At 43.0% G+C, this 132,793-nt stretch overlaps 4 protein-coding genes across 6 annotated transcripts; 3 read left to right on the plus strand and 1 right to left on the minus strand.

The window, feature by feature from the left end:
* Window positions 1–9,374: 9,374 nt before the first annotated feature.
* On the minus strand, window positions 9,375–28,210 carry LOC139323578 (nuclear receptor coactivator 5-like). Of its 2 annotated transcripts, none has more exons than XM_070952984.1 (11): window positions 28,070–28,210; window positions 24,361–24,427; window positions 21,608–21,640; window positions 20,794–20,874; window positions 20,072–20,157; window positions 18,924–19,050; window positions 15,400–15,599; window positions 14,521–14,796; window positions 13,277–13,483; window positions 11,001–11,145; window positions 9,375–9,708 (listed from the first exon to the last, which is right to left on the minus strand). In XM_070952984.1, exons 2-11 carry the CDS (start codon window positions 24,417–24,419, stop codon window positions 9,669–9,671), a joined length of 1,254 nt encoding a protein of 417 aa, XP_070809085.1. In that variant the 5' UTR covers window positions 24,420–24,427; window positions 28,070–28,210; the 3' UTR covers window positions 9,375–9,668. The 2 variants fall into 2 exon arrangements, with proteins under 2 accessions (XP_070809085.1, XP_070809084.1); XM_070952983.1 differs by having other exon boundaries at window positions 13,277–13,495.
* A 1,725-nt stretch (window positions 28,211–29,935) lies between these two features.
* Window positions 29,936–38,391, plus strand: CNEP1R1 (CTD nuclear envelope phosphatase 1 regulatory subunit 1). The gene is made up of 6 exons (XM_070952830.1): window positions 29,936–30,086; window positions 31,651–31,722; window positions 32,722–32,795; window positions 34,356–34,465; window positions 35,716–35,770; window positions 36,453–38,391. Exons 1-6 carry the CDS (start codon window positions 29,936–29,938, stop codon window positions 36,492–36,494), a joined length of 504 nt encoding a protein of 167 aa, XP_070808931.1. The 3' UTR covers window positions 36,495–38,391.
* A 3,401-nt stretch (window positions 38,392–41,792) lies between these two features.
* HEATR3 (HEAT repeat containing 3) lies at window positions 41,793–60,372 on the plus strand. 2 transcript variants are annotated; one of them, XM_070952729.1, is made up of 15 exons: window positions 41,793–41,989; window positions 43,726–43,898; window positions 44,994–45,081; window positions 46,256–46,368; window positions 47,998–48,107; window positions 50,049–50,189; window positions 51,392–51,660; window positions 52,061–52,151; window positions 53,204–53,358; window positions 54,381–54,463; window positions 55,459–55,595; window positions 56,370–56,458; window positions 58,339–58,482; window positions 58,706–58,882; window positions 59,726–60,372. In XM_070952729.1, exons 1-15 carry the CDS (start codon window positions 41,852–41,854, stop codon window positions 59,852–59,854), a joined length of 2,037 nt encoding a protein of 678 aa, XP_070808830.1. In that variant the 5' UTR covers window positions 41,793–41,851; the 3' UTR covers window positions 59,855–60,372. The 2 variants fall into 2 exon arrangements, with proteins under 2 accessions (XP_070808830.1, XP_070808831.1); XM_070952730.1 differs by lacking the exon at window positions 41,793–41,989 and adding an exon at window positions 41,992–42,009.
* A 4,611-nt stretch (window positions 60,373–64,983) lies between these two features.
* On the plus strand, window positions 64,984–100,323 carry TENT4B (terminal nucleotidyltransferase 4B). The gene is made up of 12 exons (XM_070952727.1): window positions 64,984–65,854; window positions 79,853–79,976; window positions 83,386–83,432; window positions 84,321–84,441; window positions 86,571–86,678; window positions 88,542–88,670; window positions 89,987–90,200; window positions 90,848–90,974; window positions 91,111–91,214; window positions 93,044–93,231; window positions 94,905–95,069; window positions 96,941–100,323. Exons 1-12 carry the CDS (start codon window positions 65,007–65,009, stop codon window positions 97,118–97,120), a joined length of 2,355 nt encoding a protein of 784 aa, XP_070808828.1. The 5' UTR covers window positions 64,984–65,006; the 3' UTR covers window positions 97,121–100,323.
* The last annotated feature ends 32,470 nt before the right edge of the window (window positions 100,324–132,793 follow it).

A 132,793-nucleotide genomic window follows, 5' to 3' on the forward strand; every position in this document is an offset into this window, starting at 1 on the left:
ATATGGTGGGGGAACCGGACTTCTGGTTGGCTCCAGAATTGAATAGGGGGCTTCTGGTTAGGACCTTTTTGGCTCTTTGGGTGTTTAAGGTTGCCGATCCCTGGTCTAGCTTTTAGTTATTTGCACCCTGGTTGCTACTGTTTTCTATCAACAATCTCTTTTATGGATTCTACTCTGAATCTACTAAAGGTTTCTCAAATCCTGCCTTAGCAGGTCTTCCATTTTGGTGAAATTCTTCAAGCAGAATGAAAAAGCGACGTTAGATTCCACCTTAGCAAAAGAAACTTAGCAAAAGTTCCTCTTCCGCGCTTTGCAGGGTGTCCAATCTTTGGCACCCTTCCGAAAGATTTTTGGAAAGCTTTTGTTTTGCTGCCGTTTTTGTTTTTGAAAAATGCATTTAATAAGCGGTGCTTTTTTGTTGTTACTTCTAGGCACAAACTCGGTGGAACGAGAAAATCAATTAGGCAAAATTAGCTTGTGCAGCTAAGCTATAACCATTTATTGAACAGTTATGCTTGGAGACCATAAGTTCAGGGGATGACCTTAAAATTCCCAGTCCATTTGGCTAGTGGAAAGCAAGATAATGTTAGAGTTTAATATGTTTAATTTCCAGGAGGATTAAAACACCGAGTATTTTCAGATTATTTCCTAGGAGCATTTAATGGTGCTGCATAAATCCAGTTCTTAAAGAGGCCGCAACTCAGGTTGCCTAGTTAATACAAAATATTGGGCTGGTGTGCACTAGGGCTATTTTGGTCTGTTAACTTGGCATCTGCGCTGTTACATTTCAGAGGAAGACAATTCCTCTAAACAGCTTCTGTAGAAAAATAGACTGTTTCCTGTTCTAAATAACTCCTCAAAGCTTGACTCCTAGTCACTCCTGTTTTGTTTTCTTCTCCTGAATTAAGAAAAAGAGGCAATTTGAATTTTGCTGGACCAAAATTACTGTATTTTTCGGACTATAAGACGCACCAGAGTATAAGACGCACCTATCTTTTTTGATGAGGAAAAGAAGAAAAAGAAATCTCCCTCTGCCTCTGCCTCTGAGCTATTTTGCCTCCTTGCAGCAAACAGCCTGCTTTACTTTCATTTTCGTTTTCAGCAGAGCTTGATTAGCACAAGGGGAAAAAAAATCTGCTCCAGCAATTTACCTCTTTGCAGCAAGCAGCAGAGCCTGCGCAAAACAGCTGAGAGCAAATCAGCTGAGAGTCGGGAGGCTGATCCAATCAACTTGTGCTAATTAGGCTGTGCTGAAGCTGAAAGGAGCTGTTTTTTCTTGCTGTTTGCTTGCAAGGAGGTAACTGCTGCAAGGCAGAAAAAGGGTGGGGGCCAGTGGGTGGGCGGGGCTACATTCTGTGTATAAGACGCACCTAAATTTTCACCCACTTTTAGTCAGTAGGGAACCCAGATTCATTTTAGAACCGTGTGACTCACTTAGCAAGTGCAACAATTCCCTTAACAATCATGGCAAGAAAAGTCGTAAACTGGGGCAAAACTCACTTAGACCATGTCTCGCTTAGCAGCAGAAATTGGGGGCTCAGCTGGGATCATAAGTCGAGGACTACCTGCAAAGTTGAGGACTACCTGAAAAGTAGCCTGACTAGGTGGCTCAGTGGCTAAGACGTTGAGCTTGTCGATCAGAAAGGTCGGCGGTTCAAATCCCTAGTACAGGTCTCCTGCGTAAGCAGCGGGCTGGACTAGATGACCTCCAAGGTACCTTCTAACTCTGTTACTGTTAAGTCTTTGCTTCTTCCTCACCCTTGACTGCTCATCTCTCTGGGGAGGGAGCGTTTTTCATTTGGCTGAAAGTACGACTACAAATGGAGTAGGAAGTTACGAGGGGCTCGAGTCCTGAGTCATCTCTTCTGCTGAGATTTGGTGCCTCTTCTGGAGGCCTCTTGAATTGTCTCAGTGATGGCAGGGGTGGGCTGTTGGGTGTTCGCTTGGGTTCGGGAGAACCCCTAGCTAAAATTCTGTGCAGTTTGGAAAACTCCCCAATCCCACTCCTGGCTGGCCCTGCCCACCCTGTCCCACCACTCCCAGGTGTCCCCACGTGGCCTGTTTTGGATGCAGGTAAGTGCAGGGCATGCACGGAGGCTCGGGGAGGGCGAAAAACGGGCCTACTGGAAGTTCGGGGAGGCCAGAAACGGCCCCATTTCCGGCCTCCAGAGCGCCTCTGGAGCAGTGGTGGGTTTCAATTTTTTTTACTACCGGTTCTGTGGGTGTGGCTTGGGGCGTGGCATAGCTTGGTGGGTGTGGCAGCGGAAGAATACTGTAAAATCTCCATTCCCTCCCCACTCCAGGGGACAGTTACTGCAAAATCCCCATTTCTTCCCAATCAACTGGGACTCGCGAGGCAGAGAATAGATGGGGGCGGGGCCAGTCAGAATTTTTACTACCGGTTCTCAGAACTATCAAAATTTCCGCTACCGTTTCTCCAGAACTGGTCAGAACCTGCTGAAACACACCTCTGCTCTGGAGCATGGGGAGACCGTTTTCGCCCTCCTGGAGGCTGGAGGAAAGCCTCCGGAGTCTGGGGAGGAGAAAAACGCATTCCCCCCCCCCGTGGTGCAGGAGGCTGATTAGGCCACGCCCACCATGGCCACGCCCACCCAGCAACCGGGCAGAGAACCCCTTGCTAAAATTTTTGAAAGCCTGCCCCTGAGCAATGGCATCCCCGGCTTTGAAACAGAACCAAAGGCGACTCCAGAGTTAGATCTTAGCCGAAGAGAGGCAGCTTAAGAGGAGATCGAGTCAAGTGGTAATGAAGGAGTTATTGCTCCAGAGAGGAGGAGCAGCAGCATTCAGGGAAAAATGATCCCTCTTGAATTTCGGGAGAAGTTGCAGACAGCTGTGAGAGCTGAAAGGGTGGGCTAATGGAAAGGGGTTCCTTGTTCCTGCAGGTCAGCTTGGCAGAAGTTGTCACTCATGGCCAGCCTTCTCCGGAGGAAGCTCTGGTTACAACAGCTGCAAAGCTAGTCTGCCGGAAAAGGTCACTCGCTTCTAAATTCAGAATTGATATTTCCTTTTTTCCTTCCGTCCCATTTTTTTTTCTCTTTTATTTTCATAGATACGCTCAAACCAAACCAAAAATGATTTGGCTCGCCAATTGGCCATCTAATATCAAGATCAGCAAATGCAACACTACAGGTAGTCCTCGACTTACAACCCCAGTAAAGGTAAAGGTTCCCCTCGCACATATGTGCTAGTCGTACCCGACTCTAGTGGGCGGTGCTCATCTCCGTTTCAAAGCCGAAGAGCCAGCGCTGTCCAAAGGCATCTCCGTGGTCATGTGACTGGCATGACTCAACGCCAAAGGCGCACGGAACGCTGTTGCCTTCCCACCAAAGGTGGTCCCTATTTTTCTACTTGCATTTTTTACGTGCTTTCGAACTGCTAGGTTGGCAGAAGCTGGGGCAAGTCACGGGAGCTCACCCCGTTACGCGGCACTAGGGATTCGAACTGCTGAACTGCCAACCTTTCGATCAGCAAGCTCAGCGTCTTAGCCACTGAGCCACCGCGTCCCTTTACAATAAGGAGCCCCAAATTCCTGTGGCTAAGCAAGACAGTGGCTAAGTGAGATTTGCCCTATTTTACGACCTTTTTTGCGCCACACTTGTTAAAGGAATCGCTGCAGCTGTTCAGTTAGTGACAGGGCCGGTAAGTGAATCTGGCTTCCCCGTTGACTTTGCTTGTCAGAAGGTCTCAAAAGGGGGATCACGTGATTCTGGGACGCTGCCACCGTCATAAATAGGAGTCAGTGTTGTCAGGCGCCTTGAATTTTGATCTCGTGACCCTGGGGATGATGCAACGGTCCTAAGCGTGAAATGATCACATAAGTTATTTTTTTTTTCAGTGTCGTCGTACCTTTGAACGGTCACTAAACAAACTGTTTTAAGTGGAGGACTACCTATCCTACGCAAATTCTATCTGTGTAGGTGTCCCTCCCTGAATTTTTTTTTTTTACCACTTTGACCTCGGCCATTGGGTGAGGGCTCCGTTAGGAAAATTGCTGACGATAAACAAAGCAGAGAGGTCTTCAGTGGATGGTGGATTCCTGATAAGATCTTCTCAAGTGGTGGTAGACGAGACTTATTTTAATTTCAAGGGTCCCATCCCTCATGGCTAATTTGTTGGCCATCATATGATAGTTTTGTGGAACTGCAGAGGGCACTAGGGTCAAACGCAAGGTAGGTTTGTACAAAATACCAATTTAATTGTCTTCTGGCCCATTCTTCTCGCCTTACAACCTTCTTTTTCTCTTTTTCTGCTGCCCTCCCCTCTCCCTCTCTCAAGCAAGAGACGTGATGAGGAGACAGCTAGCTTTTACTGGGGGTCTCTGGGCTAATTTCTTGCAGAAAGCTTTGGAAATTAAGCTGAGGGCTGTATGAAGTTGACCTCAGGGTCACCTGCAGCCTTAAGACTGCAAGTTGCCTGTCCCAGCCTCAGGCTATTCATTAGCAACCTAGTGTTCCTGATGCTTCTTCAAGAATCTTGTCTTCCCAAGTGGAAGCAAAGAAGTAGGAACATTTAATATTGACCGGTCAAAAGCAACTTTTGCCTTTCATCCTGGAATCTTCGGAGGATACCTGTGAGCCTTCATCCGGTGAGCATTGTTTCAACAGGTAGGAACGGCTACCAAAGGGATTCGCGTCTACATAATCAGGGACTTCCTTACATTCGTTTTTCCTGCAATATTGACTGAACAACCACTTTAATAAAAGCTGCATGATCTATGAAGAACATTTGTCAATGAATTGCATATCGAGACACCGTAATATCTGTTGGGTTCAAAGCAAGTGGAAATTTATAAGAGAGTAGGATAAGGATAAAGATAAGGATAAGGATGGAAAGGGAAGGGGAAGGGGAAGGGGAAGGGGAAGGGGAGAAGAGAAGAGAAGAGAAGAGAAGAGAAGAGAAGAGAAGAGAAGAGAAGAGAAGAGAAGAGAAGAGAAGAGAAGAGAAGAGAAGAGAAGAGAAGAGAAGAGAAGAGAAGAGAAGAGATACCAAGAGAGGAATCTGGGACAAGACATGGGTTCTGGGATTCTGTGAAAGGTCCTTCCCCCCACATCCCTAATACTTGCCCATTCATAATTTACTTCAGTTTCTCCCATTCCCCCTCTGCTGTTACAACATAGGAAAGACAGAGAGAGAGAGAGAGAAAGAGAGAGAGAGAGAGAAAGAGAGAGACAGAGAGAAAGAAAGAGAGAAACACAGAAAGAAAAACAGAAAAAGTCAGAGAAAGAGAGAGAGAGAGAGCGAAACAGATCAAAACAGAGAGAGAGGGAGAGGGAGAGAGAGAGAGAGAGAGAGAGAAAAAGAAACAGAGAGAGAAAAAAGAGAAACAGAAACAGAAAGACAGAGAGCGAAACAGAGAAAGCGAGAGAGACAGAGAGAGAAATTTCTTCTCCACAGGAAGTACAAAAGAAAGTTCCTCTTCATGCAAAATTAATGCATGGGATTTGTTACCAGAAAAGGCAGCGAGGCCTTTTAAAAAGGAATTAGAAGAAAAAAAAAAGAGAGAGAGATGACTGTTGATGGCAATTAAGTAATTAAGATTTTGTGGAGCCTCCAGACTGAAAGAACTGCTATTCAACCAGATTCTTTTTATCAGTGGTTCCTTGGCCCTGATGGGAAGCGGAGATGGAGACCAATAGACAATCTATGGATGGTCAAAGGACCTTCCTGGATTTCTGAAGTGTCAACCCTGAAACTGACCTGACCGAAGCCATCTTGGAGTTTCAGTGTTGCCACACTGGAGCTGAGGGATAGGGAAGGGGGATTAGAGATAGCTGGGGGTTTGTGTAGCCAAAACAAAATACTTTCTCTTGGGAACCAAGGACATTCTCACACCTGGCCGGAGGAAGGAGGAGGAATGTTACCGGGCAACCAAACAGCACCTTGATTGGACCGTGTGACTGATTGTTTGGGGAAGGGAGAAAACTTTTACTTTTAACTAGGTGAAAACCATGGGAACATTTAGAGTCGGTTTTCACCGCTTGTGCCAATATAATATATCCAATAAAACTATTCTTTTAAGGAATCTACCTGCCTTGGAGTTTTGTTTGGCATGGGTATGTTACTTGGAACCCTGGACATTAAACCAACTCTTAAACCTTCTGACATGAAGGTTGAGAAAGGGTAGATCTGCAACACAGATGTGGGTGGGGAAGAATCCGGCGGCCTTCGTTTTGCTTCTTCTTAAAACTGCGATACAGGTAGTCCTCGACTTACGACAGTTCATTCAGAGACCATTCAGTTACAATGGCACTCTGAAAACAAAAGGACTTATGACCGTCATTCACGCTTGGGACCTGTTGCAACATCCCCATGGCCACCTGATTTACATTCGGATGCTTGACGATGCTCCCATTCCTTACTAGCACTGATAATGTTACCTAGCTTGAGTGACAAAACGTCTGGAAGAAAGCAGCCAAGCTCAGAGAGTACCAAGGACTCTTCGTTTGAGCCCCTGAACTACAAATATTCTCCTTTCTAGGTTTGGTTGTTATCTTTAAAAACACAGGAAGGCCATTTTCCTTGGGAACCATCAGTTTTTAATTGCCTCGTCTTCTGAAAGTCTCCAGAGATGGTGCTTTCGTTTCTTTCTTTATTTTTTGATAGGAATGAGAGTGAAGTGCAAAACAGTTTGCCTTGTTCTTGGCAAGGGGCGGAAAATTATGCTACTGAAAATAGATGGTTTTGCTGCTGCATTTTGACATCTCGTGGTCGTATTTGAACTGTAGAAAAATTTACTCCAAGGCAAATGGTCCTTTCTCTGTTAAAAAACTTTTGTATAGTTATTTCCAAGGTTAAAAATATATATATTTTCTCCAAGGCTGGGAATCCTTTCCTTGATAATATCCTTTCACAAAGATTACTATTTTGGCGCATGGCTGCAAATTAGCGGAGTTTCTCCATTCCGTGTTTTTTTGTTTTTTGTTTTGGTACTTTTTTGTAACTTCCATCTGTATTTGTTACCTGCTCTTTTGCATCGCTTCAAACTAAAAATAAAGCCGTACCATTTAAGATGGCTGCAAGCCGTAAATAAATAAATAAGGCCTCTTCTTTGTTGCTTTAAACACAAGCTCACCTATCATTGTACTGTGACTGTCGGCAAAGAAGCATTAGGCCTTTTGGTCCACTCTTTTATTTCTCCAGAAAAAAAAATTCCAAGGAAAAGCAACTTTTTCCCAGGTAACTTGCGCCCCCTTCTGGTGAAACACAAAGCTTCCTAGCTGACAGAAATTCAAGAGACAAGGATTAATTACTATTTTGGTTGGGCATTGTCTGCAAATTAGTGGAGTTTCTCAGTTCAGGACAAGAAGCAATGGATGGAAGTTAATCAAGGAGAGAAGCAACCTAGAACTAAGGAGAAATTTTCTGACAGTTAGAAGAATTAATCAGTGGAACAACTTGCCTCTAGAAGTTGTTTATTTATCAAACATATAGAGCCGCCCATCTCACAAAGCAAGGGACTCCTTGCAAGCCGTATACAATGAAGCTAAAATAATAATAATACACAAATTGTAGGACTGTGTTGGGCAGTTATTTATTCAGCTGCTTCCAGGTATGAGAACAGTCAATTGCATGAGTCCTGCCTTTTGAGGCACCCGTTTCAAAGTTATGGAACAGGCAGAAAATTCCAGAATAGGTACAGAAATTGTGATTCTGCTATGCTTGTATATGTGCAATTTTTAGATCTGCTTTTATGTGTGATTCTTTTAATCATGTTAATGGCTTTTGGGGTTTACTTTTAAATAGATTATCTCTAGCTTTGGGGCTGTCCTTTTGTCATTTTATGATTACCCCTCCTGTTAACAGGGGATGTTACTTTTAATGTTGGAAAAGCAATCGAGAAATATTTCACGGCATGCTGTAATTTAATATTTTTGTTAAAAAGTGCTTCAAGGTAAAGGTTCCCCTCGCATATATGTGATAGTCATTCCCAACTCTAGGGGGCGGTGCTCATCTGTTTCAAAGCCGAAGAGCCAGCGCTGTCCGAAGACGTCTCGGTGGTCATGTGGCTGGCATGACTCAACGCCAAAGGTGCACGGAACGCTGTTCCCTTCCCACCAAAGGTGGTCCCTATTTTTTGTACTTGCATTTTTTACCTGCTTTCGAACTGCTAGGTTGGCAGAAGCTGGGACAAGTAACAGGATCTCACCCCGTTACGCAGCACTAGGGATTCGAAGCGCTTCAAAGAAGACAGCAAAAAATAGTAACTTGGATAACTAAACTGATGCCCCAATCTGTTCAGGTAGTCCTCAACTTACAACAGTTCATTTAGCACAGGGGTGTCAAACTCAAGGCCTGGGGACTGGATCCAGCCTGTGGGGTCTTTAGATTTGGCCCGCAGGGCCGCCCCGGAAACAGCAAAGGATCGGCCTATGGTGCCTCTGCCAGTGAAAATGGAGCTTGGGAAGGCCATGCTCGGCCTGCCTGGGCTCAGTTTTCGGCCACAATGGCCTCCTGCAGCCCTCTGCCAGCGAAAATGGAGTTTGGGGAGGCCGCGTGCCAGCAAAAACAGAGCCTTGACGAGTGACATCGAGCTGGGCATGCCCACCCCTGGGCCCCCAGGTCAAACAGAACCTTGATGGGGCCCTCGAATTGAATCGAGTTTGACACCCCTGATTTAGTGGCTGTTCAAAGTTACACCTGCACAGATCGAAGTGATTTATGACCGTTTTTTAGACTTACGACCATTGCAGCATCCCCAGGGTCACACAATCAAAATTCAGACGATTGGCAACTGGCATGTTATTTATTTTTGCAGTGTCCCGGGGTCACGTGACCCCCTCTTGCGACCCTTTGACGACAACAGTCAATGGAAAAGCCAAGATCCATTTAATAACCGTGTTACTAACTTAACTGCAGAAAGGTCATAAAATGGGGCAAAATTCACTTAACCAATGTCTCCCTTAGCAACAGAAATTTTGGGCTCAATTATGGTCGTAAGTCGAAGACTACCTGTGATGTAAGGAAATAGTGGAATTTAGAACAACTTTGGGAAGTGCACCCTTACCTATAAATCTGCGTAAGAACCACTCCATCTTATTTAAGCACAACGGAAAGTGTAAAAATAAGTTATTGTTGTTCTCCTATACAACAATAAATCACTGAGATGATTTGGACTATTTAAATTGGGGCAGTTAGGAAGGATCCAAAAGGATATCGGCTTGATCTGAGAAGCAACTGACATCAAGGAACAAATTTGGAACATAATGTTATGTGCATAGGGCTTAATGTGCAATCTTGACCTTGTGTGTGTTGTGTAGTACTTAACGATGGCACAGTCAACAAAAAGCGTTACAACAGAGAGCTAAATAATCATTGTTACTTAAACGATGTGTGAATCAAAAAGAAGGGGGACCTGTGGAAATAAGTAATTTATTTTGAACAACATTGATTTTAGAGAAGAGGTCAACATTAGGGAATCTACAATATCCATTGTCTACAAACATCTATGTTGTGTTAAGTAAAAAAAAAAAAAAGTTGTTCTTAGGAATGTGTACAACAGAAAATAAGATGCATTTAATGTGGCCGGGAGTGGTAACATACATTTGTCAAACTCGGCTATATCTTAAAAGAGAAATGCTGCCATCTAGGACAATTCTTTATTTCATTCCTTATTAGTTCAGGCATCATCTCAAGTCGGGAACTTTGGCTTAAAGGCCCATGGACGACGGGTGGATGTTGGCCGAGCAGCTGTGAAAAAAAAAGAACAGCAAGATTGATACTTCTTCCCATTTTTAGCTCACAAGGTCCTCCAAGCAGGAGCTGGCTGGCTTTAGGGGGTGGTGCTCTTAAGCTTCTTTGAAAGGGCGCTCACCAAGAGACGAAAAGAAATATATATTATTTTGGCTTATTATTGCAGGATAAAACGACCCTTCATTTTCTGCATCTCTGTTCTTCCTCTAGCCCACAGAGCATCCTTATTTATTCATAATCCACCTTTTGTTATTTTTATAATCATTTTTCCCCAAAAATAAGATCGGGTCTTATATTAATTTTTGCTCCAAAAGACGCATTAGGGCTTATTTTCTGTTTAGGTCTTACCTGGGGTTTATTTTGGGGGTAGGACTTATATTACAAGCATCCTGAAAAATCATGCTAGGACTTATTTTTTGGTTGGGTCTTATTTTCGAGGAAACAGGATAATGCGAGGTGACGAACATATATTCTTCCTATTTTCCCTGTAACAACGTCCCTGTGAGGTAAATGGCACTGTGTGACTGACCCAGTCATCCAACCGGCTTTCCTACCTAAGGAAAGTGAGGACTAGAACTCACAGTCTCCTGGGGATTGGCCCAAAGCCACCCAGCCAGCTTTGCTTCCTAAGGTGGGACTAGAACTCACCATCTCCTGGTGATTGTCCCAAAGACACCCAAGCCAGCTTTCCTGCTGAATTCACAGTCTCATTTCAACTGGGGCAAGATGCAAAGATGGGAAGTTTATCGGCTAACCAGGCTCCTCCTATTAGCTACGCCACAATGGGATGTACCGTCTGAATCCAGCTTATACGTACTATTATTATTATTATTATAATCAGAGCTTATTGCTTAGCCTGATGGCGAGCCCAGGCATTAAGGCGGATTCAACCAATCTTGACGAAGTTCGGGTGTGAATCCAGCCACACAGTTGAAGACAGTCTCACCTGGGAAGTCTGCAGGGGAGGTGAGGAAAGACAACTAAAACTACTAGGAGTTGGATGAGTGAGGCATTCAAAAACACTGGCAGATGAGGGAGGTTTTAGAGGATGGTGGGTTTTTTTTTTTTTTATTTGCTAAGGGACAGCTACTTGGCATTCAGAAGCCTTCTTAGCCAAATGACGGACAGCGAAATGCAGCTGCAGCCTGCTGCCCCTTGTTGCTACGCAGCTCCAGACCGACAGGAATGGAGGAAACAGCCACTAATTGGGGGGACGGACAGACGGACAGCAATACTATCTTCTTTCAGACTTAGGCACGAAGCATCAGCCAGATTTGCCTGGCTCTCACCTGTAGGTAGGTGTGGGTAGCAGGCCAGGTCTGCTCCCGAGCAGTGGCCGCTTTGCGGGGAGATGTGGAGGAGTTAGGTGCATCGGTCTTTTGATGATCTTTGTGAGAAGAGGAGGAGGTTTCCCCTTCGGGCCAGCCGGCACTACTATGAAGGAAAAACAGAAAACAGGATTTTGATACAGTGGTACCTCAGTACTCTGTCAACTCTGTAGTTGGCTTGACCGACGCCATCTTTGAGGCTTCAGTGTTGCCACAACGGAGATGAGGGTTAGGGAGGGAGAAATAGAGATAGCTGGGGGTTTGCAGCCAAAACAAAACACTTTCCCCTGGGAACCAAGGACATTCCAGCAGGTGGCTGAAGAGAGGAGGAGGAGTGATGTTACCAAGCAGTTGGACAGCACCCTGATTGGATCACGTGACTGTTTGTTTGGGAAAAGAGGAAAACTTTTAATTAGGTGAAAACCACGGGAACCTTTAGTCGGTTTTCACCAGCCTGTGCCAAGACGATAGATCCAATGAAACTGTTTTTTGAAGACTACCTGCCTCGGAGTTCTGTTTTGTTATGGGTATATTACTTGGAACCCTGACATACTCATTGTTAACTTGTTCTACCTCAGTACTCATTGTTAACTGCTTCTGGGAGCTGCGATGAGTACCAAATGAATGTTTCCCATAAGGAATAATATAGTGAGCCACAAGGCAGCCGACATTGACAAGTTCTAGCTTGAGGACCAAGACAAAATGTGTGCATCGGAATTCCTTGAATACCAAATGCGACGCCTTGCAAAACAGCAGAGTACTAAGGTACCACTGTAGTTAGCAGTATCGACATACCAGATGCAGTGCAAACTTATATTCAAAAGGTAGGGTATATATGCTTTCTGAAAGGGGAAAAAACCAGAGTCCACCTGTTACACGGCAGGCAACTGGTTCTTTTGGATCCAGAGACAATAAAAGCAGACCGGCGAATAAAGGAATTGTAGCTTTATTATTAACTCAAGCAAACAAATTTAAAAGCCCAACACAGAAAGCACAGATACCAAGCAAGATGATACTCAAATCTCTTAACAAGCTGTCAGGAGCTCCTTAATAATAATAGTAAAGATAGCCCAAGGATGGTCAATTTCCACAGTACCCAGAGCTAGGATGTGTTTAGAAGCTGCCCACTGTCAGCAATAATACCAAGGTTTTTAGCAAAACTTTTGACCCCAGGACTTCGTGCTTATAGTCAGGAGACAGCAAGACCTGGCCTGGACTAGCTGGCACATGACTCTGGAATGGGAACCCAAAGTCTGAGATTCTCACAGATTGGCAACTATTTCAAGATTTCTTCCCGCCTTCTCCTTTATTTCTTTTATTTGTATCCCACTTTTTAAAAATTATTTTTACAAATAACACAAGGCGGCGAACATATCCAACATGCCTTCTTCCTCCTCCTCTCACCACAGCAACCACCCTGTGAGATAGATTGAGTGAGAACGAGTGACAGGCCCCAAAGTCACCCAGCTAGCTTTCATGCCTAAAAAGGGACTAGAACTCCCAGTCTCCTGCTTTCTAGCCCAGGTAGGTCTTAACCATTATTTAGCAAACAAAAGTGAGAAACAAGGAATTTTTTGCTCTACACATTTACATTTTTCTTAGTACAAAGGAGAATGGAGTGGAATAATTAGAATTAGAATAGAATCATGGAAGGGAAGAGAATAATAGAATAGCATAATAGAGTAGAGTAGAATCATGGAATGGAATAGAATAGTAAAATAGCAGAGTAGAGTAGTAGAGTCGTAGAGTAGAATCATAGAGTAGAGTAGAGTAGAGTAGAGTAGAGTAGAGTAGAGTAGAGTAGAGTAGAATAGAATAGAATAGAATAGAATAGAATAGAATAGAATAGAATAGAATAGAATAGAATAGAATAGAATAGCAGAGCAGAGCAGAGCAGAGCAGAATCATGGAATAGAATAGCAGAGCAGAGCAGAGCAGAGCAGAGTAGAACAGAACAGTTCTTTATTGGCCAAGTGCAATTGGAAACATAAGGAATTTGTCTCCGCTGCGTAAATTCTCAGCGTGCATACAAACAACAAAGTGAAAAATCATAAGGCATGAATAGGAGAAGGCAATAGGACAGCTGAGAAGGATAATAGTAATACAGCCCTACTACAAGGGTTAATATTCTTAGGATAAGGATATTTAACTGGATAAATCCAAATAGGTCACTAAACTCTTGAAACAAGAGTGGTTTTCCATGCAGCCACTACAATGTTGTATTTTGAAGGACCAACCTGGAGTGGGGAGAAGAGCCCCCAACGGTCTCTTGCCCAACAAAGCTGGCTTAGGCGAGGGCACAGCAGACTGCCCAAACACAGGAGTTCGACCAGGGGTTGGCAGAAGGGGTGGCGGCTTGCTCAGCGTCGGAGGGAGAGCGCTCCCGCTCGGCCTGGCGTTCGGATACTCGCCGTCTTCACCTGCGGCGGCTAAAGTGTTCGCTTCTGCAACAAAACCTGGATTAGGAGGACCCAAAGTTAGCAAGGAAACAAATCGCTTAGCCAGACGTGCCACTAGCCAAGAAGTCAGCCTGGCTGCTTATTTTAATGTCCTTCTTTTTTTCAGCCAGTCCATTTACGCAGGGATAATAAGGCTTAGGAAATTTTTAAGGATGTGAGGTGGGAAAAGTCATTTTTATAAGAGTCACGGAAGTGATTTGAAGTAGTAAATTGGTAGGGTTATTGGCTTTTATAATAGAAAGCAGTTAGGGAGGGTGTCTTTTTTTTTTCGCGAGTGTTACACAGGTTTTTTTTTCACTTGCTCTAATTATACTTCGTAACGGCCTTTCGCCATGTGAAATGTGACTTATCGGACAGCGGTACAGAGGCGAAGGGGGGGGGCGGTTACTCTTTTATTACGACAGCCGGATATCTGGATGGGGGGGGGGGTGACAAATTTGGGGCTCATTGGTAGGGTGCTTCGTAGTCTCCTAAAGTGGGGAAGAGGCTCTCCAATCTGAGCCACGGTAGAATGGACTATGTTTTTGCCCTTTTTATCATTAAGAGCCATATATCCCATGCACTCGGGACAAGGTGGCATTTCTCCCAACACCCCGCGAATAGGGATGACAAGTTCCCTACTCACCTGGAGGGGACTTTTATTTGAAAGCGCAAAGAAAGGACAAACGTTAAGGAATCTGGGATAAGGACGAGCTGGGGGACAGATGCAGACCACTTCGTGGAATCCATCTTAAGTAGACACCCCACTTCCTAGAGGGAGAGCCGTTACCCACAAATAACAGGTGATCAAGCTGCAGCCCCTTCTCGAGAAAGTCTCATTTTTAACCATGTTAAGAGTTCATGCACGAAGTGTGATCCTCCCACCCCCCGGTTCGAGGGAGGATGGGGCGTTTTCACACTGGGTATTTTCTTATTTGAAGGCCACCCCCCCCCCCCCAGAGGTTATTTTGAGATTGTGGGTGGGATTTAGAGGGTATTGTCGAGGAAGAAAGGAGGGTTGGGGGATGGGGGAAGATGAATACCTTCAAGCTTATTTCTCCTGGTCTTCAGGTAGTCACTTATTGAGTTCAATTCTTCCATATATAAATGCTTTCCCTCACTTAACAGAAAGAGGAGGTGTCTAATGCCTAGAGGCACATGGTAACTCTCATAAAGCTCCCGTTCTAGAAAGCCATCCGCCAAATCAGCTGCTTTGTGGGAAATCTCTGTGCGCTGCTGTTGTTCATGCTCAGCAAAAATTTCCTCAAACTCTTTAGCTATCAGAGCCAGGGCATCTTCCATGGGCATATTACGGTGGACTACAGAGAAGAGAGACACCTTGCTTTTTAAAAAGTCACATCCAGACAAAAAAAAAAAAAAAAGAAACAAAAAAAACCCCAAACACAAAACCGCCGCGTCCTTCCACCATTCAGACCGCGGAGCTAAAAGCTACCTCCGGACTCAAAAAAACGCCAAAACGTTTTAACTGAACGTGGTTATGCCCAAGATTCAACACAAACACGCCCGTTTCTATATGAAATGTCGTGGGTGACTCAACTCGGCGCTTGCTTTGTGTGTTGAATTAATTTTCCTAAGTGGGACTCGTTTTATAAAACCACCTCTGGAAAGAGGAATGGAGTTGAGGATGTGAGTGACATTGGAACGTTCTTTTTAAATGCAGGAAAAATGCCTACTAAAAACGGTCTGCTTTTCCGGAAGATAAATTTTGGATGAAGTACATTTTGCTAGGTGCAGTAGCGGTGTACGGCTATGAATTCTTAAATCAATTATTTTACTGCTCTTCGGCATATTCAATCATGTCTCAAAGAGGGTAGTTTTGATGTGTTTTAATATGAGGAGAAATGGATCTAGAGAGCGCGTTTTCTGAATAGGGACCAGTTCTTAAGGTAAGCTAAACTTACTTTTGATAGTCTGATGAAGCATGATTACGGTGCATGAGGAAAGTGTTACATTAGATGGTTCAACAAGAACGCAAAATGGAGAACCATCGTTTTTAACTTCCTGGAGGGCACGTGTAAGACCTGATTCAGAAGTAAGGTATATCATTTCCACCACAAGGCCATGATCCTGCAAACGATGGCCTATGGCTGTTGAATATTCCCTTGAAGGAAAAAACAAACAAACAAAAGAAAGAAAGAAAGGAAAAAAAAAAACAAAGAAGCAGGTTATTTTACAAGTAATTCAGAAAATATATTATTAGTGCCAGCGTCCTAGTAAGGGTCACTTTTTGTGCGCGGCAAGAAAGTTCACTGAAAATTTTCAGTGAGATAAGATTAACGGTGTGCTTTTCTGACAAGTCACCTGAAACAGAAGGGTCCTTACTTTATGAAATGTAGATTTCAGCAGTCATAAAACTTCCAGGTATACAGAGAAGAACCTCAAGGTGGGCCACACATTTCCCGACTGAAATGCTTACAGAAAAATTGAGGTTAAATTTGTAGCAAAAAAGGAGAGCTGATTGGGTCATACAGTGTCCTATGTTTTAGGATTTTAGACTTTGACCTCTGCAGACAGTGATGTTCATCAATAAGGTATCCTGCAGATAGGATTTTTCAGAGTTGTTCAATGTATGACTGAGAATTCTGGAGAGTGGCAGGCTGGAAAAACCAGGTCTCTACATCTACAATTATGTATTATAGGTACAGAGGTTTGGGGCTAAACTTCCTTGATGGGAAACACAAAATTTTCCCACAATATCAAACTGACAGGTGAAGCCCTTGTTTATATGAACTTCCACATAAATTAAGCTCATTTAATTGGACTGGATTGTAGCTACCTGGGCTTAACTCTCGCAAACACTTTGCAGTGATTGAATTGCGTAAGGATGTAGAATGTTTAAGTTGCTTCCATTTCAACAACAATTCCAAGGGAACCTCAGGTGTGTCTCCATGAGAAACTGCTTAGTATTTGTGAATATTTAGTTAACATATACAAATGAGATTTTTGGATATAAAGTGATCTTTAAAAGTGTGCACACGTGGAAATTATTTAATAATGGCATTTAGGCCTCTCAAAGAACAGCCCAACAGAACTCTGCTTTCTTTTCTCAGATTTGAAATAGTTTTAAAGTAAACAGATGCGAAGGAGCAAAGACTACACTGCAAAGCAATTTTTTTTAAAAATGAACAACTTATTTAGATTTTATAAATGCTTTACATGTACTGGCACTTTTATAGAATTGCTTAATTCAACCAGGCTTCTATTATGGGTCTTTCCATGTTCTTTCTGGACAGAAACTCAACTTTTTTGAGGCTGCAATTTTACTTTATGGAAAATTCCATAGGCATGGATGCCCAAATTTTCTAATTAGATCTAATTTATCTAATTAGATGAAACAACTTCAAGTAACTGGCAATTTTACCTATGCTTCATAGCCATTTTGTGTGCCATGTTTTAATAGGGCCTTTCTGGAATAAGAAAGGGTTTTTTTACCGTATTTTGCCAAACCCAAAGATTTATTCTCAAAACTTATTCTAGGATATGAGAATATTTTAAATAGCTGCATTACCATCTCATCCGAGGAGATGAACACATGAGACTAATTATGGACAAACATTTAGTGGTGAGGTTTATAGAACCAGAAAGAAAAAGGTGGCCAAAGATTTGGGACTACACGAAAAAGTTTAGCGTGAAATGAACAATCACCGTCTTCAGTTTATCTAGCACGCTTGCTGTGACAAGAGCAAACAGATGAAAAGACAGGATTTTTTAAAATTCCCACTTTGACTGGATGGGAAACTGGAAAAAGATGACGGAAATATTTTACCAGAAAAACAATGCAGGCTTCAGGTGTCATTTTGGCAATGTAGTATCAAGGAAAAATGTAAGCAGCCCTGTAAGTGGTTCTTACAACATTGCTAATGTCACAATATGACACAATCGTTGAGAGCGATTCGTCCAAATTACAGTGACAATTCATTTAGCAAAGACGTACAAGAGCGACACTCCAATAGAGACTGCTATTTACTACTGATAATGTGCTTGATGTGTGGGAGAAGTAGAGCACGGCTTTTAGGGAATGTTTGAGAATGCAAATTAAGAAATGCTGATTAAGGTAATACTGCAAGAATGAAAGCACGTGAAACTCCCAAAAGTTCGGGGTTAAGCAAAGTTGGAGGTAGCATGTTTGCTTTCAACTGACGTGTGTTTTTATATTGGAAAGTCTTCAAGGAAAAATAAAATTTCCTCAGAGCATTTTAGAGATTCTAAGGACTGTTGTGTGAAAATCTGCAAATTATGGGGGCCTTTTTTTTCCCAGGAACTGCGTAAGAGAAATAATAATCGTTATTTTAAGTATCAAGATGAAATGTTCAATACCGAACGCTGAATTTAATGACCCTCGGTGAATTTCATGGCATTCAAAATCAACTGAAAGGAACGGAGAGGTGATGCTGTGGCTAATTATTATAAATTCCCATAGTGCCAACATCAAAATTAAGCTTTTTCAATTGGCTTCATTTACTGATAGAGCTTAACACAAATTTTCACCTTAAAGAATGCTCACATTAAACCACTACCCACACTAATGTTGATATTCAAGTTATATCTGGGCAACGAAGAACAAGGGACTGCATTAAAATGTTTTTTTTTAAAAAAAACACCAAATGATAATCCATACATATGAGCAGTTAGAATATTTCATAGGCAAAAAGGAGAGGCGGATCTTGATTTAAATGGACATGGATGGCCGGGAAAATTCACAGGTGACTGTAAGTTACTATGAGAAATAATTACCATACCCCTTTTAAAGAGATCTCCCTATTAACTAAAACATACATGTAAGAATCAGTACTAACAACCATCTTACAAGAGCTACAACTACACTAATTAAGTCATAGTCCTACTATGCTCAAGTTACAAGGGACAGACGGAAATCAAAATATTTTACCATTTTAATAGTTTCCCATTCATGGGAAACAGGTGTCAAAAATGTAATATAGAGGGTCCAAAAGAGGGTGGGAATAATGGCGAGGTGAGCCTATTTCACTGCTATTTTTATTTATTTTTATTCAACTCTCTAGATCGGGGTAGGCAAACTTTACGACCACGGCTGGCTCAGGAATTCTGGGAGTTGAAGTCCACAGGTTGTAAAGGTACCATAACAGACCCGCCTATGCTCTAGAGACTTATTCTGGGACAGTTCTAATAACAGGCATTTATGAGAAATATGCGGTGGGGTAGAGGAACCTTTTCTCCATGCAAATGATGATGTTACATTTAGAGATATATTTCGGTTGCTCGGTCATGCAGTACAGACATCTACCGCCATCCTGGCTCTTTTGTCACTTCAGAAACAAAACAGGAAAATCTCTTAAAAAGAGTTAACCGTATTGCTAAAAGTGAAATTAAATGGGGAACTGTTTGCTCAAAGTTCAGTGAAGCATCAGTAACTGCATCTTTAAAAGAAAGAAAGAAAGAAACCTACGCTTGGTCTTTGCTGATGGAAACGATGACACAGTCCGAAGCTCTTTCTCTGTTGTATTCCTTCTCTATCTGCTGGTAAAACTGCATGTACAATTTATCGCGATGAGCATCCTTGGTGTGGCTGTCATCTAAACATATAAGCAGATAATCAGATTGAGAATGGAAGGGATAGATAGGTAGGTAGGTAGGTATAGAGATATAGAGATAGATAGAGAGAGAGAGAGAGAGAGAGAGAGAGAGAAGATATATGGATGGATGGATGGATGGATAGAGAGAATAAGAGAATGTCCTTTTTGGCCAGATATGTGCATCTATCATGGCAGGTGGAGAGAAGGTGGGCACACCTGGTTTTTTTAAAATTGGTCTGGGGGAGGCAGAAACCTCCAAGACTGTCATAATTTCTCACTATTTTGAGATGGGAAACGTACAAAAACCTCTGCAGAAGCTCTAAATGGGCTGAACTCCAATTGATTAGCAATAGGGTAGGGTAGGGTAGGGTAGGGTAGGGTAGGGTAGACAGATTAAAGCAGCAGCGAGGTTTAATACACAGGTTCTTTCTTCAGTTAGATATGGTAAATTCAGTATCTGGGCAGGATTCGGAACTGGATTATAGGTGTTTTGGCTGTAGTAGCAAAAACTGTTTCCCACATTGATTTTAAAAAAAAATGTTCTGTAAAGAGCCAGCTTTAAGTGTCTTTGTTCTCAATGAAAAGACCAATAGAAGGGACTATATGTTTTTTCCCAAACGCCATCCCTCTGCTAAACAAATAATTCCCTCAACACTGTCAAACTATTCACTAAGTCTGCATTACTATTACTCATCGTTCCTATCACCTATCTCCTCCCACTTATGACTGTATGACTGTAACCTTGTTGCTGGTATCCTTAAGCTTTATATTGACTGTTTCCCTATGACTATCATTAAGTGTTGTACCTTATGATTCTTGACAAATGTATCTTTTCTTTTATGTACTCCAAGAGCGTATGCACCAAGACAAATTCCTTGTGTGTCCAATCACACTTGGCCAATAAAGAATTCTATAAAGTTCTATAATGAACCCAATGGGACTGAAATGCAAAACTGAAACGAAAGGAATTTGGAGGAGCAAGCACATTCTTACCGCAGCTTTAATTTCAAGTAACGCTTACCTTTCTGAAGGTACTGGTGTCTCTCGTAATTATCTTCATTCTCTGTTGATGATGGATGATACTGCTGCCCAAAAAGTTCTTCAAAGCTTTGAGCCAAAAACAGACAGGAACTAGTTATCTCCCTCTTAAACAAAATATCACAACCCTCAAGTTGAACAAATGCTAAGTGTCGGTTTTGGAAGCCATATTTTTTTTCTTTTAGCTTCCTCTGACTGCCACATATTTTAGCCTGGGAAATTGGGATGGTTTTGTTTTTGTTTTTGGGGTTGGAGTGGTGGAAGGATAGCCATAACAACATTCCTTGCTCTGGGAGTCAAGGACATTTGCCTGCGCCTGGATTGGAGTGACTGGGGATTGTTTCCAGTTAAGCCTGAAGGATGGATTGGACCTTGTGATGGACATGTGGGTGTTGGGACAGGGACTTGAGTGGGAAAACCACTCAAAGCTTTCAGATTCGGGTTTTCCCAGATGTGCCCACATGACATCTCTAATAAAATGGAACTTTGAGGAATCTATTGCCTTGGAATTTTATTTCGCTGGGGGTGTTTTTTGGAACCCTGAAACTAAGAACACTGGTTTACATCAAGGAAGGCGTGGGACTGCATTGTTTTCAAGAGTACGGAATAAATTAATAATTATTTGATGCCATTCGTTATTTGCTCCATGCCGTTACTTCAGGTTATAACCAAAGTGAGCATGGAAGGGAAAAAGAGCCTTCTCACCTGTTACCATCCTCGTGATCCTTCGGATAACCTTCTGGAGGAGAGTAAGAACTCTTCTGAATGGATTTGTAAGGATTGATGCTGGAAGGAGCAAGGAATGCGTGTTAAGGATTGCCAAAAGGATTTGAGCATGAATAAACCTTTGGGCTACATCATGGCAAGACAGCCATTTTGGGGGGATTTGGAATCCACATTTTAGACCCTGCAGAATAAGATCTGAAATATCTATTATCTGGTGAAACATTGATGGGAGACATCGGAAACAGCTTTTGTTTTTAATTGTTGTTAAATCAGAATTAACAAAGATCTCAAAAATTAAACAACTCCCCCCCCCACCCCACCCATTCCAATTTAAAGCAAATCCCTAGAGAACTGGGCAACATGACAGCATCCAACATCACTGCATGGAAGAACTCTTTTGTTATTACAGGCCATGGTAATAGAAGACATATGGCAAATGGGGGACAAGGGCATGGCGTGAAGTGGTGTATATATTACAAGGAAAACATCTATCTCTATCTATCTATCTATCTATCTATCTATCTATCTATCTATCTATCTATCTAATCCATCCATCCATCCATCCATCCATCCATCCATCCATCCATCCATCCATCCATCCATCTCTTCTGTGTCTGTCTGTATCCATCCATCCATCTCTTCTATCTGTATCCCTCCATTCATCCATTCATCTCTTCTGTCTGCCTGTATCCATCCATCCACCCACCCACCCACCCCTACCACCCAAGAACCTTTTATCATGCTGATAATCTGGCTTTCAATCAACCGTAGAAATGTTAACGTAATTACTTACTCCAGAAGTCGAGGAATCCACCCCGGTCTCTGCCTAGACTCAAAAAGAAAAACCAATTAATTTACATTAAAGTTAAAAGTAGTCTATGCCATTGTTAAAAATACTGATTTTTTTTCTGAATGTGGACTGTATCTTAAAAAGGCTGAAGACAGAATGATCTTGGGCATTGTGAGATACACCCATAAGTTCTCACGCTGTCAGTTGATAGACCAACTACCATTTCTGAGTGGTCTTTACGGGCAGACCCAGGCAGAACACAGAGCAATGTCTCAAATGGGAGGTGGCCAAGGCATCGATGACCATGAGCAAGATCTCCCGATCAAGAAACAAGCACAATTGATGTACACGTAACTGCGCAAGGACCAATCGAGTGCTCCTTTGTTGGAGGTCAGTTGCTAGTGAGATGTTTTGGGGTTGCTGACTTTGCCATTTGTTGTTCTTTTCTTAGCCAGTGGCTAGTTATATTCTTCTTTGTTTTGGTTACACTGTTTTTTTATATTGTTTTGATTGACAGTGAACCATCCAAAGCCATTTGGAGTTTGGTGACATCAGATCAAACAAAAAAATAACACGCTATACTTGCAGAGGGTTAAGAAAGGGCTTTTCTAACTGTGTTACAGCATTAAAAGAAAAACATAAATAAGCTGGAGTGATGATGAAAATTGCAGTGTGGTTTAATTCCTTTAAACCAAACACTGAGCAGTATTTTTAAAATCTCAAAGTCGTACAACAGATAATGAAGGTTTTTGTTCTGCCAAATTTTCCCTCCTTTCAGATCAGCTAAACAATCTAATTATTCTAAAGCTTAAGCTGCTGGCTTTGGACCCACCGAGATATGGAGAGAAACCAATTAAAACAAAACACACACAAAAAACCCTCAAACTAGCTGGCAGATGTAGAGTCTGGAAAGATCTGTCAAGGAGCAAAGGCAGCATAAGGATAACAGCTGCCTGGTCTTGCCTCATTTACTGTTAACTATTTCTTAGGCGCAGATAAAAACTGAATTCGGTTACACTGATTAACTATGAATACGAGATGCAGCACATTAAACCCTTGAGCAAAATCTGAAGTGTGTAATGCCAACAAAGATGCAAGCACGAAACCCAAGATTGGGTTTATTACAGCCAGACACTTTTGTGGACCTAAGTACAGTTAACAGTTTCAATTCTTTACCATAAAAAAAAAAATCATTTGTTATACAGGTAGTCTTCAACTTATGACCACAATGGAACCCAAAATTTATGTTGCTAAGTGAGAAATAATTTTGCCCCATTTGATGATTTCTCTTGCCGCATTTGTTAAGCGAATCACTGCAGTTGTTAAATTAGTAACCCGCTTGTTAAGCGAATCTGGTTTCCTCATTGACTTTGCTTGTCAGGTCGTAAAAGTGGATCGTATGTCTCTGGGACCCTGCTGCAACAGTCGTAAATGTGAGTCAACTGTCAAATATCTAAATGTAAATCACGAGACCATGGGAATGCTGCATCGGTCATAAATGTGAAAAATGTCACTTTTTTTCCAGTACCATTGTAACTTCAAATGGTCACTAAGTGAACTGTTGTAAGTTGAGGACTACCAGTAATTGGGGTAGAAACATTCTAGATCTGACATTGTAGAGAACCTGTAGATTAACTGGTAGCACCCTCAAACAACCAGAAGATAAGATGATTTGTGTTATTTATTGCATTTATATCTCACCTGTTCTATAAAAGCTCAAGGCAACTTCTAGAAAGTCTCCTCTAACTTTATCTCAAATACAATTCTTTTGAGAACTCTTGAATTGAGTGTCACTGGTTTAAAATCAACCAGTCCGTGCCATCGTTTCTGCAGTGTTTTGTTGCTAAAGGTTTTGTTATTGGTAAGCAACAGAACAGATACTGAAGCTTAAATACTGTGGCCACCAAATGAGAAGATTCATTAGAAAAGACTTTTGATTTTAGGAAAGATTGAAGGCAAAAGGAGAAGGGGACTGCAGAGGATGAGATGGTTAGTGTCACTGACACAATGAATATGAATTTGGACAAACTCCAGGAGATACTGGAGAATGGGGGGGTGGGGGGGTGCTGGCTGGTGTGCCATAATCCTTAAGGTCATGAAGAGTGGGACACAATTTAGGGACTGAACAACACAGCAACACAATTCTTTGATAACTCTTGATTCAGCTGAACAGGAATCCGGATTGAAAAGCAGAAGTGTAAGCCAATTGTTGGTACCAAATTAGAAATACCAGCTTGCTTGGGAACAGCAAACCCAGAATAATTTGTTGAGATTGGCAGCCATACAAATTGAATGAATAAATAAGCAGGCAAGCAAACAAGCAAACTAAGAGGATAGGTTTAGATGTGATGCATAATTTCGTTTCTTGAAAAACAAAGAACAAATATGTAACACATAAGCACACAGACAGTTTATATGTTAGGCAGGATTAGCTGAGAATTTGGGCGTGCCATTATCCGCAAATGTAGCCACTAACCATACTAAAGGAGGAAACCAGGATACAATGCAAATTTAAAATGCTAAATTTCACACAGAATTTTCAATGATTTAGTCAAATTATATCTTATATTACTAAATGCAAGGATCCAAGTATTTAGTTTGTATCCATCAAGTATAGGTTGCAATTTTTAAATGAAGAGTTAGTTAAGAGCTAATCTTCTGAACTGAAATTTATATATTGTAGTTTCTTTGGGGGGAGGGAGAGAGATTTAAAAAAAAAAACAGAGGAAAAAGGACGTGGATCATTGTGTTTTTACCTTTTTTCAGGATCGGGTGTTTGCGCTTGATCTGTGGTTACTTTGGGCCATGAAGACATTTTAGTTTCTAAATTAGAAAAAGAAAATCTTATTTAAAATAAAAACAGTTTGAAAATACTTCCAGAAGAAAATTTACATCTGAAAACATTCAGAGAAATAAGCCAGTTACGTTTCCCCCCCCCAAACTACTAATGCATTATTTAAAAAATGAAAGTTAAAAAGTGGAAAACGTTTGAGTCCCTTAAAAATGTTGCTTTGCTTCATGAAATTAACATGTTCGCTGGATACAAATACTTCAAACACTTCCCCTTAATTGCCCTTACGTTGTTATGGTAGAATGCCAAACAGCAACAGAGTATGGGGTTAAATGGACTAGTCCATAATTAACATTTTTTACAAGAAAAGATTTCCCACAGGACAGATAAGAAATCTGGTGCCTTCTATATATTTTACACTACCATTTCTACAATTCTTTTTCTGGGTCATAAAGTCTAAAACAACTGGGGGACATCAGGTAGAATTCTCCATTTCTGTTCTGCCACTTTTTTGTTTTTGTACCAGGTTATTAATTTTTGAGGGCATAATTATAAGGCTGATGTGACAGGTAAATTATATTTTTGCATTTCCCTTATGGTGTATTCCTAGCTTGATATATTTGGAAAGGTTGTTTGCTCTGCTCAGAAGCCATCATATCCCTTGTGCTAAATATTCTTGGCGTTACTGTAAACCCCAAAATAGATGAATGTGCAGCAAACTTAACTTTCTTCCACCTCAGTGAATCTAGAGCGCAGATAAAGGACACCCTCCACTTTCCATCAGATCAGGAACATCACAAACTGAATGTGTTTCGCTAGAGAATTTTGCCTCAACCACATATATAATTATAGACTGCCTGTTCAACATAATTATATATAGTAGTGGAAAAGATACAATGAAATGTAAATAAAGATGACATGGTGAGAACATTTTGGATGTTTTGCAAAAACACACGAGTTGTCAGACACGTAATTCTACACGTGAAGATTCAATTAAATTGATTTATTGCTAAAAGCCTTTATAGACAAGGATGTTCTCAGCTTCTCAACACTTGACTCTTTTCAAGCTGCTTAGAGCATTCCTTTCCCTACAATAACCATATAATACAACCCCATCAAATATAGCAAGAAAGGCAGATTACAATGAAAATGAGGATGGGAAATCGCTACTCCTCTAGCTGAGTTTCTATCAATTTATCCTTTTCCATGGAATGAGAACCTATAGCAATGCAGATTGCATCTTGAGGGATCCTGGGTGCTCTCTGAACTTGATTGTCTTCTTGCAGACATCTCATTACCCAAACTAGGTAACATCATCAGTGCTAGTAAGGAGTGGGGTTTGCTTTCAATTTATATTCTGGTGGCTTGCCCTGTCAGTGTTGGTTGAAGTGGTCTTAGAGGTTCTTTGGTTGAGCTGTGTCCTGTTGGCTTGTTTGGCAATTCCTTGATGGGAGTATTGTTTACTTCAATTGTTGGTCTGATGTTAATCTTGGAGTTAATCTATGCTCCTATCACCCATCTCCTCCCACTTATGACTGTATGACTGTAACCTTGTTGCTGCTATCCTTAAGATTTATACTGTTTCCTAATATGATTTGATTGCTTATTTGTTCCCTATGACTATCATTAAGCGTTGTACCTTATGATTCTTGATGAATGTATCTTTTCTTTTATGTACACCGAGAGCGTGTGCACCAAGACAAGTTCCTTGTGTGTCCAATCACACTTGGCCAATAAAGAATTCTGTTCTGTTCTAGTCTCATCTGGGTGCTGATTGTTTCCCCCACCAGCAATTAGCACCCAGAGGAACATAAATTAACTCCAAGGTAACATCAGACCAACAACTGAAGTAAACAATATCTGATAAATTAAGAAATACAAGAAAAAAAATTAAGCAAATACATTAATTTTCTCTCATTAATGGTAAACAAAGTAAAAGAATACAAAGTTACATCTTTACAATTTATCAGTGTATATCTTAAAGATTAAAATTTGAGTTCTTTGTCCAGGATGCCTCTCTGTTGTTGCATTTATATGTAGCCTAGCTAACTCTCCCTCTCCCTCCCTCCCTCTATATATGTATATATGATGTGTATGCACTCTCCATACAGTTTGAATATTGTATTTATTGAGTGTGTGTGTGTATCAAAAGTGTATACACACATAACACACATACAGATATGCTATCTACATACATATGTATATACCTACACCCTAACATGTAAATACATATAAATATTAATCACTGTCCATCTTGGAACACATAGCAGAAAGAGGAAGCTTGAGAGAGAAAGAGAGAGATGCACACATACAGACACACGTATACAGCAAATGTTATATATATACATACACACATTCAGTAACTACAGCATACAAAGTGGAGAACTCAGACACGATTGACACATAAACACACGCACACACATTCTTTTTTTCAATATTCCTATATGTAAACACACATGGTTGTTTTATATTCCTATAAACACACACACATACATTCTTTTATATATCCCTATACATAAATACGTTCTTTTTATATATCCCTATACATAAACACAAACACGTTTTTTATATATCCCTATATGTACACAGACACACACTTTTTATATATTCCTATACACATTCTCTTTTGTATATATATATATCCCTATAAACACATATATACACACATTCTATACGTAAGCACACAGACACAAATTATATTTATATATTGCTATAAACACACACATTCTCTTTTGTATATATATCCCTATACGTAAACACACACACACACGTTCTTTTTATATATCCCTATAAACACACTAACACATTGTTTTATATATCCCTATGCATAAACACGCACGTTCTTTTTTAAAATCTCTTTCCATATAAACACACACACAAATTCTTTTTTATATATTCCTATAAACACACACACATTCTCTTTTGTGTGTGTGTGTGTGTATATATATATATATCCCTATACATAAAGACACACACACGTTCTTTTTATATATTCGTATAAACACACACACATTCTTTTATATATTCCTACACATAAACACATACAAACACATTCGGTTTTATATATATCCCTATACGTAAGCACACACACATACATTATTTTTATATATTGGTATAAACCCACACACACATTCTCTTTTGTATATATATATCCTTATACATGAACACACACAAACACATTCTCTTGTTTTATATATCCCTATGCATAAACACGCAGGTTCTTTTTTAAAATCTCTCTTTCCATATAAACACACACACAAATTCTTTTTTATATATCCCTATTAACACACACACATTCTCTTTTATATATATATATATATATATATATATATATATATATATATATATATATATATATACACACCCTATACGTAAACACACACACACACATTCTTTTTATATATCCCTATAAACACACACACATTCTCTTTTGTGTACATATATATCCCTATACGTAAACACACAAATTCGGTCACTAAGCCCTTCTTTCTATTCTAGGCCGACTCCCTTGGCGAGGCCTGTTTCCTCTTCCCCCCATCCGCAGCCAGCTCGCGCTCTCCAGCCAACCGCCCCCCCCCCACTCCGGCCTTCCCTCCCAGGCGCTCCTACCTGCCCAGAGCCCACCCACCCCTTCCTCCCTTCGGGACCCCGGCCGCCCCTTCCTCGCCGCTCACCCGCTCGGGCTGCCCAGGCGCCCCTCCGCCCCGCGAGACAGGCCGGCCTCCTCGCTCTCCTCACGGAGCGGTTGCGACCCTGAGGAAGGGGCGGGCGGAGGGCGGGCGGTAAAGGGGGCAGCCGGTCCCGCCCACTGGGGCTCCTCCTCTTCCGGGGAGCGGCGAGTCCCGCCCCCTTGCCCCCTACTCCCACCCCCACCACGCCCAGCGGCCTAGCGAGGCCTAGCAGGCCCGGCGCGGTTTCCAAGGCAACGGCGGCTGGCTTTTGCCGAGGCGATAGGGATGTCGGGAATTGTAGTTCGTCTTCTCCAACCTAGCTTCTTCCCTGGGAGGGGAATGACGTCACGTGGAGCCGAGAGGAATTAGGCAGCCGATGGGGTCGTGCGTTGGGGGGGGGGGCGGGGACTGCAAAATAAATAAATAAATAAATAAATAAATAAATAAATAAATAAATAAATAAATAAATAAATAAATAAATAAATAAATAAATAAATAAATAAATAAATAAAAGCAAGCCCTGGGAAATTCTTAAAATTGGCAAGTTAGAAAAGTGTTAAAAGTATATTAAAGCATGTTGGGGGGGGATGGGGGGGTGTCAAGAGGCTGACTCTGTAAACCGCTTAGAGAGGGCTGGAAAAGCACCATGAAGCGGTATATAAGTCTTAAGGGTTTATTGCTATTGCTATTATTAACCACCCTAGGAGCCTTTGGGGATATAGAGGACGTTCATCCTTCGTTCACTCGTGTTTCAACAGGGTAGTCTTAATACATTTATGGCAGCCCGATCTCTGCACATCAGAAAAAAGATGTGGAAGGAAGGAAGGAAGGAAGGGGGGAGGGAGATGGAAAGAGGGGAGGGAGGAAGGAGGGAGGGAGGAAGAAGGAAGGAAGGAAGGAGGGAGGGAGATGGAAAGAGGGGAGGGAGGAAGGAAGGAGGGAGGAGGAAGGAAGGAAGGAAGGGGGGAGGGAGATGGAAAAAGGGGAGGGAGGAAGGATGGAGGGAGGAAGAAGGAAGGAAGGAAGGAAGGAAGGAGGGAGGGAGATGGAAAGAGGGGAGGGAGGAGGAAGGAACGAAGGAAGGGGGGAGGAAGATGGAAAGAGGGGAGGGAGGGAGGAAGAAGGAAGGAAGGAAGGAAGGAGGGAGTGAGATGGAAAGAGGGGAGGGAGGAAGGAAGGAGGGAGGAGGAAGGAAGGAAGGGGGGAGGGAGATGGAAAAAGGGGAGGGAGGAAGGATGGAGGGAGGAAGAAGGAAGGAAGGAAGGAGGGAGGGAGATGGAAAGAGGGGAGGGAGTAAGGATGGAGGGAGGAAGAAGGAAGGAAGGATGGAAGGAAGGAAGGAGATGGAAAGAGGGGAGGGAAGGAAGGAAGGAGGGAGGAAGAAGGGAGGGAGGGAGGAAGATGGAAGGAGGGAGGGAGATGGAAAGAGGAGACAGGAAGGAAGGAGGGAGGGATAGGGAAAGGGGAGGGAGGAAGAAAGAAAGAAAGAAAGAAAGAAAGAAAGAAAGAAAGAAAGAAAGAAAGAAAGAAAGAAAGAAAGAAAGAAAGAAAGAAAGAAAGAAAGAAAGAAAGAAAGAAAGAAAGAAAGAAAGAAAGAAAGAAAGAAAGAAAGAAAGAAAGAAAGAAAGAAAGAAAGAAAGAAAGATTGTTAAACTGTTTCAAATGTTCCTAAAATCTTGGAGGACACGTAGAACCAAGCAGGATAGGGAGTGGGGGGGAAAGAGCGTACAAGCTGCGCGTGCGCGTTCCTCTTTGCCCTCCCTTCAGCCTCCTCCAGCTTCTTGCCCACAAGGGGGTGGACCCAATGAACCAAAGGCTTATTGATCGACGGGCGGAGTCTGGGAGAAGCCTGCCCAATGGAAAGCGCCGATGATGCGAGGGCGGCGAAGGAAGTGCTTACGTCGCGGGATAGAGCGCCGGAGGAGGGAAGCTCCCGGCTTTGCGAGGCAGTGGGCGGCCAGTCTCGGAGCGGTCTCTCCTCTTTCATCCGGAGCGATGAATTCGCTGGAACAAGCGGAAGGTAAGGCAGGGGAAGATGGGTCCGAACATCCCCGCTTCGTTCCAGGACTGGTTTGTGTCGTTATCCCACGTCCTTCACCCCAAGGCTCCCCCCGCCTTCCCCAACCTGGCGCCCCCCGGATCTGCTGAACTGTCATTCTCTAATGTCTGTCTGTCTATCATCTATCTGTCATCTATCATCTTTTTATCTATCATCTATCTCATCTGTCTATCTATTTGTATTATCATCTTTCTGTCATCTATTATCTAGCTAGCTACCTATCTCTGTCTGTCTGTCTATCTATCTCATCTGTCTATCATCTATCATTTGTCTATCATCTATCAATCATCTGTCTATCTATCATCTGTCTATCTATCATCTATCTATCATCTGCCTATCTATCATCTATCTATCATCTGTCTATCTATCATCTGTCTATCATCTGTCTATCTATCATCTGTCTATCATGTATCTGTCATCTATCATCTTTCTATCTATCATCTATCTATCAATCTATCTCATCTGTCTATCATCTATCATTTGTCTATCATCTATCAATCATCTGTCTATCTATCATCTGTCTATCATGTATCTGTCATCTATCATCTTTTTATCTATCATCTATCAATCTATCTATCTCATCTGTCTATCATCTATCATCTGTTTATCTATCATCTGTTTATCATCTATCTATCTATATCTATCTGTGTGTCTATCTATCTATCTATCTATCTATCTCATCTATTATCCATCCATCTATCTATCTTTGCAATAAATTAGAGAATGACAGTTCAGCACATATATAGGCTGTGTGCTGGCTGCAGTTCACAGATTAGAATAGAATTCTTTATTGGCTAAGTGTGATTGGACACACAAGGAATTTGTCTTTGGTGCATACGCTCTCAGTGTACATAAAAAGACAAGATACATTTGTCAAGAATCATAAGGTACAACACTTAATGATAGTCATAGGGTACCAATAAGCAATCAGGAAACAATATAAATCGTAAGGATACAAGCAACAAAGTTACAGTCATGCAGTCATAGTGGGAGGAGGTCTAGTTCATTCCCACCAACTTGCTTGGTGAGCCTGTAAGGAGAGGACAGATGAATGGCAATTATTTGGACCATTGTGGTGGTTGATAGATTAATAACAGATCCCACCACAACCACCCCACTAATCCTACTCCCTCCCTCTCCACCTTTTGGTCAGGATTGAGCACATAAACTGAATGCTTCTGTACAGGAGACAAATTTCTTGCCTGTCTAATCACACTTGGCCAATAAAGTATTCAATTTAGGATTACCGGCACTGGATGGGGTTGTATTATGTGCCTGTGTCATCCTCATCCAATTTTACAAAAAAAGTGTTTATTGGTACGACAGGCAAAACGCAGCTAGAATGAAGAAGAAGAAAAAACTGCAGAGATTTATCCAGGTAGGGCCAGAAGTCAGCCCTAACTTAAAAGCACACAAATGTCCTTTGTAGCCATCACATCGTAAAGGATTTTCTATGGTTTCAAGGTACTAAATCTAAATTCTAAATCAGGCTTTGGCTAATCCGGTTATCCCTTCTCGTTTTTAGATCTCAAGGCTTTTGAAAGAAGGCTAACTGAATACATAGCTTGTTTACAGCCAGCTACCGGACGCTGGAGAAGTAAGTGACAGGCCTACCTCCCAATTATTAAATGCTTGATCAAATTGTTGCTATCTGTGTCTTTTAAGAAACTCATTTTGAAAAGCTAGGTGGTGGAAATCTGCATTATTGGGTAAAGTATATTATAATGACCGTGCTTGCAGTTTACAATAAGGGTGATTTCCTAAATGCTGGAAGTGTGACCAAATACCAGGCACCTACTACCATATGTGGTGGACATGTAGAAGAGCAAAAGGATACTTGCAAAAGATTTGAATGTGGTTGGAAGAAATGACCAGGCAGAGATTGGAACTCTAAACCAGAATTATTCCTATTAGGAATTATAGAAGAAGGTCTGAGTCAGGGGTCTGCAACCTTAAACACTCAAAAGAGCCATTTGGACCCGTTTCCCACTGAAAAGAAAACACCAGGAGCCACAAAACCCTTCCTGTGCCTGAGTATTTCTTGAGCGGCCACAAAACTAGCATATGTAGTTGAATTAAATGTTCTGTTTTCTTCTGAAACTTTACTTTTCTTGGATTTATCCATGGTTGGCCTACCAGCGGTTGAAAAACTCAATGAATCGCGTGCCGGTGGGTGTTGCACATTGGCAGTTGTGACACATATTTTGAGTGACGGAGCCGCAGCAGAGGGGTGAAAGAGCCACATGCAGCTCCAGAGCCGCAGGTTGCTGACCCCTGATCTAAGTAAAGGGTTAACATATTTAATATTGCATATCATAACAGCGGCGAGAATAGTTTATGCCCAACAGTGGAAGAGTGAAAAATACCTAAAGAAAGAGAAATAATACAATAAGGGTGATTTTTGCTTAACAATCACTGCAAAAAAAAAAAAAAAGTAGTTAAAAACCCGGATCCGGTTATGGGGTGCTTTACAAATTTCACAATTTAAGACCGTAATTGGCAGGGTCCTTTTTGATTGTTAAGTCAAGTTGTTACGGTTTGTTCCCGATGTATTGAATGTAACGACCTCATTTTTGTCCTTTTGATTTTCCTCCAGTAATTCTTATAGTGGTATCAGTCTGTACAGCCACTGGTGCTTGGAATTGGTTAATAGATCCCGAAACACAGAAGGTGGGTGAACTCCTAAGCATTTTTTTTTTAATTTGCCCTATAGATTCATGGAAGTTATTTAGGATATTTTAGCAAGTATTTAGGACGTCTGGAAAATTGCTACGTTTCTCCTCTCTATCTTAGAGAGGTGTCATTACCGTCAACGAAGCACTTTCGTTTCTCAAAATAGAATCTCCATGCTGCACAGTCTAGAACCGTGACAGCGAATCTATGGCACGCGTGCCAGAAGTGGCACACAGAGCCATCCCTCCAGGCATCCCAGCCATCGTCCTTTGGTCTTCTGGGTTCTGGTGCACACATGCATGCTGGCCAGCTGGTCTTTGCCTCTGCGGGAATGTCAGAAACCGGAAGAGCAGCTCCCTGCCACGCATGCACGCACCTTTTGTGGCCCGGATTGTGCGGATTGTAGCTGATTCTGACAGCGAGGAGGCTGGTGTGGTGCTGCGCCAGCAGCCTGTGCAGCTGGCACTCGAGTCAGACAATGAGGAGGCTGGAGAAGATGTGGTGCCAGAGGCAGGGATTCAGCCAGGGCCTTCAGAACCTCCAGAAGCTCCTTTAAGTAAAGAGGACAAAGAGGAGGAGCCTCTTGTCGATGCATGGGCGCGCAGAGCTGCTAAAAGGCAGGAGTGGCTCCTCAGGAGGAGGTCTCCTCGAGAGTAAGGCTTGGGGCTAATTGGCCACTCCCTTAGCCTATTTAAGGAGGAACGCCGACTGAAGCAATTTGTAGGGAACAACTTTAGTTCATTCTCCTTCGCATCTGGATTCTCTGCAAATTGCTTCTGGGCTTTCTGCCAATTTTAGTAAGATTGTGATTACTTAATCTTTGGTTTCTTGTAGGCTGTTAAGACAGTTTATTAACAGCCTTTGTTTGGAAAAGACTGAGTTATTTTAGTAAATTTAAGTTTTGTACAGACTTTGTGTGTGCTGTGTTCTTTGGGGTCTGTAGCTGGGGCAGAACAGCACCAGGAAGCTGAGCTTCTGGTTTCCAGTGCGTGCATGCGCTGGCCAACTGGTTTTTGTGCATGCGGGCATGCATGCCAGAAACCGGAAGACCAGGTGACCAGCGCACATGTGCTTGCTGGAAACCGGAAGCTCAGCTTCCTGGCACACACATGCACACCAGGGAACTGCTCTTCTGGTTTCCGGCACTCCCCAGTGCCTGCGCGCTCCTGTTTCGGTACCCGGTGCCGAAAAGATTCGCCAACAACGTCTAGAACAACATAGGGGAATTGTCTGTTTGTGATTACATCATAATTTGGGGTCTTTTAGATTAGATTTCAGAAGTGAAGAACTAGAATCTGTCTACCTTCAAAAAAAAAAAAAAAAATCTCGGATTGCTAATCCCTATACCGTAGTAGCAGGGAAAATTTAGAAATTAGGGCTTACTGCTTTTTGCTAAGAATTTGCTTAGAAGGAAATCGAAAGTGCAGGAGGGATTTTCACTTCCTTGCTGTTTGTGTGGGTTCCGCTTTTCAGTTTTGTGTTCGCTCATCCAATGTAAGAGTGCTTATTTTTTAAAAAAATAAATAAATAAAAATAAGTCATTTGATTCTCTCCTAGGTATCTTTTTTCACATCTCTATGGAATCATCCATTCTTCACCATTAGCTGTATCACATTAATTGGTTTATTTTTTGCTGGAATACATAAAAGAGTAGTGGCGCCCTCAATGTATCCTTTTCCAAGGTTTTTATGCAGGTACCAGGTGAATGTTTGCAATACATGGCTATTTAATACAGGTAGTCTTCTACTTACAACAGTTCATTTAGTGACCATTCAAAGTTAACAACAGCACTGAAAAAAGTGACTTACGACCGTTTTGCAGTTACAATCTTTCCAGCCTCCCCATGATCATGTGATCAAAACCGGTTCATACTTATGACCGTTGCTGTGTCCCAAGGTCAGGGGATCCCCTTTTGCGACCTTCTGACAAGCAAAGTCAAAGGGAAAGCCAGGTTCGCTTAACAACTGGGTTACTGGCTTATCAACTGTGGTGATTCACTTAACAACCGAGGCGAGAAAGGTCGTAAAATGGGGCAAAGTTCACGTAACAAATATCTCACTTAACAACAGAAATGTTGGACTCAATTGTGGTCGTACGTTGAGGACTACCTGTATGCTGTTTAGCCATATTTACAGGAGAGTAATTTAAAGTGTGAGAAGCTCTTAACTCTAGCGTAGGTTTTGTCCCAGACTAAAACTTTCCCCTCTTAAAAAGCCACAGAAAAGGAGAATAGAATAGAATAGAATAGAATGGATGGGATGGGATGGGATGGGATGGGATGGGATAGGATAGAAGGGAAGGGAAGGGAAGGGAAGGGAAGGGAAGGGATGGGATGGGATGGGATGGGATGGGATGGGATGGGATGGGATGGGATGGGATGGGATGGGATGGGATGGGATGGGATGGGATAGAATAGAATAGAATAGAATAGAATAGAATAGAATAGAATAGAATAGAATAGAATAGAATAGAATAGAATAGAATAGAATTCTTTATTGGCCAAGTGTGATTGGACACACAAGGAATTTGGTGCATATGCTCTCAGTGTACATAAAAAGACCAGATACATTCGTTAAGAATCATAAGGTACAACACTTAATGATAGCCATAGGGTACCAATAAGCAATCAAATCATACTAGGAAACAATATCAATATAAATCGTAATATAGAATATAGCTTTGTGCCCTTTCTGGATATAGAAAAGCAGTAGAATCTCATTTGATTTTTATATATGCATATATATATATAATTTGTCTCTGATGAGCATTTTTTAAAGAACAATCGAGCGGTTGGAAGGAAAATTAAATATTTGGTGAGACGTTCAGAAATATTTTTTTTCAATCAGTTTGCTAAGTGGATTAGGAAAGCAGGCCCACTGACTATGCAGATAGCATGTTTCTTTGACGCCCTCTTCAGCATAGCCGCTCGATGTCGAACTGTTTTGGCAGAATACAACATGTCGTGCGATGATGTAAGTGACTCTGTTTTTCCTTGGATAACTACGTTGAGTTTTGACATTGGAAATGAAACTTCTGGCGGGAGGGAGCTGCTGGTTTAGTTTAGTTTATTTATTGTCATTGCACCTCGTGCAACAAAATTAAACGCCATCTTCAGGGTTCTTTATACATAAAAAATAAAACAAAAGCATACATCCTTCACATTCTATACAACTGAATTAAAAACCCCTGATATTGCATTAATATTGCACTATACAGTAGAATTCAATATAGTTACTGCTCTGGGATAGAAACTGTTTTTCAGCCTATTTGTCCTTGTTTTTATTATCCTGTACCGTCTGCCAGATGGTAATAGTTCAAAAAAAGGGTGCCCAGGATGAGATGGATTTTTAAGAATGTTTTGAACTTTCTTAAGGCAGCGGGAGCTATAAAGCTCTTCCAAAGAGGGGAGAGGGCAATCAATGATCCTCTGGGCAATGACGTTGACCCTCTGGAGCTCTGTCCTATCTGCCACTGTGCAATTGGCAAACCATACACAGGTGCAGAAAGTTGAAATACTCTCTATGGTGCAGCGGTAGAAGGTCGCCAGCAGTTTTTCATTCAGTTGTTGTTTCCTGAGAAGTCTCAGGTAGTATAATCTCTGCTGGGCCTTATCTTACCATTTAAGGCTGGTTGTTGTTTTTCCCCCCCACACAGACTGGAAAATTAATCTTGAAACCTCGGCTTCACGTCCAATAACCCATCGCTTCTGTGTTGAGGATCGTGGAATTACACCATTTTCTTTCTTCACTACAACGAGGCCAAAAGGGACCGAGAAACAGGTTTTGTCTTCAACCTTTGATGGAAAGCGGGTGAAACATCTGGTGCCTCCCCATCTTTTCTGCCCGAACTCTGTGTTATCCATTTCTCCTAGGACAGTATTACCGTTTCCTCATCTCTAATGGCGAGGGGGGGGAGCGCCGAGGCAGCCCCTCCGGAAACTCGTCTGCATCGACAATACGCAAGTCATTGTAAATAGAAAAAAACAGCTACAGTGTTTGTACTGCCATTCGCCACAGCGTTGTTGTTTTTTAAACCGGTGTGTCTGTTTGTAGATCGCGAGCCCTTTACCCTCTTCCACGTCTGCGGTCCCAATTTGTTAACAGATCACATCCAGAGGTCGTCCGTGGTTTATTCGACCCATGAGTGGGTTGACACATTGCCTAATGTTTCATTGCAATTGGCTCCTCCTTTCTGACGGCAGCAACCTCAGTCGCCTGGAACTTATCAGCAGAACGTTTTAGAGTAACGTCCAGGTAGTGACTTTTGAGTTAGCTGCTTCCCGCAGTTCTGCAGAGGTGCTATACGGTGTAAAAGTTGGTTTCCTTTTTGGCTCTTCTTTGGACCCAGAGCCTCGAGTCACATTTTGCATTTTCTTGCTAGTGATTATAAAATGTAAGCAGAGGAAAAACGACGGAATATCGCACACAAAATACTTGGTCAGGATCAAGAAGCTAATTTTTTTAAGCCCCTAGTTTTCCGCTTTGTGCAACCTTTGATCTGCTCTGTTATCCACAGCTTCCTGGGATTTTTTGCTCTTCCTCTCCCGAATTGTCCTTTTTTTTTCTTTTCCTTTCTGCATAAAAAACAACAACAATGTATTGGATTTGAAATTGACGGCGGGAGAATTCCACCGTGAAATTATAGTATTGCTGGACTTGATGCAATGTTCTTTATTATTACTTGACGAAAAGAAGTGCCAGAAATGTAACCGAACCATTTTGCTGCTCTTTTGGGGTTTCGTTTTCACCCGGTGCATTGCAGGACGCCCTCAACTGACCTAACAGAATTGAAGAATTTGGGGAGTAGGCTTGTAGTCTTGTATTGGACACCCACAACATCCAAACTCAGCTTGATGGGCAACTAGGTTTTTCTGTATTTGCAGTAGCCATTTACAAAACCTTGTCTAGCGATGACTGCAAATGTGACTCCACACTAGAAGTGGAAACAGCATCATGGAAACTCATACAAGATGCTCTCAAACCATAGTGCTCGGTGTTGATCATGGTTTAATTTTAGTAGAACTACTGGAGACATGAAGCTTCCACTCTGATGTTGGAAGTGGTCTCTTCGGTTGTATTTTTCACCAAAAATACCTGCTTAAGGAAAAGGTTTTGTACCCACAAGGTCAGATTCTAAATTGCTTAGTGACTCTAGTGTTTCTCCATATAGGAAGTTTCTTAAAATAACTCTTTTTTTTTTACAAACTATTTTAATTGCCCTTGTTACATGGAAGTGTTAAAATAAAATTTAAAAATGTGGCTGTTACCCACAGGTGACTTTTAAAATACCGACCCAGGAATTTAATTTTAAATCCGTGCGCCTTTTTTAAAAAAACGTACAAGCTATTTTAATAAGTGCATTGCTCTTTTAAGACGCAGCTGAGACCAAAAGGATCCTCAACCATGCAAGAATGTATAGGGGAAGAAATCTCTTGGATTTAGTAATGATGCACATCGAAGTTTGATTTTTCTTCTTTTGCTCTCGGAAGTGTCTATTCCTTACATCACCGTGGTTTTTAAGCAGCTGTACATTTTTTGTAGGACTTGCCTTTTAAATAAATATTTTATTGTTTGATCTTTTTAAAAAAATGCAAGAGTGTATTTGTATTTGTTGGAAGTAAAACCTCTGAAATCATTAACTTCTGAAAAAATTGCAAACTATCGTGGTTTTCTGCAATAAAAAATGCTTGAAACAAACCAGTGGTTGGGTCTCCATAATAGTTCTACAAATAGGCATGCTGCATGAATTTATAGCAAGAAATCTTAAAAGTAGAGTGTATTGATTTATACGTTTTCCTATTTGTTGTAAAATGACTTATAATCAGGAATAACATGGTAGCATTTTGTCACCAAATATACATATATATATATATATATATGTACCCCGTTACGCGGCACTAGGGATTCGAACTACTGAACTGCCGAACTTTTGATCGGCAAGCTCAGCATCTTAGCCACTGAGCCACCACATCCATCACATATGTATGAATGTGTGTGTGTGTGTATGTATATATATATATATACATATATATACACATACATACATACATACACATACATACATACATACATACATACATACATACATACATTCTGCACCTGGGAGCTCTGTCTTAAAATCTAAGGAATCGTTGTAGCTTATCGATTTAAGGCAAAATTTGATGGGAAAGAATGAAAATTAGCAATCTAGTGGTACTAAAATAATATGTATTGGATGTACATCCGGCTGTTAAACTTCCAATAAACGTCAGCAGCGGAAGTGGTCCCTCCATCCGTCCCCTCCCGTCCCACCGGTCTCACGGACTAGTCTGGACCTGTCCGGACCTATTTAACCTATGAGAAAAAAGGATCCTTTCCATTAAACAGGTTACTTTAGACCCCACTGCAGCTTTGTACTCTGAACAAGAACTAAAATAACCTACCGACCAGGAGGATTTTAATAGTAACTATATGGATTATATGGGAGATGAAACTCAATCGAGATACTGGATAACTTGGACGAAAATTTGGCGGGCACCCATCTCTGTAATGGAGAAACTTTTCATCTACTTTCCCATCCTCTCTATAGAGGGGCTGCTCACCACAATCCGGTATGAAAGACATTTGTTTTATCGTTTTAGGCAAGATTAACTTGCATTTATTATCCAAGGGTTAAATATTATACAATAGAAATGTATATCTGATTCTGGGCACTTTTACCGTATGTATTTTAAGATACAGTTGAATATAGGTGGGTCTTTAATCTTTCATGATTTCAGAAAAAAAGATCGTTGAAATGTGGAGATTTCAAAATATAATAGGTTAAAAAGAAGGCCTTCCTATTAGGTAGGCAGAAGAATTTGGCGGGATTTCTACCAAACGTAGAATGATTATTAAAAAAAAGTTTGTAGCTAAAACAGCTCGAAACAGAGGAGGCTTTGATTACAGCTGATTTGTGAGTAGAAAAAAAAAATTAAGCAGGATTTACAATTTGTGTTATAAATTGTCAACAACTGGAATGTACTGTTAACTTTAATTTTTTAAAAAAATCCCACTAAACAAGTCGAGCGACTGAGCATGCTTTTTTCAAAGCATCTTATAGTGGTCTAGCAATGAAGGGAAATCTCTTCTCAATTTACAATTCTGAAAATAGTTTGGAAGTTAGGGGTCCCTGACGTTCTCTGAGCTTGCTTATTTTCTTGCAAAAAAATACCCAAACTAGGTAATATCATCAGTGCTAGTAAGAAGTGGAGATTTGCTGTTTATATTCGAGTGGTTTGCCCTGGGGTGGTCTTAGAGGTTTTTCAGTTGGGCTGTTTACTATTGGCTTCTTTTAAACAAGGAAACTCTAAACACTTCTAAATCCATTCCTTAACTAGCACTGATGATGTTACCTAGTTTGTAATGAAACATCTTCAAGGAAACCACCATGCTCAGAGAGCACCAAGGACACCAAAATCTTACTCCACCTCTCTGCAAACCCCTCTCCCTTCTAGCACCTCGTTTAGTAATGAAACGTCTGCAAGAAAACAAGCTCAGAGAACACCAAGGACGCCGAAGTCTTCCTCCTCCTCCTCTCTGAAAACCCCTCTCCCTTCAAACACTGGGGATGTTACCTAGTTTGGTAATGAAATGTTTGCAAGAAAACCCACCTATTCTATCCTATTCTAATTTATTCCAGTCTCCTATTCTATTCTATATTCTATTCTACTCTACTCTATTCCCCATCCTTCTATTCTATTCTATCCTGTTCCATATTCTATTCTATTCTCTATTTATTCCAGTTTTCTATTCTATTCTTTCCATATTCTATTCCATTCTCTATTTATTCCAGTCTCCTATTCTATTCTATATTCTATTTTCTCTATTCCTCATCCTTCTATTCTATTCTATTCTATTCTATTCTATTCTATTCTATTCTATTCTTTCTATTCTCTATTTATTCCAGTCTCCTGTTCTGTTCTACTCTGCTCTATTCCCCATCCTTCTATTCTATTCCATATTCTTTCCATATTCTATTCTATTCTCTATTTATTCCAGACTCCTATTCTATTCTATATTCTATTTTCTCTATTCCCCATCCTTCTATTCTATTCCATATTCTATTCTATTCTATTCTATTCTATTCTATTCTATTCTATTCTATTCTATTCTATTCTATTCTTTCTATTCTATTCTCTATTTATTCCAGTCTCCTGTTCTGTTCTATTCTATTCTCTATTTATTCCAGTCTCCTATTCTATTCTACTCTGCTCTATTCCCCATCCTTCTATTCTATTCCATATTCTATTCTATTCTATTCTCTATTTATTCCAGTCTCCTATTCTATTCTATTCTATTCTATTCTATTCTATTCTATTCTATTCTATTCTATTCTCTATTTATTCCAGTCTCCTATGCTATTATCTTCTCTTCTCCTCTATTCCCCATCCTTCTATTCTATTCCATATTCTATTCTATTCCATATCCTATCCTATCCTAATTATTCTATTCTATTCTATTCTCTATTCTATTCTATTCTACTCTACTCTATTCCCCATCCTTCTATTCTATTCTCTATTTATTCCAGATTCCTATTCTTCTCTCTTCTATTCTATTCTATTCTATTCTCTATTTATTCCTGATTCCTATTCTATTCTATTCTATTCTATTCTATTCTATTCTATTCTATTCTATTCTATTCTATTCTATTCTATTCTATTCTATTCTATTCTATTCTATTCCTATCCCTATCCCATCCCAATCTATTATTATTATTATTCCATTCTATCCTTTAGATCGCTGCGGCAACTCGATCGCCTCTCCCAGCCCGGGGGAGAAAAACAATCATGCAATGCGGGGGGCGGGGGGGGGGGAAGAGCTCCGTAGAGACCCCGGCCCCTCCCCCTCCCACCCCTTCCTCCCACCCCCTTCCGCAAGCCACGCCCCCTTCCTTCTCCGCCTGCATCCGGGGCGGGGGTGGGGGGGAGAGCGGCGCCTGCGCCCTAGCCGCGCACGTGGGGCGGTGGGGGGGGAAGGCCGGCCGGGCAGCCCGCGGCGGGTCTCTTCCGTGGAGGATCGCTCCGTTGGGCTGCCATGGGCAAGACCAAGGCCCGTCGCTTTCGCCCGCCGGCTTTCGCTCCGGCCGGCAGCCTGAGCGAGCAAGCGGCCGAAGAAGCCGAAGAAGCGGGAGGAGAAGAGGAAAACTCTCCGGCCGCCGAGCTGCTGGAGAAGGCAAGGCAGAGGGACGCGCGGTGGGGAAAGGCACATTTTTTTTTTTTTTTACTACTACCGGTTCTGTGGCCGTGGCTTGGTGGGTGTAGCAGGGGAAAGGAGGCTGCAAAATCCCCATTCCCACCCCACCCCAGGGGAAGGATATTGTAAAATCTCCATTTCCACTCCACTCCAGGGGAAGGTTATTGCAACATCCCCATTCCCACCCCACTCCAGGGGAAGGTTATTGCAACATCCCCATTCCCACCCCACTCCAGGGGAAGGAGGCTGCAACATCCCCATTCCCACCCCACTCCTGGGGAAGGATACTGCAAAATCCCCATTCCCACCCACTCCAGGGGGAAGGGTATTGTAAAATGTCCATTCCCACTCCACTCCAGGGGAAGGATACTGCAAAATCCCCATTCCCACCCACTCCAGGGGGAAGGGTATTGTAAAATCTCCATTCCCACTCCACTCCAGGGGAAGGATACTGCAAAATTCCCATTCCCCCCCACTCCTGGGGGAAGGATATTGTAAAATCTCCATTCCCACCCCACTCTGGGGCCAGCCAGGGGTGGTATTTGCCGGTTCTCCGAACTACTCAAAATTTCCGCTACCGGTTCTCCTGTCAGAACCTGCTGGATTTCACCCTATGGGGATGTGCCTCCCGCACAATGAATGGGGAGTAACCGTAACCGCAACGGAGTTGGAAGGGACCTTGGAGGTCATCTAGTCCAACCCCCTGCTCACGCAGGAGACCTTGTACTAGGGATTCGAACCGCCGACCGTTCTGATCGACATGCTCAGCGTCTTAGCCACTGAGCCACCTGGGGAGGAGATGGGGGATGCGTCCAGAAATCACGGGCTGGACTAGAAGACCTCCAAGGTCCCTTTTAGCTCTGTTCTATGCTAATCTAACCTGGGGAAGGGCCTGGCATCGGGGAGAGAGGAGGAGGAGATGGGGGAAGCCGGGCTTACCTCCAGAAATCGCAGCCTCTCCATCACCGGAGGTTTTTTAAAGAAGAGACTGGACAGTCGCTTGTCTGAGATGTGGAATAAGGTTCTCCTGCTGGAGAAGGGGGCTGGACTAGAAGACCTCCAGGGTCCCTTCCTTCCAGCTCCATGTGGGGTAAGGGTCAGGCATCGGGGAGAGAGAGAGAGGAGGGGGCTGCAGTAACAGAGGGATAGAATCAAGATCAGGTGAAGTGTTAATAGCACTTTTTGTCATGCTTTGGTAAGGCCACACTTGGAATAGAACATCATCATCAGTGCTGGAAGGGAGCGTCTGTTAGGTTAACCCAATCAGGATCATCATGCTAGCGCTGGTGATGTTACCTAGTTGGGTTTTAAAATGTCTGCAAGAAAACCACCAAGTTCAGAGAGCATCAAGGATCCCAAATTACCAAATCCATTTTGAATATTCCTGGAAAGCCTTTCAGCAGGATTTAAATTGATGCACACCCCTCCTGGGCAGGTGCAGAGTGCATATTTTGTATTTGATGTTTTTTACTTCTGGCTGTTCACCACCCTGAGTCCTTCAGGAGAAGGGCGGTATATAAATTTAAATATTAAATTAAATTAAATTAAATATCCTCCACCTCGGATCCAAACATGCGCAAGTCAGAGCTATTTTAGAGGAGCCCCAAGGACCTCTCCTTTCAACCTTGAGCTACACATATTTTTCCTCTATCGAGACTTAATCAATCGGTTTATTAATTCTCTGTACCGGCCTCCCTTTCTCTCTGCCTTTCTAGCTGCAGCACCCCAATGCCGACGTGCGTGAGTTTGCTTGCGCCAACATTTCCAAGATGTTGCAACAGCAACAAACGATCCCAGCTTTTGTGCAACAAGATGTGGTTCGCCGGCTGGGTCCGTTGCTGTTGGATCCAAGCTTAGTGGTTCGGGAGACAGCGGCAGGAGCTCTTCGGTGAGTGATGGACGATAGAGAGAAGGTCAGAAGAAATGATGGTTTAGGGCAGTGATGGCAAACCTTTTCGGCACCGAGTGCCAGAAAGGTCGCATGGAAACATGTGCGTCCTTGGGACTACGCTCTGGGAAAGCCAGACTTTTTGGAAAGCCAAAATTTCTGCCCTTTCTTTTTGTATATATTTCTCCGGATTTGAAACTTTCAGACCTACACAGATTAGCAAGATCAAATTTATGTTTCTCATCCTGGTTTCTGGGGAGTTCTTCCCAATAAGATTTTTTTTTCCCCCATCCAATGGTAAAAAGTTTCTCAAAACTTTTAGACATGTTTTGATTGTTTTCATCATTGCTTGTGTCGTGACTTATCCTTATCTTGAAAAGATTTAGAATGGAGTTGAGTAGAGTAGAGTAGAGTTAGAGTAGAGTAGAGTAGAGTAGAGTAGAGTAGAGTAGAGTAGAGTAGAATAGGAATAGAATAGAATAGAATAGAATAGAATAGAATAGAATAGAATAGAATAGAATAGAATAGAATAGAATAGAATAGAATAGAATAGAATAGAATAGAATAGAATAGAATTCTTTATTGGCCAAGTATGATTGGACACACAAGGAATTTGTCTTTGGTGCATACGCTCTCAGTGTACATAAAAAGACAAGATACATTCGTCAAGAATCATAAGGTACAACACTTAAGGATAGTCATAGGGAAAACAGTCAGTATAAATCGTAAGGGTACCAGCAACAAGGTTACAGTCATACAGTCACAAGTGGGAGGAGATGGGTGATAGGAGCGATGAGAAGATTAATAGTAATAGTAATGCAGACTTAGTGAATAGTTTGACAGTGTTGAGGGAATTAGTTGTTTAGCAGAGTGATGGCGTTCGGGAAAAAACTGTCCCTGTGTCTAGTTGTCCTGATGTGCAGTGCTCTATAGCGCCGTTTTGAGGGTAGGAGTTGAAACAGTTTATGTCCAGGATGCGAGGGGTCTGTAAATATTTTATATTTAAATATTTAAAAATTGAAATATTTAAAATTTTTATATTTATTAAAAACCAATCTAGCAAACTAATGTGGAATAAATTTGGCTTCGTTGCAGAAACCTTAGTGCCTGTGGAGGATTTGAAGTTTGCAACGATATGGTTACTAAAGACATCATGACTCCTCTTGTCGCTTTATTGAAGGAGGTATGTTGTGTGTGCTTTGAAAATAATTCCGCAGAGGTGAGTTGGAGTGTACGGGAGCCTGAACACAGCCTCTCTTTAAAGGAGCATATCTTTTTCTGCTACGAAAACAAACAAACAAACAAAAAAAGTCCTATTAAAGCAGCTGCCTCTTTTTCAGGAAAAAAAAGGAAACGACTACTTTAAAGAGATGCTGTGCTCAGGTACCCACTCATTACAGAATGTGTATAAATTAAAATGAACAAAAAATGTTTCAGAAGTTTTGAGAAACATTTGAATATTACGAGTGAAATGCTTCCCTAAAGCCAACCAGTTCAGAGCAAATAGAAGATTAGAATGGGCATATCTACCATACCACAGATCTGTGCGTACATTGAAAGATGTTCTATAATGCGTGGGTACATGAGCACAGCTTCTCTTTAAAGCATCCGTCTCTTTTTTCAGACTTCAGCGCAAAAGAGGGAGCTGCTTTAATGAGCTCGGATATTGTGCTACTTTTCACGCCAGCCTCAATTTACTGTACAGGCCTTCTTGATAACCTATTATCCAATAACTAGGTTTGTCCAGGCTTTGCTTTTCAAGATCCTCTTAAGATTGATTAAATTACGTTACCTGACTACTAAGCTATAATAAATCGTAGCCAGAATTTGCTGCGTTCGCTTGACCCTAAACTGTCAGCCACAGCTGACAAACCAGAATAGTTAGGTTCAATCAACAGATGGGGGCAGAAAGAAGCAACCTCTTTTAAGTTTAAAGTGATGGATGAAATAGCATATAGTAAGTGGTATCCCGAAAGTCCTTTCAAGAATGAATGAACTTGGAAGAGATCCGTGGAAGCAGAAGTAGCACTAACACTTAAACATTTATACCGCTTCATGTGCTTTGCAGCCCTCTCTTATGTGCTTTACACACTCAGCCTATTTCCCCCAACAATCTGGGTCCTCATTTTACCAACCTCAGAAAGATGGAAGATTGAGTCGACCTTCAGCTGCTCAGGATCGAACTTCTGGCTGTAGGCAGAGTTCGCCTACAGTATTGCATTTTAACCACTGCGCCACCACGGCTATTCTATGAAGGACATCTTGCCTTCTTCCCATCAGGGCCATTTCAGAATGCACTGACTCTCATTTTTGTCTTTCTTTTTTTTTTTTTTTTTGGCCTTCTCTGATCCCAACAGTGCCGGGCAGGACTTATAGAAAACAACGGTTCCTTGAAGGCAGACAAGCAGACAGAGAAGAATCAGACCGAAGACATCACTAACGAAGCTGTGAATTTGCTTTGGAATGTGTGGTCAGTAGAGTTGTGAAATTTCTTGTTTTCAGGGCCAGCGTGTGTGTGTGTGTATGTGTGTATTTGTGGTAAGAGGGGAATCCATTGACCGTGTCTTCTCCAGTTGGTGGAGTTGGCCAGGATGGATGAGCTCAGCTCTCTTTTGAAAAAAAGTGGAAACACATCCCAAATAAAACGAGTTCATTAAGATTTACGTGTGTGTCACTGCATGGGTGTGTTAGGGAAGAAGGATGAGCGAATCCCAGTTGGGAGAAGGTCCTCTTTTTGTGTCCTGTTTGTTAACCGTGTAAAATGTTTAGTCGGTTTCGATTGGAAATTAATCAATGCCGGGGCTGTGAATATTTCAAACATTGTTTGGAAGAAGGAAGTCTGGCTTTTCCCCTCCTCCCCCACCCTCCCCCAGGCTTCTGCTCGAAGCTTGAAAAGTGATGTGGTAGCATTAAAAAGCGTGATCTCATTAAAGCAGCTGCATCATCTTCTTTCGGACTTGAATAGACGCCGGGTGGTGGTGGTGGTGTGTTGAAATCCTACCATGCTTCCCTTCATGCATATCAAAGAAATCCCCTATGCGGAATGGGACTTTTCGACTTGATCCCTTCCCCTTGCCTGTTTCGTCTCGAGATTTTCGCCTCTGGGTTATTAGCCACAAATTTTTCTCCTCGGCTGGCCCTCCGCCAGTCTTTTGCCCCAGCACAATGGTCACGGCCACTCCCTCTCAGGCCCTTCGCCCCAGCCCATACACCTTTCTTCCTTCCTTCCTTCCTTCCTTCCTTCCTTCCTTCCTTCCTTCCTTCCTTCCTTCCTTCCTTCCACAGCCACGAGTTCGATCCTAATGGGCTCAAGGTTGACTCAGCCTTCCTTCCTTCTGAGGTAAAATGAGGACCCAGATTGTTGGGGGCAATAGGCTGACTCTGTAAACTGCTTAGAGAGGGCTGTAAAGCACTGTGAAGCGGTATATAAGTCTAAGTGCTATTGCTATCCCTCCCTCCCTCCCTCCCTCCCTCCCTTCCGTGGTACAATGGTTAGAATGCAGTATGACAGGCTCTGCCCACAGCCAGGAGTTCAATCCTGACCTGCTCAAGGTTGACTCAGCCTTCCATCCTTCTGAGGTAAAATGAGGACCCAGATTGTTGGGGGCAATAGGCCGACTCTGTAAACCGCTTAGAGAGGGCTGTAAAGCACTGTGAAGCGGTATACAAGTCTAAGTGCTATTGCTATTGCTATCATTTTGGAACTGTGCTCAATCATGATAACATTGAAGTTTGCCATCTTTGCTATTAAAGCAATAGACCAGGGGTGTGAAACTCGATGTCATTGAGGGGGCCGCATCAGGGTTGTGTTTGACCTCGCATGGTGGGTGTTGGCCCGGTCGACGTCACTCACGTCAGGGGCGGCTGTGGTGGCCCAAGCACTTGGCCAGTAAAAATGGGTTCCCGAGCTCCGTTTTCGGCTGCGACAGCCTCCTGCAACCCTCCGCCAGCGGAAACGGAGCCCTGTTCCTTCGCTGTTTCCAGGGCGGCCCCCGCAGGCCAGATCTAAGCACCCCGACATGGGCCTTGAGTTTAACACCCCTGAAATAGACTCTTTAGGAGATGGACCAACTAAATCTTCCTTAATGTCTCTTATCAGTGAATGCAACAGTACAGCCGTATCAATATTCAACAAAGAAGGATGCTTAGATATTGTTCTACAATATCTGAAGAGATTTCATACAAATGTTGACCTGGCTATCGCTGTGGGTAAGAAAGGGCAGATATTTTCCTTTTTTTCTTTTTTTATTGGAGGTGCTTGTTATAGCTTTTTCCTGCTGGCATGAGGCTGTCTGTATAATTTACCAAGAGAAGGGGCTATGGGTAGATTGAAGCTGTTTGTTTGTTTTTAACCATGTAGTCGTGTCCGACACTTGGTGATTTTATAGATGCTCTCCATGCTTCCCTGTCAAACACAGCTCCTTTCCATTGTTGGAGGTTCGACTTGGTTACCAGATTTCATGTGATCAAGCCAGCCTGTTCTTTGCTTGCCCCTTCTTCTTGTTCCACTAATCCAGGGGTCGGCAACCTTAAACACTCCACAAAGGTCCTAATCAGAAGCCCCTCCCCTCCCCGTTCAATTCTGGAGTGACCGGAAGTCTAGTTCCCCCACCATAGAGTCTCCTAGCGTGGCATCCTTTTTCCCCTGCCAACCAAAAGTCCGGTTCCTACACCATAGAGTTTCCTCCTAACGCGGCATCCTTTTTCCCCTGCCAACCGAAACTCCGGTTCCCGCACCGTAGAGTCTCCTCCTAGCGCGGCTTCCTTTTTCCTCTACCTGTCCTAACCGAAAGCCCTATCAATTGTGGAGCCGACCGGCGACAGGGAGCCACAGCAGAAGGATGAAAGAGCCACATGCGGCTCCAGAGCCGCAGGTTGCCAACCCCTGCACTAATCATTCCCAGCATCTTTGCCTTCTCCAGTGAATTTGCAAGCATGGCCAATCGGACGTAGCCTTAGGATTTTTAGCTTCTATTTTGAAGCAGGAATGGGAAAAATGTGTTGTCTTCCGATGATTTCATTGTTTTTCATTAACTCGAATCCTGCTTTTCATCTTTTTCTCTAGGAAAAAATGTAAGTGGCAGAAGGTAGAATGATAGTAATTTAAAGGAAACGTTTCGAGATTTTTTTAAAAAGTTTTTATAGAATACAGGTAGTCCTCGACTTACAACAGTTCATTTAGTGACCAAAGTTACAATGGCAACTGAAAAAGGTGACTGATGACCATTTCTCACACTTGATCGTTTCAGCATCCCAAAGTCATGTGATCAAAATTCAGAGGCCTGGCAACTGACTCGTATTTATGACGGTTGCAGTGTCCCGGGGTCATGTGATCAGTTTTTGCAACCTTCTGATATCAGTGGGGAAGCCAGTTTCACTTAACAGCCATGTTACTCATTTAGCACCTGCAGTGATTCACTTAACAACTGTGCCAGGAAGGTAGTTAAAGAGGGCAACACACACTTAACACATTCCTCGCTTAGCAACATATAAAGTTTGGGCTCAATTGTGGTCGTACGTTGAGGACTACCTGTTTAGCGTCAGATGACGATGGACGTGGGTATTAGTGAAAGTAAACTAAAAAACAGTATCAAGCAGTTGATCATACTTTCCTGAAACAGAAGGATGGAGATCCCAAAGGTGCTTTTCCAAGAGGCAACTGGACTTCTTTCTTTTTTCTTTGAAGATGTTTCGCTTCCCATCCAAGAAGCCTCTTCAACTCTAAATGGATGGATGGGGAATGGGAGGATTGATATTCTTGGCAGACAGATGGTCCTTTGCATCCTTTTAGAGGGTGGTTGAAGCTCTTGGAGGTTAATCTGTGTCCTCAGGGTCACCTGGTTCCTGTAGTCTGCAATGTTTTCCTCTGGGAATCCATTCCTATTCCCACACCATTCAAAGGGTGTTCATCCCAAATTGTATCCTGTCAGAGCTGAAGAAGCTTCTTGGATGAGAAGCGAAACATCTTCAAAGGGAAAAAAAAAAATGAAGTCCAGTTGCCTCCAGAAAAAAAGCAGAACAATGGGACAAGCATGACCTGAATGACTGAGAATCTCTACAGAGAAAGACGGATAAGTAAAGGAAAGTTGATTTATGACTTTGCGACTTGGATGTGCGGCCTAGATTTAAACGTGCCCTCTGCCCGTACAGCGTCCTGTTTACAAACCGTGACAGAAGATAACCCAGATCTACTATCGTCTTTCGATGCACCTGCGCACCAGGTGCTGGAAATGGTTATGTTATCAACGGAGAAAGATATGGAACACATCCTTTTGCGGACATTGGTGGCAGGTAAATACTCAATATGGCCGGCTGGGGAATTCTGGGAGTTGAAGTCCACAGGTTGTGAAGTTGACATAGCTGCCCGCTCTTGCGTTACGGCAACGATGCGTCAGAGTGTGGGTGTGGGGAAGACACAGCTCTATAGTTTGTGGGTGGGAGTTCCTTGCATGGATCTCAATCTAACACAGGGGTGTCAAACTTGATTCACCAGGATTGTGTTTGATGATGTGGGGCCGGGGTGGGCATGGCCAACTTGACATCACTCATGTCGGGGTTGTGCCTGTGGCGGCCCGAGTGCTCCACCAGCGAAAATGGCCTCCTGAGCTCTGTTTTTGGCTGCAACGGCCTCCTGCAATCTCTGCCAGCAAAATTTTGGACTGCACAGAGATGAATAGATTAACTTTAATGATTAAAGAGAAAGAGGATACGGAATATTTTAAGATATGGGGGAAATTTTATGATTGGATAGAAAATATATATTTGTTTTCTCAGGTTTTCGCGGGTGTTTGTATGTAGGTCTTTGGTTATTCGGGTCTTCTCCCCTCCCATGTGAAATTGGAAGTGTCTTGGCGACGTTTCGACGAAGTCTCATTCGTCATCTTCAGGCTGGTGTTCTCGGCTTCGTGCTTCCAGGAGCAATGTGAGACCACACCCCCACTAGCAGTTAAAAGGAAGAGACAGCTGCGATCTCACATTGCTCCTGGAAGCACGAAGCCGAGAACACCAGCCTGAAGATGACGAATGAGACTTTGTCGAAACGTCGCCAAGACACTTCCAATTTTACGTGGGAGAAGACCCGAATAACCAAAGACCTATATATATACATATACATATACATATACATATACATATACATATACACATATATACATACATACATACATACATACATACATACATACATACATATATATATATATATATAATTTGATAAGCAAACAGGAGGAAGTTACATTAAATATATGTATTTTGGGGAAAATATTGAAATAGAGAAATGGGATTTATTAAGGAATAAGAAGAGGAGGAGTAATAAAAAGAAGAAGAAGTCACCGAAGAAACACTGAGATGACACACGGAAGGACTGATGTCTTATATGTTTGTTTGTCTTAAAAAAAAAACTTTTTATAAAATAATAATAATAAAAAAAAGAAACGTCGTAGCGATCAGATTTGGCTAGGCTGATCTCTACCGTATCCTTTTCGTGCCTTCAGGGGTAGCATGGAACATCAAGAGCACCGTGCCTTCGGGAAGCCAGGCGGGAACCATCAATGCCATCCTGAAGATTTTCTCAGACTGTCTAGCTGTGGATGCTGGAGAGGCGGTCGTTCGGATGAAGGAAGCCGAAACGGAAAGGTTGAAGACTTCCGTTGAAGGAAACGGAGTGAACGGAGGAAGCTCCGCACACGTAGAAGGGGATAGCATGGAAGAGGAAACTGGAGGGATCGCCCGAGGAGAGAAGGACCTGTTGGATCTACTGCCAGTAAGTGGCCGATCTGTTCTTTCAAAAGGGAGCACCAGGGGAACAAATGGTTGTCCAGTCTCTTCTTAAAAACTTCCAGTGTTGGAGCATTCACAACTTCTGGAGGCAAGTTGTTCCACTGATTAATTGTTCTCACTGTTAGGAAATTTCTCCTTAGTTCTAAGTTGCTTCTCTCCTTTATTAGTTTCCACCCATTGCTTCTTGTCCTGCCTTCAGGTGCTTTGCAGAATAGCTTGATTCCCTCTTCTTTGTGGCAGCCCCTGAGATATTAAAACACTGCTATCATGTCTCCCCTAGTCCTTCTTTTCATTACCCAATTCCTGCAACCGTTCTTCATATGCTCTAGCCTCCAGTTCCCTAATCATCTTTGTTGCTCTTCTCTGCATTCTTTGCTTCCTAGCGTAGCCAGCAGGAGTTGAAGCAAGTGAATGCGTTACTTCTAGCTCAACAAACCGCCCTGGAAATCATCGTGAACATGTGCTGCAACGAAGGTATATCTGTGGCTCTTTTCTCGGGTGAAGTAAGCTGGGTGCTTAGGTGAAGCGGGCAGTAGAAGTTGGATAAATAAATAAATCAAACAAATGTAGTTTTCCCTCAATTTGGTCAGCTGTTTTAATACGCGATGCTTGAGGTTATTTATGCCACAGTTTTTGTCCCGCGCCCCAATCCACAGACTGTGTGGCAGTGGAGTAAGTCATAAAATGAATGGAAATGCCACGGATGGCCACCAGAAACTTTTGATCTTGGTTAAAGGCCCTGTGGAATAGTTAAAGCCCTATTAAGTGTGTACACACATGTAAACTGGGCCAGTTGAATTGTCGTGAAGCTCTTGGGTCTTTGCATGTTGTGTGAGCCAATTTCTATACACACGGCATGTAAAAGTGGGTCATTCGAATTGTGTAGCTCTTGGGTCCTTTGCATGTGAGAAATTGTGTGAGCCAATTTCTATACACACATGTAAAGCTGGGTCAGTTAGAGTGGTGCTGTGCGGTGGCCTAGAGGTGGAACCCTTGCCTCACAATCCGGAGGCTGTGAGTTCGATCCTAGGTAGAGGCAGATATTTCTCTCTCTGGGCACACTGAGAAAATATCTGCTGAACAAAACTCCGCATTGGCGACAGGAAGGGTATCTGGCCATTAAAACACTCTGCTAGCTCCATTCAGTTGCCCAGACTCCACCCCGCAAGGGATTATGGGGTCATTAAATGGAGATGATGATGATGTAAAGCTGGGTCAGTTGAATTGGTGGTGCAGCTCTTGGATCTTTGCATGTTGTGTGAACCCAGTCTGTTGGGTAGCGGATCATGCATTGTGTGAATGCTACCCAAATGGTTTTGACTTACACCTTCAGGCTTATTGCAACAATCCGTGCAAAAATAATATGTTCTCATAATGGTTGTATCTATAACCTCTGTAGCATGACAACCAAAGAAACTGGTATTTGGCTGAGAGGTTGGCATTTGAAGAATTCAAGATAGTGGCATACAACTAAAGTTGTTGCACTTCCTTTGGGATGTTGTTGACGCCTGGGCTTTTATTTCCAGATGCCTCTGACGAAGAATGGGAAGAGTTATCGAGCAGCGATGAAAGCGATGCCTTTCTGGATAACAGTTTCGAAGAAGAGGGGAAGCTCCTTTCTCCACTGTGCCTTTCAGCTGAAATTCACACCGCCCTGGTCAACCAGTTCATCCCAAAGAAGGTCACCACCTCTTCTTTGACTTCAGACGACAAGCCTCTTGAGTTTCCAAAAGCGGTTTCTATTTCCCAAACCTGTGATGGCATTTACTGCATTAGGGTTCATTGAAAAGCGCACCGTTGGCTGAGTTCACACCATGTGCTACGTCTTAAAACGTGGATTACAAAGGAAGGGAGGAGGTCACATAGTACAGTAGACTTCATTTCTCTTCTCCAGCTTGGTGCCCTTCAGATACGTTGGATCAGGTGGCAGTATGCTAAGGTTTAGCATGATGGGTGAATCAGGTCATAGTCTCCCAGTGCCCCACCAAAACAAAAAAAAACAAAAAACAAAGAAATACTTCGGGATTTGTGGTGGCAGATTGGAAAGGTATTATTGGAAAAGGTTTCTCTGCCAGATCATGCACAAAGCGTTGCATTTTTTAAAAAGGGATGTTCTTTTACTCCTCTACTTAAGAAAGCAATTGGGGGGAGGGTTTGTCAGCAATAGCACTTAGACTTATATACCGCTTTGCAGTGCTTTACAGCCCTCTCTAAGCGGTTTACAGAGTCAGCCTGTTGCAAACCCCAACAATCTGGGTCCTTATTTTACCCACCTCGGAAGGATGGAAGGCTGAGTCAACCTTGAGCCGGTGAGAATCGAACTGCCAAACAGCTGGCAGTCAGCAGAAGTAGCCTGCAGTACTGCGTTCAAATACCAGAGGTGGTATTCAGCAGGTTCTGACCAGTTCTGGAGAACCGGTAGCGGAAATTTTGAGTAGTTTGGAAAACTGGCAAATACCACCTCTGGCTGGCCCCAGAGTGGGGTGGGAATGGAGATTTTGCAATATCCTTCCCCTGCCACGCCCGCCAAGCCACACCACGCCCACCAAGCCATGCCCACAGAACCGGTAGTAAAAAAATTTGGACTTCACCACTGGGTTACTTCCACATTTTGTGGGGATGTTGTGCTCTTCTAAGAATTGGGACCTGTGGTCCTTCTTTGAATTTTCACAATGACCCACAGCTGTTCTTTGCTTCGTGCAGATCCTGGAAAAAACTGCTTTCCCTAGCGGAGTAACTCTTGATGTCTGTATGCAACATCCGTCTTGGAAGCCTCTGATTAAAAAGTAAGTGACTTGTTTTCATTCGATTCCTTGTTACCGCCTTCTTTGGAAAACTCTCTCTGTTGATCAGTCCGGGCCAGTGTTTCTCAACCTTGACAGCTTTAGGAGGGATGGACTTCAACTCCCAGAATTTGGGTTTGGCTAGTCTAAAGAAAAGAAGAATTAGGGGTGACATGAGAGCAGTATTCCAGTATTTATGGGGCTGCCCCAAAGAAGACGAGGTCAAATTATTCTCCAAAGCACCAGAGGGCAGGACAAGAAACAATGGTTGGAAACGAATCAAAGAGAGAAGCAACCTGGAATTAAGGACAGCGAGAGCAATTAACCAGCTTTCCTCCAGAAATTGTGGGCGCTCCATCGCTGGATGTTTTTTAAGAGTCTAGACACTCTCTTATCTAAAATGGTATAAGTTCTCCTGCTTGAGCAGAGGGCTGGACTAGAAGACCTCCAAGGTCCCTTCTAACTCATTCTATTCTAAGATTCTAAGAATTCCAGCGTGTCTTGCTGGGGAATTCTGGAGGTTGAAGTCCACCCTTCTTAAAGTTGCCAAGGTTGAGAAACTCTGATCTCCGCTAACATTGGGACTAGAAAAAGGATGCATAACCTACGCGATTCCCCGTTCTCTCAACCCTGAAAAAGCCAGCTGATGGACTTGGGCAGCTCAACTTTTTTGGGTGTTTTGTTAACCAATAAGCCAAATAGGTGGGTTGACCTCAGGCTGGCCCTCAACCAGTGGTGGGTTGTCCCCGGTTCGGACCGGTTTGCAAAAACCGGTAGTAAAAATTTGTAATAACTACCGGTTCTTGCTCATGCTGCCCTGGGTCTTCGGAGAGGGGCGGCATATAAATTGAATAAATAAATAAATAAATGCGCAGAAACAAGGCGCGCACGTGAATGAAGCGGGCGCGCACGCGTGATCCCATTGCAAACCGGTAGTAAAGGTAAGTAGAACCCACCCCTGCCCTCAACCTCAACCCTTGTCTTGACTTTTCTTTCAGGTTGAACATGATCCAGTACAGAGCGCTAACCTGCCTTCACAGCATCTTACTGGTGTCGGATGTGGATAGCCTGGGGGGTCCTTCAGCGCTTCAATCCCTCTCACAGCACCTGTCTCAGTTAATTTTTTCTCAGCCAGGTTTGCTTCAGGCTTTGATTTTTAGGCTCTTTCCAGCTTGGTAGGATTCCTTCTTCCCCGCTGCCACCGTAGCTCATTCTTCCCAATCCTTCTGCTAATTGCACTGGCTACTGGATAGCTCTACCTTTTAATTATTGGGTTTCCTGCTGTTTTGTCTTTGTAGACAAAGACAAAGTCTTTGTAGAGTAGACTTATTTATTTAAGGAAGGTGTGAGAGAACATATGTTGCAGTTGGCCTCCTGGCATGGCATGCTAGAGACCTTTGACTCAGAGTTGACTCTTGGTGATTGCCCGGACGAGTCTCTGTGGGTTTTGGGGCCAGCATTTTTCAGAAATGGTGACCTCTTGATAACTTTCTTGGGGCTGTCAGGAGGGACTGGCCCAAGTTACCCAGCTGGTATTCCTGCCTAAGGGAGGACTAGAATTCATGGCCCTTTGATTTTTAATCTGGAGCCTTAAACTTCAGCAACTTGAAGATGGCTGAACTTCAACTTCAACACTGCCCTGAATCCTCAGGGAGAAGGGCGGTATATAAATTGGAAATAAATAAATAAATAAATAAACTTCCAGAATTCCTTAATCGGCCTGGAGGCTAAGGAATTCTGGGAGTTGAACTCTACATATCTTAAGAAGTTGCTGAGGATGAAAAACACTTAAATTCCTCACTTAGCAACAGCAATCTGGGCCTCAATTGTGGTTGTAAATTGAGGATTAACTGTTTAACTTGTGTTTTTGAGCTCAAAGAAAATGTGCTTTTTTTTTATTTTGGGGCAGAATTTTCAAAGGAAGTGGAGTTTCTAGAAGCCGTCACGAGTGCGTTGCGAGCTCTTTTGCAAATGTTGGCATCCAATAATATATCTCAGGTGAGTTTTCTGGACGTGTCGGCATCTAATATCACAGTTTCCACAATGTCTTTCAAAACATGTACAGAGGAAGACCCCATGCTGGGGAGAGAAAATGCTGTCAGTGTGGCCCGATACTGGGCGAGTGTCATTTCGTTTTAATCTTATTTAAAATTATTTATTTAACATACTTTTTTTGCACATGCTACATTTCTAATGGCCTGTTTTATTTGCTCAGCATTGAAGGTTTTAATGTCTGTCGCTTGAAAGTGCTTTTGACACGAAGAAAGTTTCCACAATCTGATTATAGAACATGCACATCATATGAAGTGGTTATTTTTGGGCACACATCTGCAATTTCTTGAAGATCTTTTGAGTTAAATAGGAAGGTGGTCAGATCCACTCGTTCTGAAGAGATTTAGGAAAGGAGTATGGCTTCATCACGCAGAGGTAGGATCCGTTTGCAAGAAACAATAAACCAAAATATCTCTGGTTCAAACTTAGCTTCCCTAATGATGCCTTGTTGAATAAATCATAGCTTCATGTTGTCTGAATCCAGCACATGAAGTCATAATCTGAACTATAGGTTCTTGTTTCATAGCGGTACTAATATGGACTTTTTAAACCATGGTTTGTTGCACAAACCCTAGCATCCTAATTTGACTGTAGTCTTAAACCCTGAGCTGTGGTTTCACACATTATACTGGTGTGCAATTTAACCTAGGCCTGTCTGTATAGTGCCGAACCTGAAGTAGGACTGGGAAACAATGCCTCTGAACACAGGCAGAATATTTTTATATAAATAAAATAAATTCGTTGTTGTTTAGTCGCGAAGTCGTGTCTGACCCATTGCGACCCATGGACAACGTTCCTCCAGGCCTTCCTGTCCTCTTCCATCCCCCGGAGTCCATTTAAGCTCATGCTGACTGCTTCAGTGACTCCATCCAGCCATCTCATTCTCTGCCCTCCCATTCTTCTTTTGCCCTCAGTCCTTCCCAGCATTAGGCTCTTCTCCAGGGAGTCCTTCCTTCTCATTAAGTGGCCAAAGTATTTCAGTTTCATCTTCAGGATCTGACCTTCTAAGGAGCAGTCAGGGTTGATCTCCTCTAGGACTGACCAGTTTGATTACCTTGCAGTCCAAGGGACTCACAGGGGTCTTCTCCAGCACCAGAGTTCAAAGGCCTCAATTCTTTGGTGCTCAGCCTTCCTTTATGGTCCAACTTTCACAGCCATACATTGCAAGTGGGAAAACCATAGCCTTGACTATACGTGCTTTTGTTGGCAGGGTGATGTCTCTGCTTTTTTAGTATGCTGTCTAGAGTTGCGATAACTTTCCTCCCCAGGAGCAAATAAAAAAAATAGAAATACATAAAATAAATACAAGTAAAATATAAAGATATGGGTTGGTTCAAGGAAATAACCAAATTAGAATTAAGGAGAAATTTCCAGACAGTGAGAATAATTAACCAGTGGAACAGCTTGCCTCCAGAAGTTGTGAATGCTCCATCATTGGACGTTTTAAAAAAGAGATTGGATTTCCATTTGTCTGCAATGGTATAGGGTCTCCTGCACGAGCAGGGGATTGGACTAAAAGACTTCAAAAAGATCCCTTCCAACTCTTGTTTTTCTCTTTTCTGTAAATATATTTTATTGCTGCTCATGCTTGTGGATGGCTTCTTAAAAGCATATGAGATAGTTTGATCACAAACCTATGCCATTACCGTTTTTTTTCACTCAAAACGAAAATATTCCTTCAAAAACAGCTTTCCAGTACATTGGGATTGTAATTCCCAAAGTGGCTGTCATCCCAGCACATCTGGAGGGCTCCAGGTTAGAGTTGGCCAAAAGGATGTTTGACTCAAAAGGTTGTGATTTCTTTTCCTTCCTCTTTTGTAAAACAGTCCATGACCCCGGAGCAGCTGATGACTCTGTGTGACACCGGAATTCAGAGCACAAACATCAGTGTCCGAATCAATGTTGTTAGCATTTTGGGAATTGCCGGGAGTGTGCTTGCCAAAGTGGAAGACACCGCTGAGACGCTCAAGGTAAAATCAGTTGCCATCTTCCTCTTAATGGGGATGTCATTTGCTTGGAAGGTAATGGATGGAAACTAATCAAGGAGAGAAGCAACCTAGATCTAAGGAGACATTTCCTGACAGTTGAAAACAATAATTGAGCAGGGGGTTGGATTAGAAGACCTCCAAATTCTCTTCTAACTCTGTTGTTCTGTTTTTTTCCTTTGGATTCTGCATTTCTTTGTCGTTCCAGAACATCGGAAAATTCCTCCTCAATGTTGCAACGAAAGACCCTTCTCTCGTGGTGGTGGGAGAAGCCTTGGATGCCCTCTTCGATGTTTTTGCCGATGGCAAAGAAGCGGAAAGGGCAGCAGAGGAAATAAAATTGCTTTACGCACTTAAGGAATTCCAGCCCGTTTTCAAGTCACGGGTAAAAACATACAATTTCCTAATGAATGGGGAGAAGATGGAAAGGCTAAGATGGCTTAAGGAAGCATCTGGGTTGCACATTTAAACAGCTAACTTTTCTTGCCCGGTTGCGTTCGTTCATTGATTTCCTGAAAATCCCAACATCGGCTTTATTTTAAAATCCCCACATTTCTAGTCCTCGTAGTTTCAGCAATGCATTTTGAAATGGGATGGCTAGACTTTTTGTCACTGACAACTTTGCTTGATATGATTTTTGTTTAATAGAAAGTTGAGGGAGGGGCTATAAAGATGTAGAAACAAGAAGGTCATGGGTATTGATTCTGTTTCATTTTATTTCCTGGGATAAGGGATTTAAGATTGTCTGCCTGCCTACCTCTCTCTCTCTCATCTATGTCTGTCTGTCTGTCTGTCTGTCTGTCTGTCTATCTATCTATCTAGTATGTCACAGAAGTGAGTACACCCCCTCAAATTTTGTAAATATTTAAATATATCTTTTCATGTGACAACACTGAAGAAATGACACTTGGCTACAATGTAAAGTAGTGAGTATACAGCTTGTATAACAGTGTAAATGTGCTGTCCCCTTAAAATAACGCAATACACAGCCATTAATGTTTAAATTGCTGGCAACGAAAGTGAGTACACCCCAAGTGATAATGTGATAACTTAAAATATTTACAAAACTGAGGGGTGTACTCACTTCTGTGACATACTGTATCTATCTATCTCTCTACCGACCGATATCTACCTTTCTCTCTCTCTCTCTCTCTCTCTCTCTCTCTCTCGTTATTGAGTTCAGCTCATTTAGAGCCTCCACATTTCTTTTTTTTTTTTTAAACTGCAGATGCGAAAGGAAGGCAGAGGACAGTATAACACAGAACATCTATGTGTTTTAGACAACGTGAAGCTGAATTTAAGAAGATTTATTGCCTATCAAGAGACATTGGGCAGAAAGAAAAAAGTTTTGGAATAGAAATAAGGATGGAAAGCTCTATTTTTTTAATATAGTTTTATTGAATGTTTTAACCATTAATTCTATAGGACTTTGTAACAACAGCTATAATAGGAGAAAAGGGTTAAAAGTCTGCTTTTCATATTATATGTCTTATATTGAGGATGGTGGTGGTGGAAAGAGGCAGAGAAAAGTGTGAAAATGAATTCAGCACCACACAAGAGTCAAAATTTGTCCTTAATGTGGTGAAGTGTTTTGATCTGCCATTCTTAGAAAAAGAATGAGCAAAAAATCTAAAATAAAAGATTATAATGGAAGTGCCCATTTTCTTAATGTGGACAAAATAATTTGATTTCCTTGATGATATATTTCAGGGTTTTCTATTTTTTTTTTTTTAAAGTAAAAGTACAATGTAAAAAAACAGGATAAACATTGTTCTTGGGTGATCCCAGTTTTCTCAGTGTCCAAATATGGACACTTCCTACTTCTTTTTAAAAATGCTTTATAGATAACAGCCAAGTTCACATATTGTATTTTGCTAATATACATAATATATACAGAAGTATATTTCTTCATATTGTATTTTGAAATCCTTTTAGCCAAAAGCTGTTAAAATGCAAAATAACTAGATTTTCTACCAAAAGGAAGCTATGTGTTGTGTTTGGATTCAGTGCTGGTGAATGATAGCAATGAAATAACTGACATAATTTATGATAATTGTACTGGATAAACTATGATCAAACAGAGTAAATTATCAATTATGGCACCCTGGGTAAATTGACACAACTTGGGGCAGTCAAATATCTTCTTGCTTTGAACAAGCATTTTACCGTATTTTGATTAAATAGCCTTCTAGCCAAATTTGTCTGCATTCAGCCAAGAGGCTGGATTGAAGGAAGGCCAGCTAATAATAAAAATAAGGAAGTCTTAATGAAGTAATTCCAGCAACGAATGAGGTTCAGGATCAAGCAGTCTCTGTACAATCAATATGGATGCTTCTATCCCTCGTTTGCTGTGCGTGGGCTGCCCCATCCCGTTGAGTTTCTACCTCCCTTGTTTCTGCAACTCGAATTTACTATCCTTTTGCTTTCACTGACTGAGAACTCTAACGTGAGTCATAGCCTAGGGGTACAATCCATATTCGGCAGCCAGGCAGTGAACTGATCTAATCCTAGTCTTTCCAAGTGGGTTGAACAAACTCCTCCCTTAAAACCTGGAGAGCTGGGGCCAGCCAGTTGGCCTGATTCAGCATAATGAAGCTTTCTCAGTTGACTGTCACTAGTACAATGGCTATCGGGAAGGGTTGCAACAGGAATGAGATAATACCGTGTTTCCCCGAAAATAAGACCCTGTCTTATATTTTTTTTGAACCCTGAAATAACCACAGCCTTATTTTTGGGGGGGTCTTATTTTGGGGTGTGTGGCGCAATACGGGGCTTCTCTTGATGTCTTACCTGATTTACAGCTCTGTCTCCCTAACCCTAACCAGAGGAAATGGCAGGGACCAGCTGCTCATGCGGTTAAATATTTTCAGGGAGGGCTTATTTTAGTGCATGCGCTCAAAAGCCCGATTGGGCTTATTATCACAGGATGTCTTATTTTTGGGGAAACTATCAGACGCGAAGAATCAGGACCATGCATTAAGCTCCAGTCGAATTGATTTATGGCTCATATGCACAAGAATTTAGTCAACTTTCAGCACTAAATTGGCGCTAGATAAGAATGAATGGAATTCAAGAGGACTTAGACCACTTGTGAGAAGGTAATGATTCCAGGCTCAGTCCTCTCTTGACCCTGCCTCCAGGCTCTGCCTTTCCTTCTCCTACAGGTTCCCAGAGTAAGACAATATCAGAATTGAGTTACTGAATGATTGCAATGAGTGATTCACATGATAAGGTATAGCTTGAGATGAAAGTTGCAGAATAATTGTTTTTAACCTACTCTAGAAAATCTGGTAAATTGAACAATCATAATAAAATATTTTGTGCTGGGAAACAATGACATGGCAGTTTGGTCCGTTGGCTAAGCTGCTGGACTGGGAGTGAGGAAACAGAGTCCTGTTCCTTCCATCTGGGTATCCTTGGACCAGTTCTGTCTTAGCCCTAGGAAGGACTTCTAAAATGGCTGCCAAGAGAACCATATGGACATTTCCACTTAGTCCCCAGGTGTCACTGATTCAATGGCATCCTCTGATTTTTTTTTTCAAATCATACTTTAATATTTGATCTTCCTTCTTGTACAATACAAACATGGAATAAGTAGCTGCTTCCAAATAATCTGGGACACGGATGGAGCTTTATTGTTGCAATTACGCATTTGCTTTCCAGCTATTCAAACCAATTTTAATCATATCTCAGGAAAAGGATTTTGGAGAGGCTGAAATCAGAATGGGAACAAAGGAGCTAAGAAAAACCACATAATTCTCTCCCCTCTTTCCCCCGCTTAATTTATATTTGGGACACGCATGAGCTCTCTAAAACAACTCTTCAAACCAACTAGGAATCTGAAATGCATTGCTAAAATGTTACTGCTTTCTTTAGTAGACACTGTACGGAGTAATACGATCTTTAAAGTATTATCTATATAAAGATGTTGAAAGGCACAAGTGATTGCAAAATTCTTTTTGCACATGAAAACTGGCATGTGTATGTAATACCCGTGATTACGCAGATACATTTGAGCTCTTACTTGGAAAAGACTAAATGTGTACTTTAATAGATGTTCCTGCAGCCTTTTTGATTTTGGAGATACTGTCCAAGAAACGATTTGTAAATAGAAATCTTCCCTCAACGTGATTAACCACAAATGCACTACAAAATGGAAAGAAAAAGCTACATTAAATAAATCCGACATCAGGTTTTGATACTCTGGATTAGGAGGCACAATTAACATGACCTTTGAATATAAGGATAGTTTACTTTATGGTGGCTTTGATCATCCCTGGAATTTTGGCAGTGGTGTGCAGCAATTATTGGGTTAGATCGGTTGAGATTCTCAATGTTTTCAGATTTGCTTTTATTTTGTGTATGCATGGATGCACGTGCAAAAGAAGGTAGGAGACTTGAGGAGATGAAAAAATACCTTTAATTATCTTAACTTTGAACCTTAAGATTGGAGTCAATAGTTATAGAGCTACTGCATTTAATGTGGAGGAGTCACGGATGTGGGATCCTATTGGGATCCACCAAAATGCCTGGAGGACATCTCCTTAATGTTTAAGAAGAAGGCACTCTGTTGCACTCTTCCCAACCACAAGGATTAGTTTGAAAAAAAAGATGGAGAAAGGCTTCAAAGTTAAGTGGGGTCCTTGGTATTTTGCTGAGCTTTGTTATTTCCTTGCAGACATTTCATTACCCAAGTAGGTCACATTATCAGTACTAGAAGGGAGTGTCTACTAGATTATCCAATTAAGATAATCTTGCTAGCGCTGATGATGTTACCTAGTTGGGTCATGAAATGTCTGCAACAAAAGCAAGCTCAGAGAACACCAAGGACCCGCAGTTCAACCCCAAGCTGCAAATATTCTTTTTTATTGGTATTTCCAGAGTCACACTGATTTCTAAGAATGACCTTCAATTGCAGACAGCCTCCTGAAGCATCCCGAGAATGTTAAAAATGGCTGGAGTCCTGGCTTTGGTTTTTGTGTATATGCACACCTGTTCAGAGGTAAAAAGCATAAAGATTACCTACGAAGAATCAAGTAACCACCCTTCTTTCTATGAAAGTTTGGCCTTCTGTCATTTTTGCTCTTTGGCCAGAGTTAGATACTGGTAATACAATAAATTATATAATGTAATATAAATTAATAAATGAACAAACACCCCCCTCCCTATGACGGTTTAGAAGAATATATATTCTTCCATTTTGGTTATTTGCCCAGAGTATGTCCTACGGGGAAAAATTATTCTATAATATAAATAAATAAATGAACAAAACCCTTCTATGAAGGTTTAGTACTTCTGTCATTTTTCTTCTTGGCCCAGTTTCATTCGAAATTGAGTGGAATATAAATTAAATAAATAGATGAATGAAAAGTTCCATATTTCTCTTTTTTTCTCTCTCTTCCTAACCATTTCTAAAATAATGCAGGTGTGTGTGTGTGTGTGTGGGCACGTATTTATATCTGTTTCTCATATTTGGATTAAAATGGGATTTTGTTGTACATGTTTTTAACTTGTGTTCGCCGCCCTGAGTCCTTCTGGAGAAGGGCAGCATATAAATACATGAAATAAATAAATATCTGTATCTAGCTCCACCCATATCTGTATGTATGTATATCTATATAAAGGTAATATATACACATTACCTTCATATACACATAGAAATAATGTATGTAGATCAGTGTCATTAACCAGCCATCCCCTCAGGTTCAAAAGAAAACCCTCCCAAACCTTTCCTGACCATCTTCGCCGACACCCCCACACCTCGTCCCCTCAATTTAGTGGGAAAGCTCGGGGCTTCCCTGCAAAGCAGGCCTCCCTCACACCTCCCGCGGCCCAGCACCCCGAAAGGCCCTTTCGGGGTGTGGGGGGGGGGGGCGGCCTCCCTCCAGAGACTCCGCCGCGCTCTCTCTTTCGGGCCTACGTCCGCGGAGGATCCGTCTCCATCCCGTGTTGCGAGGCAGGGAAGACCCGGCCGGGCGATTCCCTTCACGGCGTGGGCGACCGTCCTTCTCCGCCGAGGCCGCCCGGCCTTCTCCTTCTCCCTCCCACGCCTTTATTACGCGCGGCCCGGGAGGCGGCGGTGGCGGCGGCGGCGGCGGCCGCCTCTTCGACAGGGCCCCGCCTCGCTCGCCTCTCGCTCCGCGCTGCTGCTTGGCCGGGAGGGGCGGCGAAGCAGCAGCAGCAACAGCCGCCGCAGCCGCTTCTTTCTCTCTGTCTCTCTGTGTGTCTCTCGCTCGCTCTTCCTCCCGCCAGGTCGCCCGGCTTCCCCGGCCGCCCGCCCGCGCGCGTGTGTCCTCCTCCTTCTCCTCCTCCGCCGCCGCCGCCTCCGGGCTCCTCCGCTTCGCCGCTCCCCGCAGGGCGCCGCGCTCCCGAGAAGGCCGGCGGGGCTGGGCCTGCCCGGCCCGGCGGCGGCGGCAGCGGCACTAGCGGCGGCGGCAGGCAGTAGGAGGGCGAGGAGGAGGAGCCGCCGCCGCCGCCGCCCCGTCGTTCTTGGGCCGGCTCGCCGTTTGATGGATCCCCGGATCGCCTGGTTCCAGCCAGAGCAGCTCGGCCCTTCGAACCGCCTGTGGATGCAGATTTGGGAGACCACGCAAGGGGTCCGCAACCTCTACTTCCAGCAGCAGCAGCAGCAGCAGAGCCAGCCGGCCGCCGCCGCCGCCCCGGCCTCGTCTTCCTCGTCGTCGTCTCCTTCTTCTTCTTCGTCCGCCTCCTCGTGCAGCAGCAGCAGCAGCAGCAGCTCCCCGTCGACCCCCGTGGCCGCCTCCGCCGCTTCGTCCCCGCCGCCGCCCGGCATGTCCCGCGTCCCGCGTGGCGGCGACCCGCAGCCCGACTTCCTGCCGCTGGAGAGCGCCGGCCTGCCCCACCATCACCACCACCACCACCATCATCATCACCAGCAGCAGCGCCAGGCCTCCCCGCAGCCTCCCGCCTGGGCAGCCCGGCCCGGCGTCCAAGCGACCCCCGCTGCCCCGCAGGGCGCGGCCTCCTCCTCCTCCTCTTCTTCTTCTTCCTCCGCTACCGCCGTGTCTTCTTCGGGAGTAGCCGCCGCGGGGCCTTCTCCGGCCGCCGCGGCCTCGGCTCCCCGTGCGGCTTCGCCCGCGGCTCCGGCGGCCTCGGCTGGTGCCGCTGCCGCTGCTGCTGCGGCGGCGGCGGCGGCGGCGGCCAGCAACAAGAGGAAACGGGACAACAAGGCCAGCACTTTCGGCTTCAACTGCACGCTGCTGCTGGGCCCCGCCGGGGAAAGCGGCGGGCCGGCTTTGGGGAACGGGCCTTTGGGGAGGCCGCCGGGCGGGCCGGAGGAGCCGGCCTACACCGGCACCCCGTGGAAGAAGACGAATTACAGCCCCGGCGTGGTGGGGTGAGGAAGGGGAGCCTGGGGAGGGGACGGGGGTCTTTGGGGGGTGGGCATGGGGGAGGGGCAGGAGAAGGGGGTCTTCGGAGGAAGGGGGGTGGGGGAAGGGTGCAGAGGGGGTCTTTGGGGGGCAGGAGAGGGGGTCTTTGGAGGCAGGGCTTGTGGGGAGGACTGGAGCAGAGGGGGGCAGGAGAAGGGGTCTTCGGAGGCAGGTGGGGAAGGGTGCAGAGGGGGTCTTTGGGGGGCAGGAGAAGGGGGTCTTCGGAGGCAGGTGGGGGTGGGTGCAGAGGGGGTCTTTGGGGGACAGGAGTGGGGGTCTTTGGAGGCAGGACTTGTGGGGAGGACTGGAGCAGAGGGGGGCAGGAGAAGGGGGTCTTCGGAGGCAGGTAGGGAAGGGAGCAGAGAGGGTCTTTGGGGGACAGGACATAGGGGACAGGAGAGGGGGGTCTTTGGAGTTAGGACTTGGAGGGGGCGAAGGGAGGAGAGGGGCTCTTGGGAATAGGACTTGGGGGGAGGAAGTAAGGACTGGGGGGTCTTCGAGATCAGGATGTAGGGTTGGAGGAGGGAGCAGAGGGGAGCTCTTTCGAATCAGGGCTTGGAGGGTTAGGAGAGGGGGGTCTTTGGAGGCATGGGTGGGGGAAGGGAATAGAGGGGGTCTTTGGGGGCAGGACTTGAGGTGGGGAGGAGAGGGGGATCGTTTGCAGGCCTTTATAACCTCCTCTCTCCAAAGGAAACATTTGCAAAATGAGATCTATGGGGAAAGGTCGCATTTTAGTGTGCAATGGGGTGTAGTAAATGGGGAGGAGATGGGGTTGCCAGCCAAGGTTATTCATTATTGCACCTTGCCCAGAAAGTTGAGTGATCGTCTTTGGTGAATGGCAGCACAAAGGGGGCTTTTGAAATGTGGAAGGCAGGTTGGGATTGTCTGGGATCTGCAGGTGTTCAGGCAGGGCCAGGGGCTGCATGGGTGGGCAGGGGTGTGCCCTGGATCTGGGGGGGAGGGGTAACCCCTTGTCCTTCCGTGGAGGTTTTTCTGGCTTGTTTTGTGGCTTCAAGATTGGAAAAGGTTGAGTCCCAAGGATAGACTGAAGGAGGAACTAGAACGGGGCCTTGGATGCTAGAATAGCCTAGATTGGACATTTTCTGGGGTTGGGGGTTGGGGTTGAGATGCCCCTTTTGCATGCATGGGGATCCGGTTCAAAACAGCAGCTTTTGGGAAGTGAGAAGAGAGGCCTGTACATCAGCAAAGGCTTGGCCAGAATTAGTTATGGATCAGGAAGGATCTGTGTTGAATTTGTGGTATAAAGTTACTGGTTGAGGGGAGGGGGGTGTTTATTGGGAATAGGCATCTAGAGATAATTTGGGGTGGCTGTAGGTTGCCTTAGGAACCTCACCCCACTGGGCTCTAGTGTGAATTGAGTGGATGAATGAGTGGGTGACACTATGGCAAAGCACGTAATAAGGGATAATCTAAGAGTGCTTGGCTACCCCAGTCCAGAAGCACATGGTCTGAGAAAAAAGGCACACATTACCTGCCATGATGGAATGCCACACCACCTCCCCCCCCCCTTCCAATGTTGCTTGTGCAAGGATGTTCTTTGACCTTTACACAGTTTGCATTCCTGTAACAGTATTATGTAGGTATCTTCTCGCGTCACACTATTGTGGATGCTTTGGCACTCTGCACACGGAAGAAAGGAGGAGGGGTCCTTAAGAAGCTTAAGTAGGCTCAGGTTTTTCATGGGAGGGGGAGAAACCAGGGTGTATGTGTGCATTTTGAAATTAGACAGGAACTTATTCTACAGAAGGGCACAATCAGGTTGGTGTCTTCTGATCTTACGACTCTTAAGCACCTCCCAGTGCGGTCGAAACGTGTTTCAGTGCACAGAAGTGTGTGAGCGAGCAAAGAGGCATATTGCACACCAGATTATACCTGACAAAAGACACATGGCCTGTGGATTCAGTGGAGGTGGGATTCTTGTGCCGTAATGACCTCCTTGAGTTGGCCATTGCAAAGGTGAATTATAATATGCATTTTTTGTCTTTCTCAACAAAAATCTTTGTCACTCTTAGTGTTACATTATGCAGGATTCCAGGGCAAGGGTGTCTTTCTGAATACAAATGGACCTTTTGCAGGGTATGGAAGGAAGTCTTCTGAACACAGCTGATGCACAACTCTTCTGTGGCAGGTTGCACTTGATTTAACAAAGATTAAGGAGATCTTACAGTGTTTTAGATGCATAGCGTCTTTTCCTTGTTGCATTCTCATTCCTTCAGCAAATTATGCGAAGGGGTTTTTATTTTGGTCAGAAAGAAATTGTGCTGCTTGTGTATTGTCAGTTGGCATCAGTTTAACAGCATCAAAATGGGATTTTATATTATTGTAGGGAGCGGTTTCATCATGATAAATGTCAAATTTGTCAACATTCTATTCTTTGGAGATTATCGGAGAGTTTCAAGGCAGCTTATACTTTTTATTTGTATATTTCATGTATTTCGTTTTCAGTTTTTAAAAACTGCAGTGTTCATCCTGCAATTTTTTTCCCTTCTTTTATGAACAACGCATTTACCCATCCAGTGCCCATCCAGAAGCCTATTTCGCTGCATTGTGGATCAGGATACGATCCAGATAATGGAACTTCATTGTCCTTAGATTTTTCACTGGTCTGTATAAACTATTCAAGCGAAAGGATAGAATTCCACATACAGCAGAAAACCATAATGTTCCTGGGGTATTTTATTATTATATGTCGTTTAAATAGGCTTCAAAATACCATTTTTTATTAGTATGTTCCACTTCTACTGTAATCGCATAATATATCAGAAATTAGTTTGATACATTAAACTAACTTAATAATGTACTTGTTTATTTAACGCAGAAGAGTAACCCAGCCATAATGCCTTCACATCTGTGAGAACCTGGCTACTGTGATTTACCCGTCTAACAACGGTTAAATCTTTAGCTAAGCATGATTTGTGAATGCAACAGATGGCTGTGTTTGTGCGTAGCCAGTAAGGTGAAATTTGTAACTCTGCAACTTCAGAGGATGAAATGAGGGATGATAGAATTTAATCATATTATAGTTAAGCTGCATCTGAATATGATGCTGTTCAGGGAACTAACAAAGCAGCTAAGTTTTATTTGTCAGCTACATGCTTGTGAATACAGTTGTAGCTAAAACTGGCTCCTTTTAAAGATGTCAGATCATGCCATGCCATAATCCTGTTAAATGACTAGTTTTGGCTGAAAGTGGATCCATTCACATAATTTCCCTTTCTGGCAAGGCTAGTGTTGACATTTGTGTTATACAATGATCAGTTAAATTATGAGCTGAAAGCTGGAGAGTCAATTGAACCGAATCAATAGAGATTGGAAATAAACTAAACTTTGTTGAACAATGAGTTAGCCTTCAAGTATATTGTTTTTAAAAAAAGTGAAACGTACCTTTTAAATGATTTGAGGCATAAAAAAGCAATAACTGTATGGTTAGATTTACCTATTGGATTAAGTAATTAATGAGATTGTTTCGTTTGCTGGTTTCCTTCAGTTAGTAGTAGTGTATTACGGAGTGTCCAACCTTGGCAACTTTTAAGACTTATGGACTTCAACTCCCAGAATTCCCCAGCCAGCTTTACACTAAGTTATACTTCTCATCTGATACAACTTCTTGGATGGATCCACCGACAGTATGTCTCCCAGATTTTTAGCATAGATTTTGTGCTGTTACCTGTCATCCTGTTTTAGTAGAGATGCCAGAAACTGGCTTGAGTAACGTGTACTGTATATATCATATATCAAAATGATTTCCTACTTAATCATCAGTAGTTGATAAAAAGTTCTTGTCTCATCTTGAAACTGCAATTTGTCTAGTTAACTCAAGAAAGTGTATTTTTTCCATGGTTATAGTCGAGAGGCTTGGTTTATGTAACACGTTAAGCCAGAGGTTTTCAAACTTGGCAGCTTTAAGACTTGTGGACTTCAACTCCCAGAATTCTCCAGCCAGCATACCATAGCTGGCTGGAGAATTCTGGGAGTTGAAGTCTACAAGTCTTAAAGTTGCCAAGTTTGAAGACCTCTGCATTAACCTATGGTTTGCTTTAATTGAATAGGCCTCAAGTACCTAGGTTTGCACTACGCATTCAGCCTAAATGAGGCCACATTATGGCTTAGTTTGATGTGTGATAAGAAGTTAAGCAGCCATTAAAATATATCTTCTTCAAACACTAGAGTTACAGGGTTCTGCACTATCATGTTTAATAAGAAAGATATTTACAGCTCATATCACTTTGTAACCAATATATATAGCATTTTCATGCAGTGAAACAAGTAAGCCAGTTGTAGACACAGTGATATCACTTTTTTTTCCCCACCCAGAACTACAAAGGCTTTTCAGCAATGTTGTTCTTGGTTCTTCCATTTGATTCTTGCATAATTGTCTAATCTCAGTTTTATGTTCCAAGGTGTTACAGATTAAATGTGCAAGGGGTTGGGAGAGCAGTGTTAATTGATTTAACACATGCACAAACTTGTAAAAATTCTAAATGGAGGCCCTGCGTTTTATACAGTTCAGTGAAGAAATTAATAAAGATATCACTTTGCAATAACTCATTCTTGCGTTATTAAGAAAATCTCCATATAGAAATAATAATCTTTTTTTTTTTAAAGGAACCTTTTCAGGTTATTTGTCACCATTATGGTGGTCTTTATACACATGCAGTAAACCCAGTATTAAAGTGTGTGTGTGTGTGTGTGTGTGTATATACACGTTGCAAGCCAGGGGACCATTTCTTGCCTTTGAACTTGTACTTTGGTTGTTGACACCAAAAGTATCAGGAGAAATAAACATCTTGGAAATGGAAGCGGCAGTTGAAGTAAGGGAAGGAACAAAGTCTGGAATTGCAGGGGTTTGAGCTCATCTGACTTAAAAAGCAATAAGTCTAGTTACAGACGTCATTGTGTTAAATAATTCTCTTGTATCACCCCGACCACAGTTTTCTTCTGAAAGAAGACAATCCTTGGCCAAAGGTTCTAGCTAGCTTGCCTGAATCACGAAATGAAAGGTTGCATTTGACTGAATGGAAGGATATTTTATTTTCTGTAGCTCAGTTTTTATGGGCTGGTATCAGCGGTGGGTTTCTAATATTCTTACCACCAGTTTGCCCCATGTGTACGCTCGCTTCACGCACGCACCTTCTGCGCATGCGGCCGGACTTCCACGCATGCACTGTGCTTGCTCGCGTGCCTTCCGCGATTTCCACTACCGGTTCACACGAACCGGCTTACACGAACCGGCTGAATACCACCTCTGGCTGGTATCCCGTTCTGGAAAGCAAGGCCTGCATAGCACAGTTACAGATCCTTGGTTCCATTTGTAGGCTGGATTTGAAGCTGGCGTGAAGGCTTCACGTGTTCTACAGAGCCAGTCTTTGGCAGTTGGTCAAGCCATGCCTTAATATGGGGTAGTCCTCGACGTACGACCACCACTGAGTTCAAAATTTCCGTGGCTAAGCGAGACGTTTGTTAAGTGAGGATTGCCCCATTTTACATCCTTTTCTTGCCACAGTCGTTAAGCGAAACACTTCAGGTGTTCAGTTAGTAGCTCGGTTATGAAGGGAATCTGGCTTCCCCTATGACTTTGCTTGTCAGAAGGTCGCAAAAGAGGATCAGATGATCTTGGGACACTGCAGCCGTCATAAATATGAGTCAGTTGCTTTTGATGATGTGACCACAGGGGAAGCAGCAACGGTCAGTAAGCGTGAAAAATGGTCATCGGTCACATTTTTCAGTGCCGTTGTAACTTTGGTCACTAAATGAACTGTCGTATGTCGGGGACTACCTGTAGTAGTTGTACACCTTTTCCCTACTCTTAACATTCCTTATTGTGTGGCAATTCCTCAAATAAAATGTCACACCTTCAACACTGTATTTTTTAAAGTAGGAAGCATGCGATTAAGAAAAGAAGGCCACTCCCACATGGATATCTCTAACAGATGGTGTGAATTATTCTTTCACATCATGTTTCAAGAGAATATTGCAATGCCAAGGAAGTCAAATTATGTACTATTAATGTTCCATTAGTGTGTTTCAGAGCACACTTAATTTATGATTGATTTAATACCCGTGCCAGTCCCCGTTTAACAATGTTGTTTTGCTGATAAGGGAATACTTATCATAACCTTGGCCCTTGTGGGCATACAGGGAAGTACAGAATTAATAATATTTGAATCTTCTGGATAGTAATTGGGGAGCTTGTTTTTTAAAAAAATTGCTTTTCATGACATTTCCATTGAACAACTGTTATCTCTCTTGTACCTGCTTAGATTCTTCCCTTCTTGCTATAAATTGGAAGGGATATTTCACTTTGTTCCCATATCCAGTTCTTTATTATCCGAATAATTCTGTATTCAGTTCTTTGCCTACTGAATGTTCTGTCTTTAGCATAATTGAGAGGTTTGGGGATTAAAACTTCCAAAAGCATTGTGAAACTTTTAGGTATTATGTTTCCTTTCCTTTTGTTTCTGGTTTGTTACTCTCTTGATTTTTAAAAAATTGATGAACATAATTTGGTGGAGAGAAATGTGACTTTTTGGCAACCTATATTTCCCACAGTGAAAGGAGCTAGGGTTGAATTGATATCCAAAACTTTTAAGTGTGTGTATGTATACATACATACATAAATACATACATACCATACATACATACATATATGAATCTTTTAGGGACGCAGTGGCTAAGACGCTGAGCTTGTCGATCGAAAGGATGGCAGTTCAGCAATTTGAATCCCTAGTGCCGCGTAATGGGGTGAGCTCCCAGAAAGCACATAAAAAATGCAAGTAGAAAAATAGGGACCACCTTTGGTGGGAAGGTAACAGCGTTTTGTGCACTGTGCTGGCTGGGGGATTCTGGGAATTGAAGTCCACCCATCTTCAGGCTTCCAAGGTTGAGAAACACTGCTCTACAGGTAAAGTGTGCCTTGTTTCCTTTTTGCCTGGATGGCAGGCAAACCCATCTCTGGGAAAGGCAGGATTCGGTCTCAGCCCTCCCAGACTGAAGTTCACACACCTTTCCCCGTTCGGTTGTATGGACTCCTGGTCCTACTCAGTTTTTGACCTTGTTGTGTAAGATTACATAACTGTACAGGTGTGTTTTCTTATGCTTTTGTTATGAACATGACGGTAATTATCTTTGGGAACCTAACTGTGGCAGGTTTTAATGATCCTGAAAATAATTCCCTTCTGTTTTTCCTCCTGCCTCTAAACTTTTATAAAGAATGGAGATAACTTTTGTGGCACTTCTAGTATTCCTGCATTTAAAAGAAGGAAAGGGAGGCAGCGCATCAGAATTCTCGCCCATCCGAGCACACGACTCCGTGTAGCAATGTGCGAATGAATTCTGTGGTCATTTATTGCCTTGATCCTTCCAGCAACTCTAGGTCATTTTACATGACATTTTTTTCAGATTAAACATTTGTCTTATTTCTCTCTCTTTTCAAAGAAACTTTGCTTGGTAAAAAATGTGAAACTACCCACTTGGCTTACCAAGCAATTCTTTTTTTTTTTTTTCAATCCCAAGTTTTTTTAATTATATTATTTGTACATATCAATGTGTGATACCTGAGTTTCATACATTTCAATAAAAATAAACATCATATTATTACACACAATTATTACATTTCATTTTTATTGTTTCATATTATTTGCACATATCCTTTACTTCAGTTCTAAACCTTCTTCTTACTCTTACTCTTCCATATATCTTAATATATTGGTATATATATATACTATAATTCCCCTCTTATTTCTATCTCTATTTTAGCTTCCCCCTCCCTCACTATAATACTCAAAGATGTGATAATATTTCTTTTCTGTTCCCTACTATTACTACACATATTTTTGTTACAATACATTCTTTCATTTTCTAATCACCCATTATTTAATTCTAGCATGTTTTTATACTTATTTGATAATACTATTATTCAAATTCTAATTTTCCAATTAAAAACTTAATAATTCTTCATACCTCTGTTCATATTTCCCATCCTTGAAATTCTACTATTAATACACATGTTTACATTAAAATATATTCTTGCATTAACTAATCACCTGTTATTTAATTCTAGCATTTCACTATTAGCCATATTTTTATACATATTTAACTTCCACACTACATACAAAGTAATTATCCAACTAATATAGTTCTAATATTAATGCACATTATTAAAATTTTTTCATAAAGTCTCTTTTGCTTTACTTTCCCTTTCTCCTTTATCCATCATCTCTTGCCAGTATCCCAATTTTTAGTCTTCAAATATTTGAGCTGTGTTGTTTTCTAATCCTTGCGTCCCCAGGGATGTAAAACTCTATTCCCAAAATTAACTTGACAGGTTCTTTGAAGGAAAAAGAACTATCAATCTGAAAGTCTACAGTAATATTAAGGGGCTTATTTGGGTATTTGACTATCAAAATTATGACCAGATCATTGAAGAAATTGCTTACTCTCAATTCCAAATACTCTTCACATGGATTGCTTGAACCATTGGGTTGCATAATCTTGGCCTTTCGTAATGCAATAAAATAATGAAGTTAAAGAGCCATTAAGGTATAACGTGCAGAATTGAATTTCATAATTTTTCATAAACTTTCAGATGTTTACGTTGGAATTTGTACGTTCTATTGGTCTTAAAATAAAACACATCGATATGTCATTCTTAATTATAGATACTGAAGTGGATACCTATATTCTTGTACATTGATATTAGGGTCCGAGATTCTTAGGAATTTAACATTATTTTATATCATCATTTGGCTGGCAAATCTTGCTGTATAAATTTGAGTGAACTCATTAACACCAATGGGACATTTTTAGCACCTATAAAAAGAAGTAGCTTGATTTTTCTCCCAAACTTTGCAAATGTAGCACTAGTAATAATTGTTAATATATAGTACATTTCTCTGTTGCTACTGTTGCACACAGCATTAGTGATGATACAATTATTTGGGTAAGGATTGTGTTGTTATACAGTGATCAGTTATCGTCCGGAACAGATTCTTGCAGATAGATTGATTGATTAAAATTAGAACCATTACTCCAATATAGACTAAATGGGGGATAAGTTTCTGTTTGTGCTTAAGTTTTTTTTTTTTAAGTAAATACTCAGCTTGAAGTGAATCGAATGCAAGAATTTTCTGTTAACCATTAGTTTCAGTTGGAGGGAAAAACTCATCCTTTTTCCCCTAGCCAGCTGAAGAATACAGTAGAGAATATATCATAACCGCTAAAAACTTAAGTTTAGTACTTGGAATTAATAGATTAGGCACAATTGTACCTTTTTTTTTTTTCTCGGATTCTAAGTCACAGTTCTGTGGATTCAAGTTTTCACCCATTCACATATTTTAATGGCGCATTTGTAAATTAAAAAAATAATAACGAAGGGAGGAGAACCCCAGGTTCGGACTTCTGTGTGACCCTCTTCCCCCTTTAGCAAAGTTCGTTGTGTTTGGAAGCTTGCAGCGCATGCTACTCGACATCCCGTTGATCATATTTCCTAATTTTATTTTTTAAACACGCTTGCCCCAGTATGATCTGGGTTAGAATAAGCATCCGCTCTGTCCAAGATGAGATAGAAGAATGTACTAGGAAATGACCTCCTGTGCCAAAAAGGGGAAAAAAAAATGTTAATGAAGATTTTGAATCTTTTGGATACGTCCCAAGTAGACACTTTGCTTTATTTCCTAATTTTTCTCATCCTTCAGGTTGACTTTAGACCAGGGGTCTCCAGCCTTGGCAACTTTAAGCCTGGAGGACTTCAACTCCCAGAATTCCCCTTCAATCCTGGCAGTTGAAGTCCTCCAGGCTTAAAGTTGCCAAGGTTGGAGACCCCTGCTTTAGACAATTGCTGGATGCTTCTCAAGGAAATGCAAGTGAAGACGGGGCTAAACAGCCTGGCTGCCATACAGTGATCAAAAGATGGATTGAGGGAGAATAACAGGTAGTCCTTGACTTATGACCACCATTTTTTGTTCCTAAGCGAGACATTTGTTAAGCGGGTTTTGTTGCCCCATTTTACGACTTCCCTTGCCACAGTTGTTAAGCAAATCATTGCAGTTGTTAAGTTAGCAACCCGGTTGTAGTGAATCGGACTTCCCTATTGGACTTTGCTTGTTTAGAAGGTCGCAAAACCGGATTGCGTGACCCCCCCCCCCCCCCCCCCCCCGGGGACGCTGCCACCGTCATAAAATATGAACCAGTTGCCAAGCATCTTAAATTTTGATCACGTGACCACGGGGATGTTGTAACGGTCGTTAAGTGTGAAAAACGGTCATAAGTGCCTTTGTAACTTTGAAATGGTCACTAAATGAGCTGTTGTAAATTTACCTGTACTACCCCATGTAGGTCCTTCAGATGTTGCAGAATTAGTTTCCTGACAGTTAGAACAATTAATCCGTGGAATAACTTGCCTCCAGAAGTTGTAAATGCTCCAACACTGGAAATTTTTAAGAAGAGATTGGAGAACCATTGGTCTGAAATGGTATAGGGCCATGATGGGAGGGGAGGGACAGGGTGGGTGGGGCCAGCCAGGAATGAGATTTGGGGGTTCTCCGAAATGCACAGCTAGAGGTTGTCCGGAACCCCTGCGAACCCCCAGCAGCCCACCCCTGGTCCTGACCCCTATAATTCAGTGGTTTCCTCCTTGTTTCCTACCTTACCCAGATCTGCTTATCAGAAAGCCTTATCAACGTTTGAGACGGGACATAAATCCCTTCCTTCGGCACTATGATTCAATTCTGGATGTTGAAAATCCATACATCTTAAAAGTGGGATTGGGATGGAGTTTAAACAACGGGTTTAAGGCCCGCTGTACATCACAAGAAAGACCCAGAGACACCAACTCCTCCTCTTTCTCCCCCCCGCCCCCCACCAAACCTTGTAATCCTGTCACTGTCGAACGTATCTCAAAAAACATCGCCAATGTAACCGAGGGCAGGTTGGCCTCTTTGTACAGTATGTTGCCTGCATTTATCGGAGCGGTTAATATTAACTATTAATGTCAACATGGTGTGCTGTTGATATTCCGGAGCTTTCGAGAGAGAGAGAAAGAGAGAGAGAGCAGTGTTTTGCTGATATTGAGGATGTCATCCTTAGGTGAAAATATGTGGGTTGCCCGTTTGTGACTTCAGGGGGTTGGGTCTTCCCGTCTGCAGCCTGAAATTATGATTTGCGCCCCGTTTTAACTTCCCTGTGTCATCTGCTGAACCAGTGGTCCCCAACGATTCTGGCTTTCCGGATTGGCAGGGGTGTGGGGGAGAGGAAATGGTTCTGTGTGAGCAGCAGGCATCCACGTTTGCCCCTCGCAACAATACCCACCACTCGCTTGCGCGACCCAGTTCTGAGCGGGCTGCGGCCCAGTGTTGGGCTGTGGTCCGGGGATTGGGGACCCCTGTGCTAAACTGTCATAATCGTGAGATTATGAGGGGTCCTTGGTGCTCTCCAAGCTTGGTTGTTTCCTTGCAGACCAGGGGTGGGTTCTAAATTTTTTTACTATTGGTTCTGTGGGCGTGGCTTATTTTGTGGGTGTGGCTTGATGGTCATGTGACAATTCTTTAGGATTTAGCAGAGGTACTGGTCTACCAGGCTTTTAACTGCTTGCAGAGCTGTACCAGTCTACCCATTTATTTTTGCAGGCACTGGTCTACTCATGTATTTTTGTAGGCACTGCTTGCAGAGCTGTACCAGTCTACCCATTTATTTTTGCGGGCACTGGTCTACTCATGTATTTTTGTAGGCATTGGTCTACTCATTTATTTTTGCAGGCACCGGTCTACTCGGGTTTTTTAGCAGGCACTGGTCTACCCATTTATTTTTTGCAGGCACCGGTCTACTCATTTGTTTTTGGAGGCACCGGTCTACCACCAAACTGCCTTTTACCACTGATCAGCTGTAGGGCGGCCCTTTGAAGCCCCGCGGCAAGAGTTTAAACAGTTTTTCCTTATAGCCCATCAGCTGGGACTCAGGAGGCAGCAATAGATTGGGGGGTGGGGCCAAATAAAAGGTAAGAATAACACGGGGGGGCAGTTGCCGGGGGGCAGAACCAGTTCGGTGACATCATATCGTCACCGCTACCGGCTCGGCGGAACCGGGAGGAACCCACCACTGTTGCAGACGTTTCCTTACCCATTTGGGTAACATCATCAGTGCTACGTCATCGTCATCATCTAGCACTGATGATGTTGCCGAGCTGAGTAATGAAACGCCAGTGAGGAATCGTTTCAACCCTGAGCTATATATATTTTCGTTTTATCAGCAACAAGAAAGTCCTTTACACGTTGCCTGGGTTTGAATTGCATTCCTCCGTGTCCTTCCTCTTAATGTATTTTTCACCGTCGATCGCTTGTATCTAAATCTGTCAGCCTTTGAGGTAGATCAGGGTCAGGAAACAGGCCCGGCAAGAAATACTAGATCTCTTGTTTTATTGATCCAGCTGATAGTCCTTGACTTAGAACCATTCGTTCAGCAACCATTCGAAGTTAACTAAAGTGACATGACCGGCCCTCACACTTAACAATCATTGTGGTATCCCTGGGATCATGTGATCAAAATTCAACAACTTGGCAAATCAGCGTGTAATTTTTTATGCTTGTACATCCCGGGGGGGTCACAGGATCGCCGTTTGTGAGCTTCGCAGCTGGCTTCTGACAGCAAAGTCAAGGGGGGGGGAGGAGCCAGATTTGCGTAATGACAGCACGATTCACTTAACAACTAAAGTGATTCCATCACTGGGGAAAAAGGAAGTAAAATCAGACATAACAAGTTTAAGAACCGCCTTAGTTAACCATGGAAATTGTGATTGGAAATTGAGGACTATCTATAATACCAATTAAGGGGTGTGTTGGCTCTGTGGCTAAGATACTGAGCTTGTCGATTGAAAGGTCGGCAGTTCAGCGGTTCAAATCCCTAGTACTGCGTAACGGGGTGAGCTCCCATTACTTGTCCCAGCTTCTGCCAACCTAGCAGTTTGAAAGCACATAAAAAATGCAAGTAGAAAAATAGGGACCAGCATTGGTGGGAAGGGAACAGCGTTCTGTGCGCCTTTGGCATTTAGTCATGCCGGCCACATGACCACGGAAATGTCTTTGGACAGCGTTGGCTCTTCGGCTTTGAAACGGAGATGAGCATTGCCCCCTAGAGTCAGGAACGACTAGCACATATGTGCGAGGGGAACCTTTACCTTTATATTTATACCAATTCTGAAAGCCTCTGACATCATTTCCCCTTCCCTTCGTCTTAGACCAAAGAGCATCAAGATGGGGCCATCTTGAGTTTCTTCCTCACCCTTTTCCTTTTTTTTCTTGGGCAACTTATTTCCTTCGAGCCCATCTCTCCCAATACCTCCAGCCTGCCTTCCAGCTTCTTCTCACCTCAGTTCTTCTTCTCTTCCGTTTCTGTGCGGCAGAACAGATGGCCAAAGAGAACCTGGGGGTGGTAGAAGTATTAAACAGTATCTCTTCCAGCCTGTTGTTTCTCTCTTAACTAATGTATCACGAGGTTAAGGCTGGCTTAGGGATTTCCTTCTGGGCCCTCAGATGCATTTTTTATAGGATGGGACTTAAAAAAATCCTATGTGAAGCAGTCTGATTTCCCATCGAGCTTGATTAAAATGCTTTCTGACTAAACCTACATAAAGCCACAGATAAAACTCTTTCAAGTCTCCCTCTCCCCTTTCCTCCTCCTCTTCTTTTAAAGACTCCGTAATCCCTTACGGGGTGGAGTCTTGGGCAACTGAATGGAACTGTTTACTGACCGGATGCCCTTCCTGTCGCCAATGTGGAGTTTATATTCTCATCGTGCCCAGAGAGAGAAATATCTGCCTCTACCTAGGATCGAATTCACAGCCTCCTGATTGTGAGGCGAGACCTCCACCTCTAGGCCTCCGCACCACTCTCTCCCCTTTCCTCATTATTATATAATTTTACTAACTCAGCCCTCCTTTTTTTTTTTTTTTCCAGCCTTCATGAAGAAATCAATGACTTCTACAAGTACATGTCTCCTCGACCCGAAGAAGAAACAATGCGGATGGAGGTGGTGAACAGGATACAAAACGTAATAAAGGAACTCTGGCCCAATGCGGATGTAAGTTTAGCAAACTCTTTAACTCAGTTGCTGAAGACGCTGGTGGTTCTTTTTCCAGTGGTTGTAGACTTTAGGCAGAAACTCCACCATTCTGCAGTTAAAAAAAAAAAAGGAAATCTGATGTTAAAATGATGCAGTCTTTATTGTACGTTTGCATAGCTTCAGTCGGGTCTGGTCGGCGTTTCAGCCATTTTGCTTTTTCATCTTGGTCACCCTGGCCAAAGGGAACAGGTGGAGCAAATACTATTGATAAAGAGACCTCCAAGTTTCCTTGTCCAATTAATCTGCAAGGTTGATTCCCTAAACCTTGGCCACTTTTAAGACTTGTGGACATCAACTCCCAGAATTCCCCAGCCAGCCATGTCAGACAATATGATCAGCAAAAGGTTTTTTGAGTTGAGTTGGCACCTTGTGCTAAACCAAGGGTCTCCAAACCTGATAACTTTAAGACTTCAACTCACAGAATTCCCCAGGCTGCCATGTCAAATAATACAATCAGCAAAAAGTTTTTTGAGATGAGTTTGCACCTTGTGCTAAATCAGGAGTGTCCAACTGTGGCCACTTTTAAGACTTGTGGACTTCAACTCCCAGAATTGCTGCCTGGGGAATTCTGGGAGTTGAAGTCCACAAGTCTTAAAATGGCCAAGGTTGGATACCCCCTGCCCTAATAAAACTGTTGCCTGTTCTAGATCAGCCAGTCTCTTTGGACTTCCAGATTTCATTTCCGGCTTGTAGATAGCGGCATTCCTGACTAGTCCTTCCCCTCAACAATTCAGTGCGTGGGAAGGGAGACCAGAAAGAAGTAAAGGGAAAGGGAACTGGAAATCTCCCAACGTAACCTTGAAGCAAACACGTTGCTGAGATTTTTTGGCTCCGGTGAGCTTTGGAGTCAGATCAGCGACCGAAATAATTTGCCAAAGGGCAAAGTGTAAACCATGTAAGCAAAGTTCAGAGATCACAAAGGTCTCCTCCGCATTCAGTTGGAACCCTGCATAGCTTGGATGCTTCTGAAAAAAAAAAAAAAAAAACTGACGAAGGGGCTAACGAACCCAGTCTAGACACCGCTATGGACGTGCTTAGCTTTTTTCTTTTCCCTCCAGCTGCCTTTGTGGCATGACTGTAAAACTGGAAGCAAATAAAAAAAATTAAAAAATAAATTACGGCCATCTGATTACGTCCTGCAAAATGTTCATTGGCAGGTTCATTGTAATTCATCTGAAAAATTAAGAGTCCTTTTTTTTAAAAAAATAAATAAATAAAAAAACCGGATCCAGTAAGAACGTATATGAGCTTAGCGCTTTGAAGGAAACGTTAAAAGAAGCCTTGGCATTCAGCATGCTTTTCTTAAAGTATTTATAGAAGCCAGCAATTGTGTCATTTCTCTGTTACTCGGGGGAATGTGCTTAGACACAAACATTCCTAGCAAGTGAGAACCGTTCTTGGCATCAGCCGGGCTTCACCATTAAGGGGACGGTGAGAGGCTTTAATTATCCTGGAATCGGGATAACGCAGCTGCCAAAGGAAGGAAGTGACTTCAGATCACTTTTGAGAAAGAAAATCAGCTCTTGTTGAAAAGTATGACCGGCATAGAGTTCCCATCAGCGTGAAACTTCCTTGAATAGACTGTGATTATTGAGCCGGGGTGGCATAGTGATTAGAACACAGTCCCAAAGGTGCTTTTTCAGGAGGCAACTGGATTTTCTGGCTTTTTCTCTTTGAAGACGTTTCGCTTCTCATCCAAGAAGCTTCTCCAGCTCTAACAGGATGTGTGGGGAATGGAAGGATTTATATTCCTTGCAGACAGCTGGTCTTTTGCATCCTTTTAGAGGGTTGTTGAAGCACTTGGAGGTTTATCTGTGTCCTTGGGGTCATCCGAGTAGTGCTTTTAGCTATACAATTTGGGATGAACACCCTTTGAATAATGTGGGAGTAGGAATGGATTTCCAGAGGAAAAATTTGCAGACTACAGGAACCAGGAGCACCACTCAGGTGACCCTGAGGACACAGGTTAACCTCCAAGTGCTTCAAGGACCCTCTAAAAGGATGCAAAGGACCAGCTGTCTGCAAGGAACATAAATCCTTCTATTCCCCACCATCCAGTCAGAGCTGAAGAAGCTTCTTGGATGAGAAGCGAAACGTCTTCAAAGAGGAAAAAAGCAGAAAGTCCAGTTGCTTCCTGAAAAAAGCACCTTTGGGACAACCATTACCTAGATGACTGAGAAACTCTACGGACTGTTAGAATGCAGTATTGCTGGTTAACTCTGCCCACAACCAGGAGTTCGATTTTGACCAACTCAAGGTTGACTCAACCTTCCATCCTTCCGAGGTAGGTAACATGAGGACCCAGATTGTTTGGGGGGGGGGAGATGCTGACTCCGTAAACCACTTAGAGAGGGCTCTGAAACATTGTGAAGCGGTAGATAAATCTTAAGTGCTATTGCTGTCGCCTGGGTGGACTATGCAAATCTGAAAATGATTCTGAAAGGTCATCTGGAGGGTGTTTGTTCCAGGGATTCTGTCCCGGGTCCATCACAAGGGAAGAGATTAAGGAGCTTCAGACAAGTAATAGCCAGAGATTTGGCTAGGATGTGTGGAAGCTCCTGCAACGACCAAAGTTATCTACAAATTTAGAAAGCCCTCTGCTAACAAAGCCTGACTTAGTAGGAAACAAATATCCATGAGTGGACGCAGCTGAGAAGACTGCGAACTGTCTGAATTTAAATTTAGTTTGTTCCTTGCGATTTATATTTATATTGATTGTTTCCTAGTATGATTTGGTTGCTTATTGTGCCATATAACTATCATTAAGTGTTGTACCTTATGATTCTTGACGAATGTATCTTGTCTTTTTATGTACACCGAGAGCATATGCACCGAAGACAAATTCCTTGTGTGTCCAATCACACTTGGCCAATAAAGAATTCTATTCTATTCTATTCTATTCTATTCTATTCTATTCTATTCTATTCTATTCTATTCTATTCTATTCTATTCTATTCTATTCTATGATTCTACTCTACTCTACTCTACTCTACTCTACTCTACTCTACTCTACTCTACTCTACTCTACTCTACTCTACTCTACTCTATTCTATTCTCCTACAGCAAGTGGTTAATTAAGTGAAGGCCCGGATAAACTTAGAACAGATAATGGCTTCATTCTCCGATTTCTCCTCCTTGTCAAAAGAAAGCCAGAAACATACATTCAGACAGCCCATTAAATGCCTGCTTGCTTATGGCTCAGCTTGATCTCTAGATTAATCCTATACATGCTGGATGATCCCCTAAAAGCTGTCCGTTGAGGGCAGCAAGAGTCTGCGTTGCTGCTTATTCTTTTAATGCTTACGGTGAAAGGTTTTAATTTGTCTGTTTGGATTTTCTTCTCTCCCACCCACCCCCCTCCCCCCAGGTGCAGATATTTGGAAGTTTTAAGACGGGTTTATATTTACCTACTAGGTTAGTAAGTTTTATTTATTGCATTTACATTTTATCTTTCCTCCGAGCAACTCTTGAGTACAGGTAGTACTTTTACCAGTTACGAAAAAGTCACTTCATGACTTGCTCAAACACTTAGGTCCTTCACGGATCTATAAAGCAAAAGAAAACCTGAAGTAACTTCTAAGTTCTTAGATCTAGAATATTAGAATTAGAATATTAGAATAGAAAAGAGCTGGAAGGGACTTTGGAGGTCTTCCAAGCCAGCCCCCTCCTCAAGCAGGAGAACCTATATTACTTAAGATAAGTGGCTGTCTAGTTTCTTCTTAAAACCTCCACTGATGGAGCACCCACAACTTCTGGTGGCAAGCTGTTCCACTGGTTAATTGTCCTCACTGTTAGGAAGTTTCTCCTTAATTCCAGGTTGCTTCTCTCTTTGGTCAGTTTCCAACCATTATAAGATCTTAACACAATTGTGATTTCATTTAGAGGCCGCTTCACTTAATCGAGTTGCCAATCCCACTAAATGAGGACTATATTTGTCCCCCGTCTGCCTTCCCCCTTCCCCATTTGTTCCTCAGTTTACCTCGTTCTAACAACATTTGACTGGGACTAACTGGGAATGAGTCTTTGCGGTTTGGGAAAAGCCCTTGGCCCAGGAAGGCTTGAGATCAGTCATGTGATATACGTCTAAGGATGGGGTGATGTACTAACGTTTCCGTACCCCGGAGACCAGGGAATAGCCTTCATTAAGTGCCGAAGGGTATCTGAAGTAGATGTCCCTTAGCAAGAAAGCTTGCAGTCTTTTCGTAAGAGATGGCACGCTGGTCCTTCTGCAGAAATCTTATCCATTCTGATTCCCCAAAATGCACCTGAACGAAATATTAATCTTCTGCCATCTCGTTCCAGCGATATTGACTTAGTGGTGTTCGGAAAATGGGAGACTTTGCCACTGTGGACCCTGGAAGAAGCACTTCGGAAGCACAACGTGGCCGACAAAGGTTCAGTAAAGGTTTTAGATAAAGCCACTGTAAGTTAATTTGGTGTGTGTGTGTGTGTGTGCTTTTTGTGCCTGTTAGCGTGGGGGGTGGTTTCCCCCAAAAAGTAACTTGTGAAACATCTCTACAATATTACAGTGGAGTCTCTACTTTGTCTAGAATGATACGAGGGCAGGGGTGGGCAAATGTGGCCCTTTTACAACCTGTGGACTTCAACTCCCAGAATTCCTGAGACAGCTTGGCTAACTCAGGAATTCTGGGAACTAAAGTCCACAGGTTGTAAAAGGGCCACATTGGCCCACCCCTGATAATAGGGCAGTGATGGCTAACCTTTTTGGTGCCAAGTGTCCAAAGTGCAAGCGTGCATGCGAATGCGAGCACGTGTGCCCAAACCCCCTAAATGCAATGCGAGCACCCCTCCCCCCCATGCGTGCCCACCCCCTGCGCCCCGTTTTGGCTTCCAGGTTGGTGCAGGAAGCTTTCCAGGCCCAAAACGGGGCACGGGGGAACTGTGCGAGCCCCCCCCCCCACCCATTTTGGGCCTGGAAAGCCTCCTGTACCAACCTGCCCCCCAACCCTCGGTGCATGCGCCCTGCACCCCATGCATACATGGCAGAGATTCGAAGACCAGCTGGCTGGTGGGAGGCACGTGTGCATGCATGGTGGAGCTGGGCTGGGGCTATGGCTGGTGTGCCCGCAGAGAGGGCTCTGTGTGCCACTAGTGGCACACGTGCCATAGGTTTACCATCACGGATATAGGGTCTCCCACTTAATCAGGAGGTTGGACTAGAAGACCTTCAAGATCCCTACCAACTCTTATCACTCTGTTAACCTCAAGTTAATAGATCCGTATTGAACAGGGCTGCCACGATTCAAATCTTCCATCTAATAATGGACAGCTCTGTTGTTTCAGATAATTTGCCTCAAGTCATATCTTGTGTGTAATTTATATCATTGATGGCTTTTCATCTTTTGTCTCAGTTTGTCATTTGACATGAACCGATGCAAAAGATAGAGAGAAGGTGCACATTAATTTCAATTACATCAGTAAACATGGATTCGGCGGGCCCCGTTTCCCTCTGTTAAATTTAAGATTTTAACTCCTAGCTTTTTTTATTTTATTTTGAAACATCACTCTCTTTTTTTTTCATTGGGATAAAGCATAATTTAAGTTCTGTGATGTTTTCCCAATTATCTGTTCGTGTTTAAAAACAGATGTTTTGAGTGTGTAATTGTATCTCATTCTCTCAGCTTCATATTAACTCTCAGCTTCATGGCACAGACAGGGTATTAAGTTTAAAATTTGTAATTCAGTTCAGTTGTATAGAAGTATGTATGCATGTCCATAAAAGTCAGCTCATTTTTCAAATTGGCTCATGGTGCAAGATTCTATTCACGATTCTGAATTGAGTTGAGAGAAGAGCTGATTCGTTCAAATTGTCCTCAAATCAAAGCTTTGGATCTAGGAGTCTGTAGCAGGGGTGAAATCTACTTACCTTCCCAACCGGTTCGGAAGTGCACATGCCACGCGCGTCTCCTGATGCGCACAGACCCTCTGCGTATGCGCAAACCCTTCTGCGCATGCACAGAGGGTAAAAAAACAAGTCACTTCCTAGTTAAAACCAGGAAGTAACGACGACTGAGCGGGTGGGCAAAGCCTCGCACCGCCATAGCTACCGGTTCTCCGAACCACTAACCGCCATCTCTACCAGTTCAGACGAACCGGTCCGAACCGGGAGCATTTCACCCCTGGTCTGTAGAGATTCTCAGTCATCCAGGTCATGGTTGTCCCAAAGGTGCTTTTTCAGGCGGCAACTGGACTTTCTTGTTTTTTTCCTTTGAAGAGGTTTCGCTTCTCATCCAAGAAGCTTCTTCAGCTCTGACATCCATTCCCCACTCTCCTGTCAGAGCTGAAGAAGCTTCTTTGGGTGAGAAGCGAAACCTCTTCAAAGGAAAAAAATAAGACAGACCAGTTGCCTCCCGAAAAAGCACCTCTGGGACTTTGGATCTAAGCTTTGCGAGCAGAGGTCAAATCCCCGAATTCTGATTGGTTTAATTTCCAAGGTGTTCTGCACCGAACTAAGACTAATTCTTTTATCAGAAAAACTTTATTTTTATTTTTTTTTTAAAGACAAAAGATGCTGTTTTTCTCTTTCTTCAGGTTCCTATCATTAAACTGACAGACTCCTTTACTGAGGTAAAAGTGGATATCAGCTTTAATGTACAGAATGGGGTAAAGGCTGCCTATCTCATCAAAGATTTTATTAAGGTCAGTTGATGATGAAGGTAAACTTCGTTTCCCCTTGCTTATGAAATGCTCACACTGTACAGGTAGTCCTCGACTTACAACAGATCATTTAGTGACGGTTCAAAGTTAACAACGGCGTCGAAAATAGTGACTTAACGATGGCTTTTCGCAGTTACAATCTCTGCAGCATCCCCAGGACCACATGATCAAAATTCAGAGGCTTGGCAACTGGTTCATACTTACGACCATTCATTTATTTATTATTATTTATTAGTTCAATTTATATGCTGCCTTTCTCCGAAAACCATTGCTGTGTCCCGGGGTCACGTGATTTCCCCTTTTGCGACCTGTTGACAAGCAAAGTCAAGGGGGGAAGCCAGATTCACTTAACGACCGGATTCCTGACTTATCAACTGTGGTGATCGCTTAACAAGCCTGGCAAGAAAGGTCGTAAAATGGGGGCAAAACTCATTTAACAAGTTTTTTTTTTTACTTAGCAACATAAATTCTGGGCTCCATTGTGGTCGTAAGTCAAGGACTACCTGCATTTATACTGTATACAGCGCATTCCCAGCAAAGCCAATCTGTGGGCAGTTCCATTCCACAACTCTTCGGTGATCGTTCTAGAAGTAGGATTTAACACTTAAAATCAATTTAAAAAATAGTATTCACTTACTTTCGCTACCGGTTTGCAAATGTGAGCGTACAGGACCTTCCGTGTATGCTCAGAGCGTCAAAAATGGGACGTGATGGCAGGTGGGCGGAGCCTCCTGCCGTCGCCGCTAGCGGTTTGCCTGAACCAGATAGAAGCAGCTGAATACCACCACTGGCATAGAGGAAAAAGGAAAACAAGAGGGATTGTTTGCGTGTGCTCCTGCAAAGGGCACTGTGAGAATTTCAGAGAAGGGAGGGAGAAAGAAATAATTCGAAGCACACGCCTCAAGCAACGCTTGTCATTTTTCATCACATCCACTAGAGAGCATCGGAACAGAACAAGTTTTAAAACGAAAATTTGGGATTGTGTTTTTTTGTTTCTCCCCTTCCTCTTCCCCGAACGATTGTATTTCCATATCAAAACTCCGTTTCAATTTGAAAGGCGAGCAAAGTTTGGCCTTGGGTGCCGCATACCCATGATTTTAACCACGGCAGCCTCTTGTGGTTCCTGGAGCTGCAGGTGAAATATCAGAGGAATTTCACGGCAGATGGGCGGGTGGCATTTTATGAGTCAACTTGTATATAGACGTTGCCAAAGGAGGAAAAAAAAAAAAAAAAAGTTGCAACGAAGTTGCCTTGTCTTATCTAATCAATTTAATATGGGAAAATATTTGCTCGAGGGCTCGATAAAAAGGCTCACATTCCTCTCCTTGATACAGTAGGAAAAAGGACTTCAAATATTAATTTTGAAATATTAAGGCTGGGTCGATGATCTCAGGATACAGGCGTGTGAAGCAGAGGTGGGTTTCAGCAGGTTCTGATCAGTTCTGGAGAACCGGTGGTGGAAATTTTGAGTAGTTCGGAGAACCGGTAGTAAAAATTCTGACTGGCCCCGCCCCCATCTATTCTCTGCCTCCCAAGTCCCAGCTGATCGGGAGGAAATGGGGATTTTACAGTATCCTTCCCCTGGATTGGGGAGGGAATGGAGATTTTACAGTATCCTTGTTGGTGCCACACCCACCAAGTCACACCCACAGAACCGGAAGTAAAAAATTTTGAAATCTGTAGTTAACCCTGCTTTAGAATTGTACAATAAGGTTGGCTGGGGAATTCTGGGAGTTGAAGTCCACCCACCTTAAAGGGGCCGAGTTCGAGAAACCCTGTTCTAACTGGACAAAGACCAAAGAAGTAAAAAAATAATAATTCCCATCTTCTTTTTCTTTTTTGCAGAAATATCCTGTATTGCCATATTTAGTTTTAGTATTGAAACAGTTCTTATTGCAAAGGGACCTCAATGAAGTATTCACAGGTGGAATCGGATCTTATAGTCTTTTTTTAATGGCTGTCAGCTTCCTCCAGGTAAGTTAAAATTCTTTCCTGACAGTTCACGAGTTTGTGTCCTAATTGTTGCATATCCCTTACTGCTCATAATGGTACAGAATTCATTAAAAAAAAAAAAAAAGAATAGTTGGCGGAGAAAGGTGCATTGGATATCTTCGCCATCTAGAGTTATTTGTAAAAGTAATAAAAGCCGGGAAACAAATAATAAATAAATAAAGATGCTTCTTCTTGTGCCCTATCCATCATCGGACGTTGGCGATCCTATTTTTATCAACAAACAAAGCTTAGCATGATGTATAAAACTCCATCATAGGGTTGTAGAATTAGAATAGAATAGAATAGAATAGAATAGAATAGAATAGAATAGAATAGAATAGAATAGAATAGAATTCTTTATTGGCCAAGTGTGATTGGACACACAAGGAATTTGTCTTGGTGCATATGCTCTCAGTGTACATAAAAGAAAAGATATATTCATCAAGAATCATAAGGTACAACACTTAATGATAGTCATAGGGAACAAATAAGCAATCAAATCATTCTAGGAAACAGTCAATATAAATCGTAAGGATATCAGCAACAAGGTTATAGTCATAGTCATAAGTGGGAGGAGATGGGTGATAGAATGATGAGAAGATTAATAGTAGTGCAGACTTAGTGAATAGTTTGACAGTGTTGAGGGAATTATTTGTTTAGCAGAGTGATGGTGTTCAGGAAAAACTGTCCTTGTGTCTAGTTGTTCTGGTGTGCAGTGCTCTATAGTGTCGTTTTGAGGGTAGGAGTTGAAACAGTTTATGTCCAGGATGCGAGGGGTCTGTAGTTTGATGGAGTTAGGTAGAACAGCTGCTACAGATGCTGCTACTACCAGTTGAGCACGAACAGATGTTCCATCAGGAATTTTGCAGAGACAAGAGTGGAAGTGTCTGTGGAGATTCTCAGTCATGGTTGTCCCAAAAGTGCTTTTTCAAGAGGCAACTGGACTTTCTGGTTTTTCTTTGAAGAAGTTTCGCTTCTCATCTAAGAAGCTTCTTCAGAGCTGAAGAAGCTTCTTCGATGAGAAGCGAAACGTCTTCAAAGAAAAATCAGAAAGCCCAGTTGCCTCCTGAAAAAAAGCACTTTTGGGATAGACTGGAAGCTTTGGAAGTTATTGTCTTGCTGTATTGAAGTTTCCTACCTAGGAGGTGGGGAAATGATTTTTATGGCGCAGGGTTTCTTGTTCTTTGCTGGTTGGGCTTTCAATTTCATAGACCTCGTTCAGTTGTTGAATGGGATGGTCCAGAAAATTGAAAATGTTTTTTTTTTTTTTTCTCAACCCTTTTTGCTTGTTTCCACAGCTACATCCCCGGGGGGACGCCTGCACCCCCAATGCCAATTACGGCGTCCTTTTAATAGAATTTTTTGAATTATACGGCCGTCATTTCAACTACCTGAAAACGGGAATCCGAATCAAGGATGGTGGTTCCTACGTAGCCAAGGATGAAGTTCAGAAGAATATGCTAGATGGTTACAGACCGTCAATGTTGTATATTGAAGACCCACTACAACCAGGTATCGAGGGTTTTGCGTTGGGCGTGGGAAGGTTTTTGATATACAGAGTAGAAGCCCCTGAAAATACTTTGCTCCTGATTCCGTCTTTCCCTGATATTTTCCTTGTGAATTGATTTATTCATGACTGATTAATATAATGGCATTCATTTGTGAGCATACTGCCAGATTAATAGGTTTAAAGACTATGATGCAAGATATGAGGATAGCAGTAGCGCTTAGACTTATATACTGCTTCACAGTGCTTTACAGCCCTCTCTAAGCGGTTTACAGAGTCAGCCAATTGCCCCCCAAAATTTGGCTCCTCATTTTACCCACCTCAGAAGGAAGGAGAGCTGAATCAACCTTGAGCCGGTGAGAATTGAACTGCCAAATTGCAGTCAACCGGCAGTCAGCAGAAGTAGCCTGCAGTACTGCATTTTAACCCCTGCCCCACCGTGGCTCATTTATGAGTTAGGATATTTGATGGGTGCCCAAAGGATATGAGATAGGCAGCAAATAAATTTCATAATAAAATAAATAATAAAAGAATTAAAAAATAAAATAAAATGGATTAGATGAGAGGGAAGAGTAAGAAATTAGCATATACATAGGATGGTTATGATAGGATTTTTGTTTTCTCCTTCTAACTCTTGCTCTTTTTTTTAAAGGCAATGATGTTGGGAGAAGCTCTTACGGCGCCATGCAAGTTAAACAGGCCTTCGATTACGCATACGTGGTTCTGAGCCATGCCGTCTCTCCGATAGCTAAATGTTATCCCAACAACGAAAGTGAAAGGTAAACATTTGGGGGGGAGGGGGGGTTGTTTCAGTCAGAGGCCTCGCTGACCTCATTTTTTTTTTCCCGATCCCCGCTTTCAAATCCAGTAATCTTCCTTTTTTTTTCTCTTCCCCCTTCCAAAAAAATGTCACAGTATATTAGGAAGAATAATCCGAGTTACGCAAGAAGTTGTGACGTACAGAGAATGGATATCCAAACAGTGGGGGATCCAGAATAATACAGAGACGTCGTGCAATGGTAAGAGACTTAAAAAGTTCTGGCAGCAATATTTCAGGGACATAGATGGTCCTTGAGTTACGACTGAAATGCAGTTTGCCTTTGATAGCAATAGTAATAGCACTTAGACTTATATGCCGCTTCACAGTGCTTTACAGCCCTCTCTAAGCGGTTTACAGAGTCAGCCTCTTGCCCCCAACAATCTGGGTCCTCATTTTACCCACTTCAGAAGGCTGGAAGGCTGAATAGACTTTCTGGTACCTCCCTGAGTCTGCAATTAAAAGTCTCACGGTATTTTGATTTTTAAAACAAGCTACTGAGCCACATACATTACAGAAAGAAGCATGGAATAACAATAGCTAAATCTGCTAAATAGCAAAAAAAAAAAAAAAAAAAAAAAAAAGAGTTTCTCTGGTAGTAACCTGATGCTGGCAAATAATAAAGTGATTGTGTAATAATGTAAGAGGAATTGAAAGCCATTTGGCCTATTGCCAAGTTATTCCCAAATATTCCGAATCCAGCATTAAACTGGATTGGACATGGAGAGAGAGAGCGAGCAGTAGATTGGAAAAAAAAAAAAAAAAAAACAGCTGGATCCCAAATGGCTCAAGCAATAAAGCATTAAAGTTGAATTTATGGACCTGTTTGGAAACAGCTCCATTCATCCCTGTACGAGCCACTTCTGATGCAATCCTTCGCTGCACGAAAATTAATTCCAAGAAACGATTTCTTTTATTAAGCTTTGGCATTGTTTTCCTCCAAAGGAAGCTTTTTTAAAAAAAAAGAAAAAGAAAGAAAAAATAGCACTCTGCTTCACTGTGTTGTGTTGGGAATATATATGTGGATGGAAGAATAGTGATGCCCAATTCCTTCGGATTCGTGGAACCAGAAAAAAATCACCGTTCTGAATAATGTATGAGACCCATCTAAGTAAGATAGGAATGACTTCTGAGTAAGCAAATGCACAAATCAGCAAAAGCCAGATGTTTTCAAGCAGGTTTTATAGGTTTGACTGGAAGGATAATTCCTCGTGTAAAGGGGAAAGAAGAATGCAAAGTCCAAAGATTAACCGAGATGCAGAGATATATACCTTTCCGCATAGTTGGATATTTATGGAGAAGAGTTGCTGATTTAAACAGCAGATGTCAGGACAAATAAAACTCTCAGGTCTTAGAAGAATCTGGCCTTTCTTAGACTTTGTTACAAAACGACCTCATTAAACTGACATTGGGGAAACATCCTCTTTACATCCAGTGGGCAAATTCCTAACTGCTGTGGCCCGCCAACAGACAGCAGAGCTAGAAGCAGATTCAGACAGTGAGGAGGTTGGGGGAGGAACGTAGGCCAGTCCTGGAGTCTGGGGAAGGCTCGGATGAGGACTCTGCGGCGGAGGCAGAGAGGGGGTCTAGGCCATCTAGTAATTATTTGCTGCCCCCGGAGTCTCCGGAGTCTGACATCAGCGAAGCAGAAGAACAGCGTGAGCCTGTTCCCAGTGTGCGCATGCACAGAGCTGTCAGGAGACAGGGGAAGGATACTGCAAAATCTCCATTCCCACCCCACTCCAGGGGAAGGATACTGCAAAATCCCCATTCCCACCCCACTCCTGGGGGACGGATACTGCAAAATCTCCATTCCCACCCCACTCTGGGGCCAGCCAGAGGTGGTATTTGCCAGTTCTCCGAACTAAAAATTTCTGCTACTGGTACAACCCCGCAGGCCGGATCTGGACCCCGGGCCTTAAGTTTGACACCCCCTGCCATAGACCCTCTTTTCCCATTATTAATAACCTTATAACAAAACCTCCTTTATTGTGAAATGGTGCTTATTCTCCGTTCCTTCTTTGGCCCTAGGTAACGGAGTGACATTAATGGCGGATAATCAACAGCTGGACAAATATAACAACAACCTTTCCGAAGAGAACCAGTCGCTAGGAAAAGCGAGAAGTAAAACGTTGGAGACGCCCAGCAAACATTCATCGAACTCTTCATCAGGCCCTTTGTCGTCGTCGTCATCCACGCTCTCCAGCTCCAGCGATGTGGTAAGTATCAAATTCAAATCGGATTACCGCACAGCCGCCTCTAAATGGTTGGAACAGGGTTTCTCACAACGTTGCCCCTTTAAGACTTACGGACCTCGACTCTCAGCACTGAGGAATTCTGGGACTTGAAGTCCACACGTCTTAAAAGTTGCCAGATGTTGAGAACGTCTATGGAGGTTCTCAGTCATCCAGGTCATGATTGTCCCAAAGGTGCAACTAGACTTTCTGGTTTTTCTTTGAAGACGTTTCGCTTCTCATCCGAGAAGCTTCTTCGGGTCTGACGCGTGACGTTCCCCATCATCCAGTCAGAGCTGAAGAAGCTTCTCGGATGAGAAGCAAAAAAAGCACCTTTTTTTTTTTTTGCTTTAATTTATATGCCGCCCTTCTCCGGAGACTCAGGGCGGCTTACAATGCGTTAAGCAATAGCCTTCATCCTTTTGTATATTTATACAAAGTCAGCTTATTGCCCCCACAATCTGGGTCCTCAATTTACCTACCTTAGAAAGGATGGAAGGCTGAGTCAACCTTGAGCCTGGGGAGATTCGAACTTGCAGTAATTGCAAGCAGCAGTTGTTAATAACAGTGTTTAGTCCACTGTACTACAGGCTCTTAGCCCGTCACCTTTGGGACAGAGGTTGAAAAACACCGCCTAAAATAACATACAAGAGTTTAGCGAATCATAAAAAATGCAGAGCAGGTGACAGAAATGCAATACAGCGCCTGCCTGTCAGAAAGCCTGACGGGGTTGCAAATTTTGGAACTACCTCCAGGAAACCCTGTCACGTTGTTTAGCCATCCAAATCTCTGGTGTACGGAACACAACGTATGAAATTTATAAAACAATAGTTTAGAACAGCGGCCCCCAACTTTTTGGGCACCGGGGACTGGCTCCGTGGAAAGAGATTTTTCCATGGACCGGAGGAAGCGTGTTTTCGTGTGCTGCCTGCATCCCACGGATGAGGCTTCATTTGTTTATGCGGCCTGGTTTCTGGCATGCCACGGACTAGTATGCATAGTGCACAGACCGGAGGTTGGGAACCCCTGGCTTAGAAGCATTCCTGGCAGTGATGGGATTCAGCCAGTTAGCACCACTTCAGGAGAACCGGTTGTTAACTTTCTGAACAGTTTGGTGAACTGATTGTTGGAAGAAATCATTAGGGCAGAGAACCGGTTGTTAAATTATTTGAATCCCACCACTGATTCCTGGGCTATAAACTTGGCCTGTCAGAAGAGAAGCGAGAAAATATCGAGTCACTTATACAAATAGTCTTCACTTAATAACTAGTCCCTTCATGACCGTTTAGAGTTATGATGCCTCCCCCAACACAAACACACACACATACACATACATGCTATAGTCATATATCTGCATTTCAGACGTGATGCGATTTACATTGATTTGCTTAATGACCATCATGGTTTCTTAAATGTCCGCCACCAAAAAGAGAAAAGAAAAAAAAAAAAAGTAAAATCAGGCCCATGTCACTTGAGTACCTCAGCTTATTATGACCGTCATGACTTAACGATGGAAATTCCGGGCTCCATTACAGTCGCAAGTCAAGGAACAACCTGTGTTTCGTCAGAATTCTGGTCCCCGCATGTAGTTTTAAAGGTGCTGAAATGGTTCCCATTATGTCAAAGATGGCATCATCCTTCTGCTCCTTCCTCCACAGGAGTCGGATGGCACCCCATGCAAAACCTCAAAACAGCTGGGCTCCTGCCAGACTTCGGCAAACAGATTGGTACCTCAGGAGATCTCCCTCGGGTCCTCTCAGCTGAGCGGCAAAATGCCAAGTAGCCAAACAGTGAACGCATCCAATGTGACAAATAAGTCCCAGGTCGGTATGGGCCCAGGTTCAAACAATCTCAGTTCCCCTTCAAGACTTATCTGAAGCCCGCCCGGTGCTGTGATTTCTCTCCCTACCCTGGAAATAGGTTTAAGAGCTCTAGAAACATTAGAATATTGCGCTTAAACGTAGCTTGGGATAACTTAAGTCTGCAGTCTAGGAATAATGGCGATCCCCTTCCCAATAAATAGAACTGAGCATTGGTCATTTCACTATTTTAATACCGTGTTTCTCCGAAAGTAAGACCCTGTCTTATATTTTTTTGAACCCTGAAATAAGCACTTGGCCTTATTGCCATGCGCTCAAAAGCCCGATTGGGCTTATTATCAGGGGAATGTCTTATTTTGGGGGAAACGGGGTATGTGACACAATCGGACGAACGCCCTTAAATTCATTTTATTAGGTTGTTTTTAAATCCCGGCTTTATAACTTTATAAGCATCTCAAGGCAAAGAACATACTCAATATTCCTTCCTCCTCCTGTTTTCCCCACAACAACTCTGTGAGACAAGAGCCACACTGCAGCGGGAAATGGGCAGCGTATAGATTTAATACAGTAAGTAAGTAATTTGGGCTGAAAGAGAGTGATTGCCTCCAAGTCACCAAGCCAGCTTTCATGCCTAAGGCAGGACTAGAAGTCCCAGTTTCCCGGTGGTTGGTCCATAATCACCAACTGGCTTTCATGCCTAAGGCAGGACTAGAACTTACCATCTCCTGGTGATTGGTCAAAGTCATCCAGCCAGCTTTCATGCCTACAATGCATAGGTGAAATCCACTTACCTTCGCTACCGGTTTGGGAACGGGAGCGCACGGGAGTGCACATGCGCTACATGCGGGAGCGCCTGTTCTGTGCATGCACAGAAGATTAAAAATGGGATATAATGACGTCCCGGTGGGTGGGTGGAGCTACCGCCGGCGCTACTACTTCACGCGAGCCAAATAGATCCGGCCGGATTTCACTACTCCTACAATAGGACTAGAACTCCCAGTCTCCTAGCGATTGGTCCAAAGTCACTCAGCCAGTTTTCATGCCTAAGGCAAGACTGCAACTCGCCATCTCCTGGTGATTGGCCCAAAGTCACCCGGCCGGCTTTCATGCCTAAGGACTAGAACTCCTCATCTCCCAGTTTCGAGCTCGTACCTACACCACTGAGTCCCAGCTGCTCTCTTAACGCCATTTGCTTTTGTGATGGAGCATGTTGTGGCCCACCGGCGGCCTGCGGAACTGGCAGCAGAGTCGGACAGTGAGGAAGTTGGGGAGGAACATGGGCCAGTCCTGGGGAAAACTCGGACGAGGGCTCTGCATCGGAGGCAGAGAGGGAGCTAGACAGCAGTGAGGCAGAGGAACTGGAGCCCGTTCCCAGTATGCGCACACACAGAGCTGCCAGAAGACAAGAACAACTAAGAAAGCAGGGTCGACTTGGGAGTAAAGCCACACCTTAGAGACGATTGGCCTCTCCCATAGGAAACAAAAGAGGAGCGAAAGGGGAGGGGGTTTTTGCAGGAAACAATTCGTTCGGTCATTTCAAGAGTGGAAAGTTCTGTTCGTGACTCCAAGAGGCTCTGTGCCAAGTTTTGCCTTGTACTGTGTTTGGAAACAAGTTACATGGCAGCTTGCCAAGTGAGATAAGGTCTGTGTTGATAAATATTCCTTTGAAAAACTGTTTGGACAAGCCTTGCTGACTGTGGATGGACGTAATTCACAGTCGTGTAAATAAAAGAGGTTTAGCCGGGACCAATTCCTGCTTTTTAAGGGAGCCTAGGTCAGAACAGAGCAGAAGAAGTCTCGCTGGTCTTCACCCTTTCTTTCTTCTCTCTCTCTCTCTCTCTCTCTCTCTCTCTCTCTCCTTTTCTACCCCACAGCACGGATCCATGAGGCTCTTCCGCACTTCTTCCAACAAAAGCATCCAAGGTCCGGGGAATTCCAGCCACAGCACCTTGGTGACGAACAAACAGTACCAGGGCGCTAAGCCACAACAATTTTACCACGGGAAAAAAAGGAAACACAAGAGGGACGCTGCGCTTTCAGAGTTATGTAGATAGTTTTCCTATCTTGACGGTTGGACTTGTTGCCCCCCTGTGTGCAATGCTCTCTCACGCTACGAGAATTAACTTGGACAAAAACGATTTCCAAGATCCCTTCTGGAGTCTCAAGACTGTTGGAACGTTGATTAGCAACGCATTTTAGTTTTTTGGGGGGGTGGGGTTGTTTTTTTGTTTTTTTTTCCAGCTCGCCACGAAAAACCGATCATGAAGACTGAATAACTGCAAAAAATAATAATAATAATAATAAAAAAAATAAAAAATAAAAAGTGGGTGGGAGGGAGGAAGAAGAGGACAAGGCTGCTTCTCCAGTAAGTCATATGCTACAACAGGGTTGTTTAGATATATAAAAAGCTTGAATGTAAAATAAATATATCCCGTCAGCTTTCGGAGGCTGACATCTAGGGGTAGATTACAGTGTATTTAAAGGTTTGGTAATTAACTGAAATAAAACAAAAAAGATTTAAACAAATCAAAACAAAAAAACAAAAAAAAACCTGGGGTGGGGGGGTGAAACGTAATTTGAGGGCAAACCCAAACTTCAAAAAAAAAAAAAGAGAGAGAGAGTGAATCTTCGCATGATAATTTAAAAAAAAAAATTATTTTTGCAAACATCCGCCATTTTATCGTGTATGTATAGATGACCCTAGGGCAAATTTGACGATTTGTAATAGTGGATTTGTTAATACTTTTTACGTAACGTTTACCCCGTTTTAAATCGTAGAACAATTTTCTTTTCCTTTCCCTTCTTCCCTCCCTCCCCCCCCCACCCCTCCCCCGCCCCGCCGATTCATTTCATTGAAAAACAACTTCGACGAAAGTACCGGAAGCTGAATCGTCGCCCGAACAACGGACAAATGTAGCGAACGATAACAGTTCGGCGTTTCGTGGTGCTTTTTTTCCCCTTTCAACATTGAAATCATTTAATAGCACATTGACCTGCGTGCATAACTTGATTCTCCGAAGGCAAAAAGAAAAAAAAAAAAAAAAAGGAAAAAAAATTAGAAGATGGATGCCAGGGCAAATGCTTGTTTATAAAATATACAAATACCTTCTATTGTCAACTCTGATCTTGTATTCCACTCTGGGGAAGGAAAAAAAAAAAAAAACCAGACTTAAAACTCTTTTTTTTTTTTTTGAGGGGTGGGGTAAAATGCCATCATCACTCAGGCAATGGGGATATTCCAGGTTAGCTTTCATGGGAAATCATGGTTTGTTTGCTTTCAAAATAGGAAACCCAGTTAACTTTATTAAAGGAAGGGATACGCGTTGCTGCGTTAAGGAAAAACCTGTTGATGATGTCTGTGTTTTAAGTCTTCCTTGTAAATCCGTCTGGTGTGTTTTCCACATGCGTTGGGCTGCAGTTTTCATTACTTGCTTATGCTGGCTTGAGAGGCAATGAGAGTTGTAAATCAACAGTTGTGGGGGTTTTTTTTTTGAAAAGCACCAGATTGGGGAAAGGGTGGTGTAATTACAATTCTGGTTTGTTTTTTTATTTTTATTTTTTATTTTTTTGTTTTTTTGTTTTATTTTTTTGCATGCTTTTATCCTGGATTTTTAAATTTTTATTTCTTTTCTTTTTTTTTTTCGCAAGAAAATAAATTCCCTTCTCTTGCAGCTTTATAGCTCTCCCTTTTTTTAAAAAAAAAAAGGAGAATCGTTAATGCAAAATGGTTGAATTGTTGTTTTCTTTTTTAAGAAAAAAAACAAACCCTGAATGTTACCTCATTCCCTTTTTCAGAGACTTTTTAATCCACCCTTAAGAGAGAATTAAAACAGTCTTCAATAACGGGGACGGCTTCGTCTAATGCTGTCTAAAGAGGCACCAAACGATGCTTAATTCTTCCTGAAATTCTCCCGCTTCCTAAGATGGGTTCCTAGCTCAGGCAGGCCTTGAATTTTAAGACAGAAGTGAAATTTCGTGTGGTGAATGCAGAATGGAAGGGGTTGAATTGCAGTCACTTGCTTTATCTAAAGAAGAAGAAAACCAGACAAAGGAGCACTTTAATGGATAGAATGTAAAAGTGACTTTTACTGTAACTTTTTATTTTATTTTTCTTTATAAAGAAGAAAGCGTGTATTCCGAATGTAAGATTATTTGGGTGTATGCTGTCTGGAGAATGAAAACAATATCCTTTTTTTTTTTTTTAACAAATACTGGCTTTTAGATGTTTTCTTTTATAAATTGCAGACCAACCTGAACTTGGTAAGGGTGCAAAAAGCTTTTTAAGTGAATAATAATTATAATAATGCAACACGACCAAAAACTGTCATGACTGAAAAATTAATAAAATAACGCTAGATGATAAAGCATTTTGACTTCAAAATGAAGAGAAAGGGGAGGGGGGGAAAACAAAATACCATAATCGTCTTAAAACCTTAGGGATTTTTTTAAAAAAATTGGAAAAAAAAGTGTTAACTTGACAAAGTTCTATAGTTATGTTTTGTTCCAAACATTTTTTTTTAAAAAAAAAAATCCAAATGCCTTCCGTGAACTAGAATTTGTCACAAGGATTCACATTATGCATTCAGCATTTATGCGGAGTTAAAAAATATGTTTTATAACTGTAGGCCTACCTTTACACTCTGTTTTGGGAACAAAATTCTAAATTATTTCTAATCCAGTATTATTATTATTATTATTATTATTATTATTATTATTATTATTAGCTGCCATTTTAAAATGCTGTTACGAATGTAATACACCCGTCTGTATTACTGCACCACACTGAAGGTTTTTTTATTCAATTTTTCGGGAAAAATCACCCTCTTCGTTGGAAACAGGTGTCCTGTCAGGTTGCAGAGATTGGTATTCCAATAAGCATGTGATTATTTTAATGTGGTGATAGCGGGAAGATAATCTTGATTCCATTGGGAATCTTAGGTTTGTCTCAATTTATGGTTTTCATAAATTTTAATGGAAAAATAGCTTTTCCTGGACTGCTCAAGTTTCATTTTGTAAACAGTATCTTTCTAACAAGAAGAAGAAGAAGAAGAAGAAAAAAAGCATGAAGGAAAAATTGAGGAATTTTACTTGCCTCAAATAACCAGCATTGGTATTCATGAAACACATGTATATCTAGCAAATCTTTATTTAAACCGAACAGTTGAACTGTTCGTCTTTTTTCAATCTGAAGTTTAAAAAGAAAAAAAAAAGAAAAATCACTTTCAGTACCTTTTAATTTTTGCCTGCTCATTTTATCTTGTACACTTCATCTCTGTATTCAATTCAAATCTAATTCCTTTTTTGAGTTTCAATACTTTTTTGTGAAAAATTTTGTGAAATATATATATAAAAATAAATGTTTCAACAACGTTTCATCATTCATGGCATCTATTTTCTGTTTTAAAGGCATGTGATTTTTTTTTTTCCTTCCCACCACTTTTTATTTTACCAACCAACTCGCCAAAATGACCAAGTTAACCATTGATAGACCTAAGGTTTGGATGTTGAATAGTAGAATTTCCCATCTGTTGACTAGAAACTTGATCCATTGGACAAAGATGTCCTAAGGGGATATCAAAAGAATATGTGCCCCTTATATTGTCTTATTGGGAATTGGGGATGAAATGAGAAACATGTTTCTGCTCCAAATTTGAAACAATGTCCTTTTAGAATCGCTGTGAGCTTTTCTTGCAGGTGTTTCATTACCAAACTAGGTAACGTCCTCAGTGCCAACACTGATGATGTTACCTAGTTTGGCAATGAAACGTCTGCGAGAAAACCACCAAGCTCAGAGAGCACCAAGGACCCTAAAGTTCAACCCTGAGCTACAAATATTCTTATCAATGATGGGTGGGTTGTGTTGGCATCTTACAAGTTGAAATGCTCTGTTCCAACCTTATGACAGAATTCTCAAGTTCCTTTGAGCTCTTTTTCTTAAAACAGGAACTTAAAAGCCCTCTTGGCATGACTACATTTTGCAAAGTAGCTTTGAGTTTGAAATATCCTCTATATCCCAACTTGATATACTTAGTTTAACTCCCATCAATAAATTCTATTGTCTTCTTTTTCCAGCACCCCAGTTCCTAAACAATTAACGTTGTGATCCACTTTCTAATGATTTCCTACAAAATGTTGGCATTTGACCCAACATTTCCCCGACTTAAAACCCTACCCTCAAAATGATGGGGACAAGACAATCAATTTTGATGTGATTGTATGTGTAACTATAAAATATGGATGATCTGATTAAATCCCAGTCGCACATTATTCTGTCGTGTGAAAATGTAAAACTAATGGTTAGCAATTTCTGTAAATAAAAAACCCTTCTGTAAATAAAAAAAGGTAATAATAATAATAACACCCTGGCAATCTCCTGATAGCATAGAGCAGTGATGACTAACTTTTTTGCCATCGTGTGCCAAAAGTGGGGGGAGCATGGGGGGGGAGTCACGCGTATGTGTGCCCACACCCATAATTCTATGTGCCCCACCCACGCGCATATACATGTGACCCCCCCCCGTGCTCCCCCCGCCTTTGGCACATGATGGCACAGTGGCCCGGTAGGTGTGTTTTTTGCTCTCCCCAGGCTCCAGAGCCTCTCTAGGAGCCTGGGGAGGGCGAAAATGGCCTTCCCCATCCCCCCCGGAGGCCCTCCGAAAGTTGGAAACTGCCCATTTGCCAACTTCTGTTGGGACCAGAAGGCCCGTTTTTTTGCTCTTCCCAGGCTCCAGCGCCTCTCTAGGAGCCTGGGGAGGGCGAAAACAGCCTTCCCCACCCCCAACCCCGGAGGGTCTCCAGAGGCTGAAAACGGCCCATTTGCTGACTTCTGGTGCGACCGGAAGGCCTGAAAATCATTTGGCACGCCAGAGCTGAGCTCATGTGCCCACTGATATGGCTCCGTGTGCCACCTGTGGCACGTTTGCCATAGGTTCGCCATCACGGGCATAGAGGCATGTGGCTTCCATTCCCTTTTTGGCAATTAATCCATCTTGCAATAGTGCAACAAATTCTAATTCGGTTTTTTAAAAAGTCCTAAAGATAGAGATGGAATCTAAATGCACTAAAATACTTGCAATGTTTGCAATAGTGGTGAATATCTGTAGCTCAGGTTTAGGATGTGGGTGGCTCTTGGAGCTTGTGGCTTGGTTTCCCAAACTGCCAAACTAAGTGGAGTTTAGAGGACTTGCAATGTCCTTGGCTGACCAACAGATGGTGCTGGTCCATTAAAATTACAGAAAGAACTAGAGCAGGTTTTTGCTTCAAATTAGATTTCCCTACATAAGAAAATCTGGCAAGGGATCTCACATGACACAAAACGCCCTACCTCTGTGCTGAGTAATAAGAACAGGAGACTAACTGATACCTTATTGTAACTCCCCCCCCCCCCCTTATGTTCAATTTTGTCCGATTCTTATAAGATTGCCTGGACGAGTTGCTGCAGTTTCCTTGGCAAGGTTTTTCAGAAGTGGTTTGCCATTGCCTCTTTCCTAGGGCTGAGAAAGGAGGCTGGCTCAAGGTCACCCAGCTGGCTTTGTGCCTAAGGCAGGATTAGAACTCATAGCCTCCCGGTTTCTTGGCCTTCGCTATTAGACCCAAACGGGTGCTGCTTCTTTGCTCTTCTACAATCACCATGCAAATCAACAAACACCCTGGAGAGACCGAACGCCAAAAATATATCAGTACTATGCTTGTAGAATGCAGTACATAGGCAAGTTCATTTTAACTTAAAAAATAATAATACATAGAGGTTACTCAGCCCCATTCCCAAGGTAACAGCTGCAGTCCAATCACCTAATAAATAGATGGCTTTATAGCCATGAACCATTTCATCCAGTGGTAGGTTTCACATATTGTTGCCATTGGTTCACCGCCCGCGTTTACCTTCCGCGTATGCGCCCAGTCTTCCGTGCATGTGCTTTGCTCGCGTGCGCGCCTTCCGCGTATGCATCCGGGCTCGAAAATGTGGCTAAATAGGACGTCATTATGCCGGGGCGGGGTAGGCGGGCCGGGCCGACCCCACCCGCAGTCACCGCTACTAATTTGCCCGAACCGGCTGAATACCACCTCTGACTTCATCTGAAGTGTGCCCTATTTAGTGAAACAGAAAGGACGATTTATTTAAGGGAGAAGAGGAGTCTGCTTATTATTTAATCTCAAGCCACCTGTGCGGATGTTGCAACGGTCATAAGTGCGAGGACTGGCTGTAAGTCACTTTTTTCCAGTGCTGTTGAAACTTCAAACGGTCACTAAATGAATGGTGGTGAGTCAAGAACTAGTGTACTGCACCATTTCGGAGCTCCAACTTTGTGTATTGTGATCAGTGTAACCACGATAACTTGTCCTTTGTAATTTATGTGTCAAGCCCGCTTTCTGCGCTGCTCGACACTCCCAGACGTGGACCGGTAGAGCCGAGATTATGGCCTGGAGTTGTAAGTAAACCAAGGAATCCCTATGGATTTTACTCTACTTTACTAGTTGTTGCCAATTCTAGGGGGAGGTACTCATCTCCGTTGGAAGACCATTGAGCCAGCGTAGTCCAAAGACATTTCTGTAGTTATGTGACCAGCATGACATCACGAAGTGCTGTTACCTTCCCACCGAAGTGGTACCTATTCATCTACTCGCATTTGCACGCTTTCGAGCTGCTAGGTTGTCAGGAGCGGGAGCAAGGAACGGGAACTGGAGCAAGGAACGGGAGTTCACCTCGGGAACTGGAACCCGGGCTGCCAACTTTCTAGCCAACAAGTCAAATGTCTTAGCCACAGCACTGGGGCTAAATCAAATCTTAGTAAACAAATCCATCCTCCTGTTTTCGGGCCTTATTTCAGCCCATTTTCGAGGCTTTTTTTGGCCCATTCTTTTGGAAAAAAACAGGCTGAAAAAACCCTCGAAAATGGGTGGAAAAAACCCTAGAAAACAGGCTGAAAAAACCTAAAAAAACAGGCTGGAAAAAAACCCCTCAAAAACAGGCCAAAAAAAGCCCCCAAAATGGGCTAAAAAACCCCTCGAAAATGGGCTGAAAAAAGCCCAGAAAACGGGTCGAAAAAAGGCTGGAAAAGGCCTGGAAAAAGGCCCCCCCAAAAAGGGGAGGCCCAAAACTTTTTGTTGTTGTTGTTTTCCTCTTCTAAATTTAGGTGCATCTTATTGTCCGAAAAATACGGTAAATAAAATCAGCGTGCACTTCCCTGACCATTGTCTTCTCTCCAGAAAAACGGCCAGCCTTAAATAAAAGAAGCCCCTGTCAGGTGGGCTATTTTTGTTGGGGGATGACGGACGACGTAAGAATTAGCATCCTGCCGGGAGTAACAGGTGGTCAAGCAAATAAAGGAGTCTTTGTAATATAAACAAGGGAGGGAACCTGCCTGGTGGAAGAGTCAGAGAGAGACAGTAGCCAGGCGCTTCTAATTTGATGCATTTGCACAGGAAATGAAAGGATATCGCCAAGAATAGACGGTGCTTATGCAGTTAGCCGGCCTGATAAAGCTGCTTCCTCTCTACTTAAAAGAAAAGCAGATAGATATTCATATGGAGATTGCAGGCTTGGCTTGATCAGCTGATGCGATTCTTCCTTCTCCCCAATGAGATGCTTGTGGACAACATGCAGCATTGTCAGCTGGGATGAAGATCCTCTTTTTTTAAAAAAAAAGCATCATTTTTTCCCCCCTCGGTAATTGCGTATCATTCGATGTCAAGAAAGCCTCTGGGAGTTTGAGAAGCAGAGCAATGTCGGCTATGAGAATATCTGCCTTCATCCTGCACTGAATGAATCCGAAGGGCTTTTAAAATATTCTTTTCGCCCACTAAGATTGCAGCATAATTCTAATTTTGATTTAAATGGCTCCCTATTAGCCGCTAAGAGGATCCTTAGGGATTCCTTACAGCAGTGGTGAAATCCATTTTTTTTTATTATTGGTTCTGTGGGCGTGGCTTGGGCATGGTGTGGCTTGGTGGGCGTGGCTTGGTGGGCATGGCAGGGGGATACTGCAAAATCTCCATTCCCATACCAGTCCAGGGGGAGGATACTGCAAAATCTCCATTCCCTCCCCACTCCAGGGGAAGGGTACTGCAAAATTCCCATTCCCTCCCCACTCTGGGGCCAACCAGAGGTGGTATTTGCCAGTTCTCCAAACTGCTCAAAATTTCCGCTACCGGTTCTCCAGAACCTGTCAGAACCTGCTGGATTTCTCCCCTGCCTTACAGCCTATCCAATGCGTGCTTGCCATCCACCCACCCAGTGGCGTTGGGAGTCCGATTTATTTTTTAAAAAATCATTTAATAAATGATTTCTATCGAGCCAGATCAGCGAGAATCGGAGAAGTTCAACAAGGAGGCGACCATTAATCAGAAGACTAATAAAATTAGCAAAATTAATATGGATAAGATGGGAAAACGTTAGCTCTTCAAAGAGGACAGAAAGGAAAAGAAGACAAGGGGATGCGTTTTCAACAAAAGTGACCTCTTCGTCATACATAACTCTTTAATTATAGTTTTATATCAAGTGTTTGTGAGTGTGTGTGTGTGTGTCTAATATTTGGAAATCAGAAGCTTCTTTTTCTATTTTTTTCTTTCTCTTTCTTTCTGCATTTTTGCCTTCCTTCCTTCCTTCCTTCCATCCATCACTCTCCAATGTCCATCCATCCATCCATCCATCTTCCTTCCTTCCTTCCTTCCTTTTCCTTCCTTCTTTTCCTTCCTTTCCTTCCTCCCTCCCTCCCATTCATCCATCCATCTTCAATCTGTCCATCCATCTTCCTTCCTTTTCCTTCCTTCTTTTCCTTCCTTCCTCCCTCCCTCCCTCCCATTCATCCATCCATCTTCAATGTCTGTCCATCCATCTTCCTTCCTTCCTTCCTTCCTCCCCCCTCCCTCCCATCCATCTGTCTCCAATGTCTGTCCATCCATCTTCCTTCCTTCCTTCCTTCCTTCCTTCCTTCCTTCCTTCCTTCCTTCCTTCCTTCCTTCCTTCCTTCCTCCCCCTCCCTCCCATCCATCCGTCTCCAATGTCTGTCCATCCATCTTCCTTCCTTCCTTCCTTCCTTCCTTCCTTCCTTCCTTCCTTCCTTCCTTCCTCCCCCCCTCCCTCCCATTCTCTCTCTCTCTCTCTCTCTCTCTCTCTCTCTCTCTCTCTCTCTCTCTCTCTCCTGCTCTTTACATTAGTTGATGTTCATTTTTATCTGTTTTTGTACAACTTTAACAACAACAAAAAGCACAGCTCCGGGCGAGGGGCACCGAAAATACCTTTTCCGCGGAGTGGCGGGGGGCAAGGGAGGAAGAGAGATGGGGGCGGCTAGAGGCGGGGCTTCCCCGAGGCCCCGCCCCCGGGGCGCACCTGTTCTGCGGGCAGCTCGGCGGGCGCAGCGCGCGCCTGGCTTTTGCGCGCGTTCTCCCGGCCGGCGGCTGCGCCCGCTTAGGATCCGCGCAAAGCGGAGCGCTCCCCTCGCGGAGGCAGCGCCGCTAGAGGGCAGGGCCGGCGAGCCCGGGCCGGGGTAGGGAGGGTGGGGGGAAGGCTGGTGGCAGCGCCTTTCCGCTTTTGAGTCATTCTTCTTCGGCTGGGCTTCTTTTTTCTCTCGAGCCGAAGAAGGGGAAGGAGAAAGAGAAAGAGAAAGAGAAGGAGAAGGAGTGATAAAGAAGAAGAAGAAGGACTAGAAGGAGAAAGAGAAGGAGGAAGAGTGATAAAGAAGGAGGAGGAGAAGAAGAAAGAGCAAAAGAAGAAGGCGGAGACCTAGAAGGAGAAGGAAAAGAGGGAGGAGAAGGAGGAGAGAGAGAAGGAGTGGTAAAGAAGCAGAAGGAGGAGAAGGAGGACTAGAAGGAGAAGGAGGAAAAGAAAGGAGGAAGGAGAAGGAGAAGAAAAAAGAGAAAAGGGGGAAAAGGAGGAGGAAGGAGAAGGAAAAGAGAAGAAGGAGAAGGAGAAAGAGAAGAAGGGGAAAAAGGAGGAGGAAAGAAAAGGAACAGCTCCAGCAGCGGCTCTCACTCGGACCGGCGGCGGCCAAGGTGAGGCTCCGGGACGGCTGGCCGGGCATCGCAGATGCGGGGCTGGGCAGCCTGGCAAATTCTCTGCCTGGCCCAGTAAGGGAAGGGCGTGGGCGTCCTGGCCTCTCCCTCCTTCCTTCTTTGACGACCCCAGCCCGCTTTGGCGTCCCCTCCGCTGGCGGGGAGGGTCTTCTTGGCGCGCGGGGATTGGTGGTGATGATGGGGCGGCTTTGGGGAGAGGGTTTCACTGCCTGGGCTGTAAAACAAGGGAAAAGAGCAGGGTCCCAAGGTCGCCCACCTCCTCTTCCCCCATGCTTTCCAGATGTGGCCTTGCTGGTTGCCAGGGACAAGAGCGCCAGTTCTTTTGGGGAGGGGTCCTGGAGAGAGAGAGAGAGAGAGAGAGAGAGAGAGAGAGAGAGAGAGAGAGAGAGGTGGCCCTCCCTGTCTGGGGACCTGCCTCTGCCCTGGTCCTTGCCTAGCTGGGGAATGTGGGGGGGGGGGCTGAGATGGAGAGGGGGCCTGATGAAAGGATCTATGGGAGCTGATGAAAGGATTAAGGGGGGTATTGACCTACGGAGATGCCCTTCGCTGAAGGCAAGAAGGGTTAACAGGTGACAGAAGGATTTGGGAAGGGAAGGGTAAGTTGTGGCTTCTTGGAACACTTTCGTCTTCCTGGAGATATTGTGTATGTGTACACAATTTGGGTACCTGCCCAAACCAAGCTGATGACTTAAAATAGACAAAAGTGTTATTATCGCAACACAGGAGGTGCTGAATCTGGGGGAAAGGGTCTTGCATCCTGGAGCAGTCGAGGGTGTTAGGATGGGCTTTCAGTGAAAAGAACTGCTACCGTCTTCCCGTTCGGTTCCTTGAATAAGCCAGCAATCGTAGCTTAAGAAGGGCCGTTCCCAAATTGGTGTTTTTCCAGAAACGAGCGAATTGCAGATCTTCTGAAGGTTTTATGGAGGCGGAAGACCAAAGACTGGTGAAGTGATGATGCACCAAAGTATTTTAAGTCACCTTGGAAAGATGGTCATAGATCATCTTGGCTTGAGTGGGTGAAAAGCCTGCTCCAAAATAAGGAAGCCTGCTCTACCGTATCTGTGTGAATCCTGGAATTACATTGCAAGGGTGGGAATCGCACATTGCGTTAAACCATCATTGGTTTGATGAATTCATTGTAGTTGACTAGGGTTGGGTACCACCCTAAATCAAATAAGCTTTCCGGTGTGCAACTATAGGCCAGTGCAAGCTGCCAAATACAATCCAGGCAACTGAAGCTTCCCCAAATTAATACAGGCTCAGGTTGTGCAAAACGTTCAGCCGAGATCCTTGGCAAAACAAGTTGGCATGAACACAACAATATTTTTTTGGGGGGAGGGGGATGATGGTTAAGGCAGACGTGTCTTTTGCAAGTCTTGCATCTGATTCAAAAGTTCTTCCTGGTTTTCTCACATAGTCATGCACAGACACTTATCTTCACTCCAAGAGGAACTGTCATCATTGTGTGTGTGTGTGTGTGTGTGTGCGTGTGCGTGTGTGTGTGTGTGTGTGTGTGTGTGTGTGTGTGTGTGTGTATTTGTCTGGGGACAGCTTCCAAGGCAGTACCATCAGCCTTGCAAAAGACACAACTGTTTTAGCAATTTGATCAGTGGCGGTTCGTTTGCGTTAAGGCATGTTTCACAACCTTCATGCGGAATATTTGTTGCGTTCAGTGAGGGTGCTCCCTTGATCTGAAGTCTTGCAAGCCATGATTGTTTGGCTTCTTCGCACAGCATGCTAAACCCCAATTAAACCGAATTCCGGCTTAATCCGTCTTGGCTCAGCTATCTCAGAAAATGCTATGAGGCCAAAGGGGGTTCAGTTTTACTTCACTGTGTACAAACTAAAACGCCGTTAGCACACTTGTGGCTTTGTGTGTCATGTTCCTTTAGACCAGGGGTAACAAACTCAAGGGCGGCAGGCTGGATCTGGTCTGTGGGGCACTTAGATCTGGCCCGTGTGGCCGCTCTTGAAACCGCGAAGGACCGGCCCTTGGTGCCTCTGCCAGCGAAAACAGAGCTCAGGAAGGCTGCGTGTGGCCTGCCCGGGCTCTGTTTTCGGCCGCGACGGCCTCCTGCAGCCCTCTGCCAGTGAAAACAGAGCCAGGTGAAGCCTCCCCGAGTGATGTCGAGCTGGCCACACACACCCCGGCCACGCCACGCTCCCCCCTCCCAGGTCAAACACAACCCTGATGTGGCCCTCAATGAAATCGAGTTTGTCACCCCGCTCTAGACCGCAATTCATTTATAATTCATACAGGGGTGAAATTCCCTTCCCTTCCCTACCGATTCACAAATATGCATGCCTTCTGCACGTGCGCAGAGGCTGAAAATCGTTGCAAAAAAAAGGGACGTCATGACATCCGTGCGGGTGGGCCGGGCTTCGCACAGTCAGCCCTACCGTATCGCGTGATCCGGTAGGAACCGGCTGAATTTCACCTCTGGATTCATAGTACGGTATAAACCTGACATTTGTGTTAATTCAGACAGCCATGGTTGAGTTTACCCTGAATTAGTCGTTGCATGGACCTCTTTCTTTCTCCTGGTTCTAATGCCCCAAGTCCTTGCCAATATTGTGCAGCAGGGCTTCGAAAATGTGACACGTGTCAACAGAAAAGCAACCCAGTCTTAACTATTTCCAACGCGAGCTCGGGACCCAGCCGTCTGCACCGCAGGGGCGTTGTGTGTTTTGCAAAAGAGGGAGCTCAATTAGCCATTGAAAACCATCTTACATTGTGCCCGAATTCAGGCATTTTCTTGCCCCGCTGTTGACACACCTTTCTCTCGGAGCGCGAGGGAGCAAATATTTTACCAAGTGACATCTATTAACCAATCTGTACTCTAATCTGCTCCTTAAATCACCCAGGTTCGTTTCCCTTTTTAAAGGCCATTTCCGTTCGATAGAGCCACTTCTGCCTTTTTGTAAGCTTCTCTACACAGATGTAAGACGGCGCAAAAACAAACAGCAGGGAAATCGTACTTCTCTGAAATGTTTTCGTGGCTGAAGAAGCTGGGGTAGGGGGGGGGAAGTTTGGCAAGTGGAAACATTGCAAATTTTTGATTCTGGGCAAGCAGTGCATTTCGTGGAACTGCTGCGGATGGGGACATAAGTTTCCAGCATTTCGTTTTGGAGGGAGGCATTTATTGTTGGAAACCAGATTCTGTTTGCCAGAAGGAGAAGTGTCATCAAAATTGCTTCCCGATAACATAAGTTTTGAGTTGATGACCCCGTTAGCGGATTTGAATAGGTTTGTCATTTAAAAAAGCGTATCTAAAGAAAAGCGTGTGCTTTATTTTGGGCAACGGTAATGACCGCAGAGCAGGGACAGGTTTCAAAACCCATCGCTACCGGTTTGCTTGTGGGCGCACGCATGCTCGCGCATTCGCGTGCCACTTCTGCACCTGCGCAGATGCGTCTGGGTGGGTGGAGCCTTCTGCCGCCACCGCTACCAGTTCACCCGATCCGGGGTGAACTGGTAGCAACCCACCACTGCTACAGAGGGTCCTGGATTTACGCCTGGTTGCTCAGCGACTGTCTGAAATTATGACGGACTTCTCCAGGGGTATTTACGACCGGGTTGAGAAGTTCTGATGGCTGTTTTCCCCCTAATCACATGATCCCATTTCAACTGAGGGTCAGCTGACCCATTTGCAGCATATCCTGTGGTCATGTGATCACGTTTTACAAAGTTTTTGGCTCAAAGCTGGCATTTATTTCCAGTTTGAAGGAAATGGGTCCACGATGAATAATTGGTTCACTTAATGATTGGTTAACTTAATTGGTTCACTAGGTTCACAAATGGTGAATTATCCCCACCCGGTATGAGGAATGACAAACAACAGAGCACACAAATTGTGTGGAGAGAACATCCTACTTGCCAGGACCTGTTTCCAAATGCAGGACTTGACCTCAGCTTAGCAAATCTTGTTTCTGACGAAAAACGAAATGTGGCGCAAACAGTGTGAGTTTACAGTGTTGGTAGAGCTCTGAAGGGCATGTACAATTATGTCAAAATGACAGAGGTACTTTCCCAAACTAATTTAGAACTTGGTTGGGGAGCCCTGATGGATCCGGATCAGAGGTGGGTTTCAGAAGGTTCTGACAGTTCTGGAGAACTGGTAGTGGAAATTTTGAGTAGTTCGGAGAACTGGTAGTAAAAATTCTGACTGGCCCCACCCCCATCTATTCTCTGCCTCCGAAGTCCCTGCTGATCGGGAGGAAATGGGGATTTTGCAGTAACCTTCCCCTGGAGTGGAGAGGGAGTGGAGATTTTACAGTATCCTTCCCCTGCCACGCCCACCAAGCCACACCCACCAAGCCATGCCATGCCACGCCCACCAAGCCACGCCCACAGAATCGGTGGTAAAAAATTTTGAATCCCGCCACTGATCCGGATCCAAAATGTTTTTCTTCTCTTATAATCTGTAAAAAAAAAACCCTCCACATTTCTCTGTTCTGACCCAGCCTTAGCAGAAGCAAGAAACAGATTCCATGTCACGAAAAACCCCTCTTTACTTGCCTCTTGTGAATTTATGGCATTCACCCACTGAAAAGTCCAGGCAAGAGTCCTGCAAGGAGTTAACTGCAGTAACAGACCTTATTAATTCCTTGCGACTGTGAGCTCCCAGCCGAAAGGCTGCAAATTAAGTTCTGGCAAGCAGTCTTTGTGGCATGAAGCACAATGAGCAAAATCTTCAGAAATACGAACTGTTGTCTTCTACGACAACCACTCCCTTTTCCTTCTATTTATTCCCCAGCCAGGGAGAGGCCATTCAGCATCCATGTGTGCTTTGCTTCCTGAGTCGACTCCTTGTCCTCCGTTGTTCTCCTCTCCTAACTGCTCTACGCATACGCGCATCTGGAACAGGCCCCAGCTGTTCTTCCTCCTCACTCATCTCAGCCTCCAAAGGCAGCTGCCTCTCCGTTGGCTGGGAAATGTCGGATGGCCCTGGCTCTATCTCTGTGCCTGATGCAGATCATCCATCAGAGCCTTCCCCAGACTCCAGAACTGGCCCAAGTTCCTCCCCAACCTCCTCATCGTCCAAGTCTGCCGCCAGCTCCGCTGGCAGCTAGCAGGCCACAACATTCTCCTCCTCCTCTCTGTTATGTCATCTCTTTATATCTGAGTTAAACGGCAAGCTAGTTATGGGATATGTCTATGGAGATTTTCAGTCATCCAGATCATAGTTGTCCCAAAGGTGCTTTCTCAAGAGGCAACTGGACTTTCTGGTTTTTCTTTGAAGAAGTTTCACTTCTCATCCAAGAAGCTTCTTCAACTGCTCTGAAGAAGCTTCTTGGATGAGAAGCGAAACATCTTCGAAGAAAAATAAGAAAGTCCAGTTGCCTCTTGAAAAAGCACCTTTGGGATAGTTATGGGACAGTTCATTTGTTGATAGGTGCAACTAATCCTGCTAAGCCAAAGCTAAACATAACATGTTGTGCAAATCCATCTGGTTGTGGTTTATTCAACAAATAAGTTGTTTTAGTGTTTGTGAACGCAAGATTTTTGTTGTGCTTTGTACCTCTCTCTACTGCCTCTCTTATCAGTCCATTATCCTACTCAGTTTACTTCCTTACGTTGGCATGTGAATATATTATATGAGTGAATATTTAGGAATTAATTGTACCAATATGCTCAGATCTGAAGTTCACTGATAACTGGAAGATAAAAATTATAAAAATTCTGACTCAATGTTTCTCAGCCTTGACAATGGTAATAGTCCACTTGTCTTAAAGATGTTGAGGAACATTCTTTTGATTGTCCCAAAGATGCTTTTTTTCAAGAGGCAACTGGACTTTCTGGGGGTTTTTTGAAGTCTTCTCATCCAAGAAGCTTCTTCAGCTGATTGGACACCAGCAGCTTCATAATTCCCTCATGGAGTTACGTTTTCTATTAGAATTTAGCACTTTTTGATAACTAGACAGATTTCTCTTTTTGGTTTTTCAACGTGTTTAATTTATAAATTTCCCCCGTTTCAGAACTCTGGCAGTGTCCTCGAAAAGAACAGAAAATGAAAACCACAGCAAGATTTGTCATGAAGACACTAATTCTGAAAAGGTTTTGATGTCTAAGGGGTTGGACTTGTGAAGACAGGAGTCTAATCAGCGTAGGATGGAAAATAAAGAGATCTTAAATGGTGAACTACATATTTGTGGGATAAATACAAGAGTTGCTTTTTTTTAAAAAAAACCCAGTAAGATATCAATCAGCTCTGAAAATAAAAAACTTACTTCCCTCCACTTTACAGCTATTTCTGTTCTGAGAAGATAGCTTTTAGTCTGAGTCAAACGAGCAACTAAATATAGCATTAAATTGGCTACTGAGGCCTGATGTGTATAGGATATGAAATCAAACCTTGTTTTGCTTGAGTCTGCGTTTGGCTTTGTTAGAACCGTTGTTGCTTTTAAATCATGGTTTACAGCTTAAAGGTAAAGGTAAAGGTGCCCCTCGCACATATGTGATAGTCATTCCCGACTCTAGGGAGCGGTGCTCATCGTTTCAAAGCCAGCGCTGTCCGAAGACGTCTCTGTGGTCATGTGGCCGGCATGACTCAACGCCAAAGGCGTACAGAACGCTGTTCCCTTCCCCACCAAAGGTGGTCCCTATTTTTCTACTTGCCTTTTTTGCGTGCTTTCGAACTGCTAGGTTGGCAGAAGCTGGGACAAGTAACGGGAGCTCACCCCGTTACGTGGCACTAGGGATTCGAACCGCTGAACTGTCAATCTTTTGGTTGACAAGCACAGCGTCTTAGCCACTGAGCCACCGCATCCCAGTTTACCACCACAACCATGGTTTACCAGATTACCATGTTATAAAAATCCAACGGTGTTTCCTCAACAATCGTGGTTAGACGAACCATGGCATGGTGTGATGGGTAGACATATTCAACACACAGCTTCCCATCACTGTAGATGCTAAATCGTGATTCAGAAACCACACTGCTGATTCATTGCATAAGCAACAAACCCACTACGGATTTTTGTATAAACTACAAACCCATTCCCATGTTGCATACGGCATGACTGTACCCTGTATGACTACACCAGTTGAATTTTCAATCAATCGTCCTTTCCATCTTGCACGCTCCCTCTGATTAAGGGGGGGGGTGGAGCAGGGGGATCTTTTTGATGGTGTCACCCCATTTGTGAAACATCTCCAGATGTTCTGATGAATTGAGAGATGACGTTCGGTGGTGATTAAGCGGACTGTACTACAAGCTGTGGATTAAACACCGAGATGAAGGACACATCTGCGTTGTTTCCAAATCAAACACGTTGTACAGGGAACCAGGTCAGGAAAGAAAGCGAGGATTCAACAAACAGAGAATGTATGAGGTCTTTAATCTGGGATAAACTCTTCTGAATTAGTACCTTGCTGTCATTTTTTTTTATATATATATGCCGCCCTTCTCCGGAGACTCAGGGCGGCTTACAATGCGTTAAGCAATAGCCTTCATACTTTTGTATATTTATACAGAGTCATTTTATTGCCCCCATAATCTGGGTCCTCATTTTACCTACCTTAGAAAGGATGGAAGGCTGAGTCAACCTTGAGCCTGGTGAGATTTGAACTTGCAGTAATTGCAGGCAGCTGATGTTAATAACAGTGCTTTAGTCTGCTGCGCCACCAGGGCTCTAGTTCCATTTCCTAGTTTCCTCACTTCATTTCTTTTTCTAGGGACGATTCAATTAGTTGGACCAAACAAACCAGGATTGCTAACTAAATCATGGTTATTTGAACCAAGGGCAGGTATATATATGATGCATTCTCATTCCATGTCTGCAATAATCTTATGTTTAGGATTGTATGTTTGTTTTCCATCCAGAATCACAATCTTGAGATTTTGTTGCAGAAATATTTGCCACTATTCCACATTTTTATTTTACTTTCTCTGGCAAGACATTTTAATTGGCTTTGGTTTGGATAGGAAATCTTGAAACGTTAGACCGGTGACGTTCCCCTGTTTGCTTCTGAGTTCCCAGCTTAATCCGCTTCTTCTGTAGCTTTTTTCATAATGCTTTTACCTCATTCGCTGATTCCTGGCTTCCTTGAGCAGCTAATTATGCAGAATTTCTCAAAAGCCCATTGAAAGACGGAATAAACGATTCCAGCTGCTTCTGTTTTTATCTTTCCTTTCGGGCTGGCACTGAAATACTAGCAACTCCTTTGGAATTCAATGGGGCTTACTCAGAAATATATTCGCAGGAATTAAAGACCCAGTTTCATGGGTGGAAACAGTATTTGGGAGGACAAAAATAAATAAAGCACAAATATTTTCAAGCCATGTTTTCCTGCAAGAGAGCGTCTCGGTTCAGGCAGTGGATGATGGATAGTACCTGTTCTTCCCAGGTCCGTGAAAGGCCTTGGATGCAAGGGTGCTACTCAGCAGTTTGTGACAGGTTCTGGAGAACCAATAGCAGAAATTATGAGTAGGTTCTGGAGAACCAGCAAATACCACTTCTGGCTGGCCCTCCTCCATAGGTAGAATGTTCCACTGTTGATCTTGTACAATAATCAAGAAGATTTTATTATATTTAGATGGAATCTAGGTTAGCCAAAACTTCTTCCTGTCGTTTATGGCTCTACTTGTGAGTTTTGGCCACCTTCTTCCTTTCAACTTCCCTTTATGAACTTTTTATACTTTCTTTCTTGCCCCCCAAAGGTGCATCTTACTATCTTAAATAACCTACAGTCCTGGTTTGAAAGGGGAGAATATACGGCTTGGAAAGGAAAGAGGAAAAAAAAAAAAAGATCAATCAATTTAAGGTAACAGCTCTTTCCAGCTGTAAGGCAGATGTGTTGGCTACATCGAAGCTAGGCGTGGATCCAACGGCAACGCGAATCGTTTCAAAAATTATTGGAATGGAGATTTGTCTTGGTTTGATCGGATGCTGTTGGATAATGTTGTGTTAGAGCCAGTTTTGCAAAAAACCAAAAAACTTAATGGTTGGCTTCCATCTCTTCTGTTGGGGTGGTTTCTTAAAATCCCTACCCCGTGTTCATAAGGATCTCGTGGAGTCACGTGCCAAAGGCTGTTTAACTGGTAAGAATCAGAATTGGCTTAGGTCATCCACAAACTCTGGTTTATAAACCACTTACTTGGATGGGTGGATGGATGGATGCAAATTCTGTGCTTCTTCTAGCTTTTGCCGGAAAAATAGTGACAGCAGAATACCAGATACAGTTGGTTTGCTTTTAGGAGCAAGAGAAGCAAAGGGACTTTCTTGCTTTGCAGCTCTTTGAGCTTGGTGGTTTTCTAGCACTGATGACGTCACCTAGTTGGGTCATGAAACGTCTGCAAGCTCAGATAGCACCAAGGACCCTATATCTGAACTACAAATATTCTCTTCTATTGGGAGCTAGAGCTGCACAGATCTTCCAAGTTACACTTGCATGTGTTCTGACCTAGGCTCACTTAGTCATTACAAGACACGATTAGCCCCAAACAAAACTATTTTATTATAACAGCTGAGAATTACTTCATTCCCAGCTGAGTCCAAATTAATTCCAAAACAAGTCCTTCAGAAAGAAATGTCCTTCGGGCTTATCACAAACCTTTATCTTCTTTGGCACCCTGCCAAAGGCCTTTCTTGGCAAAGCCCCACGAAGTTCAGAAACGAGATGCCAACTGGAAACAGATTTAGCAACATTGCTTTCCACAAAGCGCCCAAGAGCCTTTGCTACTGTTTTAAGCCTTATGGGAGGGGCCAATCATCTCCTGGCCTTACTCCTGAGTTGTCCCTTTTGCTTCAGCTGCTCTTGCCTTTTGGCAGCTCTTTGCATGCGTGCACTAAGAATAGGCTTCTCCTGTTCCTCTACCTCTCTGCTGTCCGACTCTGAAAGCTCCAGAGTCCATTTATCACACCCAGATATCCCTGGCCCCATCTCTGCCACCGATGCAGACCCCTCATCCGGGCCTTCCCCAGACTCCAGGACTGGCCCATGGTCCTCCCCAGCCTCCTCACTGTCTGACTCCGCTGCCAGGTCCGCAGGCTGCTGGTGGGCCACAACAGCATGCTTCCCCCAAGCTTCCATCAAAGCAAAGTGTACCTTCGATGATCTGCGCAGCTCTAGTTACTGATAGAAGAGAATATTTGTAGTTCAGGGTTGAACTGTAGGATCCTTGGTACTCTCTGAGCTTGCAGACGTTTCATGACCCAAATTGGTGACATCATCAGCGCTAGAACCCTACTCCCTTCTAGCACTGATGATGTCATCTAGTTGGGTCATGAAACATCTGCAAGAAAACTACCAAGCTCAGAGAGCACCAAGGACCTCACAGCTCTTCTTGTTGGTGTTGGGTTTCCCGCTACAGCATGACAGTTTTGGTCCCATACGTTGCGTTTACTACACCTTATGGACAGGGGTTCATTACAATGCAAACAGTCCCAGTTTTCTGCAAAAGTAATTTTTAGCAAGGCAGGAAGGCGTTCTAGGAAGCTTCTGTACCGGTTTGATTTGATGTATTTATTGCGGAGGTCTCTTAAATCAGAGGAAACCATGCCTTGGGTGTTATATCGGGGCCTGGGAGTTTCCTTGCTTGGTGTGGCTTTCATTGGAGAGCCGATTCTTAATTTCCTACCTTATCACAGAATCAACATCCATTTTTCAGTATCTGGCATTGCTATTGTGGATACTGGCATTATTAACGGAGCGAGGGAGAACCTAATTCTGGGACAGAATTGTTCTTTTAAGAGCCGCAAGTCCTTGGGTGGAGGCCAGGATAGCAGAACTGAAACTTTCTGTTTGAAAAACATGTTTTTCTACTATCCCCAAAAAAAGCTCGAGAAAATACAGGTGGCTCCTAATTGTTTATTTGATGCTTTGTTTGATTAGCAGAGGCTAAACTATGGTTGATGTGTTTGTTTTTTTTCCTCTTCTTCCTCCACCTGCTCCTTCATAACTTGTAACTTTATAAACTTACCGGTCCAACTTATTTTGCGAAAGATCTTTGCGAAATACAGAAAGTACAATGAATTCTTCCGCCTTTTCAAAACTTTTCAGCAGTACGGCCGGTTTTACTGGTGGCACTTAAGTCACCTTAATAGGGACACGGTGGCTCAGTGGCTAAGAAGCTGAGCTTGTCGATCGAAAGGTTGGCAGTTCAGCGGTTCGAATCCTGACTGCCGTGTAACGGGGTGAGCTCCCGTTACTTGTCCCAGCTTCTGCCAACCTAGCAGTTCGAAAGCATGTAAAAAATGCAAGTAGAAAAATAGGGACCACCTTTGGTGGGAAGGTAACAGCGTTCCGTGCGCCTTTGGCGTTGAGTCATGCCGGCCACATGACCACAGAGACATCTTCAGACAGCGCTGGCTCTTCTGGCTTTGAAATGGAGATGAGCACCACCCCCTAGAGTCGGGAACGACTAGCACATATGTGCTAGTCCTTTACCTTTACCTAAGTTGCCTAAGGAAGCTATGCAGGGCTCAAAAAATCCCCAAACTAGTTTAGATTTAGAAACTACAAAGAAGGAAGTGGGAAACCAAGTCTTAAGTGTTGCCGGCAAGACATTAAGACCAAATCACCAAGAATGATTCCGTTGAAAGGACTTCTCTTTCAGAGATGGAGTGACATGAGTTGGAAGTATACTAAAATCTGCTCTGATGCCCTCTTGATGTATTTGGACTACTGTTTCAAGAATCTGATGGTAGTTGATGGGCAACAGGTATGCTGGTTAAGAGTTTTGGGGCTTGGACACCTGGAGAATACAAGCTTAGGTAAATTTGGATCGTGAGCCAGAGCATTATAATGGTTAGGCTGCTGGACAAATTCAAGTCCACACTCAGCTATGAAGGTTTACTAGGAATAGAATGGACTGGACTGGACTGGACTGAAACAGAACCATGATAGAAGGGATAGTTTAGGTAGGGTAGGGTACAGTGGTGAAATCCAGCAGGTTCTGACAAGTTCTGGAGAACCGTTAGTGGAAATTTTGAGTAGTTCAGAGAACCGGCAAATACCACCTTTAGCTGGCCGCAGATTGGGGTGGGAATGGAGATTTTGCAGGATCCTTCCCCTGGAGTGGGGCAGGAATGGAGATTTTGCAGTATCCTTCCCCTGCCATGCCCACCAAGCTACGCCCACCAAGCCACACCACACCCACCAAGCCATGCCCACAGAACCGGTAGTAAAAAAAAAAATGAATTTCATGGGTAGGGTAGGGTAGGGTAGGGTAGGGTAGAATAGAGTAGAATAGAATAGAATAGAATAGAATAGAATAGAATAGAATAGAATAGAATAGAATAGAATAGAATAGAATAGAATAGAATAGAAACTTGTGCCTTTTTTTTAAAAAAAAATAGACGATTTAAAACAGCATTCCAGCCAATCTTTCCTCTAGTCTAAAGTCATTTTCATTCAGATTTTTTTTTTCTTTTCTTCCCAGTTAAATCCTCTTTAGGATAAAGAGTTTTGGTCTGTGGATTAATTAGCATAATCTGCCAAAGGCAAGCCGAGGAAAATAAGTTACTAGGCAGGTGATGATGCCATTCAAATAATGAGGCTATATCTGCCAAAGTTCGACCTTTCTCACGAGCTGCAGTTCTCTGTGTTCAAATTATTGTTCAACGTGTTGCTTTTCAAGGGCAAAACTGTACATATGAGCTGCTGGCAGCTGTTCAAGGCCACACAGGGACCGTTTAATCTTGTCTCCAGGCTGTTCTGCAATCCATTCTGTTGCACTACAGGTAATAATCCTTGACTTAACAGTCGTAAGTCAAGTCGGATCTGATTTATCACAATTTTTACAGCGATTGTTAAATGACTTGCCTGGTTAGTGTCAGAATTCAGATTCCTGACGGACAATTTTTGCTAGAAATCATTTAAAAAAAAAAAACAGGTTTTGCACATTACAATCACAGAATGCTGCAACCGGTCATAAATGTAGGCCAGTTGACCAGCAACCCAACTGTGATCATGTGACTGCGGGGGATGGTCTTAAATCCGAGTACAAGTCATCGGTCAGAGCCACCAAAACCAATAAACATTGAAAAGGACACTGCAAACAACCATAACTCTAGAAAGAGGAGACTCTAGAAAGAGTGCAGAAAGAGCAACAAAGATGATTAGGGGACTGGAGGCTAAAATATATGAAGAATGGCTGCAGAAATTGGGTATGTCTAGTTTCATGAAAAGAAGGACTAGGGGTGACATGATAGCACTGTTCCAATATCTCAGGGGCTGCCACAAAGAAGAGGGAGTCAAGCTCTTCTCCAAAGTACCTGAAGGCAGGACAAGAAGCGATGGGTGGAAACTAATCAAGGAGAGAAGCAACTTAGAACCAAGGAAAAAATTCCTGACAGTTAGAACAGTTAATCAGTGGAACAACTTGCCTCCAGAAGTCGTGAATGCTCCAACACTGGAAGTTTTTATGAAGATGTTGGATAACCATTTGTCTGAAATGGTGGAGGGTTTCCTGCCTAAGCAGGGGGTTGGACTAGAAGACCTCCAAGGTTCCTTCCAACTCCGTTATTCTATAAATGTTGGCTGGTTATCAAGCACAGAAAAGACAATCGTGATCCTGTGGTTTGTGTGGCTTCACATTTCAAAAATGGATCATAAATACAGGTATCCCTCGACATACAACTGTTCGTTTAGTGACCAAAGTTACAATGGCACTGAAAAAACTGACTTATGACCGTTTTTCACTCTTACGACTGTTGCAGCATCTCCATGACCATGTCAACTGATGGCAACTGATTCATATTTATGACGGTTACAGTGTCCCCGGGCTCACGCAATCCCCTTCTGCAATCTTCTGATAAGCAAAATCAATAGGAAAGCCAGATCCACTTAGCAGCCATGTTCCTAACTTAACAACTGGCGTGATTCACTTAACAACGGTGGAAAAGATGCTAAATTATATGGTTTCTATTTAGAAATGACAGAAGTGGATAAGATGCTCACAGGAACAGATGAACAAATACTTAAAAAATATGTATATAACCATCTATTTAGTATTGAATTAGAAGACGAACAGGTAAAAGAAACAATGATAGCATGGGCAAAAAATTTCGGATATTCAATTGAGCTAGATAAATGGCAGCAGCTTTGGGAAAGGAATTATAAATTAACAATGTCCACAGCATATAAGGAGAATCAATATAAAATGTTTTATAGATGGCATATGCCACCTGAAAAATTGGCAAAAAATGTTTAGAGATAAATCTGCAAAATGTTGGAAATGTCATCACATACCAGGATCAATATTATCATATGTGGTGGACATGTCCAAAAGCAAGAAATTATTGGATGAAAATCAAAACATGGTTAGAAGAAATGATATAACAACATATAGATTTAAAACCTGAACTGTTCCTATTGGTTATCTTACCAGGGAAATTTAGGAAGGAAAATATATATTTGATTGTACGTGTTATAACTGCAGCGAGGATAGTATTTGCACAAAAATGGAAAGCAGAGAAAATGCCTATGGAGGGAGAAATAATTAAGAAAATATTGGATTGTGCAGAAATGAATAGATTGACTGTGACACTTGAAGAAAGAGAGGAATCGGAATATTTTAAGATATGGGGGCAATTTTATTATTGGTTGGAGACGAGAGATATATAGAGTAATAATGTAAAGAAAGGTGGGAGAAATGGCATAATAAATGAAATGATAAATATTAAAGATATGTAAAATAATTGAGGAGTAGGGAGAAGACACAAAAGATGTACTCAGATGATACACTGATTGATTGATTATGTATTGTATGTTTTTTATAAAAATAAAAAAAACTTTTTTGGAAAAAAACGATGGCAAGAAAGGTCGTAAAATGGGGCAAAGCTCATTTAACAAATGTCTCGCTTAGTAACTGAAATATTGGGCTGAATTGCGGCCTACCTGCAGTTCTGGGGAAGTTTGTTGTGACTTTGAATGGCCGCTAAATGACCAACCCTTAAATAAAGACTACCTGTATCCATCAGTTTAATAACAAAGCAGTGGTGAAATCCAAATTTTTTAACTACCGGTTCTGTGGGCGTGGCTTGGTGGGCGTGGTGTGGCTTGGTGGGTGTGGCTTGGTGGGCATGGCAGGGGAAGGATACTGCAAAATCTCCATTCCCACCCCACTCTGGGACCAGCCATAGGTGGCATTTGCCAGTTCTCCGAACTACTCAAAATTTCCGCTACCAGTTCAACAGAACCTGCTGGATTTCACCCCATAACAAACCCACCTTAAGGGGGCTGGGTGAATACAACCACCTTGTTTAGAAGAACAGACATAAATAAGGGGTGCAAATTCATGTGTGAGTGCTTGACTAAACAGAACAGAACAGAACAGAACAGAACAGAACAGAATAGAATAACAGAGTTGGAAGGGACCTTGGAGGTCTTCTAGTCCAACCCCCTGCTTAGGCAGGAAACCCTACGCCACTTCAGACAAATGGTTATCCAACATCTTCTTAAAAACTTCCAGTGTTGAGCATCCATAACTTCTGGAGGCAAGTTGTTCCACTGATGTAGGAAATTTATTCTTAGTTCTAGCTTAGTTTACTCCTTGACTAGTTTCCATCCTTTGCTACTTGTCCTGCCCTCAGGTGCTTTGGAGAATAGCTTGACCCCCTTCTTCTTTGTGGCAAACCCTGAGATATTGCAACTCTGTTCTCATGTCACCCCTGGTCCTTCTTTTCTTTAGACATATCCAGTTCCAGCAACCATTCTTCACATGTTTGAGCCTCCAACCCCCTAATTCTCTTTGCTGCTCTTCTCTGCGCTCTTATTAGGCTTAGCATTTTCTTTTAGGTCTTTTTCTTTTAGGTTTAGCATCATTTCTTCTCAAGGACACCTGTGCAAGATTTCTGCGTTGACGCATCCAGAAGGTACAGGGCGCACCGGAGCTGGTAATATATACATCGACATCCTGTTGTTGCCCTTATTGAGCTGAGAAGCATGTCCTCCCCCCCCCCTTCCTTGCCAGCTCTGTCTAAATGATTGCGGTGCACATGAAAAACCTCTCCAGTTACAGTGCAGTCTTTGTTAGGTAACCATTAAATGTACTTGAGGCAGAATGAAATTGGTTCTGCAAACTGTTGCTACGGAACTGCTGCCTGCGGTTATCGCTGTGTGCGAGGGAAGAGTTTGTGTGCTTTGCGAGCTGGAAAGCTGCTTAAATAGCGGGGCTGTTGTGAGATTTATTGTTATGTTTTTTTTTCCCCTCTGACTCTTCTGCACAAGAGCACCGACAAATTAGTTATTTGCAACATCCCAAAAACAAAGAAAAGGTTGTCTCAGGTGCAGATTCCTACTTTCGTAGGTTTTCTGACGTTGTTTAGTGGCAGCTACTTTGCTTGGGTTGTTTTTCATTTTTTTTAAAAAAATTAATAATATAAGATAAAAAGGTAAAGGTTCCCCTTGCACATATGTGCTAGTCATTCCCAACTCTAGGGGGTGGTACTCATCTCCGTTTCAAAGCCGAAGAGTCAGCGCTGTCTGAAGATGTCTCCGTGGTCATGTGGCCGGCATGACTCAATGCCAAAGGCGCACGGAACGCTGTTACCTTCCCACCAAAGGCGGTCCCTATTTTTCTACCTGCATTTTTTTACATGCTTTCAAACTGCTAAGTTGGCAGAAGCTGGGACAAGTCACGGGAGCTCACCCCGTTACGCGGCAGTCGGGATTCGAACCGCTGAACTGCCAACCTTTCGATCGACAAGCTCATTATCTTTAGCCACTGAGCCATCGCGTCCCGTCTATAAGATACAAACATGCAAAAGAAAATAATAGGAAAGATAGGGGAGGGAAAAGGGAAGGGGAAAGTGTAGGAAAAAGGGGAAAAAGAAAGAAAAGGCATTGACTTCCGACTCCCTGTGGAGCAGTTGTATCAGATAATAGCATCCAAGGCCAACTTTTTACTTTTACATAATAGTATTAGCTAGCCATTTCTATAACAACAAACCTATCTAATCGGTAAACCCTTCCTCAAAAAAAAAAAATCAAAGTTTCATTTTTTCCCCACCTTGAGTATAAAGTGCAGAAGCGGTTTCCCAGCACAAACAAAAGTTTGGGCCATTTTTATACTGCAAATTCCATTTTGCTGCGTGCCGCATGTTCAACCTTTTGGTGAAGTAGATCGTTGCTTTCCTCCTTTTAAAAATAGAGAAATAAAATCATGAACGAATGAATGGGAAGCCTCCCTTAGATCAGTATTAGAAATGAGATGATGAGTAGAATTGCATGCGGTTTGATCTTGTAGCTCTTGAGGAAGTAGACAGGATCCTAGAGAAAGTGAGCTCCGGAAGCTAAAAGGTTGCAAGTCAAGGATTTACCTGTACAGGTGCCTGGGGAATTCTGGGAGTTGAAGTCCATATATGCTGAGATTAAAAAGCACTGATGTAGAACAAGGATGGTCATTTCCCCAGAGACTTGGCTTGCTGGAAGATTATAGCTGATGTCATATCAAGGATGGAGCTGGAACAATAACAGTTAGATTTATATACCGCTTTACAGTGTTTTACAGTCCTGTCTAAACGGTTTTACAGAGTCAGTATATTCTCCCCAACAATCTGGGTCCTCATTTTACCCACCTCGGAAGGATGGAAGGCTGAGTCAACCTTGAGCCTGGTGAGATTTGAACTGCCAAATTGCAGGCAGCCGGCAGGCAGCAGAAGTAGCCTGCAGTACTGCACTCTAACCGCTGCACCACCAAGGCAGACACCTGTTAGGTCTGCTTTTTAGTGTTTTGTGATGGGCCAAGGAGAAGAATTGCAAGTGGGAGTTCTTCTCCCATGTCTACTATCCCTTCCCAAGTCTCTTGAATTTCAGCAGACTGCCAAATTTGGGTGATGAATTTTGGGGAAAGAGGCAGTTTCCATTCCGAACCTTATCTCAAAAATAAATAAATAAACATGCTACTGAAAAAGTAATTTTGAGGCTAATCTTGGGGTGTTTTGGGTGTGTGTATGTGCAGGCTGTGCGTTGCTGACCTGAATGTAGAATAGCAACAGAAGAACATCTGAAGTATCTCAGGCACTCATCTATTTTCAGGAAGTCACTGGGTTTTCTTAGCCTGGAATTATCCAGCTTTAGTGGATGGACTACAACTCCCAGCCAGCACAAATCAAGGGCACCAGATTAACCTCATTTCTTCAAGAGGTAGTAAGATGACCAGCATTCCTCATCTGAAGCATTCGGATTGGGAAGATCTGATAGTGTGGACAAACTCTTCTTCATTTATAGTCTTCTAGTCTCTTATCATCCCCGGCCAGCATGACCATCTACCTGGTGAAGATGGGAAATGTAGTCCCATAAGGGCACCATAATGAGGTTGGCAGATCAACTGCTGTAATGAAAAAGCTACCTTAGCCTTAAGGACACTGGATGGAGGGGCCATTTTAAAAAGGTCACTGGGAACTTGAAAAAGAATAATTGGGATATTGATTTGTACAGTTGCCATCAGTTGCAAGGTAGCTGTGATTTGGAAGGGGGGGAGAAAAAAAAATCTATCCATGAGCTATAATGAGGAACCTGGTTATTGTGAATTAATGGTACCGTTTGAGCACAATCCCAGCCAACACCCACGCAGTGTCGTTGCACCCTGGAGCTACCTTCTTATGAAAATCAGTGTTACGAAATTTGTTCTTGTCTGGAACAAATTGTGAAGTTAACAGGCTGAACACTTTGGCCTTTGAAGTGTGAAAATTGTTTCAATGAAGGTCGCCATCTTAAGGGCTGGGCTTTGAGGGAGAACTTTCCAGGTCATTCCAGAAGGTCCCTGAGCATTCTACTTGAGCTTGAGATGGGTCCTTCTTTGTTCTGTTTGGATTTCTCCTACTCATCTTTCGCCTTTTATTTCCCTACATGGAATATTAGATTCTTTGATGTCCATTTCTCTCTCTCATCTTGAGTGGTGACTGGAAAATATGGCTGTGCTCACATAACACCATGGTCATTAAATGAAACCATTTTTTGTGTATTCACCACACCAACAAATCATACACTAATCAAACTGGTTTGGTTGGCTATTTTTTTAAAAAAGCACAATACTAAAACTCACTAAGGACAGTAACTGCTAGTATTTTCCTCTGCTCTGGTTGAATGTGTTTAAACATGGCCAGGTTTAAATTTAATTGGCCTTCTAAAATTTCCTGAGGGGAAAGGATTGGAAATATTTAGAGTTAAGAAGTGACATACATAATTTGCAGGAAGTGTCCCTTGGACAGTCTTAAGGCTCAATCAAACTCTATAGTTTGCCTGAAGTTATTTTGAATTTCTGCATCTTCAATCTTGTGATTGAATCTTGTCAACCTCGTGGTGCAACCAGAACAATCTGGAACTGAACACGCTCAAAACCATAGAAATGGTGGTGGACTTTAGGAGAAACCCTCCCATACTACCACCTCTCACAATATTAGACAACACAGTATCAACAGTAGAGACCTTCAAATTTCTAGGTTCTACCATATCTCAAGATCAAAAATGGACACATAACATCAAAAATGCCATCAAAAAAGCACAGCAAAGAATGTTCTTTTTGTGCCAACTCAGAAACTCAAACTGCCCAAGGAGCTGCTGATCTACAGAGGAATTATGGAGTCTGTCATCTGCACCTCTATAACTGTCTGGGTTGGTTTTGCAACCCAACAAGACAGACACAGACTTCAGAGGATAATTAGAACAGCAGAAAAAACAATGGCTACCAACCTGCCTTCCATTGAGGACCTGTATACTGCACGAGTCAAAAAGAGGGCTGTGAAAATATCTACAGACCCCTGAACATAAATTGTTTCAACTCCTACCCTCAAAACAATGTATAGAGCACTGCACAACAGAACAACTAGACACAAGGACAGTTTTTTCCCAAACGCCATCACTCTGCTAAACAAATAATTCCCTCAACACGTCAAAGTCTGCATTACTACTACTATTAATCTTCTCATTGTTCCCATCACCCATCTCCTCCCATTTATGACTGTATGACTGTAACCTTGTGGTGATATCCTTACGATTTATATTAATATGATTTGATTGCTTATTTGTTCCCTATGACTATCATTAAGTGTTGTACCTTATGATTCTTGACAAATGTATCTTTTCTTTTATGTACTCCGAGAACATATGCACCAAAGACAGATTCTTTGTGTGTCCAATCACACTTGGCCAATAAAGAATTCTATTCTATTCTATTGTTGCTTGATAAACCTTAGCTTCTGCCCGTCCAAAAGTTCGGGGGGCGGGGGGCGGGAAACATAAGATATTAATTCTCTTCTAGAGTTGCACTTCAAATAAAGCCATAAAATGAATGATTGGTGTTTGACTTTAGTCTCCTCTGCCAAACTTGCCTATTTTTATTTACTTAGTTTTGTATTGTGTTTATTCATCCTTTACATATTAGCAATTTCATTTTCTTCTTTAGACTAGCTAGCCCATCATCATTTTTGCACATTTCCCTGTTCTGACTGTGAAAACTTGATGTTGCATGTAGAAATTTCTTAAGATCATTTGAGCTTACTTTTCTTTCCTTGTTGGGGGTATGTAAAGAGGTGCAAAAGCAAATCTTCGGCATTTCCAGGGACTCGATACCTCTGTCCAAATTTCTGGCAAATGTTTCTGCATTTGACCCTTTGTCAAAATTCACTCCTGCTCTTGAAGCTGTTGGTTCTTTGAGTGGTAAATAACAGAATAACCGAGTTGGAAGGGACCTCGGAGCCCTTCTAGTCCCGCCCCCTGCTCAAGCAGGACACCCTATGCTATTTTAGACAAATGGTTGTCCAATCTCTTCTTAAAAACTTGGAATCCCCACAACTTCTAAAAGCCAGCTGTTCCATTAATTAACTGTTATTACTATCAGGAAATTTCGCCTTTGTTCTAGGTTGGTTCTCTCTTTTTTTCCCCCCAAGTTTTTTTTAATTTTTTTACAAACATATCAATGTGTGAAGAGTGTGGCACCTGAGTGTCATACGTTTTAGTACAAATAAAATAATTTCATCATAATTACTACATTTGACAAGCTGGTTCTCTCCTTGATTAGTTTCCATCCATTGCTTCTTGTCCTGCCCTCAGGTACTTTGGAGAATAGCTTGACTCCCCTCCTCTTTGTGGCAGCCCCTCAGTAATTGGAACACTGCTTTCATGTCACCCCTAGTCCTTCTTTTCACTAGATCAGGGGTCAGCAACCTGCGGCTCTGGAGCCGCATGTGGCTCTTTCACCCCTCTGCTGCGGCTCCCTGTCACTCAAAATATGCGTCACAGCTGCCAATGTGTGACACCTGCTGGCATGCGATTTATTGAGCTTTTCATCCCCCGATAGGCCAACCATAGATAAATCCAAGAAAAGAAAAGTTTCAGAAGAAAACAGAACATTTAATTCAACTATATATGCTAGTTTTGTGGCCGCTCGAGAAATAGTCAGGCACGGGAAGGGTTTTGTGGCTCCCGGTGTTTTCTTTTCTGTGGGAAACGGGTCCAAATGGCTCTTTGAGTGTTTAAGGTTGCAGACCCCTGCACTAGACTGGACACAGCCAATTCCTGCAACCGTTCTTCGTATGTTTTAGCTTCAACCCCATCTGAATCGATTGATGATAGGGATCGATGCAGAGGCCAGATTAGGAACCTTATGTAAGAGATCACCGTGGGTCAAAGTCAGAATTAATCATGGCAAAGCTCTCCACTTTCTCCACTGGGAGAAAGGAAATATTTGGTGTGAAAAATGGAGTGATGTGTGGAGATGAAACTCAATGCCTGTCGAGAACTTTATTCTATCTGATATCTACAAAAGCTGGACATTCCTAGTCTCGGCAAAAGCGGAGAGAAAGGTGATTATTTCCTATGACTTCGTGATTTTTGAACAATTAATTCCAAGAAAATTATAGATCACAGTTATTGACTGGCTCACACCATATGATAAATTGGAGTTGGGTAGTTGGTGATTCAGTATGCCCAAATATGCTAAGGCACAGTTTGAAGCCTCCATATTATGTACTTGTTATAACATACCGTGTTATGTGATGTGAACATTATAATCATATCCTGTTAAGCCAAGATTGAGGCTATCGCATTGCGTGAACTCGCACTGAGTATTGCAAGGAAAGAAAAGTATATTTTTGTCTCTGTGTTAAGACCTCATACAGACATAACTCGGTTAGAACAATAAGTATCGAGAACTGGATTTGCTTTCTGTTTTAGAAAAGTTAAAAATAATCGCAAACAAGCTTTCTACATATCTCCCCACTGTTTGGGGGTGAAAAACAGGCCTTCTTCGTCTTCTTCTTCTTTTTTTTTTTTTGCATTCAAAATACAACAGAGCTTGCCTTGGTTAAAAATACTTTTGAAAACACTTCCACATAAATTATGAAAGTGAGAAGTACATTTATAAAAGAGGGTTGAAAAAAAATCTGTCTGCACAAATCTTGGATTGGATAGGAAGGCAGAATTTGTGCACTGTGGTTTGTTTGATTTTGGCTTAGTATGTAGTACCCCAGCCAGGTTGGTTGGGAAGCCATAGTTGGTTTGGTGCCACAGGCGAACCCACCTATTATGGATTGTTCCACCGATAATGCAGTGGTGAAATCCAATTTTTTTTACTACCGGTTCTGTGGGCATGGCTTGGTGGGCGTGGCTTGGTGGGCATGGCAGGGGAAGGATACTGCAAAATCTCCATTCCTACCTCACTCCTGGGGGAAGGATATTGCAAAATCTCCATTCCCACCCTACTCTGGGGCCAGCCAGAAGTGGTATTTGCCGGTTCTCCGAACTGCTCAAAATTTCCACTACCAGTTCTGCAGAACCTGATGGATTTCACCCCTGGGATAATGGTTAAAAAGTAAACACTAAACGTGGGCAAGTGCAGAGATGATTAATCAGAGGCTCCAACAACAAATAAAATGTTGAAATGTAGGGAGATAATATTTTGAAGATGAGGTAAAATTTCACTTCAACTAAGCTCAACTTCTGATGACTGGATTGACATGTTGAGGTGTTTTTTTTGACAGCACTAAAGAAATAATTTGCCATTATCTTCTTCCAAGATGTTATTTTGACTTCCCAGTTTGTTCTACCGCATGAGCATTTTTATATAGTCTCCTATTCAACTGCTAACCAGTTCTGACTCTGTTTAACTTTGAAGACCAATCAAAAGGAGGTAGATATATTTTTTTTATTTGATTTATATGCCGCCCTTCTCCGGAGACTCAGGGCGGCTTACAATGCGTTAATCAATAGCCTTCATACTTTTGTATATTTTATACAAAGTCAGCTTATTGCTCCCACAAACTGGGTCCTCATTTTACCTATCTTAGAAAGGATGGAAGGCTGAGTCAACCTTGAGCCTGGTGAGATTTGAACTTACAGTAATTGCAGACAGCTGGTGTTAATCGCAATGCTTTTAGTCTGCTGAGCTACCAGGCCCAGGTAGCTATCAGCTACCTCCTTAACCTAACTAAAGATAAGACACATTTTACATTTTTTTTTTTGCTTGCCTCACCTGTCCTGTGCCTCTTCCAGAGACCATATGTTGCCTTCCGCTCCCTTCCAGACAGTGTAATGAATGATGAATGGTTAAGGGAACTAGATATGTCTAGCCTGGTGAAGAATAGGCTTAGGGTTGACCTTATAGCAGTCTTCCTGTCAAGCGCCAGGAAAATCAGGAGATCCAGACAGTTCAAATAGCTATCAAGATTTATTGTAAGCTTAAGCTCTCTACAAGAATAGCGGCCAAGGGAAATTAGCAGGAGATAAGAGTAGAAGGAATTCAAGGTGGGCTGGACTGAGATCTTTTGTGGGTGTGAAAGGACTCATGACTGATGACCCGTTTGACCCCTCCCTCAGGCTCAGCCTGGTCATCTCCTACATCTTCAGTACTTGAGGGCTGTCACATTCTCCAAAACCCCTGAGGGTAAGACAAGAAGCAATGGGTGGAAGCTTATCATCCAATCTGGAAGAAAGGAGAAATTTCCTGACAGGGACATATGATTAATCTTTGAGACATCTTAGGTCCCAGAGTTGTGGGTGTCCCATCGATGGAAGTTTTCAAGAAATGATTGGACAACCTTTTGTCTGGGATGATATAAGGTCTCCTGCCTTGGGCAGGGGGTTGGATTTAAAAAAAAATCCAAGGTTTATCCAACCTTATGATTTAACACAGTTTATATGATGTCTAAGACCTATCCATGGATTCTTTAAAAGGTAAAGGTAAAGGTTCCCCTTGCACATATGTGCTAGTCATTCCTGTCTCTAGGGGGCAGTGCTCATCTCCATTTCAAAGGTGAAGAGCCAGCGCTGTCCGAAGACGTCTCCGTGGTCATGTGGCCGGCATGACTCAACGTCAAAGGCGCACGGAACGCTATTCCCTTCCCACCAAAGGTGGTCCCTATTTTTCTACTTGCATTTTTTCACGTGCTTTCGAACTGCTAGGTTGGCAGAAGCTGGGACAAGTCACGGGAGCTCACCCAGTTACGCAGCGCTAGGGATTCAAACCGCTGAACTGCTGACCTTTCGATCGACAAGCTCAGCGTCTTAGCCACTGAGCCACCATGTCCCTTTTCCCCTATGCTATTCTTTATCCCTGTGGATTCTTCATCCCTATGGTAATATGCTGGAGCCTCCAGGGAGAAATTGAAGAAGGCTTTTTGCCTTTCATCTCCTCAATTTGTTGCTGACGGTGAGCTGTTCGTAACTACAATGAGATATTGTATGACGATCGAGGCTTTTCATGCTGAAGGTTGGAAAGATTTTGCTTTTAATCAAATGTCAGGAGGTTTCACTAATTTAGGTTACTCCCTGTATGGGATGTTGTATTATTAACAAATGGGTTATTTTTTTTTACAAAAAAAAATTGAAAATATCAAATAAATGTAATACTGTTTCTATACATTCTTACGATTTATTTAGCATCAGTTTTGAGTTGGGAGGTTTATAAATTTAAATAATAAATGTCATCTACAAAGTAGGAGATGGTGAGTTCTATCCCTCCTTAGGCATGAAAAACAGATAAGTGACTTCGGGCCAATCACCGGGAAACTGGGAGTTCTAGTTCTGCCTTAGCCATGAAATTCAGCTGGGTGACTTTGGGCCAATCACTGGAAGGCCAGGAGTTCTAGTTCTGCCTTAGCCATGAAAGTCAGCTGGGTGACTTTGGGCCAATCACAAGGAGACTGGGAGTTCTAGTTCTGCCTTCACTGTGAAAGTCAGCTGGGTGACTTTGGGCCAATCACTGGGAGACTGGGAGTTCTAGTTCTGCCTTAGCCATGAAAGTCAGCTGGGTGACTTTGGGCCAATCACTGGGAGGCCGGGAGTTCTAGTTCTGCCTTAGCCATGAAAGTCAGCTGGATGACTTTGGGCCAATCACCGGGAGACTAGGAGTTCTAGTTCTGCCTTAGCCATGAAAGTCAGCTGGGTGACTTGGGGCCAATCACTCTCTCTCAGCCCAACCCACCTCCCAAGATTGTTGTTGTTGTGGGGAAGGAAGAGAAAGGAGTGTTAGGTATGTTTTCTGCCTTAAGTTATTTATAAATAAAGTTAAGATAGAAATCAATCAAACGAATAAAATCTTGGAAAAAGCTGGATTGTTTCTTTCTTTGTTTTTTTCCCTGGTAGTATTGAACAATTACCTCTCTGCCAAAGAACATGTGCTTCTCTTTTAAGCAAAGCCGGACTGGCTTATTTATTTATTTAAAAGCTCTCTCTCTCTCTCTTTTTCCTTTGCAGCTTGCATCCCAGACTCATCCTGGTCGAATTGCTGATAGGCTTGCGTGTGAAAGAGGCTTTCAACGAAGATGGC

This window comes from Pituophis catenifer, unplaced genomic scaffold (genome assembly GCF_029215685.1).
Source record: "Pituophis catenifer annectens isolate HBS135680 unplaced genomic scaffold, rPitCat1.0.hap2 SCAF_13, whole genome shotgun sequence".
NCBI classification, from domain to species: Eukaryota; Metazoa; Chordata; class Lepidosauria; order Squamata; family Colubridae; genus Pituophis; species Pituophis catenifer.

What these genes read in the sequence shown, in the direction of transcription:
- TENT4B (XM_070952727.1), top strand. Translation starts at nt 65,007, where the DNA reads ATGGATCCCCGGATCGCCTGGTTCCAGCCAGAGCAGCTCGGCCCTTCG. An exon ending in TCTCCAGCTCCAGCGATGTG is followed by an intron (nt 93,232 to 94,904) that starts GTAAGTATCAAA and finishes CTTCCTCCACAG; the next exon opens with GAGTCGGATGGCACCCCATG. An exon ending in ATGTGACAAATAAGTCCCAG is followed by an intron (nt 95,070 to 96,940) that starts GTCGGTATGGGC and finishes TCTACCCCACAG; the next exon opens with CACGGATCCATGAGGCTCTT.
- CNEP1R1 (XM_070952830.1), top strand. Translation starts at nt 29,936, where the DNA reads ATGATGCGAGGGCGGCGAAGGAAGTGCTTACGTCGCGGGATAGAGCGC. An exon ending in AGCTACCGGACGCTGGAGAA is followed by an intron (nt 31,723 to 32,721) that starts GTAAGTGACAGG and finishes ATTTTCCTCCAG; the next exon opens with TAATTCTTATAGTGGTATCA. An exon ending in AGAGTAGTGGCGCCCTCAAT is followed by an intron (nt 34,466 to 35,715) that starts GTATCCTTTTCC and finishes CGCCCTCTTCAG; the next exon opens with CATAGCCGCTCGATGTCGAA.
- HEATR3 (XM_070952729.1), top strand. Translation starts at nt 41,852, where the DNA reads ATGGGCAAGACCAAGGCCCGTCGCTTTCGCCCGCCGGCTTTCGCTCCG. An exon ending in TTTGCGGACATTGGTGGCAG is followed by an intron (nt 50,190 to 51,391) that starts GTAAATACTCAA and finishes TCGTGCCTTCAG; the next exon opens with GGGTAGCATGGAACATCAAG. An exon ending in AGCCCGTTTTCAAGTCACGG is followed by an intron (nt 58,883 to 59,725) that starts GTAAAAACATAC and finishes TTTAAACTGCAG; the next exon opens with ATGCGAAAGGAAGGCAGAGG.
- LOC139323578 (XM_070952983.1), bottom strand. Translation starts at nt 24,419, where the DNA reads ATGTCTTCATGGCCCAAAGTAACCACAGATCAAGCGCAAACACCCGAT. An exon ending in ACACCCGATCCTGAAAAAAG is followed by an intron (nt 21,641 to 24,360) that starts GTAAAAACACAA and finishes TTTTGAGTCTAG; the next exon opens with GCAGAGACCGGGGTGGATTC. An exon ending in TCCATCAGCAAAGACCAAGC is followed by an intron (nt 15,600 to 18,923) that starts GTAGGTTTCTTT and finishes TTTTCCTTCAAG; the next exon opens with GGAATATTCAACAGCCATAG.